General features: G+C 45.7%; 1 protein-coding gene across 1 annotated transcript; it reads right to left on the bottom strand.

The window, feature by feature from the left end:
* Positions 1–62,366: 62,366 nt before the first annotated feature.
* LOC148537745 (mast cell protease 1A-like) lies at positions 62,367–135,213 on the bottom strand. The gene is made up of 8 exons (XM_088460396.1): positions 135,047–135,213; positions 134,559–134,802; positions 129,900–130,047; positions 110,260–110,310; positions 108,983–109,130; positions 102,485–102,629; positions 78,075–78,341; positions 62,367–62,519 (listed from the first exon to the last, which is right to left on the bottom strand). Exons 1-8 carry the CDS (start codon positions 135,211–135,213, stop codon positions 62,367–62,369), a joined length of 1,323 nt encoding a protein of 440 aa, XP_088316522.1.
* Positions 135,214–144,179: the final 8,966 nt, after the last annotated feature.

Below are 144,179 nucleotides of genomic sequence, written 5' to 3'. Positions count from 1 at the left end.
GATTAATCGAGTACATTGACCAGGGTATGAGCTGTTCGCTATTCTTGTGGTTGGTTTTTGCTACCACAATTTTGCTATAAAATAACCCAGTGACGTGGTTAATGACGCTGCTGTTTTAATTATGCACACCCATGAAACGCCCGTTTTGACCTTTAAGCACGCCTGCGATCGGATCTCCACTCCCCGTTTTCAAGCACCTTCCCCTGTTACCACCCACATACGCCTCATTCTGTCACTCAAAATAGTAGGCATTCGCTATTTAGCAAGCACACGATTTTCGGCCGCACTGACTGGTTCGCGCATGCGTATTAAAATCTGTACGCATGCGCAGTTGTGCGAACATCGGTCGGAACGAACGAGCGGCCGCTTACGAGCGGCTCTGAATCAGGCCCTATGTCTTAGAGAGCGACGGCAGAGGGAGCACATGCCGGTGTCATTATGCCCACTTTCTCCAGGAGGCGTATGATTAATAAGAAACATCAAGAGCCATCAGAGCTGCACACAGCGCTTGAGGTAGACCCTAACCCACCGCAAGCACTGCGAACACTGCAGGCAGAAATACAACCAAGTGACATGTACAATGACGCTTCCATGCTAATTATGGATGTCCATTAAACTCCGTTTTGATGCCCAGACACGCCTGCATTCGCACCACCACTCCCCCGTTCACAAGGGGATGCAATCGGGAAGCTGGCTGACATTATACCGACAGCCGGCTTCCCGACTGTCATATCCCGGCGAGGGTGAAATGACAGGCATTTAGATGTAGACACCGCTCATTTCACCAACGCCAGGAGACCGGCGCCTGGCATCCCGATCGATGGGATGCCGGGTGCTGCGAGCGGACAGCCGTGGGGGGGAGGGTTAGGTTTAGAGCTCCCAGGGGAGTCTTAGGGTTAGGCACCGCCCCGGGAGGTTAGGGTTAGGCTAGGGGGAGGGAGAGTTAGGATTAGGCACCCCCGGGGGGAGGTTAGGGTTAGGCACCCCCCCCAGGGGACTTAGGTTTAGGCAGCGGGGAAGGGGGGTTAGGTTTAGGCACTTAGAGGGGGGATTAGGGTTAGGCACTTGGGGGGAGGTTATGGTTAGGCACCCCTAGGTTAGGTTAGTTCTTCCTGACCTGGGGACTATCGGGATTTTCCAGCACTGTCGGGCTGCCGCTGCCAGAATCTGTTCCACTGTCGGCCTGACGCTGCCGGCGGCCAGCGGTATTACATACCGATTCCTTCACAAGCGCCTTCCCGTTACCACCAACAAACGGTACTATCTGTCACTCAAAGTATCATCCAGTCTGTGCGCTACGAGCACACGATTCCCGGACACAGTGACTGGTTCGCGCATGCGTATTTTGACTCATACGCATGCACAGACGGGCGACAATCACCCATAGCGAGCGTTCGCAGCTTAGTGTCCGGGTCTGAATCAGGCCCAGAGTGCACAAAGTTGCAGCCAGCACCATATATTTCATGGTTTCATGAGTCTTTACATACAGGAATAATCAGCTTTTAAAGGGAGTTAATAGATGTTCGTTAGAGAATTTCACCAGACTCTGGCCCTGATTCAGAACCGGACACTCTGACAGAGCGCTCGTTCTGAATCAGGGCCATCCCTCCTTCATTTTGGAGCGTCCTCCTGGCCGCTCGCATAGCTGTGGGTGACCACTCACAGCTATAGCGAGCGGCCAAAATGATGGTCGTGATGGTCATGACCATCGTGACCATCGGGCTTGCGACGAGACCCTGCGGTAGGGTCTCGTTTCCGCAAGCCCAGGAGTGCTTTTGGTTCTATCAGAGCCAAAAGCACTCCCACTGAGATCACTAGTGATGTCAATGGGGCCGGCCCCAGACGGTAGGCGTTCCCATAGGAACGCCTCCGTCTGGGCAGCCACGCCCCCGGCACGCCCACCAAAGGGGGCGTGCTGTCAATCACCATCGACAGCACGCCCCCTTTGGTGCGAGACCCATAACGACGGCTTGGCCGTCGTTATTCGGGTCTCGCGCATGCGCACGACCGAGCAGCCTCCGTCAGGCGCTCGCGCGGGGTCAGCGCTCAGTGCTCGCGAGCGGGTCTGAATCAGGCCCTCTGGGCCCGATTCAGAGCCGGACTCTCTGACAGAGCGCTCGCTCTGAATCAGGGCCGTCCCTCTTGTTTTTCAGCATACTGCGCGTACCCCTCTGCGTATGTGCCGGATTAGGTATATGCACATGAATGAGGTTTGCTGCTGCTACACTATCCGTAAAGTGGGCATTTCTGAACTGTCAGTGACTATGTGAACGCACAGATCTGTTCTGTCTTATTAGCGTGTTATGAGCGTGTTATGAGCATGTCATGAGCATGTATGCCACCTTCCATGCTTGTTTGCAGAGTGTGGACAGAATTTGGGGAAGAGATCTTTTGTACCCAGCATGTGGTTGGTGTAAGTCCCAATACTAATGATGATGGCTGCGGATGTAAGAACAGACAGGCTTCCACATACAGGCGCATGGATGTTTAGTATACATAGGCAGATTCTTGCGTCAGCATAAGAAGTGAGTAGGCTGCAACTTATAAATCCCAGCGAATTGGAATCAATAAGACACACCTAATATGTGTTAGGATCCGCGGCAGCGGCTCATCTCGGTGGCAGATCCCAGCCATATTAGGTGACTGGGACACTACATCATGCGTCTGTGGAGGCATAGCATGGGCTGCATGTGATCATGCAGACCCATTCTGCACATGCGCAGAACGGGTCTTGCATATGCGCAGATTCCTGATAACAGCTGGTACATGGATGAAAGCACCTCCGTTAGTCTGAATCCCGAGACGGATAACAGAGTGCACTGCGGAGAACTGATATCTCCAACCAGCACCTCATGTTATGAGCTTTTACTGCTAGTATCTGCATCTGTATACTAACCAGGGTCGGATTAAGGTCTGTGGGGGCCCCTGGGCAACCAACATGTGGGGGCCCCATGTATATATACATATATATATAATTATATATATATATATATATATATATATATATACACATATGTATATATATATATATATATATATACATATATATATATATATATATATATATATATATATATATTAGGGGTGTGCACCGGCCACTTTTCGTGTTTTGTGTTTTGGTTTTGGATCTGGATCTTTCTTCGTGTTTTGGATCTGGATTGGTTTTGCCAAAACCACCCTTCCGTGTTTTGGGTTCTGGGTTTTGTGTTTTGGATCTGTATTTTTTTTTAAAAAAGCATAAAAACAGCTAAAATCACAGAATTTGTAGGTTTTTCTGCTCCTATGCTATTATTAACCTCAATAACCTTAATTTCCACTCATTTCCAGTCTATTCTGAACACCTCACACCTCACAATAGTGTTTTTATGTCCAAAACGTTGCACCGAGGTAGCTGGATGACTATGCTAAGCGACACGAGTGGGCGGCACAAACACGTGACCCATCTAGGCGTGAAACTGCAGTGGCAGACAGGATGGCAGTTTGAAAAACTAGGCCCCAAACTGTACATAATGCAAAGAAAAAAAAGAGGTGCAAGATGGAATTGTCCTTGGGCCCTCCCACCCACCCTTATGTTGTATAAACAGGACATGCACACTTTAACAAACCAATCATTTCAGCGCCAGGGTCTGCCACACAACTGTGGCTGAAATGATTGGTTCGTTTGGGCCCCCACAAAACAAGCTGGCAATTAATGTGTCCCTGCACAAACTGGCTCTATGGAGGCAAGATGTCATCCTCATCCTCCTCATCCACCGATTCCTCACCCTCTTCAGTGTGTACATCCTCATCCTCACAAAGTATTAACTCGTCCCCACTTGAATCCACCACCACAGGTCCCTCTGTACCTTCTGGAGGCTGGTCTCCCTGGAAGAGCTGATAATTCATTTTGATGAACATCATCTTCTCCACATTCTGTGGAAGCAACCTCCTACGCCTTTCGCTGACAAGGTTCCCGGCTGCACTAAACACTCTTTCGGAGTACACACTGGAGGGGGGGCAACTCAGGTAAAATAGAGCCAGTTTGTACAGGGGCCTCCAAATTGCCTCTTTTTCCTGCCAGTACAGGTATGGACTGTCTGCCATGCATACTTGGATGCTGTCACCGATGTAATCCTCCACCATTCTGTCAATGGTGACAGTATCATATGCAGTGACAGTAGACATGTCAGAAATTGTTGCCAGGTCCTTCAGTCCGGACCAGATGTCCAAACTTGGTCCTGCCTGCCCTGCATCACCGCCAGCGGGTTGCTTAGGATACCTAAGTTTTTTCCTGGCAGCCCCAGTTGCAGGAGAAAATGAAGAAGGAGCCGTTGACGTGTCACGTTCCGCTTCAGCTGACAGTGTGTTCACCAGCAGGTCTTTGCACCTCTGCAGGCATGTGTCGGCCGGAAAGAGAGACACCACATAGGCTTTAAACCTAGGATCGAGCACGGTGGCCAAAACGTAGTGGTCTGATTTCAACAGATTGACCACCCTGGAATCCTGGCAAAGCGAATGAAGGGCTTCATCCACAAGTCCCACATGCCGAGCGGAATCGCTCCGTCTTAGCTCCTCCTTCACTTTCTCCAGCTGCTTCTGCAAAAGCCTGATGAGGGGAATGACCTGACTCAAGCTGGCAGTGTCTGAACTGACTTCACGTGTGGCAAGTTCGAAGGGCTGGAGAACCTTGCACAACACGGAAATCATTCTCCACTGCGCTTGAGTCAGGTGCATACCCCCTCCTTTGCCTATGTCATAGGTGGATGTATAGGCTTGTATGGCCTTTTGCTGCTCCTCCATCCTCTGAAGCATATAGAGGGTTGAGTTCCACCGCGTCACAACCTCTTGCTTCAGGTGATGGCGGGGCAGGTTCAAGAGTGTTTGCTGGCGCTCCAGTCTTCGGCACGCAGTCGCTGAATGGCGAAAGTGGCCAGAAATTTTTCGGGCCACCCAAAGCGTCTCCTGCACGCCCCTGTCGCTTTTCAGAAAATTCTGCACCACCAAGTTTATTGTGTGAGCAAAACATGGGACGTGCTGGAATTTGCCCAGATGTAATGCCCGCACAATATTGGTGGCGTTGTCAGATATCACAAATCCCCAGGAGAGTCTAAGTGGGGTAAGCCACTGGGCGATGATTTCCCTCAGTTTCTCTAAGAGGTTGTCGGCGGTGTGCCTCTTACTGAAACCGGTGATACACAGCGTAGCCTGCCTTGTAACGAGCTGGCATTTCTGAGATGCTGCTACTGGTGACGCTGCTGCTGTTGCTGCGTAAGGTGATACATCTACCCAGTGGGCTGTCACAGTCATATAGTCCTTAGTCTGCCCTGTTCCACTTGTCCACATGTCCGTGGTTAAGTGGACATTGTGTACAACGGCATTTTTCAGGACACTGAGGACACTTTTTCTGATGTTTCTGTACAGTCTCGGTATCGCCTGCCTAGTGAAGTGGAATCTAGACGGGATTTGGAACCGGGGACACACTACCTCCATCAATTGTCTAAATCCCACTGCACTAATGGCGGATACCGGACGCACGTCTAACACCAACATAGCAGTCAAGGCCTCAGTTATACGTTTTGCTTCAGGATGACTGCTGTCGTACTTCATCATCCTCGCTAAGGACTGTTGGAGGGTCAATTGTTTAGTAAAAGTAGTGGTGTTCCTACTTCCTCTCTGGGATGATGAACGACTCCCAGCAGCAGCAACAGCAGCAGCGGCAGCAGTAGGCGTAGCAATGCAGGATCCTCCGGAGGAATCCCGGATAGGAGAGTCAGTCATGCCAGTGACATGGCCTGCAGGACTACTTCCGATCCTAACTAAGGAGGAAATTGACGAGGAGGGAGTTGACGGTGTGGTTTGCAGGCGCTTGGATACAACAGGACAACGGGATTTAGGTGTCCCTGGACTGCTTACGGTCTTAGCCAAAGTTTCTGAACTTGACAGTAACTTTTTATGAACGCGCTGCAGGTGCCGTATAAGGGAGGATGTTCCTAGGTGGTTGACGTCCCTACCCCTACTTATTTCACCTTTACATATGGTACATATGGCAAGACAGTTGTTGTCCGGATTTGGATAGAAATATTGCCAGACCAAAGAGGTGGAATGTTTGGTCTTCTGCCCAGGCATGACCGTGATGGGCTTTTTCATCCCACGGACAACAACTGTCTCCCCCGGAGCCTGATTTAAACAAACCACATCACCATCATAATCCTCCTCGCCAACTTCCTCCTCAGCGCCAGCTACACCAGTATCCTCATCCTGTTGTACTTCAACAGTGACATCTTCAATTTGCATATCAGCAAGTGGACTGTGGGTGCTCCTTTCAGCACTTGCAGGGGGCGTGCAAATGGTGGAAAGAGCCACCTCTTCCCGTCCAGTGCTGGGAAGGTCAGGCATCGCAACCACCACCACACTTGGACTCTCCTTGGGGATTTGTGATATCTTCTTAGAAAGCACAGTTCTTCGCTGTGCTTTTGCCAGCTTAACTCTTTTGATTTTTTTAGTGGGAGGAGGGCTTCCATCGTCATGTGAAGCTGAACCACTAGTCATGAACATACTAGGGATCGACCTTAGCCGTTCCTTGCCACTCCGTGTAGTAAATGGCATATTGGCAAGTTTACGTTTCTCTTCAGCTGATTTAAATGTCTTTTTCAAGGTCATTTTCCTGAACTTTGCCATTTGGGATTGTATGTGCCCTCTACTATGACATTGGGCATCGGCCTTGGCAGACGACGTTGATGGCATGTTATCGTCTATGTCATGACTAGTGGCAGCAGCTTCAGCACTAGGAGGAAGTGGTTCTTGATCTTTCTCTATTTTATTTTTATCGGAGAAAGTTTGGTCCTCCATTTATGTTATATCGATTTGATATATACGTGCGGCTAAACACAGAAAATAATTTTTTTTTGGGTTTGGACTAGAGTGTACTTTGTGGGTTACAGCACCCTTTAACGGTCAAGCCAGCCGGCCCTTTACTTATGACACAGGCGCACGCTTGGCACTACTTTGTTGATGCACGTGCAGCTACTGCGCACACAATTCACAAACACAGAAAATAATTTTTTTTTGGTTTGGACTGGAGTGTACTTTCGGGGGTTACAGCACCCTTTAACGGTCAAGCCAGCCGGCCCTTTACTTATGACACAGGCGCACGCTTGGCACTACTTTGTTGATGCACGTGCGGCTACTGCGCACACAATTCACAAACACAGAAAATAATTTTTTTTTGGTTTGGACTGGAGTGTACTTTCGGGGGTTACAGCACTTTTTAACGGTCAAGCCAGCCGGCCCTTTACTTATGACACAGGCGCACGCTTGGCACTACTTTGTTGATGCACGTGCGGCTACTGCGCACACAATTCACAAACACAGAAAATAATTTTTTTTTTGGTTTGGACTGGAGTGTACTTTCGGGGGTTACAGCACCCTTAACGGTCAAGCCAGCCGGCCCTTTACTTATGACACAGGCGCACGCTTGGCACTACTTTGTTGATGCACGTGCGGCTACTGCGCACACAATTCACAAACACAGAAAATAATTTTTTTTTGGTTTGGACTGGAGTGTACTTTCGGGGGTTACAGCACCCTTTAACGGTCAAGCCAGCCGGCCCTTTACTTATGACACAGGCGCACGCTTGGCACTACTTTGTTGATGCACGTGCGGCTACTGCGCACACAATTCACAAACACAGAAAATAATTTTTTTTTTGGTTTGGACTGGAGTGTACTTTGGGGGTTACAGCACCCTTTAACGGTCAAGCCAGCCGGCCCTTTACTTATGACACAGGCGCACGCTTGGCACTACTTTGTTGATGCACGTGCGGCTACTGCGCACACAATTCACAAACACAGAAAATAATTTTTTTTTTGGTTTGGACTGGAGTGTACTTTCGAGGGTTACAGCACCCTTAACGGTCAAGCCAGCCGGCCCTTTACTTATGACACAGGCGCACGCTTGGCACTACTTTGTTGATGCACGTGCGGCTACTGCGCACACAATTCACAAACACAGAAAATAATTTTTTTTTTGGTTTGGACTGGAGTGTACTTTCGGGGGTTACAGCAACCTTTAACGGTCAAGCCAGCCGGCCCTTTACTTATGACACAGGCGCACGCTTGGCACTACTTTGTTGATGCACGTGCGGCTACTGCGCACACAATTCACAAACACAGAAAATAATTTTTTTTTGGTTTGGACTGGAGTGTACTTTCGGGGGTTACAGCACTTTTTAACGGTCAAGCCAGCCGGCCCTTTACTTATGACACAGGCGCACGCTTGGCACTACTTTGTTGATGCACGTGCGGCTACTGCGCACACAATTCACAAACACAGAAAATAATTTTTTTTTTGGTTTGGACTGGAGTGTACTTTGGGGGTTACAGCACCCTTAACGGTCAAGCCAGCCGGCCCTTTACTTATGACACAGGCGCACGCTTGGCACTACTTTGTTGATGCACGTGCGGCTACTGCGCACACAATTCACAAACACAGAAAATAATTTTTTTTTGGTTTGGACTGGAGTGTACTTTCGGGGGTTACAGCACCCTTTAACGGTCAAGCCAGCCGGCCCTTTACTTATGACACAGGCGCACGCTTGGCACTACTTTGTTGATGCACGTGCGGCTACTGCGCACACAATTCACAAACACAGAAAATAATTTTTTTTTTGGTTTGGACTGGAGTGTACTTTGGGGGTTACAGCACCCTTTAACGGTCAAGCCAGCCGGCCCTTTACTTATGACACAGGCGCACGCTTGGCACTACTTTGTTGATGCACGTGCGGCTACTGCGCACACAATTCACAAACACAGAAAATAATTTTTTTTTTGGTTTGGACTGGAGTGTACTTTCGGGGGTTACAGCACCCTTAACGGTCAAGCCAGCCGGCCCTTTACTTATGACACAGGCGCACGCTTGGCACTACTTTGTTGATGCACGTGCGGCTACTGCGCACACAATTCACAAACACAGAAAATAATTTTTTTTTTTGGTTTGGACTGGAGTGTACTTTCGGGGGTTACAGCACCCTTAACGGTCAAGCCAGCCGGCCCTTTACTTATGACACAGGCGCACGCTTGGCACTACTTTGTTGATGCACGTGCGGCTACTGCGCACACAATTCACAAACACAGAAAATAATTTTTTTTTGGTTTGGACTGGAGTGTACTTTCGGGGGTTACAGCACCCTTAACGGTCAAGCCAGCCGGCCCTTTACTTATGACACAGGTGCACGCTTGGCACTACTTTGTTGATGCACGTGCGGCTACTGCGCACACAATTCACAAACACAGAAAATAATTTTTTTTTTGGTTTGGACTGGAGTGTACTTTCGGGGGTTACAGCACCCTTAACGGTCAAGCCAGCCGGCCCTTTACTTATGACACAGGTGCACGCTTGGCACTACTTTGTTGATGCACGTGCGGCTACTGCGCACACAATTCACAAACACAGAAAATAATTTTTTTTTTGGTTTGGACTGGAGTGTACTTTCGGGGGTTACAGCACCCTTAACGGTCAAGCCAGTCGGCCCTTTACTTATGACACAGGCGCACGCTTGGCACTACTTTGTTGATGCACGTGCGGCTACTGCGCACACAATTCACAAACACAGAAAATAATTTTTTTTTTGGTTTGGACTGGAGTGTACTTTCGGGGGTTACAGCACCCTTAACGGTCAAGCCAGCCGGCCCTTTACTTATGACACAGGCGCACGCTTGGCACTACTTTGTTGATGCACGTGCGGCTACTGCGCACACAATTCACAAACACAGAAAATAATTTTTTTTTGGTTTGGACTGGAGTGTACTTTCGGGGGTTACAGCACCCTTTAACGGTCAAGCCAGCCGGCCCTTTACTTATGGCACAGGCGCACGCTTGGCACTACTTTGTTGATGCACGTGCGGCTACTGCGCACACAATTCACAAACACAGAAAATATATTATTTTTTTAGCACTTGGGGGGAGCACCCCTGATGGACAGAGCACCCCCTGGACAACACTACAGCACTCCTTTAGGACTGGGACACTGCACAGGACTTTGGAGTGGACACAGCCCCTATGGAGAACTGACTGCACAACACAGTCCAGCCAGCCCCTATGGACTTTGAAGTAGTGGACACAGCCCCTATTAACAACAGCAGCACAGCACAACACAGCCAGCCCCTATGGACTTTGAAGTAGTGGACAACAGCAGCACTACACTACACTACACTACACTACACTACACAGCCCTAACTCCCACCCTCCCTCTTCACTGTCCACAGCCGAGTGAGAAAATGGCGCCGACGCGGGTACCTTATATAGGATCCAAAACCCGCGAGACTCGGAAGGCGGGATGATGACGTTTTGCCTCGATTTCAGATCCGAGTCAGGCGGGAAAAGTCGAGCCTGACTCGGATCGGACTCGGATCGGGGGGGCTCGGGGGGGTTCGGATTTCAGAAATCCGAACCCGCTCACCCCTAATATATATATATATATAGACTAGGGGTGTGCACCGGCCACTTTTCGTGTTTTGTGTTTTGGTTTTGGATCTGGATCTTTCTTCGTGTTTTGGATCTGGATTGGTTTTGCCAAAACCACCCTTCCGTGTTTTGGGTTCTGGGTTTTGTGTTTTGGATCTGTATTTTTTTGAAAAAAAGCATAAAAACAGCTAAAATCACAGAATTTGTAGGTTTTTCTGCTCCTATGCTATTATTAACCTCAATAACCTTAATTTCCACTCATTTCCAGTCTATTCTGAACACCTCACACCTCACAATAGTGTTTTTATGTCCAAAAGGTTGCACCGAGGTAGCTGGATGACTATGCTAAGCGACACGAGTGGGCGGCACAAACACGTGACCCATCTAGACGTGATACTGCAGTGGCAGACAGGATGGCAGTTTGAAAAACTAGGCCCCAAACTGTACATAGTGCAAAGAAAAAAAAGAGGTGCAAGATGGAATTGTCCTTGGGCCCTGCCACCCACCCTTATGTTGTATAAACAGGACATGCACACTTTAACAAACCAATCATTTCAGCGCCAGGGTCTGCCACACAACTGTGGCTGAAATGATTGGTTCGTTTGGGCCCCCACAAAACAAGCTGGCAATTAATGTGTCCCTGCACAAACTGGCCCTACGGAGGCAAGATGTCATCCTCATCCTCCTCATCCACCGATTCCTCACCCTCTTCAGTGTGTACATCCTCATCCTCACAAAGTATTAACTCGTCCCCACTTGAATCCACCACCACAGGTCCCTCTGTACGTTCTGGAGGCTGGTCTCCCTGGAAGAGCTGATAATTCATTTTGATGAACATCATCTTCTCCACATTCTGTGGAAGCAACCTCCTACGCCTTTCACTGACAAGGTTCCCGGCTGCACTAAACACTCTTTCGGAGTACACACTGGATGGGGGGCAACTCAGGTAAAATAGAGCCAGTTTGTACAGGGGCCTCCAAATTGCCTATTTTTCCTGCCAGTACAGGTATGGACTGTCTGACATGCCTACTTGGATGCTGTCACCGATGTAATCCTCCACCATTCTGTCAATGGTGACAGTATCATATGCAGTGACAGTAGACATGTCAGAAATTGTTGCCAGGTCCTTCAGTCCGGACCAGATGTCCAAACTTGGTCCTGCCTGCCCTGCATCACCGCCAGCGGGTTGCTTAGGATACCTAAGTTTTTTCCTGGCAGCCCCAGTTGCGGGAGAAAATGAAGAAGGAGCTGTTGACGTGTCACGTTCCGCTTCAGCTGACAGTGTGTTCACCAGCAGGTCTTTGCACCTCTGCAGGCTTGTGTCGGCCAGAAAGAGAGACACCACATAGGCTTTAAACCTAGGATCGAGCACGGTGGCCAAAATGTAGTGGTCTGATTTCAACAGATTGACCACCCTGGAATCCTGGCAAAGCGAATGAAGGGCTTCATCCACAAGTCCCACATGCCGAGCGGAATCGCTCCGTCTTAGCTCCTCCTTCACTTTCTCCAGCTGCTTCTGCAAAAGCCTGATGAGGGGAATGACCTGACTCAAGCTGGCAGTGTCTGAACTGACTTCACGTGTGGCAAGTTCGAAGGGCTGGAGAACCTTGCACAACACGGAAATCATTCTCCACTGCGCTTGAGTCAGGTGCATACCCCCTCCTTTGCCTATGTCATAGGTGGATGTATAGGCTTGTATGGCCTTTTGCTGCTCCTCCATCCTCTGAAGCATATAGAGGGTTGAGTTCCACCGCGTCACAACCTCTTGCTTCAGGTGATGGCGGGGCAGGTTCAAGAGTGTTTGCTGGCGCTCCAGTCTTCGGCATGCAGTCGCTGAATGGCGAAAGTGGCCAGAAATTTTTCGGGCCACCCAAAGCGTCTCCTGCACGCACCTGTCGCTTTTCAGAAAATTCTGCACCACCAAGTTTATTGTGTGAGCAAAACATGGGACGTGCTGGAATTTGCCCAGATGTAATGCCCGCACAATATTGGTGGCGTTGTCAGATATCACAAATCCCCAGGAGAGTCTAAGTGGGGTAAGCCACTGGGCGATGATTTCCCTCAGTTTCTCTAAGAGGTTGTCGGCGGTGTGCCTCTTACTGAAACCGGTGATACACAGCGTAGCCTGCCTTGTAACGAGCTGGCGTTTCTGAGATGCTGCTACTGGTGACGCTGCTGCTGTTGCTGCGTAAGGTGATACATCTACCCAGTGGGCTGTCACAGTCATATAGTCCTTAGTCTGCCCTGTTCCACTTGTCCACATGTCCGTGGTTAAGTGGACATTGTGTACAACGGCATTTTTCAGGACACTGAGGACACTTTTTCTGACGTTTCTGTACAGTCTCGGTATCGCCTGCCTAGTGAAGTGGAATCTAGACGGGATTTGGAACTGGGGCCACACTACCTCCATCAATTGTCTAAATCCCACTGCACTAATGGCGGATACCGGACGCACGTCTAACACCAACATAGCAGTCAAGGCCTCAGTTATACGTTTTGCTTCAGGATGACTGCTGTCGTACTTCATCCTCCGCGCTAAGGACTGTTGGAGGGTCAATTGTTTAGTAAAAGTAGTGGTGTTCCTACTTCCTCTCTGGGATGATGAACGACTCCCAGCAGCAGCAACAGCAGCAGCGGCAGCAGTAGGCGTAGCAATGCAGGATCCTCCGGAGGAATCCCGGATAGGAGAGTCAGTCATGCCAGTGACATGGCCTGCAGGACTACTTCCGATCCTGACTAAGGAGGAAATTGACGAGGAGGGAGTTGACGGTGTGGTTTGCAGGCGCTTGGATACAACAGGACAACAGGATTTAAGTGTCCCTGGACTGCTTACGGTCTTAGCCAAAGTTTCTGAACTTGACAGTAACTTTTTATGAACGCGCTGCAGGTGACGTATAAGGGAGGATGTTCCTAGGTGGTTGACGTCCCTACCCCTACTTATTTCACCTTTACATATGGTACATATGGCAAGACAGTTGTTGTCCGGATTTGGATAGAAATATTGCCAGACCAAAGAGGTGGAATGTTTGGTCTTCTGCCCAGGCATGACCGTGATGGGCTTTTTCATCCCATGGACAACAACTGTTGTCCCCCGGAGCCTGATTTAAACAAACCACATCACCATCAGAATCCTCCTCGCCAACTTCCTCCTCAGCGCCAGCTACACCAGTATCCTCATCCTGTTGTACTTCAACAGTGACATCTTCAATTTGCATATCAGCAAGTGGACTGTGGGTGCTCCTTTCAGCACTTGCAGGGGGCGTGCAAATGGTGGAAAGAGCCACCTCTTCTCGTCCAGTGCTGGGAAGGTCAGGCATCGCAACCACCACCACACTTGGACTCTCCTTGGGGATTTGTGATATCTTCTTAGAAAGCACAGTTCTTCGCTGTGCTTTTGCCAGCTTAACTCTTTTGATTTTTTTAGTGGGAGGAGGGCTTCCATCGCCATGTGAAGCTGAACCACTAGTCATGAACATACTAGGGATCGACCTTAGCCGTTCCTTGCCACTCCGTGTCGTAAATGGCATATTGGCAAGTTTACGTTTCTCTTCAGCTGATGTTTTTTTCAAGGTCATTTTCCTGAACTTTGTCATTTGGGATTGTATGTGCCTTCTATTATGACTTTCGGCATCGGCCTTGGCAGACGACGTTGATGGCATGTTATCGTCTATGTCATGACTAGTGGCAGCAGCTTCAGCACTAGGAGGAAGTGGTTCTTGATCTTTCTCTATTTTATTTTTATCGGAGAAAGTTTGGTCCTCCATTTATGTTATATCGATTTGATATATACGTGCGGCTAAACACAGAAAATATTTCTTTATTTTTGCTGGAGAGTAGTGCACTTTGTGGGTTACACCAGCCTTTAAGAAATGAGCCAGCCAGCTCTTTACTTATGGGACACAGGCGCACGCTTGGTGCTGCTCCTTTGTTGATGCACGTGCGGCTACTGCGCACACAATTCACAAACACAGAAAATAATTTTTTTTTTGGTTTGGACTGGAGTGTACTTTGGGGGTAACAGCACCCTCTAACGGACAAGCCAGCTGGCCCTTTACTTATGACACAGGCGCACGCTTGGCACTACTTTGTTGATGCACGTGCGGCTACTGCGCACACAATTCACAAGCACACAAAAAATATTATTTTTTTGGTTTGGACTGGAGTGTACTTTGGGGGTTACAGCACCCTTTAACGGTCAAGCCAGCCGGCCCTTTACTTATGACACAGGCGCACGCTTGGCACTACTTTGTTGATGCACGTGCGGCTACTGCGCACACAATTCACAAACACAGAAAAAAATTTTTTTTTTGGTTTGGACTGGAGTGTACTTTCGGGGGTTACAGCACCCTTTAACGGTCAAGCCAGCCGGCCCTTTACTTATGACACAGGCGCACGCTTGGCACTACTTTGTTGATGCACGTGCGGCTATTGCGCACACAATTCACAAACACAGAAAATAATTTTTTTTTTGTTTTGGACTGGAGTGTACTTTCGGGGTTACAGCACCCTTTAACGGTCAAGCCAGCCGGTCCTTTACTTATGACACAGGTGCACGCTTGGCACTACTTTGTTGATGCACGTGCTGCTACTGCACACATAATTCACAAACACAGAAAATAATTTTTTTTTTGGTTTGGACTGGAGTGTACTTTGGGGGTTACAGAACCCTTTAACGGTCAAGCCAGCCGGCCCTTTACTTATGACACAGGCGCACGCTTGGCACTACTTTGTTGATGCACGTGCGGCTACTGCGCACACAATTCACAAACACAGAAAATAATTTTTTTTTTGGTTTGGACTGGAGTGTACTTTGGGGGTTACAGCACCCTTTAACGGTCAAGCCAGCCAGCCCTTTACTTATGACACAGGCGCACGCTTGGCACTACTTTGTTGATGCACATGCGGCTACTGCGCACACAATTCACAAACACAGAAAATAATTTTTTTTTGGTTTGGACTGGAGTGTACTTTCAGGGGTTACAGCACCCTTTAACGGTCAAGCCAGCCGGCCCTTTACTTTTGACAAAGGCGCATGCTTGGCACTACTTTGTTGATGCACATGCGGCTACTGCGCACACAGTTCACAAACACAGAAAATAATTTTTTTTTTGGTTTGGACTGGAGTGTACTTTCGGGGGTTACAGCACCCTTAACGGTCAAGCCAGCCGGCCCTTTACTTATGACACAGGCGCACGCTTGGCACTACTTTGTTGATGCACATGCGGCTACTGCGCACACAGTTCACAAACACAGAAAATAATTTTTTTTTAGTTTGGACTGGAGTGTACTTTGGGGGTTACAGCACCCTTTAACGGTCAAGCCAGCCAGCCCTTTACTTATGACACAGGCGCACGCTTGGCACTACTTTGTTGATGCACGTGCGGCTACTGCACACACAATTCACAAACACAGAAAATATATTATTTTTTTAGCACTTGGGGGAGCACCCCTGAAGGACAGAGCACCCCCTGGACAACACTACAGCACCCCTTTAGGACTGGGACACTGCACAGTACTTTGGAGTGGACACAGCCCCTATGGAGAACTGACTGCACAACACAGTCCAGCCAGCCCCTATGGACTTTGAAGTAGTGGACACAGCCCCTATTAACAACAGCAGCACAGCACAACACAGCCAGCCCCTATGGACTTTGAAGTAGTGGACAACAGCAGCACTACACTACACTACACTACACAGCCCTAACTCCCACCCTCCCTCTTCACTGTCCACAGCCGAGTGAGAAAATGGCGCCGACGCGGGTACCTTATATAGGATCCAAACCCGCGAGACTCGGAAGGCGGGATGATGACGTTTTGCCTTGATTTCAGATCCGAGTCAGGCGGGAAGAGTCGAGCCTGACTCAGATCGGACTCGGATCGGGGGGGCTCGGGGGGGTTCGGATTTCAGAAATCCAAACCCGCTCACCCCTAATATAGACACACACACATTCATAGTAGAACATAGTTACTGTGCTGGCTGCTGCTGCACTCCTGCTGTCTCCAAGTCCCTTCTCTACATTCTCTCTGGCTGGGAGGTCAGAGGGTCACGCTGGGAACAAGCAGGGACAGTGTACAAACTACTTGCCACTATACAAGTGTAATCACCAGCGTCTGAAAACACTTGTAAACTGGCACATGCCTGTTCCCAGCGTGACATCTCTCAGGCAGGGAGAGAGCTGAAGAACAGAGGAGCAGAAGCTCAGCCATTCACCCCTGCGGCTTAGCCTCCTTCAGTTCAGGCTGATCGGCTTGTTAATCAGCCCCCCTGCCTCTAGCGCTCCCCCACCCCTCTCCCCCATCATCTATGAAGAGCTCAGCAGAAGATTGACGCTGCCTGTCTCAGTGTGACAGATGCAGCGGCAGCCGACAGAAGCAAGAACTGCTGCAGGGAGAGCTCCTCTCCAGCCTGGCGTCTCCCTGCAGTGCAGGACTTGCAGAGCGGGTTGCGCCGGCCCTGGAGGCCGGGGACAGTGTGTGGGGGCTCCCTGACGATCGCCCCTATCGCCCTCCCTATAATCCGGCCCTGATACTAACTTGTTGCCTTTAGGGCATAAACTTTTTCCAATCTGCTGCATGAAGTACTAGTATATTTTGCTATTTGGATTTGATTAAAGATCCTTCATACCGTCTGCACTATGTATTGACCTTTGTTGATCTGAAAAACTTGTGTTCTGAATTGGACCTGAACGGAGTTCATTTGGAGTAGGGGTGAGCGGGTTCGGATTTCTGAAATCCGAACCCCCCCGAGCCCCCCCGATCCGAGTCCGATCCGAGTCAGGCTTGACTTTTCCCGCCTGACTCGGATCTGAAATCGAGGCAAAACGTCATCATCCCGCCTTCTGAGTCTCGCGGGTTTTGGATCCTATATAAGGTACCCGCGTCGGCGCCATTTTCTCACTCGGCTGTGGACAGTGAAGAGGGAGGGTGGGAGTTAGGGCTGTGTAGTGTAGTGTAGTGTAGTGTAGTGTAGTGCTGCTGTTGTCCACTACTTCAAAGTCCATAGGGGCTGGCTGTGTTGTGCTGTGCTGCTGTTGTTAATAGGGGCTGTGTCCACTACTTCAAAGTCCATAGGGGCTGGCTGGACTGTGTTGTGCAGTCAGTTCTCCATAGGGGCTGTGTCCACTCCAAAGTCCTGTGCAGTGTCCCAGTCCTAAAGGAGTGCTGTAGTGTTGTCCAGGGGGTGCTCTGTCCATCAGGGGTGCTCCCCCCAAGTGCTAAAAAAATAATATATTTTCTGTGTTTGTGAATTGTGTGCGCAGTAGCCGCACGTGCATCAACAAAGTAGTGCCAAGCGTGCGCCTGTGTCATAAGTAAAGGGCCGGCTGGCTTGACCGTTAAAGGGTGCTGTAACCCCCGAAAGTACACTCCAGTCCAAACCAAAAAAAAATTATTTTCTGTGTTTGTGAATTGTGTGCGCAGTAGCCGCACGTGCATCAACAAAGTAGTGCCAAGCGTGCGCCTGTGTCATAAGTAAAGGGCCGGCTGGCTTGACCGTTAAGGGTGCTGTAACCCCCGAAAGTACACTCCAGTCCAAACCAAAAAAAAAATTATTTTCTGTGTTTGTGAATTGTGTGCGCAGTAGCCGCACGTGCATCAACAAAGTAGTGCCAAGCGTGCGCCTGTGTCATAAGTAAAGGGCCGGCTGGCTTGACCGTTAAAGGGTGCTGTAACCCCCAAAGTACACTCCAGTCCAAACCAAAAAAAAAATTATTTTCTGTGTTTGTGAATTGTGTGCGCAGTAGCCGCACGTGCATCAACAAAGTAATGCCAAGCGTGCGCCTGTGTCATAAGTAAAGGGCCGGCTGGCTTGACCGTTAAAGGGTGCTGTAACCCCCGAAAGTACACTCCAGTCCAAACCAAAAAAAAATTATTTTCTGTGTTTGTGAATTGTGTGCGCAGTAGCCGCACGTGCATCAACAAAGTAGTGCCAAGCGTGCGTCTGTGTCATAAGTAAAGGGCCGGCTGGCTTGACCATTAAAGGGTGCTGTAACCCCCAAAGTACAGTCCAAACCAAATAACAAAATATTTTCTGTGTTTAGCCGCACGTATATATCAAATCGATATAACATAAATGGAGGACCAAACTTTCTCCGATAAAAATAAAATAGAGAAAGATCAAGAACCACTTCCTCCTAGTGCTGAAGCTGCTGCCACTAGTCATGACATAGACGATAACATGCCATCAACGTCGTCTGCCAAGGCCGATGCCCAATGTCATAGTAGAGGGCACATACAATCCCAAATGGCAAAGTTCAGGAAAATGACCTTGAAAAAGACATTTAAATCAGCTGAAGAGAAACGTAAACTTGCCAATATGCCATTTACGACACGGAGTGGCAAGGAACGGCTAAGGTCGATCCCTAGTATGTTCATGACTAGTGGTTCAGCTTCACATGACGATGGAAGCCCTCCTCCCACTAAAAAAATCAAAAGAGTTAAGCTGGCAAAAGCACAGCGAAGAACTGTGCTTTCTAAGAAGATATCACAAATCCCCAAGGAGAGTCCAAGTGTGGTGGTGGTTGCGATGCCTGACCTTCCCAGCACTGGACGGGAAGAGGTGGCTCTTTCCACCATTTGCACGCCCCCTGCAAGTGCTGAAAGGAGCACCCACAGTCCACTTGCTGATATGCAAATTGAAGATGTCACTGTTGAAGTACAACAGGATGAGGATACTGGTGTAGCTGGCGCTGAGGAGGAAGTTGGCGAGGAGGATTCTGATGGTGATGTGGTTTGTTTAAATCAGGCTCCGGGGGAGACAGTTGTTGTCCGTGGGATGAAAAAGCCCATCACGGTCATGCCTGGGCAGAAGACCAAACATTCCACCTCTTTGGTCTGGCAATATTTCTATCCAAATCCGGACAACAACTGTCTTGCCATATGTACCATATGTAAAGGTGAAATAAGTAGGGGTAGGGACGTCAACCACCTAGGAACATCCTCCCTTATACGGCACCTGCAGCGCGTTCATAAAAAGTTACTGTCAAGTTCAGAAACTTTGGCTAAGACCGTAAGCAGTCCAGGGACACCTAAATCCCGTTGTCCTGTTGTATCCAAGCGCCTGCAAACCACACCGTCAACTCCCTCCTCGTCAATTTCCTCCTTAGTCAGGATCGGAAGTAGTCCTGCAGGCCATGTCACTGGCATGACTGACTCTCCTATCCGGGATTCCTCTGGAGGATCCTGCATTGCTACGCCTACTGCTGCCGCTGCTGCTGTTGCTGCTGCTGGGAGTCGTTCATCATCTCAGAGAGGAAGTAGGAACACCACTACTTTTACTAAACAATTGACCCTCCAACAGTCCTTAGCGAGGAGGATGAAGTACGACAGCAGTCATCCTGAAGCAAAACGTATAACTGAGGCCTTGACTGCTATGTTGGTGTTAGACGTGCGTCCGGTATCCGCCATTAGTGCAGTGGGATTTAGACAATTGATGGAGGTAGTGTGTCCCCGGTTCCAAATCCCATCTAGATTCCACTTCACTAGGCAGGCGAGACCGAGACTGTACAGAAACGTCAGAAAAAGTGTCCTCAGTGTCCTGAAAAATGCCGTTGTACACAATGTCCACTTAACCACGGACATGTGGACAAGTGGAACAGGGCAGACTAAGGACTATATGACTGTGACAGCCCACTGGGTAGATGTATCACCTTACGCAGCAACAGCAGCAGCGTCACCAGTAGCAGCATCTCAGAAATGCCAGCTCGTTACAAGGCAGGCTACGCTGTGTATCACCGGTTTCAGTAAGAGGCACACCGCCGACAACCTCTTAGAGAAACTGAGGGAAATCATCGCCCAGTGGCTTACCCCACTTAGACTCTCCTGGGGATTTGTGATATCTGACAACGCCACCAATATTGTGCGGGCATTACATCTGGGCAAATTCCAGCACGTCCCATGTTTTGCTCACACAATAAACTTGGTGGTGCAGAATTTTCTGAAAAGCGACAGGGGCGTGCAGGAGACGCTTTGGGTGGCCCGAAAAATTTCTGGCCACTTTCGCCATTCAGCGACTGCGTGCCGAAGACTGGAGCGCCAGCAAACACTCTTGAACCTGCCCCGCCATCACCTGAAGCAAGAGGTTGTGACGCGGTGGAACTCAACCCTCTATATGCTTCAGAGGATGGAGGAGCAGCAAAAGGCCATACAAGCCTATACATCCACCTATGACATAGGCAAAGGAGGGGGTATGCACCTGACTCAAGCGCAGTGGAGAATGATTTCCGTGTTGTGCAAGGTTCTCCAGCCCTTCGAACTTGCCACACGTGAAGTCAGTTCAGACACTGCCAGCTTGAGTCAGGTCATTCCCCTCATCAGGCTTTTGCAGAAGCAGCTGGAGAAAGTGAAGGAGGAGCTAAGACAGAGCGATTCCGCTCGGCATGTGGGACTTGTGGATGAAGCCCTTCATTCGCTTTGCCAGGATTCCAGGGTGGTCAATCTGTTGAAATCAGACCACTACGTTTTGGCCACCGTGCTCGATCCTAGGTTTAAAGCCTATGTGGTGACTCTCTTTCCGGCCGACACAAGCCTGCAGAGGTGCAAAGACCTGCTGGTGAACACACTGTCAGCTGAAGCGGAACGTGACACGTCAACGGCTCCTTCTTCATTTTCTCCTGCAACTGGGGCTGCCAGGAAAAAACTTAGGTATCCTAAGCAACCCGCTGGCGGTGATGCAGGGCAGGCAGGACCAAGTTTGGACATCTGGTCCGGACTGAAGGACCTGGCAACAATTTCTGACATGTCTACTGTCACTGCATATGATACTGTCACCATTGACAGAATGGTGGAGGATTACATCGGTGACAGCATCCAAGTAGGCATGGCAGACAGTCCATACCTGTACTGGCAGGAAAAAGAGGCAATTTGGAGGCCCCTGTACAAACTGGCTCTATTTTACCTGAGTTGCCCCCCTCCAGTGTGTACTCCGAAAGAGTGTTTAGTGCAGCCGGGAACCTTGTCAGCGAAAGGCGTAGGATGTTGCTTCCACAGAATGTGGAGAAGATGATGTTCATCAAAATGAATTATCAGCTCTTCCAGGGAGACCAGCCTCCAGAAGGTACAGAGGGACCTGTGGTGGTGGATTCAAGTGGGGACGAGTTAATACTTTGTGAGGATGAGGATGTACACACTGAAGAGGGTGAGGAATCGGTGGATGAGGAGGATGAGGATGACATCTTGCCTCCATAGAGCCAGTTTGTGCAGGGACACATTAATTGCCAGCTTGTTTTGTGGGGGCCCAAACGAACCAATCATTTCAGCCACAGTTGTGTGGCAGACCCTGGCGCTGAAATGATTGGTTTGTTAAAGTGTGCATGTCCTGTTTATACAACATAAGGGTGGGTGGGAGGGCCCAAGGACAATTCCATCTTGCACCTCTTTTTTTTCTTTGCATTATGTACAGTTTGGGGCCTAGTTTTTCAAACTGCCATCCTGTCTGCCACTGCAGTTTCACGCCTAGATGGGTCACGTGTTTGTGCCGCCCACTCGTGTCGCTTAGCATAGTCATCCAGCTACCTCGGTGCAACCTTTTGGACATAAAAACACTATTGTGAGGTGTGAGGTGTTCAGAATAGACTGGAAATGAGTGGAAATTAAGGTTATTGAGGTTAATAATAGCATAGGAGCAGAAAAACCTACAAATTCTGTGATTTTAGCTGTTTTTATGCTTTTTTAAAAAAAAATACAGATCCAAAACACAAAACCCAGAACCCAAAACACGGAAGGGTGGTTTTGGCAAAACCAATCCAGATCCAAAACACGAAGAAAGATCCAGATCCAAAACCAAAACACAAAACACGAAAAGTGGCCGGTGCACACCCCTAATTTGGATATTAAAAGCCTATTTGGCTTTATTACACCTATGTGAAATTATCCATATTATTGAAGCCGCTATTCAGCGTAATAGAATTTAATTGGAATACAATTTTATGTGTTGCTTGTTTGTTTGTCTGTAGTGTCTTGTTAGTATCCCGGTTAATTTAAATGTAACTGTTTATAGAGTTGTATTTTGCAACAAATTGTTTTTGAATAAATATATAGATATACTATTAATTTTAACGTGTGAGCAACACTTATTACCCATATAACACTTAAGGTGAGCGCTGGAATATATCCTGTGTTTTCAACTATATTTTCATATAAATAGGGTAGGTGGATCCCTATTCTATTATTCCTAGCAGCTATCTTTAGTTGTACAGGTCAAGCGCAGCCTTACACTTTCTTATTTTTCTTTTACAAATTATTCATCCTAAAATGATCCTGCCTGATCAGTTCTCTGGAGATCACAGTCAGTTTCCCCACTTTCGTGAAAGTTGTAAACTTTATTTCAGATTACGACCAGCTTCTTCTGGATCTGAGTCTCAGTGGGTAGGCTTGGTTATATCCTAATTCCAAGGAGACCCGCAGACTTGGGTGTTTGGCTTACCCTCGACACAAGCGGCTCTTCAGTCAGTTAATGATTTTTTTATTGCTCTGGGACTCTTGTATGATGATCCAGATAGAACTGCCTTGGCTAAGTCAAAGCTGCACTCCCTCAGACAAGGACAAAAACCAGCAGATAATTATGCTTCGGAATTTTGTAGATTGGCAGTTGACTCCGGTTGGAATGATCCAGCATTACGCAGCCAATTCCGCATAAGGCTCTCAGAAGCTATTAAAGATATTCTGGTCCAACATCCTCCTTCCAAATCTTCAGATGCTCTTATGCAATCGACTATCCGCATTCATCGTCGTCTCCGTGAGCGAAGATGAGAGCTAAATCTTCCTACAAGGTCTCCTCGGCCTCCCACCTGGGTTCCATCTTCAGATCAGGAGGAACCCATGAAAATTGGTGCCTTTCGCTTACCACCTGAAGAGAGGCGTAGGAGGCATTCTCAAGATCTATGTACTGCAGAGTCAAGGTACAGTCTTTGAATAACTGTCCATGCAAACCAGTAAAAGGCAAGGCCTAAATGGCCTAAATGTCCGGGAGGAGTTACATTTAGGCCTGGCTCCAATCTCCTCCAAGAATTCTGTTCTTGTTCCTGCCGCTATTCCAATTCTACTGTGGCCACTTCCGCATTTTTGGATAGCGGTGCAGCTAGTAATTTTATGGATATCTTTTTCTTTAAATCTCTGGGTCTTTCAGCTGATCTTTTGGATCAACACATTCCCATTTGTGGAATGGATGGAGGATTGGTTTCAATTTGGTCCCTGGTGCTAAGTTACCAAAAGGTCGGTTGTATTCTCTGTCATATTCCCAAAAACAAAGCTATGGAAGAATACATCGAGGATGCATTGGCTAAAAGTTTTATCTGTAATTCCAAGTCTCCAGTTGGGGCTGGTTTTTCCTTTGTAGAGAAGAAGGACGGTTGCCTCCGCCCTTGCATCGACTTCAGGGGCCTCAATATTATAACTATCAAGAATTCCTACCCATTACCGCTCATTTTGGTCCTTTTTGATCAGCTACGTCAAGCCACTATCTTCTGAAATATCGACCTTCAGGGAGCCTACAACTTGATCTGGATTAAGAGTGGTGACGAATGGAAGATGACCTTCAATACTCACTCAGGGCATTATGAGTATTTGGTTATGCCGTTTGGGCTTTCCAATGCCTCAGCGGTCTTCCAAGATCTTATTAACAATGTTTTTTGTGAATTCCTGGGTGTTTGTGCAGTAGTATATCTTGACGACATTCTCCTTTATTCGCAGTCGTTGAAACAACACCAGCAACATGTTCGCCAGGTATTGCAAAAATTGCGAGAAAACCATCTTTTCACTAAATTGGAGAAGTGGGATTTCGACATCACGCAAATCTCTTTCCTAGGCTACATTATATCTTCAAAGGGATTTTTGATGGATCCTGATAAGATCAAAGTGATTCTGGAGTGGATCCAACCAATTACCATGAACGCTATTCAGCGATTCCTCAGTTTTGCTATTACCGGAGATTCATCAATTCATTCTCTACTATCGTGGCACCCTTTGTGGAGTTGACGAAAAAAGGAGCTGACACCTTCAACTTGTCATCCAAGGCGGTTCAAGCCTTTGAAGATCTTAAGGCCGCTTTTACACATGTTCCCGTTCTCCGTCATCCTATTCCGAATCTGCCATTCTTCCTAGAAGTAGACGCTTCTGAGGTAGGAGCTGTAGCTGTGTTATCCCAAATGATTATACTTGATAACAAATTGCACCCCTGTGCTTTTTTTCTCCCATAAATTCACCACTGCGCAACATAATTATGATGTGGGTAATCAGGAGTTACTCGCTATTAAATGGGCATTTGAGGCCTGGAGGCACTGGCTGGAGGGGCAAAGCATCAAATTACTGATCTTACTGACCATAAGAACTTTTCATACATCGAGTCTGCCAAAAGATTGAACTCCAGACAGGCACGTTGGGAGTTGTTTTTCACCCGTTTTAATTACATCATATCCTTCCATCCTGGATCAAGAAACATTAAGGCTGATGTGCTTTCCAGAAGCTTTGTTCCGGTTCAACAAACTACTATTTCTGATGAACCCATTCTTGCATTCGTTTTGCTCTCACCCAGAATTTGGCTGAGCTCATTCAGGCCTGTCTGTCAGAAACTCCATCGGACAAACCTCCTGATCTTTTTTTCATTCCAAAAAGGTTCAGAAAGTCAGTTTTGTTGGACTTCCACTCTTGATGAGCTTTTGGTCATCCCAACATCAGCAAGACTCTGGAGTTACTATCTCGCTCAGTTTGGTGGTCTCTGTCAAAAAGATGTCTGTGAGTTCGTCCAAGCGTGTAAGGTTTGTGCCCAAAATAAGATGCCTTGGACAGCCCCTTCAGGTCTGTTACTTCCTCTCTCTATACCTAAGAGACCTTGGACCCACATTGCCATGGAGTTTATTGTCGATTTCCTGGTTTCTGCTCAATGTTCCATTGTCTGGACAGTTGTGGACCACTTCAGCAAAATGGCACACTTTATTCCATTGTCTAAATTGCCTATGGCCAAAGAACTCACTGGGTTGTTCCTCCAGTATATCTTTCGCCTGCATGGATTGCCTGTGGACATAGTGTTGGATCAGGGAACACAGTTCTGGAGAGGCTTCTGTTCCTCATTAGGCATCTGCTTCAGCCTTTCTTCAGGATATCATCCTTAATTCAATGGGCAATTGGAACGTGCCAACCAATCTCTGGAACAATATTTACTTTGCTATCTCCAAATGTTAAAACGACTGGGTTTCTCATCTGCCTCTTGCGGAGTTTGCATTTAACAACTCGTGCCATTCAGCATCTTCCATCTGTCCTTTATTTTATGTAACTGGTCAACATCCCAGAGCTAATTCGATTGATTCCAGTTTCTCCAATGTGCCTGATTCGCCTTCTGTTTCTCGGCTCTGTTGCATTTGGAGCAAGATACATCAAAGCCTTTGTAAACTTTCTCTCCACTCCACGAAGTCAGAAGACAAGCATTGGAGCTCATGTGCATTCAGGAAGGGTGATTTGGTTTGGCTCTCTAACAAAAACATCAAGCTTCGCCAACCTAATCAGAAATTGGGTGCAAAATGTAATGGTCCTTTTCACATCATTGCTGAGGTGAATCCAGTGGCCTTCAAGCTTCAACTACCCAGGTCTCTCAGTAATAATAACACCTTTCACTGTTTTTTATTTAAACCAGTCTTCAGCTCTGTCAAATTCAGACTTAAATTTTCATCCAGCTTGGGTTGTCATCAACGATCAATGTGAGTTTGTCATTGGGAGGATCTTGGATTCTAAGATTTCCAGAGGTTGTTTGCAGTTTCTTGTCCACTGGAAGGTGTATGGCCTGGAGGAACATTCCTGGGTCCCTGAGAATGCTTTACATGCTCCAAGATTGAAGAAGACTTTTTTCCGGGATTTTCCTGACAAACCGGGTTCTAGGTGTTCTTTAACCCCGCGTCAAGAGAGGGGTACTGTTAAAAGTCACGGTCACGACTTGCTTCCCTCCAGCAATATACCATTATCTGCTAGTGTTTCTCTTGGAGTTATTCCGTCGGTTGCTGGGTGATCCAGATGCCGCAGGATGTCACGTGTAAACCACTACACAGCATGATTGGATCCTTTCCTTATATGTACACGCTGGTTTTTTGCCTCCTTGCCGACTATAGCATATCCTTTTGGACCCCTCAGCTCTGTGGATGGTCTGTGTTGTTGTTTCCTATTCCTAAAGGACTTTCATTTACCAGCTTCCAAGCTGCTCCGGCTCCCTAGCCACACCGGCTCTCAAAGCCGCATGTCTGACTCTCAAGCCGAACCATAGGCTCTCCAGCCACACCGGCTCTCAAAGTCACACGACTGACTCTTTTTGCCACACCATCAACTACCAGTTATATCCTAAACTCGGCAGTATTAGTCACACGATTTTCCATCAAGCACCTACTCTTTTACGTGAAACTCTGGTCTTCCTAGGCATTTGTGTAAACCACTACTACTCTGAGTTTAAGTCCAGGTGGCCAATCAAGTACTGGTGAACATAACTAGTTCTAAGGGAACAACAGGTGGTTGTTATTGACAGAAGACCTCGTTAGCTTGAGTTCTAGTGGGCTTACACAAGTATGCCTAGGAAACCGTAACAATAATACAGAGACCATCGCAGTGACCGCCATATAATGCAGTGAACATTGCAGTGACCACCATATCATGCAGGAAACATTGCAGTGACCACCATATAATGTAGAGAGCATCGCAGAGACCACCATATAATACAGAGATCATTGCAGTGGCCACCATATAATACAAAGTATCACAGTGACCACAATTTAATGCGCATCTCAGTGACCACCATATAAAACAGACCTTCAGTACCCGCCATATAATGCAGAGAGCATTGTAGTGCCTGCCATGTAATGCAGAGAGGTTTGTAGAGACTTCCAGATAATGCTGAGCTCTGTAGTGATCATCCAAATAATGCAGAGACCATCAGTGACCCACATATAACAAAGATAATATGAATATACCACACACACAATAATAATACTCCATACACACACAGTAATACACCACCCTCAGCACAGACAGTATTAAAACACCCCCCCTGAAGAAAAACAAATACACCCCTCTACATTGCATAAGTATACCACCCCCTCAAATATCATTTAAAGATTTTCACACCTCCACTTGCACTTTCTGGTTCATGCGGAGAGAATAGTGAGGCATGATAGACTTTAAAAGACTCAGGATGAGAGAGCGTGGTCTTGGGCAGGGATAGGTGGAAGTAGATTAACATAATCAGGCAGGGAAGGTGGGGGGGAGGGGCAGAACTCAGGTGAAGGCTGGGGTATTTGACAGGGACAGGAGGGAGTAGATTAGAATAGTCCAACAGGGTAGAGGAGGAGGCAGGGTCTTGGCCACGGACAGGAGGGAGTAAATTCAGTAGAATAGAGAGTAGTGACAGACAGGGTAGAGAGGTTAGGAGGGGGTGGAGACTCAGGATCTCAGGCAGTGAAGGGAAGGATCAATTGCTGACCATCCGCAGACTGACTCAGATAGGTGGGAATCAGTTCAGTGGAGCGGACTCAGTGCTAGGTATGCAGCCACAAACTGCATGGATGCGACTGACAGCTGAGCAACAAAAAGAGAATGCTGCCCAGTAGAGCCGGCCCTAGCCAATTCGGTGCCCTAGGCAAAATTTTGGCTGATGCCCCCTAGCATATATATATATATACACATACACACGTAATAAAAGGCCAGCACCCCACCTTGCAGTTCCACCAGCCCCATTGCCCCAGACCTAGTGATTGTCTCGGCCCCATTCCCTTAGACCCAGTGTGTCTCTCGGCACCATTTCCCCACTATGTCAGCCTCATTCTCCCCTCAGCCCCAGGGTGTGTCAGCATCATTCTACCCTCCAGCATGTTTCCCAGCCCCAGTGTGTCAGCCTCTTTCCCCCCACCCCCAGCGTGTCTGCCTCTTTCTCCCCCCAAGCCCCAGAGTGTGTCTCAGCCTTGCCTTCCTCCTCCAGCCCCAGTGTATCTCAGCCTTTTCCCCCCAGCCCCAGTGAATGTCTCAGCCCCCCCCCCAGCCCCAGTGCGTGTCTCAGCCCAGCCCCAGTACATGTCTCAGCCTTGCCCCCCAGCCCCAGTGCATGTCTCAGCCTCTCCCCCTTCCCCAGTGCGTGTCTCAGCCTCCCCCCCATCCCCAGTGCGTGTCTCAGCCTTCCCCCCCAGCTCCAGTGCATGTCTCAGCTTTCCCCCCCCAGCCCCAGTGCATGCCTCTTCCTCCCCCCCAGCCCCAGTGCATGTCTCAGCCTTCCCTCCCCAGCCCCAGTGCATGTCTCAGCCTCCCCCCCATCCCCAGTGCGTGTCTCAACCTTCCACCCCCATCCCCAGTGAGTGTCTCAGACTCCCCCCCAGCCCCAGTGCGTGTCTCAACCGTTCACCCCCATGCCCAGTGCGTGTCTCAGCCTCCCCCCCAGCCCCAGTGCATGTCTCAGCCTTCCCCCTCCCAGCCCCAGTGCGTCTCAGCCTCCCCGCCCCAGAGCCGCCACTTACCTTGGCTGCTTCTTTTCCGCGGCTCCTCTCGATCCTCTCCTTCCAGCAGCCCGGCCCCTTGTTATGACACGGCGCACATGACGTCACGTGTGCCGTGTCATAACAAGGGGCTGGGCTGCGGCTGGGGGTGGCTGTTATGTTGGTGGAGCCGGAGCGGCCGAAGTGGGTCCGCTCCGACTTCAACTATTTAAATAATGGGGACCGGGTCGGAATGAGCTTCTGTGCAGAAGCTCATTCTGACCGGTTGACAGGTAACGCTGCAAGGTCAGAGTGGAGCTCCGATCGCGGCAGCAGCAGAGCCTTGAATGCCCCTAGGCATTCAAGTTGCCCTTAGGCATAAGCTTATTATGCCTATGCCTAGGGCCGGCTCTGCTGCCCAGTCATTCTGATGGTACTATAAACACAATCAGAGACCGCAGAGGACTTTGCACCTGTCAACCGGCTATCAGTTATGTATGTGGAGCAGCACCTGCGGCCCTCACTGAAGCAAAATTTTACCTGCCTGGGGGGCATATGCGGTAACTGAGGCTCCCATATATGTATAGAAGTCTATACATGAAGTGAACCTCAGAAAGGTTAGAACATAGGGCCTGGTTCAGAGACGGATGGTAATGCAATTGCAGCTGCATACGCTCACTATCTTCAGCGTAAGAAGAGCAAGGAGTCCTGGAAGTGACAATATGGGCCCCACAGAGCCCTGATTTCAACATCATCGAGTCTTTCTGGGATTACATGAATAGATAGAAGGGTTTGAGCAAGCCTATGGTGTGATTCATTACGGATCGCTATTGTGATTGAAGCTGCGAATACGCACGCAGACCCGCTGCGAAAATATGCTAATGAATGCTATTCCAAAACCGTTGCACAACCAGCATAGAGATACCCACTGCTGTCCACTACCGCTATCTCACATTTGTAAAACCTTCATATACATTGGGAACATCGAGTAACATCGCCACCTCACGCACAATGGGCCTGATTCACTACGGAACGCAACTGATAGCGATTATGCACGCAGTTCAACTGCAATAGTATGATAATCCATTGTGATCGCTATGCCCTCGCAGCACTACACAAGGACGTCCACTTTACTTAGCACGCATCTGTAATGTGTAACCATCTGTACAAACGAGTACCCTCACAGCCTCGCGATCACTTGCACAATGTCTGCCCTTACTCAGAAGCTACTAAGTTCCTCAGTCCTCAGTGGCTAATTTATGCACACACATGCAACGGCTCCCAAAATATACTGGTAGGTTAATTGGCTCCTAACAAAAATTAACCCCAGTGTGTATGTGTGTGAGCATATGGTAGGGAATGTAGATTGTAAGCTCCGCTCGGGGCAGGGACTGATGTGAATGGCCAAATATTCTCTGTAAAGCGCTGCGGAATATGTGCGCGCTATATAAATGACTGGTAATAAATAAATAAATAAACGGCGTTCAAACGGACAGACATGCTTGCGTTTCTCCAACCACTCCCCCGTCACCACCCCCAAATGCTCACAACCTGTCACTCACTTTGAGATGGATTCCTATCTGTGTAGGTGATCACAGTGCGATCGCAATGCTAACTCGCGCACGCTTAGTGCGGGGCATACGCATGCGCAGTACGTACCATCGGCTGATCTGCATACGCTGTTGCACTTGCGATCCATGATGAATCAGGCCCTACATCCACAGAAAATTTCTGGTTAGTTCCCCAAGATGTTTGGAACAACCTTCCTGCCGAGTTCCTTCAAAAATGTGTGCAAGTGTACCTAGAAGAATTGATGCTGTTTTGAAGGCAAAGGGTGGTCACACCAAATATTGTTTGATTTACATTCCTCTTCTGTTCGTTCACTTTGCATTTGTTAATTGATAAAATAAACTATTAACACTACTATTTTTTAAAGCATTCTTACTATGAAGCACTTTTTCCACACCTGCCTAAAACTTTTGCACAGTACTGTACAGTGGTGTAAGTTCATCCCAGACACCCGGAGACAAGTTATAATTTGGTGACCCCCTCCCACCTAAAAAAAGGGGAAAATAAATTTGGTGCATGTAGTATCTATCTATCTATCTATCTATCTATCTATCTATCTTCACAAAAACACTAATATAGAATATGTGAATTTGTTTCTATTAGGCCTATTTATTAATGTCAATTTGCATGATATCCCCCCCACTTTTTCGGGTACATACAGCTATGCATTAGTCACAGATAAGATAGTGACCTGTATAGTGCAATTAGCATGAGGCTCAGAGTTCTCCTAAAGGAGGCGAAAGTCACCTGATGAGGGGTGGGGAGCCCTCCTGATACCCCAGATATAGAGGGGAAGTTGTTCCACCAAATATCTACCCACAGACTCAGTCACTGGTGCTCCAGGCCCCACTTCCCATGCCCTCTTATCCACAGATCTGTCTGGTGCATCCTTGTTGACATCCAGCTCCTGTAAGATCTGCAGCCGCGCTTAAGCCGGGCCCACTGCATAGGTTCGCGGCTACAGCTGCCACCAGGGAGGAGTGGGACGGGGAGTTGTGGGTGAGGGGGGGCACCAGAGTCACACTGGCATGAGAAGCTACTGAGGAGCAGCGACATCCATGAGCGGGGACAGGCTATAAATAGACGGAAGCGGCATCTCATGATCAGGCTTGCCGGCTTTCTGGCTGCCCCTTCCGGGAGGGAGCAGCCAGATCGGCATGACAGGGGGGCATGGCCAGCACAAGGAGGCGGGGCCGGCCAGACTAAAAGTATTTGTGGGTGAGACAGGGGCGGGGCCATGCAATCACATAATGTTGGCCCCGCCCCCGCTACACAATGCTGATATTACAGGCATTGTGAAGCAAGGGGCGGGGCCAAAATAACGCAATTCAGAGTGAATCGCTTCATCCCCCCCCTGCTGCAGGGGTTTCAAAGGTAATTGCGGGTGGATTGGAGGGGTGGGCGGCAGCCGGGAGGATTGCCCGCCTTCCAGGGAGGTTGGGAGCTGCACCCAACCAAATCGGGAGGGTAGGCAAGTATCATATTCTGAGTCAGAGGCTGAGGATATTATGTTTTCTAATACTACATTTGACCAACTTGAAAGCACTCCAGTGGATGACCTATATCATGAAATCCTGAAATATAAAAAATGGGAGGTAGACTACTTCTACCATGGTTCAACACTCAGTGATTACTACAGGGCTAAGAAAATACCCAGAGGGCTCAGCGTTAAGAACTGCCCAACTATAGGGAAACATGACCCAGCTTTTTGTAAACGATAAGTGGGTATACTGAAGAAGTGTTCATTCGATCTTATGCTCCTCATCATTGAACAATCAACCAAAGAGCTTAATCTAGGCAAATAAAAAATCACGGCTTTCTAGACATCACATAAGGCCACCCTGGAAAACGATCCAGATACTAAATGGTTAGAGAAACTTAATTCCCAAGTACAGCTATACAAAAGTGATTTAATTAAGTATAAGAAAGAAAAACGCAACAAGGTAGACACAGATTATGAACTACATACTGTATATAGATGGACCAACAAAAGCAATGATGGTAGAAAACCATTCTTCAAGAGAAATCGCTATAAAAGATATGATTCAGAGTCACCTTATGAATATAGATTATCAAAAAGTGATCATGAGTGGTCTGATGTAAGAGGTGGAGCTAAGCATCAACCCTACCCTTTAGGGTGACCACCAGATCCCAGAAGGGGGAGGTGGAGATGCTACACCAGAAGGGGAGGTCAAGCAAAAAGGCAGAGGGCGTGGAAAAAAAACCCATTGCCTCGCAAGATCTGATTGTTAATCTCTCAACACAATTATCACAGCAAGGGGCTCATTGTTACAGCCCACAGCTATATACTTGGATTCCATCATACAACCTTGCATACGGATTCATCCTCTGTACCTCTTGGATACATCCACCCTCCTCAGGAAATTGGCTGAGTGTCCCATATATTTTGAAGAAATATGGCTCTGCAGCATGGACGTTGGGAGCTTGTATGTATACTATCATCCCCCATGGGGAAGGACTAGCTGTGACTAAACAGTACCTGAGTAATCATCTACTATATGAAGGGCCTCAGATCGATGTGATTATTGATTTAATTTTGCCGAGAATTTTTTTTCTATATGACAACAAATTTTACTTGCAATTAATTGGGTGTGCGATGGGGTCCAGTGTGGCCCCATTATATGTGAACATATATATGTTTGCTGTGGAAAGTAGTTTATTCTTTAACCATCCAGCTATTGCAAATAGAATTGCGTTCTAGACACGATATATAGACGATTTATATCTTTTTTGGCGAGGACCTAAGCAAGATCTGAATGACCACATTGATGCACATAATAACAGTGACATCCCAGTTAAATTAACTTATAACATCATCAATGAGAATGTTAATTTTCTAGATGGAAAGATATCCATGAGTCATGGTAGAATTTTCACTAGCTTATATCACAAAGAAATAGATAAAAACAATCTATTAAGACATGATAATTGTCACCCAAGACCACTAGTGAGGGGTCAACCATATTCCCAATTATTAAGAATCAAATGGATCACTACTGATATACAGCTAGCTGAAGTACAAATGGATGATATGATCCACAAATTTATAGCTAGAGGATATGACCCGGAACAGCTGGAGGAAACTAAGAGATGGAACTACCACCTTAGCACAAAGACAAGTTAAGAACAGGGCACCTGTTATAACATGGGTCAGTCAATATAATCATAACAGTCACCACATTAATAAGATATTAAAAAAACTGTGGCCAATTGTACAGTCTGACCCAGACTTGAATCTAAAAGACACTAACATCATGTCGTGTTACAAACGTTGTCGGAGTATAAGAGACATCCTAGTTAAAACAGATGTATCTAGCCCTGGTCCCATGGCAGATAGGAATAGTGGAGGCAAACTTGGATGCATTCGATGCACTTGTACAACCTGTAGCTATTTGATTGCTGGGGACAATTTTTATCATCCCCACTCAGGGTACAAATACTCTATCCGCCATAAATTAACTTGTAACTCACAATTTGTCATATATCAGATCATATGTCCTTGTGGTCTTTCCTAAATAGGAAAGACCGAGAGGTCAATTAAGGAACGTATGGCTGCCCACAGGAGTGCCATTAGAACAGCAATTAATAGTGGCAAGAGTGATCAACCTGTTGCCTGGCATATTGTTAAGGCTAGACATACCCTGCCATCATTGAAATACCGTATGATTGACCACATACCCATGCTGCGTAGGGGGGGTAATAGACCAAAAATGCTGATGCAGCGTGAAGCTAGGTGGATTCACCGCCTAGGTACTATGGCACCCAAGGCTTAAATGAACAATTGGATCTAAGGGCCTGATTCAGAGCCGGACGTTATTTGCGCTCGCTCGTCCAGAAAATAGGGGTTGCTATTCAAATGAACCGTTCGCTCTTTGCGGTCTGTTCACGCCTCTAGGTCTGAATGAGCGAACAAAACATGCGGTCGTTTTTTGGAAAACCACGCCCCCTGGTCGCTCGCATCCTACGTCATGTCCGCTATTTATTAGATTAATCGAGTACATCGACCAGCGTATGAACTGCTCGCTATTCTTGGGTTTGGTTTTTGCTACCACAATCTTGCGAGCAGTTCTGGCTATAAAATAACCCAGTGACGTGGTCAGTGACGCTGCTGTATTAATTATGCACACCCATAAAACGCCTGTTTTAACCTTTAAGCACGCCTGCGTTCGGATCTCCACTCCCCGTTTTCAAGCACCTTCCCCTGTTACCACCCACATACGCCTCATTCTGTCACTCAAAATAGCAGGCATTTGCTATTTAGCGAACAAACGATTTTCGGCCGCACTGACTGGTTCGCGCATGCGTATTATGATCCGTACGCATGCGCAGTTGGGCAAACATCGCTCGGAACGAACGAGCGGCCGCTTACGAGCGGCTCTGAATCAGGCCCTAAGTTCATTCTTGTAAATTAGTAATATTCTAGCCCTATCCCGATCTATATCATTACACAGTGTCCTATAGATACCAGAAATATATATATCCATATGCTAGTATGTACAATTTGTTGCAGCTAGGTATTGGCAGAGTTGGTTACAGGTATTGATAGGCAGTAACTACCAGATAGTTCAATATACATGTTCTTTAGGAGTATAGCGGAGCTTATATATTTATTGATGCTCCTCTTAATGTATTTTTCTTAGTCCATGTAATATCGATATATAGCTTTGTGTTGTATTATTGTTTTCTATATTTTTGGACATGTGTACCATTGATTTTGTCATTAGTGTGTCCCTTTCATTGTTTGTTATTGTTAGTATTCTGTTACCTTGGTGATGGTGCACTAGCGCCTGACGTGATGACGTCATCAGAGAAGCACCGGCAGTCGGGCGTGCAGTCCCGCCCTGACCAGCCCGCGTGTGAGCACTGGGTGATTCTTGTGTGTATATAAGGTAAGACTGTGATACATTTGTTATGGTTCTCATGAAAATGCTTTGAAATAGCATGGAGACGTTAACCTCGTAGCTGCGTCTGCGTGTTTCTTTTCTGCATGGAGTGCCACACTTAAAGTTATCTTTCTATCTATCTATATACTGTATATACATTTATGTGTGTGTGTGTATATATAAATATATATATATATATATATATATATATATATGGGATGAGCGGGTTCGGATTTCTGAAATCCGAACCCACCCGAGCCCCCCCGATCCGAGTCGTATCTGACTCAGGCTCGACTTTTCCCGCCTGACTCGGACCTGAAATTGAGGCAAAACGTCATCATCCGGCCTTCCGGATCTCGCGGGTTTTGGATTCTATAAAAGGTCCCCGCGTCTGCGCCATTTCTCACTCCGGCTGTGGACAGTGAAGAGGGAGGGTGGGAGCTAGGGCTGGCTGGGCTGTGTTGTGCTGCTGTTGTCCATAGGGGCTGTGTCCACTCAGTCCATAGGGACTGACTGGGCTGTGTTGTGCTGCTGTTGTCCATAGGGGCTGGCTGGGCTGTGTTGTGCTGTTGTCATAGGGGCTGGCTGGGCTGTGTTATGCAGTCAGTTGTCCATAGGGGCTGTGTCCACTCCTAAGTCTATAGGGGCTGGCTGGACTGTGTTGTGCAGTGTCCCATAAAGGCTGTAGTCCTAGAGGGGTGCTGTAGTGTTGTCCAGGGGGTGATCTGTCCCGCAAAGTGCACTCCAAAAAAATTAAAATAATTTTTTTTCTGTGTTTGTGAATTGTGTGCGCAGTACCCACACGTGCATCAACAAAGTAGCGCCAAACGTGCGCCTGTGTCATAAATCAAGGGCCAGCTGGCTTGTCAGTTAAAGGGTGCTGTAACCCCAAAGTGCACTCCCAAAAAAATAAAAAAAATGTATTTTGTGTTTGTGAAATGTGTGCGCAGTAGCCGCACATGCATCAACAAAGTAATGCCAAGCGTGCGCCTGTGTCATAAGTAAAGGGCCAGCTGGCTAGACCATTAAAGGGTGCTGTAACCCCCAAAGTGCACTCCAAATAAAATAAAAAAATATTTTCTGGGTTTGTGAATTGTGTGCACTGTGGATGCACGTGTATCAACAAAGGAACAGCGCCAAGTGTGCGCCTGTGTCCCATAAGTAAAGGGCTGGCTTGTATGTTAAAGGGTGCTGTAACCCCTAAAGTACACTCCAAAACAAATAAACATTTTTTTTGTGTGTTTGTGAAATGTGTGCGCAGTAGCCGCACGTGCATCAACAAAGTAACGCCAAGCATGCGCCTGTGTTATAAGTAAAGGGCCAGCTGGCTAGACCATTAAAGGGTGCTGTAACCACCAAAGTGCACTCCAAATAAAATAAAAAAATATTTTCTGAGTTTGTGAATTGTGTGCACTGTGGCTGCACGTGTATCAACAACGGAACAGCGCCAAGTGTGCACCTGTGTCCCATAAGAAATTGGCCCGCGGGCTTGTATGTTAAAGGGTGCTGTAACCCCTAAAGAACACTCCAAAAAAAATAAAACATTTTTTTGTGTGTTTGTGAAATGTGTGCGCAGTAGCTGCACGTGCATCAACAAAGTAACACTAAGCGTGCGCCTGTGTCATAAGTAAAGGGCCAGCTGGCTAGACCGTTAAACGGTGCTGTAAACACCAAAGTGCACTCCAAATAAAATAAAAAATTATTTTCTGGGTTTGTGAATTGTGTGCACTGTGGCTGCACGTGTATCAACAAAGGAACAGCGCCAAGTGTGTGCCTGTGTCCCATAAGAAAAGGGCCAGCTGGCTTGTACGTTAAAGCATGCTGCAACCCCTAAAGAGCACTCCAAAAAAAAAATTTTTTTTGTGTGTTTGTGAAATGTGTGCGCAGTAGCCGCACGTGCATCAACAATGTAACGCCAAGCATGCACCTGTGTCATAAGTAAAGGGCCGGCTGGCTAGACCATTAAAGGGTGCTGTAACCCCCAAAGTGCATTCCATATAAAATAAAAAAATAATTTCTGGGTTTGTGAATTGTGTGCACTGTAGCTGCACGTGCATCAACAAAGGAGCAGTGCCAAGCGTGTGCCTGTGTCCCATAAGTAAAGGGCCGGCTGGCTTGTCCGTTAAAGGGTGCTGTAACCCCTAAAGTGCACTCCAAAAAATATATATATATATTTTTTTTGTGTTTCTGAATTGTGTGCGCGTCTGTTAAAGGGTGGTGTAACTCCCAAAGTGCGCTCCAACAAAAATAAAAAATTCTTCTTTTCTGTGTTGTGAATTGTGTGCGCTGTATCCGCATGTGCATCAAACTAAGTAGGAGCGCCAAGTGTACGCTTGTGTCATAAATCAAGGGCCAGCTAGCTTGTCTGTTGAAGGGTGGTGTAACCCCAAAGTGCTCCAAAAAATAAATAATTTTTTTTTTCTGTGTTTGTGATTTGTGTGCGCTGTGGCTGCACATGTATCAACAAAGGAACAGTGCCAAGCGTGCGCCTGTGTCCCATAAGAAAAGGGCCGGCTGGCTTGTCCGTTAAAGGGTGCTGTAACCCCTAAAGTGCAATCCAAAAAAAATTAAAAATTATTTTTTGTGTTTGTGAAATGTGTGCACAGTAGCCGCACGTGCATCAACAAAGTAACGCCAAGCATGCGCCTGTGTCATAAGTAAAGGGCCGGCTGGCTAGACCGTTAAAGGGTGCTGTAACCCCCAAAGTGCACTCCAAATAAAATAAAAAAATATTTTCTGAGTTTGTGAATTGTGTGCACTGTGGCTGCATGTGTATCAACAACGGAACAGCGCCAAGTGTGCGCCTGTGTCCCATAAGAAAAGGGCCGGCTGGCTTGTATGTTAAAAGGTGCTGTAACCCCTAAAGTACACTCCAAAACAAATAAAAAAATGTTTTGTGTGTTTGTGAAATGTGTGCGCAGTAGCCGCACGTACATCAACAAAGTAACGCCAAGCGTGCGCCTGTGTCATAAGTAAAGGGCCAGCTGGCTAGACCATTAAAGGGTGCTGTAACCCCCAAAGTGCACTCCAAATAAAATAAAAAATTATTTTCTGGGTTTGTGAATTGTGTGCACTGTGGCTGCACGTGTATCAAGAAAGGAACAGCGCCAAGTGTGCACCTGTGTCCCATAAGAAAATGGCCCACTGGCTTGTATGTTAAAGGGTGCTGTAACCCCTAAAGTACACTCCAAAACAAATAAATTTTTTTTTGTGTGTTTGTGAAATGTGTGCGCAGTAGCCGCACGTGCATCAACAAAGTAACGCCAAGCGTGCGCCTGTGTCATAAGTAAAGGGCCAGCTGGCTAGACCATTAGAGGGTGCTGTAACCCCCAAAGTGCACTCCAAATAAAATAAAAAAATATTTTCTGAGTTTGTGAATTGTGTGCACTGTGGCTGCACATGTATCAACATCGGAACAGCGCCAAGTGTGCACCTGTGTCCCATAAGAAATTGGCCCGCTGGCTTGTATGTTAAAGGGTGCTGTAACCCCTAAAGTACACTCCAAAAAAAATAAAAATTTTTTTTGTGTGTTTGTGAATTGTGTGCACTGTAGCTGCACGTGTATCAACAAAGGAACAGCGCCAAGTGTGCACCTGTGTCCCATAAGAAATGGGCCAGCTGGCTTGTCCATTAAAGTGTGCTGTAACCCCCAAAGTGCACTCCCAACAAAATATATTTTTTTTGTGTTTGTGAATTGTGTGCGCAGTAGTCGCACGTGCATCAACAAAGTAGCACCAAGCGTGCGCCTATGTTATAAGTAAAGGGCCGGCTGGCTCATCTGTTAAAGGGTTTTGTAACCCCCAAAGTGCTCTCCAAACAAAATAAAAAATTATTTTCTTTGTTTGTGAATTGTGTGCACTGTGGCTGCACGTGTATTAACAAAGGAACAGTGCCAAGCGTGTGCCTGTGTCCCATAAGAAATGGGCTGGCTGGCTTGTCCGTTAAAGGGTGCTGTAACCCCTAAAGTGCAATCCAAAAAAAATAAAAATAAAATTTTTAGTGTGTTTGTGAAATGTGTGCGTAGTAGCCGCACGTGCATCAACAAAGTAACGCCAAGCGAGTGCCTGTGTCATAAGTAAAGGGCCGGCTGGCTTGTCCGTTAAAGGGTGCTGTAACCCCCAAAGTGCACTCCAAACAAAATGTTTTTTTTTTTCTGTGTTTGTGAATTGTGTGCGCAGTAGCCGCACGTGCATCAACAAAGTAGCACCAAGCGTGCGCCTGTGTCATAAGTAAAGGGCCGGCTGGCTAATCTGTTAAAGGGTGGTGTAACCCCCAAAGTGCACTCCAAACAAAATAAAAAATTATTTTCTGTGTTTGTGAATTGTGTGCACTTTGTCTGCACGTATATCAACAAAGGAACAGCGCCAAGCGTGCACCTGTGTCCCATAAGAAAAGGGCCGGCTGGCTTGTCCGTTAAAGGGTGTTGTAACCCCTAAAGTGCACTCCAAAAAAACTAAAAACTTTTTTGTGTGTGTTTGTGAATTGTGTGCGCAGTAGCCGCACGTGCATCAACAAAGTAACGCCAAGCGTGCGCCTGTGTCATAAGTAAAGGGCTGGTTGGTTTGTCCAAGGGTGCTGTAACCCCTAAAGTGCACTCTAAAAATTTTTTTTTTTTCTGTGTTTGTGAATTGTGTGCACTGTACGTGCATCCTCAAAGCAGCAGTGCCAAGCGTGCGTCTGTCTATTAAAGGGTGGTGTAACCCCCAAAGTGCGCTCCACAAAAATAAAAAAATCTTTATTTTCTTTCTTTGTGAATTGTGTGCACTTTAGCTGCACCTGCATCCACAAAGGAGCAGCGCCAAGCGTACACCTGTCTGTTAAAGGGTGGTGTAACCCCCAAAGTGCGCTCCTCAAAAAAGAAACAATTCTTCTTTTTTTTCTGTGTTTGTGTGTGAAATGTATGCGCAGTAGCCGCATGTGCATCAACAAATGATCAGAGCCAAGCGTGCACCTGTGTCCCATAAGTCTGTTAAAGGGTGGTGTAACCCCGAAAGTGCGCTCCAACAAAAATACAAAATTCTTCTTTTTTGTGTTGTGAATTGTGTGCACTGTAGCCGCACGTGCATCAAACTAAGTAGCAGTGCCAAGCGTGCACCTGTGTCATAAATCAAGGGCCAGCTAGCTGTTGAAGGGTGGTGTAGCCCCAAAGTGCTCCAAAAAAAAATAATTTTTTCTGTGTTTGTGACTTTTGTGTGCTGTAGCCGCACGTGCATCAACACAGTAGCAGTGCCAAGCGTATGCCTGTGTCATTAGTCGAGGGCCGGTTTGGACATCTGGTCCAGACTGAAGGACATGCCAACAATTTCTGACATGTCTACTGTCACTACTGACAGAATGGTGGAGGATTACATTGGTGACAGCATCCAAGTAGGGATGTCAAACAGTCCGTACCTGTACTGGATGGAAAAAGAGGCAATTTGGAGGCCCCTGTACAAACTGGCTCTATTTTACCTGAGTTGCCCCCCCCCTCTCCAGTGAGTACTCCTAAAGAGTGTTTAGTGCAGCCGGGAACCTTGTTAGTGAAAGGCGTAGGAGATTGCTTCCACAAAATGTGGAGAAGATGATGTTTGTAAAAATGAATTATCAACTCTTCCAGGGAGACCAGCCTCCAGAACGTACAGAGGGACCTGTGGTGGTGGATTCCAGCGGGGACGAATTAATACTCCTGTGATTATGAGGATGTACACAACACTGAAGAGGGTGAAGAATCAGTGGATGAGGAGGATGAGGACGACATCTTGCCTCCGTAGAGCCAGTTTGTGCATGGCCAGATTAATTGCCAGCTTGTTTTGTGGGGGCCCAAACGAAAGAATCGTTTCAGCCACAGTCATGTGGCAGACCCTGGTGCTGAAATGATTGGTTTGTTAAAGTGTGCATGTCCTGTTTATACAACATAAGGGTGGCTGGGAGGGCCCAAGGACAATTCCATCTTTCACCTCTTTTTTTTCTTTGCATTATGTACTGTTTGGGGCCTAGTTTTTCAAACTGCCATCCTGTCTGCCACTGCAGTGTCACTCCTAGATGGGCCACGTGTTTGTTCCTCCCACTCGTGTCGCTTAGCATAGTCATCCAGCTACCTCGGTGCAACCTTTTGGACTAAAAACAATATTTTTAGGTGTGAGGTGTTCAGAATAGACTGGAAATGAGTGGAAATTAATGTTATTGAGGTTAACAATAGCATAGGAGCCTGATTCAGAGCTGCTCGTAAGCGGCCGCTCATTCGCTCCGAGTGATGTTCGCACATCTGCGCATGCATATGGGTCGTAATGTGCATGCGCCAACCAGTCATTGCGGTCGGAAATTGAGTGCTCGCAAAACAGCGAGTGCCTGCTAATTTGAGTGACAGGATGAGGCGTTTGTGGGTGGTAACAGGGGAAGGTGCTTGAAAATGGGGAGTGGAGATCCGGACGCAGGCGTGCCAAACGGTCAAAACGTGCGTTTTAAGGTTGTGCATAATTAACTGAGCAGGGTCAACGACCACATCACTTGGTTGTTCCTACCACAAGCACTGCGAGCAGTTCAGATGCCTTTCGATGTACTCGATTAATCAAATAAATAGCGGAGATGACGTAGGATGCGAGCGGCCAGGGGGCATCTTTACAAAATAGCGAGCGCTTGTTTTGTTCGCTCGCTCAGACATAGAGACGTCAACAGACCGCAAAGAGCGAGCGCTCAATTTAAATAGCTGGCCTCTTTTTCTGAATGAGCGAGCGCAAATAGCGTCCAGCTCTAAATCAGGCCCACAGATCCAAGACAGATCCAAAACATGAAGAAAGATCCAGATCCAAAACCAAAGCACAAAACACGAAAAGTTGCCGGTGCACACCCCTAATATATATATATTAGGGGTGAGCGGGTTCGGATTTCTGAAATCCGAACCCCCCCGAGCCCCCCCGATCCGAGGCCGATCCGAGTCAGCCTCGACTTTTCCCGCCTGACTCGGATCTGAAATCGAGGCAAAACGTCATCATCCCGCCTTCCGGGTCTCGCGGGTTTTGGATCCTATATAAGGTACCCGCGTCGGCGCCATTTTCTCACTCGGCTGTGGACAGTGAAGAGGGAGGGTGGGAGTTAGTGCTGGCTGGGCTGTGTAGTGTAGTGTAGTGCAGAGTAGTGTTGCGCTGTGCTGCTGTTGTCCATAGGGGCTGTGTCCACTACTTCAAAGTCCATAGGGGCTGGCTGTGTTGTGCTGTGCTGCTGTTGTTAATAGGGGCTTTGTCCACTACTTCAAAGTCCATAGGGGCTGGCTGGACTGTGTTGTGCAGTCAGTTCTCCATAGGGGCTGTGTCCACTCCAAAGTCCTGTTCAGTGTCCCAGTCCTAAAGGGGTGCTGTAGTGTTGTCCAGGGGGTGCTCTGTCCATCAGGGGTGCTCCCCCCAAGTGCTAAAAAAATAATATTTTTTCTGTGTTTGTGAATTGTGTGCGCAGTAGCCGCACGTGCATCAACAAAGTAGTGCCAAGCGTGCGCCTGTGTCATAAGTAAAGGGCCGGCTGGCTTGACCGTTAAAGGGTGCTGTAACCCCCAAAGTACACTCCAGTCCAAACCAAAAAAATATATATTTTCTGTGTTTGTGAATTGTGTGCGCAGTAGCCGCACGTGCATCAACAAAGTAGTGCCAAGCGTGCGCCTGTGTCATAAGTAAAGGGTCGGCTGGCTTGAAAGTTAAAGGGTGCTGTAACCCCCAAAAGTACAGTCCAAACCAAATAACAAAATATTTTTTCTGTGTTTGTGAATTGTGTGCGCAGTAGCTGCAGGTGCATCAACAAAGTAGTGCCAAGCGTGCGCCTGTGTCATAAGTAAAGGGCCAGCTGGCTTGACCGTTAAAGGGTGCTGTAACCCCCAAAGTACACTCCAAACCAAATAACAAAATATTTTTTCTGTGTTTGTGAATTGTGTGCGCAGTAGCCGCACGTGCATCAACAAAGTAGTGCCAAGCGTGCGCCTGTGTCATAAGTAAAGGGCCGGCTGGCTTGACCGTTAAAGGGAGCTGTAACCCCCAAAGTACACTCCAGTCCAAACCAAAAAAATAAATATTTTCTGTGTTTGTGAATTGTGTGCGCAGTAGCCGCATGTGCATCAACAAAGTAGTGCCAAGCATGCGCCTGTGTAATAAGTAAAGGGCCGGCTGGCTTGACCGTTAAAGGGTGCTGTAACCCCCAAAGTACACTCCAGTCCAAACCAAAAAAAAAATATTTTCTGTGTTTGTGAACTGTGTGCGCAGTAGCCGCACGTGCATCAACAAAGTAGTGCCAAGCGTGCGCCTGTGTCATAAGTAAAGGGCCGCTTGCTTGACTGTTAAAGGGTGCTGTAACCCCCAAAGTACTCTCCAGTCCAAACCAAAAAAAAATTTATTTTCTGTGTTTGTGAATTGTGTGCGCAGTAGCCGCACGTGCATCAACAAAGTAGTGCCAAGCGTGCACCTGTGTCATAAGTAAAGGGCCGGCTGGCTTGACCGTTAAAGGGTGCTGTAACCCCCAAAGTACACTCCAGTCCAAACCAAAAAAAAAATATTTTCTGTGTTTGTGAATTGTGTGCGCAGTAGCAGCACGTGCATCAACAAAGTAGTGCCAAGCGTGCACCTGTGTCATAAGTAAAGGGCCGGCTGGCTTGACCGTTAAAGGGTGCTGTAACCCCCAAAGTACACTCCAGTCCAAACCAAAAAAAAAATTATTTTCTGTGTTTGTGAATTGTGTGCGCTGTGGCTGCACGTGCATCAACAAAGGAGCAGCGCCAAGCGTGCGCCTGTGTCCCATAAGTAAAGAGCCGGCTGTCTCATTTCTTAAAGGGTGGTGTAACCCACAAAGTGCACTACTCTCCAGCAAAAATAAAAAAATATTTTCTGTGTTTGTGTGCGTTTTAGCCGCACGTATATATCAATATAACATAAATGGAGGACCAAACTTGCTCCGATAAAAATAAAATAGGGAAAGATCAAGAACCACTTCCTCCTAGTGCTGTTGCTGCTGCTGGGAGTTGTTCATCATCCCAGAGAGGAAGTAGGAACATCACTACTTTTACTAAACAATTGACCCTCCAACAGTCCCTAGCGATGAGGATGAAGTACGACAGCAGTCATCCTGAAGCAAAACGTATAACTGAGGCCTTGACTGCTATGTTGGTGTTAGACGTGCGTCCGGTATCCGCCATTAGTGCAGTGGGATTTAGACAATTGATGGAGGTAGTGTGTCCCCGGTTCCAAATCCCATCTAGATTCTACCTGCATCCTCAAAGCAGCAGCGACAAGCGTGCGTCTGTCTGTTAAAGGGTGGTGTAACCCTCAAAGTGCGCTCCACAAACAATAAAAATATTCTTCTTTTTTTTTCTCTTTGTGAAATGTGTGGGCTGTAGCCGCACCTGCATCCTTAAAGCAGCAGCGACAAGCGTGCGTCTGTCTGTTAAAGGGTGGTGACACCCTCAAAGTGTGCTACACAAACAATAAAAATATTGTTCTTTTTTTTTCTGTCTTTGTGAAATGTGTGGGCTGTAGCCGCACCTGCATCCTCAAAGCAGCAGCGACAAGCGTGCGTCTGTCTGTTAAAGGGTGGTGACACCCTCAAAGTGTGCTACACAAACAATAAAAATATTGTTCTTTTTTTTTCTGTCTTTGTGAAATGTGTGGGCTGTAGCCGCACCTGCATCCTTAAAGCAGCAGCGACAAGCGTGCGTCTGTCTGTTAAAGGGTGGTGACACCCTCAAAGTGTGCTACGCAAACAATAAAAATATTCTTCTTTTTTCTGTCTTTGTGAATTGTGTGGGCTGTAGCCGCACTTGCATCCTCAAAGCAGCAGCGACAAGCGTGCGTCTGTCTGTTAAAGGGTGGTGACACCCTCAAAGTGTGGTACACAAACAATAAAAATATTCTTCTTTTTTCTGTCTTTGTGAATTGTGTGGACTGTAGCTACACTTGCATCCTCAAAGCAGCAGTGACAAGCGTGCGTCTGTCTGTTAAAGGGTGGTGACACCCTCAAAGTGTGCTACACAAACAATAAAAATATTCTTCTTTTTTCTGTCTTTGTGAATTGTGTGGGCTGTAGCCGCACTTGCATCCTCAAAGCAGCAGCGACAAGCGTGCATCTGTCTGTTAAAGGGTGGTGACACCCTCAATGTGTGCTACACAAACAATAAAAATATTCTTCTTTTTTCTGTCTTTGTGAATTGTGTGGGCTGTAGCTGCACTTGCATCCTCAAAGCAGCAGCGACAAGCGTGCGTCTGTCTGTTAAAGGGTGGTGACACCCTCAAAGTGTGCTACACAAACAATAAAAATATTCTTCTTTTTTCTGTCTTTGTGAATTGTGTGGGCTGTAGCCGCACTTGCATCCTCAAAGCAGCAGCGACAAGTGTGCATCTGTCTGTTAAAGGGTGGTGACACCCTCAAAGTGTGCTACACAAACAATAAAAATATTCTTCTTTTTTCTGTCTTTGTGAATTGTGTGGGCTGTAGCCGCACTTGCATCCTCAAAGCAGCAGCAACAAGCGTGCATCTGTCTGTTAAAGGGTGGTGACACCCTCAAAGTGTGCTACACAAACAATAAAAATATTCTTCTTTTTTCTGTCTTTGTGAATTGTGTGGGCTGTAGCTGCACTTGCATCCTCAAAGCAGCAGCAACAAGCATGCACCTGTCTGTTAAAGGGTGGTGACACCCTCAAAGTGTGCTACACAAACAATAAAAATATTCTTCTTTTTTCTGTCTTTGTGAATTGTGTGGGCTGTAGCCGCGCTTGCATCCTCAAAGCAGCAGCGACAAGCGTGCATCTGTCTGTTAAAGGGTGGTGTAACCCTCAAAGTGCTCCAAAAAATAAAAAACTATTTTTTTAATGTGTTTGTGACTTGTGTGCGATGTAGCCGCACGTGCATCAACATAGTAGCAGCGCCAAGCGTGCGCCTGTGTCATAAGTCAAGGGCTGGTTTGGACATCTGGTCCGGACTGAAGGACGTGCCAACAATTTCTGACAAGTCTACTGTCACTGCATATGATACTGTCCTCAAAGCAGCAGCGACAAGCGTGCGTCTGTCTGTTAAAGGATGGTGACACCCTCAAAGTGTGCTACACAAACAATAAAAATATTGTTTTTTTTTTTTCTGTCTTTGTGAATTGTGTGGGCTGTAGCCGCACTTGCATCCTCAAAGCAGCAGCGACAAGCGTGCGTCTGTCTGTTAAAGGGTGGTGTAACTCTCAAAGTGCTCCAAAAAATAAAAAACTATTTTTTTTATGTGTTCGTGACTTGTGTGCGATGTAGCCGCACTTGCATCCTCAAAGCAGCAGCGACAAGCGTGCATCTGTCTGTTAAAGGGTGGTGACACCCTCAAAGTGTGCTACACAAACAATAAAAATATTCTTCTTTTTTTTTCTGTCTTTGTGAATTGTGTGGGCTGTAGCTGCACTTGCATCCTCAAAGCAGCAGCGACAAGCATGCGTCTGTCTGTTAAAGGGTGGTGACACCCTCAAAGTGTGCTACACAAACAATAAAAATATTCTTCTTTCTTTTTCTGTCTTTGTGAATTGTGTGGGCTGTAGCCGCACTTGCATCTTCAAAGCAGCAGCGACAAGCGTGCGTCTGTCTGTTAAAGGGTGGTGTAACCCTCAAAGTGCGCTCCACAAACAATAAAAATATTCTTCTTTTTTTTTCTGTCTTTGTGAATTGTGTGGGCTGTAGCCGCACTTGCATCCTCAAAGCAGCAGCGACAAGCGTGCGTCTGTCTGTTAAAGGATTACATCGGTGACAGCATCCAAGTAGGCATGTCAGACAGTCCGTACCTGTACTGGCAGGAAAAAGAAGCAATTTGGAGGTCCCTGTACAAACTGGCTCTAATTTACCTGAGTTTCCCCCCCTCCAGTGTGTACTCCGATAGAGTGTTTAGTGCAGCCGGGAACCTTGTCAGCGAAAGGCGTAGGAGGTTGCTTCCACAAAATGTGGAGAAGATGATGTTCATAAAATGAATTATCAACTCTTCCAGGGAGACCAGCCTCCAGAACGTACAGAGGGACCTGTGGTTGTGGATTCCAGCGGGGACGAATTAATACTCTGTGAGGATGAGGATGTACACAACACTGAAGAGGGTGAGGAATCGGTGGGTGAGGAGGATGAGGATGACATCTTGCCTCCGTAGAGCCAGTTTGTGCAGGGACAGATTAATTGCCAGCTTGTTTTGTGGGGGCCCAAACGAACCAATCATTTCAGCCACAGTCGTGTGGCAGACCCTGGTGCTGAAATGTTTGGTTTGTTAAAGTGTGCATGTCCTGTTTATACAACATAAGGGTGGGTGGGAGGGCCCAAGGACAATTCCATCTTGCACCTCTTTTTTTTCTTTGCATTATGTATAGTTTGGGGCCTAGTTTTTCAAACTGCCATCCTGTCTGCCACTGCAGTGCCACTCCTAGATGGACCATGTGTTTGTGCCACTGTCAATTCTCCTCACTAGCTATGGCCAGCGAATTAGTTCTTTATTGGTCACCCTCAGAGTCTTGTTTGCTAAAGGCTACATATGTTCATGTGTGTAGAGAATAAGACACGGGACACAACTGTATGCACCACACGCATCTCCATCTCTGCTTTATTTTTAACAGAACAGCCCATATTTATAGATTCCGTCTAACATATGGTATGCATTATCTGCAGTGAGACTATAGCTCTGTTTAAACATTGGAATCGCATACCTTACCATATATGTACATATGCTTTTCTGTGCACTTATAACAGGGTCTGTACAATGAATTAACTCCATCCTGTCCTGTGCACCCACCCTTCATGCATACATAGCATACAAAATGGATTCTTATTCCAAAATGGCTTCTACATATTCCCTCCTTTCGATTCAAATTTTACATACTATTGTCTTTCTAGCTTACCTAGCCATGGCCCACCCCCTATGTAGCTGGTCCCTACTTCACACAACAAGTTATCCCTCCTAACGAGGTAGCTGCATGGGGCAGAGCCCATTCAAGACCACATAGGTGATGAGTCCCTCAGTTCCTATAGTCCTGTATCTTCTTTTCATCTGTATTCTTGTAAAAGCCTTCAATTATTTCCATACATTGTTCACATAAATCTCTGCAAAGCAATGGTTCTCTTGTCTTTCAACTTGCACAAAAGTTCTGGGTATGTCCATGTAGCAGGATCATAGTTGTCTTTGACATTTCTTTAGATGCTTTAAACCTAGAACAGTAATCAAGTGTAAGTATTTTCCTTATTAGTCATATATCTATCCTGACAATCAGGTAAATGACTATTAATTTCAATCCTTTAGCTATTAACATGAAAATACCTGAAAAATATTCTTCTGTTCCCTTGAACCAACTTAACATATTCAACCGTGTAAACTATCCATTACTATCAATATTATACTCTGGATCATTATGTATCTTCCTAACCTGGTCATTCAATTTCTTAACTTTCTCTAAGTATACATATATTGGGTCAGATAAATTATCAGCTATATAATTACAGCAAACAGGTCTCACTATTTTACACATACTTCCCTGTGTAGCTGTGAGATACTCAAGGATCAGCCTAAACTGTCCCAAAACCTTCACCTGGAATTTCAATTAATTCGTAATTATTTCAAACACATCAAATATTTCATCTATAACAGTATTAAATAGTCTGGCTAAAACTCCTATATTGTGACCATTCTTTACACTAGGTCTGGATATTGATAAAACTAGAAACAAAACTATAACAAGAACAAATCATAGTATACAGTACATCCTCACAAGCCTTTGTCTGGCTTAAGGCCTAGCAACATATATATCTAGTCATAACTTCAAATGACTCCAACTCCCCTTATGTAATGATCTTGCAGTGTGAGCAAATCCAAATTTTCTTTTCTGCCGCCTTTACTGCCATTGGAGTAGTTAGGAGAACTTGATAAGGACCTTGTCACTGGGTCCTAGGACTTCTCCTTAGATGCTTCTTTATCATGACCCAATCACCTGGTTGCAGTTTCTAGGTGCTGCAATTGAATTGGGATCTAGAACATAAGAGAACACCTGGTGGTGGACTTTGGTTAGTTTCTATTATATACGCATCACATATTGAATCAAGTTACTATGCTCATATTGTAACACTTGTAGGAAGTCACATCTTGTTCTAGCAGTTTTACCAAATAGTATTCCATAAGCTCTCATCCTACGTTTCACACTGGGAAAGTTCTTGACTAACAATCATATTAAAAATAAACATTCTAACAAACATTTCATAGTTCAATTTGACTGTATAATTCAGTCTTTATACTCTCATTGCTTTGGGTCCTATTTATTCTCAGATTCTCCAAGATACATTCTAAAAATGTCTTTAAAAAAATGTGTTCCTTTGTCACTCTCTACTACCTCAAGTACTTCACATGTACGAATTACTTCTGTCATTTATTTTCCTTTTTCCTATTGTTCATATTGTTTCTATTGTGTTTCTATTGTGTTTGCTATCATTCAAAACCATAGTCAATTTGACAATGGGTCTGAGCACAGAACATACTCAACACTTAACCAACTATATAAAATCAATCTTTAGTTTCTGGAAGGAATAACATCGGTGAGGTACTCCTTTCTTTCTTCTTATAGTACCTTGATCACTTTTCCTGGGCTGTGCAATGATTAGGGGTAGGCTTATGCAGCCTAACTGAAGCCTGGGGCTATCCAGTGCTTCTTGGCTATTTTTACCATAGCATCTCTAAGCTGATGAGTGCTTCCATGAAGTATTTGGGCTCAGACTGAGAATAGTGCACGTGGCAGACAGAGGTGGTGCTTAACCATCCATCAATCACCCGAAGTCGTGCACAAGTCTTTCCAAGTTATACTTCTGAGGAACCTGTAACTGCAACTTTTAACAAAATCAGGTTCAATGTTTCTGCTGTTTCTGGTCACCAATATCAAAATATCAGGTAGGTATATTACTGTAGCCTGTTTGGCCAACTTGGATTGCTGGAGCAGTTCCTCTTCTGGGGTATGTTCTCTGATATGTGCTTTTGACCTTACTTAAAACTAAATTTGTCGGCATTTGAAAAGTAGCAAACAAAAAATCTAATACAAACTATGTATAATCTATCTATAATTTACAATAACATAACTTATCGAAAAAGATTTCATTAATTCAAAACAATCATTATCATTAAAGAAAGATAAAAAATAAAAAAAGTAATCATAATTTTCATCTTCCTGTGTCTCACTAGTCCCCTGTGGTTGCTAGCTGAACTACATATAGTATTTGCATTAGGGATGTGCAGCCTTGGACCCTTCCAATTTGCATATGCTGTGCTGCTGGATCTTCTCTCATATGCCAGCATCATCCCCCACAGTACTTCTCCTCCCTCCTCTTGAATACATGAGAAACAAAGTGACATCTGGATTCAATCTTAACTAACTGCTGTAATATAGCAGAACTAACACAAGAACTAAGTTACGGTACTTTTAAATTCCTGCTGTCTATCACCTTTTAAGTACAATACAATAAGACCTAAAAATCCTCTCAATTGTTTAAATATCATTAGTACAGACACTTTTTGTATGACTTTTTCCCTCGCCCCCCTTGGGGTCCAGACATACCCTCTTGGTTAGGTTGGGTTGGAGCCTTGAAACAAAAAAAAATAGTTTCTGTTTATTTTACTTAATCCTAAACTTTAATATTGATCTGAGTATCTTAACCAAATCAGATAGAAGCATACAAAAAAATATCCTGGTATGTTTTAAGTAGTGTCAGTGTAATTCTAGTTACATTCCTGTAAACAAAATAAAGTTTCAACATCCTGACATTTCCAAGGGTGAAAGTACCTATCAATCCATCAATCCCTTAATCTATGTCTCTTTTAACAGTTTCTCATGATATTATACAACTGAGGATAATTTCTCTTCTATAACGGGTATATTACCACATTCCCTTACACTCCAGAACTTGGAACATCTGGAGTGGATTATTGGATTTTTTCCTTTTCATTTAAAGCTTACTTGACCTGCGCAACTGTAATGGCAATATGCATTCCTATGGCTCCTTCTAATTAATTCATTCCAGTCATATCTAAACAGCCCCTATTCTACCTATATTCTTAGATTTGTAAAATTATGCTCTTGTTGGTCGTCTAAAACCATTAACATTTTAATTTGTAAACATGCATCATTCAACATTTTAAAGAAATCATGAACTGATAAAACATTTTGTTAGGGAAATTTTACATCACTTTTACTATTATTAATCCCTTCTGCAGCAATCAAAAATAATTACTGTTTATTTTAGAATTACAATATGTCTCTGCATTCTCTTGATCTCACAAATTACAGAAACAATATCCATTTTCCTAGAAAATAACAAATAAAGCATTTTGTTACTAATGCATTCAACATCAATCCTTTTTCCAATCTTGCAATGCACATTTTTTATTTATGGGCGTCCCCATGAAAAAATGGCAACTCACTCACATTAACCCTTTCAATTCCTGCACAACTTCTCCACAATTCCCAGTACACCTTCACTACGCACAATCATTCACACATCACATCTGATCAACACAATTGTTCCAACCAACTCTACTTTCTCAAGTTCACTCAACTCTCTTTTATCACATACATATGCATATGGGCCCATCTCATTCACAAGCAAACATTCAATTTCAGCACGGCAGCCATTTTCTGTGACATCCTTCATTCCATTGTCATCAGCAAAGCACCTCTATCACAGCATGCCTTCACAATACAAAGGAAATATACATTTCAAGAAGAAAAGAAAAACAAAACAAACAAAACACTAGTTATATAAAACGCAACATTCCTCTTCAGTGATAATTAAGTAAGTGGGCATCTGGGGGTCATTTCTATATTCTTATTCACGTTTATTACATTTCTCAATCAGACCTTCCAGTGTGTCATCTAGGTTAAATTTATTAACCTCTGCTTCTGCTTCTCATATCTCATTTTGTGAGGTTTAAACCAGTCAGTATCTGGGGTGTCAGCCTTTTTAAACATTCATAAAATATCCTGCTTTATGATTCCCATAAAGCTTTGCTAGAACATTCCCTTGTCTAGCTTAGTCAAAGTCCCTTATGACTAAAATCAGACCTAATGGTCCCCCCTCTTATTAGAGGTTACTATTGTCATGCACAAGAATAATATCATCAAATGTTTATCTATAGGCACATCCACACCCTGACTTTTCCTGCTTCAGTTATTAACACTATTGACTGGATGTAACGTTCCTCCTATTTCTGAACACATTGCCTGACAGAGTCTCCCTTTCTGTTCTATCTGACACTAATAAATGAAAACACATTTCTGTAATTGTATCCAATCCTTCTCTGATGTACCTTTCTAAATCTAATGGAATTTCATGGCATTCTTCTATTTCATAAACAAATCACTGTGTAGGGCTCTCTTCTAAAGTTAAATCAGTGGCTAAATCAAAGTTACTCAAAAACACAATTAGGACAGGTTTGGTACATAACAAACAGACAAACAAGACTTTAAACATTCACCTATCATTCACTGAACATATAACAGATTATAACATGTTTAAATAACAACACCTTTAGGGTGACCAATAATTACCCAAGGATTGATTCCAGCAGGACAGACCATCAACTGCAATGGGGACAGATACCAGGAGGGCACAACTTTTCTGTTTACTCACCCAGGAAATTGTCCTGGCAACTCTGTCCCCAGAGCACAATCTCACATCTGCCCTGTGGTCAACACTGCTGGGCATCACGGTGGGACCTCCATGTTGTCAATTCTTCTCACTAGCTATGGCCAGCGAATTAGTTCTTTATTGGTCACCCTCAGAGTCTTGTTTGCTAAAGGCTACATATGTTCATGTGTGTAGAGAATAAGACACGGGACACAACTGTATGCACCACACGCATCTCCATCTCTGCTTTATTTTTAACAGAACAGCCCATATTTATAGATTCCATCTAACATATGGTATGCATTATCTGCAGTGAGACTATAGCTCTGTTTAAACATTGGAATCGCATACCTTACCATATATGTACATATGCTTTTCTGTGCACTTATAACAGGGTCTGGACAATGAATTAACTCCATCCTGTCCTGTGCACCCACCCTTCATGCATACATGGCATACAAAATGGATTCTTATTCCAAAATGGCTTCTACACCGCCCACTCGTATCTCTTAGCATAGTCATCCAGCTACCTCGGTGCAACCTTTTGGACATAAAAACACTATTGTGAGGTGTGAGGTGTTCAGAATAGACTGGAAATGAGTGGAAATTAAGGTTATTGAGGTTAATAATAGCATAGGAGCAGAAAAACCCACAAATTCTGTGATTTTAGCTGTTTTTATGCTTTTTTTAAAAAAAATACAGATCCAAAACACAAAACCCAGAACCCAAAACACGGAAGGGTGGTTTTGGCAAAACCAATCCAGATCCAAAACACGAAGAAAGATCCAGATCCAAAACCAAAACACAAAACACGAAAAGTGGCCGGTGCACACCCCTAATATATATATATATATATATATATATATGGGATGAGCAGGTTCGGATTTCTGAAACCCGAACCCTCTCGAGCCCCCCTGATCCGAGTCGTATCCGAGTCAGGCTCGACTTTTCCCACCTGACTCGGATCTGAAATCGAGGCAAAACGTCATCATCCCGCCTTCCGGATCTCGCAGATTTTGGATTCTATAAAAGGCCCCCGTGTCGGCGCCATTTCTCACTCCAGCTGTGGACAGTGAAGAGGGAGGGTGGGAGCTAGGGCTGACTGGGCTGTGTTGAGCTGCTGTTGTCCATAGGGGCTGTGACCACTCAGTCCATAGGGGCTGACTGGGCTGGGTTGTGCTGCTGTTGTCCTTAGGGGCTGGCTGGGCTGCGTTGTGCTGCTGTCATAGGGGCTGGCTGGCCTGTGTTGTGCAGTCAGTCGCAGTCATAGGGGCGGTGTCCACTCCAAAGTCTATAGGGGCTGGCTAGACTGTGTTGTGTAGTGTCCCATAAAGGCTGTAGTCCTAGAGGGGTGCTGTAGTGTTGTCCAGGGGGTGATCTGTGCTTCAGGGGTGTTCCCCCAAAGTGCACTCCAAAAAAAAAAAAATATATATTTTTTTGTTTGTGAATTGTGTGCGCAGTAGCCGCACGTGCATCAACAAAGTAGTGCCAAGCGTGCGCCTCTGTCATAAATCAAGGTCCAGCTGGCTTGTCCATTAAAGGGTGCTGTAACCCCCAAAGTGCACTCCAAAAAAGAAATATAATATATATTTTTTGTGTTTGTGAATTGTGTGCGCAGTAGCCGCACGTGCATCAACACAGTAGCGCCAAGTGTGTGCCTGTGTCATAAGTAAAGGGATGGCTGGCTTGACCGTTAAAGGGTGCTGTAACCCCCAAAGTGCACTCCAAAATTTTTTTTTATTTGTGTGTGTTTGTGAATTGTGTGCGCAGTAGCCGCACGTGCATCAACAAAGTAGCGCCAAGCGTGCGCCTGTGTCATAAATCAAGGGCCGGCTGGCTTGTCCATTAAAGGGTGGTGTAACCTCCAAAGTGCACTCCAAAAAAAAATATATATTTTTTTCTGTTTGTGAATTGTTTGCGCAGTAACCGCATGTGCATCAACAAAGTAGCGCCAAGTGTGCGCCTGTGTCATAAGTAAAGTGCCGGCTGGCTTGACCGTTAAAGTGTGCTGTAACCCCCAAAGTGCACTCCAAACAAAATAAAAAGTGATTTTCTGTGTTTGTGAATTGTGTGCACTGTGGCTGCATGTGTATCAACAAAGGAGCAGCGCCAAGTGTGCCTGTGTCCCATAAGTAAAGGGCCAGCTGGCTTGTCTGTTAAAGGGTGGTGTAACCCCCAGAGTGCACTCCAACAAAAATAAAACATTTTCTTCTGTGTTTGTGAATTGTATGCACTGTACGTGCATCAACAAATGAGCAGCGCCAAGCGTGCGCCTGTGTCCCATAAGTCTGTTAAAGGGTGGTGTAACCCCCAAAGTGCGCTCCACAAAAAATAAACAATTCTTTTTTTTCTGTGTTTGTGTGCGAAATGTATGCGCAGTAGCCGCACGTGCATCAACAAAGCAGCAGTGCCAAGCGTGCGCCTGTGTCATAAGTCAAGGGCCGGTTTGGACATCTGGTCCGGACTGTCTTCTGTCACTGCATATGATACTGTCAGACAGTCCATACCTGTACTGGCAGGAAAAAGAGGCAATTTGGAGGCTCCTGTACAATCTGGATCTATTTTACCTGAGTTGCCCCCCTCCAGTGTGTACTCCGAAAGAGTGTTTAGTGCAGCCGGGATCCTTGTCAGCAAAAGGCATAGGAGGTTGCTTCCACAAAATGTGAAGAAGATGATGTTCATAAAAATTAATTATCAACTCTCCCAGGGAGACCAGCCTCCAGAACGTACAGAGGGACCTGTGGTGGTGGATTCCAGTGGGGACGAATTAATACTCCTGTGAGGATGAGGATGTACACAACACTGAAGAGGGTGAAGAATCGGTGGATGAGGAGGATGAGGACGACATCTTGCCTCCGTAGAGCCAGTTTGTGCAGGGACAGATTAATTGCCAGCTTGTTTTGTGGGGGCCCAAATGAACCAATCATTTCAGCCACAGTCGTGTGGCAGACTCTGGCACTGAAATGATTGGTTTGTTAAAGTGTGCATGTCTTGCTTATACAACATAAGGGTGGGTGGGAGGGCCCAAGGACAATTCCATCTTGCACCTCTTTTTTCTTTGCATTATGTACTGTTTGGGGCCTAGTTTTTCAAACTGCCATCCTATCTGCCACTGCAGTGTCACTCCTAGATGGGCCACGTGTTTGTGCCGCCCACTCGTATCGCTTAGCATAGTCATCCAGCTACCTCGCTGCAACCTTTTGGACATAAAAACACTTTTGTGAGGTGTGAGGTGTGCAGACAGGAAATGAGTGGAAATTAAGGTTATTGAGGTTAATAATAGCATAGGAGCAGAAAACCCCACAAATTCTGTGATTTTAGCTGTTTTTATGCTTTTTTAAAAAAAAAATACAGATCCAAAACACAAAACGCAGGACCCAAAACACGGAAGGGTGGTTTTGGCAAAACCAAACCAGATCCAAAACCAAAGCACAAAACACTAAATGTGGCCAGTGCACAACACTAATATATATATATATATATATATATATATATATATATATATATATATATATATATATATATATATATAAATATTGGGACATTGACAGAATTTTCATATTTTGGCCTCTATTCACCACCACAGTGACTTTGAAATGAAACAAACAAGATGTGCTTTAACTGCAAACTTTCAGATTTAATTTGAGGGTAATTACATCCAAATCAGGTGAACGGTGTAGAAATTACAACGGTTTCTTTATGTGCCTCCCACTTTTTAAGGGGTCAAAAGTAATGGGACAAACTAAACAATCCTAAATCTAACTTTCACTTTTTAATACTTTGTTGCAAATCCTTTGCAGGCAATTACAGCCTAAAGTCTGGAACGCATAGACACCACCAGACACTGGGTTTCAACCCTGGTGATGCTCTGCCAGGCCTCTACTGCATATGTCTTCAGTTCCTGCTTGTTCTTGGGGCATTTTCCCTTCAGTTTTGTCTTCATCAAGTGAAATGCATGCTCAATCGGATTCAGGTCAGGGGATTGACTTGGCCATTGCATAACATTCCAGTTTTTAGCCTTAAAAAACTCCTTGGTTGCTTATGCAGTATGCTTCGGGTCATTGTCCATCTGCACTGTGAAGCGCTGTCCAATGAGTTCTGAAGTATTTGACTGAATATGAGCATATAATATTGGCCGAAACACTTCAGAATTCATTCTGCTGCTTTTGTCAGCAGTCACATCATCAATAAATACAAGGGAACCAGTTCCATTGGCAGCCATACATGCCCACGCCATGACTCTACCACCACCATGCTTCACTGATGAGGTGGTATGTTTTGGAACATGAGCAGTTCCTTTCATTCTCTTCTCTTCCCATCACTCTGGTACAAGTTGATCTTTGTCTCATCTGTCCATAGGATGTTGTTCCAGAACTGTAGTGGCTATTTTAGATGTTATTTGGCAAACTCTAATCTGGTCTTCCTGTTTTTGTGGCTAACCAATGGTTTACATCTTGTGGTGAACCCTCTATATTCACTCTTGTGAAGTCTTCTCTTGATTGTTGACTTTGACACATATACATCTACCTCCTGGAGAGTGTTCTTGATTTGGCCAACTGTTGTGAAGGGGTTTTTCTTCACCAGGGAAATAATTCTTTTGTCAACCACCACAGTTGTTTTCTGTGGTCTTCCGGGTCTTTTGGTGTTGCTGAGCTCTCCGGTGCGTTCTTTCTTTTTAAGAATGTTCCAAACAGTTGATTTGGCCACACCTAATGTTTTTGCTATCTCTCTGATGGGTTTGTTTTGATTTTTCAGCCTAACGATGGCTTGCTTCACTGATTGTGACAGCTCTTTGGATCTCATATTGAGAGTTGACAGCAACTGATTCCAAATGCAAATGTCACACCTAGAATCAATTCCAGACCTTTTACCTGCTTAATTGATAATGAAATAATGAGGGAATAGCTCACACCTGTCAATGAAATAGCTTTTGAGTTGATAGTCGCATTACTTTTGACCCCTTAAAAAGTGGGAGGCACATAAAGAAACCGTTGTAATTTCTACACCGTTCACCTGATTTGGATGTAATTACCCTCAAATTAAATCTGAAAGTTTGCAGTTAAAGCACATCTTGTTTGTTTCATTTCAAAGTCACTGTGGTGGTGAATAGAGGCCAAAATATGAAAATTCTGTCAATGTCCCAATATTTATGGACCTGACTGTGTATATATATATATATATATATATATATATATATATATATATACAGTGTTCTCCCCAGAAACTTTTTCCAGCCGAGTGGCATCAAAAAGTAGCCGGGTGGGGGCCTTCACAATTATGCACGCACCGGGAAAAGGGTATCTCCCTTACTATTCCAGCCCGACAGGTCTCAGCCTGCTCCCCCACTGGCTCTCAGTCAAAAGTGCACATTATGCAGTGCCTCTCTGTAGTTTTCCCCTTCATGCATAGCGCCCTATAGTTTTCCCCTTTATGCATTGCCCCCTGTAGTTTTGCTTTGCCCTTATGCAGTGCCCCCAGGCTTAAGTAGTGCCCCTATGTAGTGCCCCCAGGCTTTGTGTCCCTTATGCAGTGTCTAAAGGTCCCAGAGGCAGTGAGATGCATGGAGACAGAAGCAGGGGCCAGTAAACCAAGTCCTCAGGGGTACCACTAAGCCTTGCTTGTCAGGAATAAGCCCAGCAAGTGACCGGGAGACTTCCAGCCCAGCTGAATGTGATCAGAGCAGCTGGGAGCCCTCTGGAGAAGACACACAGTCAGGCAAGCTCAGCACAGAAGACAGGCAGCAGTGTCACAGGGGAGTGCAGCACCACGGGGCAGAACTTACCTTTACTTGCTCGCCGCTCACGCTCCCACTCTCGTTGCCTCGCTCTGACTGGATCTAAGTAGATCCAGCAAGTGCGCGGGGCAGGCTCCTCACATCGCGGGTGACGTCATGACGTCACCCCGTGCACTGCATCACTGGGAATGCTTGCCTTTGAAGTGATTGGCGGCTTCTTTAGCCTTCGGTCACTTCAGAGGCCAGCGTTCCACAGTGGGGGGCGGCGGGGGAAAGTGCCGGGCGGTAGGCTGTTTCTGTTCGGCAATGCATACATACAAACACACCTCGCTCCATCTATCCCCAGCTTTTTTTAAAACTACAGTAGAAAGTCATTTTTTAAAAACTTACCCAAAATGGTAATTTTTTTAAATGATCACATTATGTAATTAATAGCTATTTAAACTTGATTTAACATTTAAAAAAAAAAAATTATATTGAATCAAATTTAAATAGCTCTTATTTACATAATTTGCCAATAAATTTTTTTTCAAATTTTGGTGCCATTTTTAAAACAAATTAGCCAGTTGAGGTTAATAGACCCCATTTTAATGTGTGTACTGCATTGTAAAGGACCCATGCCAACTAAAATCATCTGCGGCAGGTGGGAGCAGGGGATGCAGTCAATATCCCGACTGCGAATATTCTGGTGCTCAGAATGCCTGAGCCGGAATCCCGAAATTTGTCGGAATCCTGGTGCCAGCATCCCAAACGACAGACTCCCGAAGGTGAGTAGCAGGGAGGTTAGGTTCAGGCACCAGGGGGGGAGGGTTACGGTAGGAAGAAGGGGAGGGTTAAAATACTGACTGACAAGTGTTGGTATTCTAACCCTGTGGGGATGCCAGAATCAGATCCCGAACTTTGGCATCCCGTACCCATCCCGGGAGGAGTGTTAGCCCAAGAGAAGGGGTTACATCTTCAAATGTACCTTAAAAACACATACACAGAGAAAAAAAGGGGGGCTAGGCTGCACCTCCTAAGCTTAAACATAAATAAGAGGTGCTACCATACATTGCAATTGCTGGGCGATGGGCAGAGAGCAAGGAAGTATTAAACTTCCCTGCTCTTTTCGGTTTTAAATCTACAGCCATGGCCAAAAGTTTTGAGAATGACACAAGTATTGGTTTTCACAAAGTCTGCTGCTTCAGTTTTTATGATGGCCATTTGCATATACTCCAGAATGTCATGAAGAGTGATCAGATGAATTGCAATTAATTGCAAGGTCCCTCTTTGCCATGATAATTAACTTAATCCCGAAAACAACATTTCCGCTGCATTTCAGCCCTGCCACAAAAGGACCAGCTGACATCATGTCAGTGATTCTCTCATTTACACAGGTTAGAGTGTTGATGAGGAAAAGGCTGGTGATCACTCTGTCATGCTGATTGAGTTAGGCTAACAGACTGGAAGTTTTAAAAGGAGGGTGGAGCTTGAAATCATTGTTCTTCCTCTGCTAATCATGGTTACCTGCAAGGAAACACGTACAGTCATCATTGCTTTGCACGAAAAGGACTTCACAGGCAAGGATATTGCTTCTAGTAAGATTGCACCTAAATCAACCATTTATCGAATCATCAAGAACTTCAAGGAGAGAGGTTCAATAGTTATGAAGAAGGCTTCAGGGCGCCCAATAACATCCAGCAAGCGCCAGGACCATCTCCTAAAGTTGATTCAGCTGCACGACCAGTGCAGAGCTTGCTCAGGAATGGCAGCAGGCAGGTGTGAGTGCATCTTCACGCACAGTGAGGTGAAGACTTTTGGAGGATGGCCTGGTGTCAAGAAGGGCAGCCGAGAAGCTACTTCTCTCCAGGAAAAACATCAGGGACAGACTGATATTCTGCAAAAGAAGTACAGGGTTTGGACTGCTGAGGACTGAAATAAAGATACTTTCTCAGATGAATCCCCTTTCAGATTGTTTGGGGCATCTGGAAAAACGCTTGTCCAGAGAAGGAAAGATGATCACTACCATCAGTCCTGTGTCATGCCAACAGTAATGCATCCTGAGACCATTCATGTGTGGAGTTGCTTCTTAGCCAATGAAGTGAAATGAAGCTCACTCACAATTTTACTTAAGAACAAAGCCATGAATAAAGAATGGTACCAAAACATTCTCCAAGAGCAACTACTCCCAATCATCCAAGAACAGTTTGGTGACGAACAATGCCTTTTCCAGCATGATGGAGCACCTTGCCATAAGGCAAAAGTGATAATTACAGTAAGTGGCAAGGGGAACAAAACAGAAATTTTGGGTTCATGGCCAGGAAACTCCACAGACCTTAATCACATTGAGAACTTGTGGCCAATCCTCAAGAGGCGGGTGGACAAACAAAAACCCACAAATTCTGACAAACTTCAAGCATTGATTAGGCAAGAATAGGCAGTCAGTTAGTATGTGGCCCAGAAGTTGATTGACAGCATGCCAGGGCGAATTGCAGAGGTCTTGAAAAAGAAAGGTCAACACTGCAAATATTGACTATTTGCATAAACTTAATGTAATTGTTAATAAAAGCCTTTTACACTTGAAATGCTTGTTATTTTACTTCAGTAACATCTGACAAAAAGGTCTAAAAACACTGAAGCCGCAAACTTTGTGAAAACCAATACTTGTGTCATTCTCAAAGCTTTTGGCCATGGCTGTAGATTATGTCATCCTGAGATGCTGAATCTGAACACAGCTGCGGAACCAGGGGTGTATCTATAATGGGTGCAAAGTCCAGGGGGGGCACACACCGCACACCCTGCACCCATATTTTGAATACTTACCTCTCTGGAGTCCCACATTGGCACTATCAGAGCTGTAAAAATCACAATTTTCCCCGCATTATGGCCATGAGTAGTAGGGAAATTTTCGGGAAAATGGCTACTGCGCCATTTTCCTGGTGACCTCCGCATGCGTAGTAGAATCTGGGCACAGACTAGTGCCTAGAGTGTACTGATGCGACGCTGTACCCTGTGCACTGCTGGTCACCGGAAAGAGAGAAGGGGGCCCAGGACAGAGACTGCACACGGGCCCGCTCCTCTCTTAATACACCTCTGTGTGAAACAGAAAGTTGAGCTTTCCGTTCTTTTATGAATCACTCTACCCATACTATTGTAAGGGGAAGCTATCCAGGTATAGAGCGGGGATGCCGTTGGAGAAGTCATGAAATTTTCATGAATAGAACGAAGCAGTAAAAGCCCGGTTTTGCAGTTAAACAGGGCTCTTCCCTGCTTCATAAATAGAGACCATGATGTTTTCATACAAGGAAATCATTCAGTCATGAGGTTATGCACATTTTTTTATAAGAACAGCAATATAGTAGCGTGCAGGAAGATGTACTGTATATCAAAACACCACTATTCTCATCGATTTTAACACAACAATAATATTATAGGAAATATATTACTGTTTTTGCATTGAATATAATTGCCATTTTAAATATCAAGGTTAACACCACATAGTAAATCTAGCTCAAAGTCTGGTGTGCATAGAATTTTTTTTTTTAATCTGGATATCTTTAAGTCTGATAAGTTCCTGAAACATGTACATATTTGTGAATGCTGCTGGTGGTTCTTTTTGTATAAGGCCTTTTATTTCTATTTTAATAGCAGTTGTGGTTTAAAACCACAGCATAAGCATAATGTGAAAATGTTAATGATTCACATTTCTCTAATGACTCTGCGGATCCAGGGTAAGAAGCATGAAACTCTTATATACACGTCTGGTGTCTTGGGATTACCACGAATCTTTCCAGAGAAAGATACCACACCTTCCACTCTACCCTTACACACAAGGGGTCCTCCAGAATCCCCCTGCAAATTAAAAAGAATAGAGGAATGGTTAGCACATTTTAAATACAGAAAAAACAGAGCCAAATGTCACTAATTGGGAATGGATATATACCATCTGATAAAATACTATCTGCATATATATTTATGCATATACTTTGTTATGCATATACTTTGGACTTACATTATAGACACACCTTAGTATTACTATATCTACTCCTGACCCCCATTTTACTGGGGTTTTGTGATAAACCCTATTGAAGACTTGTCTTCAACTGGACAGCCAAGCATGCAAGTCCCAACCATTTTTCCACGGTAGCATTCAGTAGTATATAATGACAGCTGTATTTTCACCACTTGTGCAGCTGAAGATAGGTGCTCTTTGCTATAGGATAACATTGTTAACTCAGAAGGGTTTCTCATTGAATACATGGAGGGTCATAACTAGGAGTATGCGAGTTATGGTGCTGTCCAGGGCAAAGTTAGCAGCACCACTGCTCCTGCATGTGGGGTGTCTGGACAGAGATACCCATCTTTCCAATAATGTGAAACGATTATTATCTTATGGTCATTTATGATCACCAGTGGCGCAACCAGGGGGGGGGGGGGGGTCAGCCGGGGCTCGTGCAAACACATTGGCGCCGGGTAGTTTGGTGTGTGTGTTTCAGCAGCCAATGAGAGTCAGACAGACTCTTATTGGCTGCTGCACCCACGGCCGGAGCCAGGCTGAAGCTCACTCATGAGCTCCACCTTCCGGCTCCCGAAGTGGGTAATGGGAGAGGAGTCATGATGTCTCTCCCATAGTGCCGAGTGGGAGGACGGAGGAGCAGATGGCAGACGGTGCAGGAGCGGGGATTCAGGTAAGTGTTTTGTGTATGTCTGTGTATATGTATTATGTAAGGGGCACTACTGGGGGCACTACATAGGGGGGACCACTACTGGAGGGCACTGCATAGGGGGGACCACTACTGGGGGCACTGTATAAGGAGGCACTGCATAGGGGGCACTTCTGGGGGCAGCTTATATGGGGGGCACTGCATAGGGGGAACCACTACTGAGGGCACTGTATAAGGGGCACTACCGGGAGCACTGTATAAGGGGCACTGCATCTACTGAGAGCACTGTATAAGGGGCACTACTGGGGGCACTGCATAGGGGGGACCACTACTGGGGGCACTGCATAGGGGGGACCACTACTGGGGGCACTGCATAGGGGGGACCACTACTGAGGGCACTGTATAAGGGGCACTACTGGGGGCACTGTATAAGGGGGACCACTACTGGGGCACTGCATAGGGGGACCACTCCCAGGGGCACTGTATAGAGGGGACCACTACTGGGGGCACTGTATAAGGGGCACTAATGGGGCACTGCATAGGGAAGGCCACCATTGGGGGCACTGTATAAGGGGCACCACTGGGGGCACTGTGTAAGGGTGCACTACTGGGGTCACAGTTGAAGGGTGTACAACTGGGGGCACTGTATAAGGGCAACTACTGGGACACTACTACTGGTGACATTGCATAAGGCGCACTACTACTGGGGGCATTAAGGTCCATATGGAATGGAAAGGAATTTTCCTTGAGTGACAAGAAACTGTGAAGTGTCATGTTGACACGCCCCCAGTTTTCAGTGGCCACACTCCTTGTAATAAGTGGCCACTCCCAATTTCCGGTTCTTGCTACTTCAGCCTGCGCACATACGGGGGTGTGGGCAGCTCGGGGGGCTCCATATTTCATCTTGCCCTGGGCTCCAAATACCCTAGTTTAGCCTCTGCCAGACAACATCAACTTGTAGAGCTGGCAGATGGTAAAGGACAGTAAATGTGCATGATCTTCCCCATCCCCCCCATCCTGGCATAAACACACTCATTGCACAACATTGTGACTTTTCAGTATTTATTGTCTGATTATCACCAGACAATGACATACTATACTACAGAAAACATTAGGAAGTCCAGAAATGATGGGGTTCTAATGCCCAGATCTCCCTCATCATAAATAAATAAACACATGCTTTGTTGGGCTAACATATTATTCCTACACATTATAGGCATTTCAGTCAAACGTGAAAAAAAATGCATTATCATTTTCAAGTTCACTTCAGAAAACCTACATGTAGAATCTGGCTTAGTTTATTTGGAAAGGCAGATTAATGCAAAAACCACAAAGTATATTTGGTGGTGGTCAGAGAAAAAATAACATTCACACACTAACTTTTAGGTCACTTTCTTTCAATATCAATAACAAAGGAAATGTGAGGCGCTTATGTTTCTATAAAATAAACAACTTTAGCCCAATTTTATAAAGATAAATATATTTTACTAAAAAACATAAATCACATTAAATATAGTAAATCAGTATATATCCCTATGTCACAATGTCAAATAGAAGGACTTATTTAACCTAATGGGATGATGATAAAAAAAAAATACATACGATGATAAAAAGAAAATACATATACATATACTGTATATATAAATATATATATATATTCCATAGACAAAATTACCTTACGGTTTCACATGTCCCATTAAGGCTTCTTAGACATGATCTGAAATTTCACAAAACCTACTGAATTTATGCCACTCAAACTAAAAATAGCAATTAAATTATGATCATTTGGCTGACGCCTTGGTGGACGTGTTCCTTGCGCAATACAGATATGGTATGCTATCACACCCTGTGGTTAACTGCAGATTCAACACTCTCACAGAGTGAGATTGCTGTCATTCACAAAATGGAGGAGCTGCAAATTCACAGAATTGTGTGCTCACTGGAATACACACATGCAGTCTATGCAACTGAGGTCTGAGCAGTTACGTGGCACACACATCCCACTCAGTGCACACAATGGGCCTGATTCAGAGCCGAACGCTCTGACCAGAGCGCTCGCTCTGAATCAGGGCCCTCCTCCATGAAAATGGAGCATCCTCTTGGACGCTCGCATAGCTGTGGGTGACCACCCACAGCATATGCGAGCGTCCATGATGATGGTCGCGATGGTCTTGACCATCGCGACCATCGGGCTTGCGACAGAGACCCTGCGGTAGGGTCTCGCTGCCGCAATACCTGGAGTGATTTTTGCTCTATCAGAGCCAAAATCACTCCCACTGACATCACTAGTGATGTCAGTGGGGCCGGCTCCAGACGGTAGGCGTTCCCATGGGAATGCCTCCGTCTGGCAGGCACGCCCCCGGCACGCCCACCAAAGGGGGCGTGCTGTCAATCAACATCGACAGCACGCCCCCTTTGGTGCGAGACCCGGAGCGACAGCTTGGCTGTCGCAGTCCGGGTCTCGCGCATGTGCACGACGGAGCTCCCTCTGTCGTGCGCATGCGCAGTGGGGGAACATCGACCCGTTTGCGAGCGTCCTTTGCTCGCGAACGGGTCTGAATGACCCCCAATATTCCCATTCATTCACCACAACAATCCCACTGGGTTCCAACATCCTTCTCACTCCATACATCCATCTTATTCAAAATACACATTCAGCTCTCTAATTTCTAAAACTATCATACTTGGTCTATGCATGTACACTATCTTCACCTCCATGTTGCTATAGCTTCCCCAATCCCTACAGCTGTTTGGTCTCCTAATTGTGCTAGTTCTTTATTTCCTCATTCGCACCAATCAGTCTTTCTCCATCCACGCCGCCCTGTCTTCCTGCAACTGTGCCACTCTGTTTCCTTCCATATGCACCACCCCCCAGTCACACCACTCTGTCTTCCCCTCATCTGCGCCACTCTTTCCTCCTCCATCTGCACCACTCTGCCCCCCCCCTTCCCCGCAGCCATGGCAATGTGTCTTCCCCCCTATCTGCACCAATCTGTCTTCCCCAATCTCTATTGATGTGTGTTCTCCCATTGTGCTAGTTTGTATTTCCTCATCAGTACAAATGTATCTTTACCCATCTGCACTGCTCTGTCTTCCCTGCCCACACTGGCCAGTCATCTTAGTACACTCAAGTGAAGCCACACTGAGTACACCTGCTGAAGGCACCAACTGAGGCTGCACAACAAGTTCAAGCTTCCTATCTGTATAATGGCACATTTGTGAGGTAATAGTTTAAAAACTGTAACTTTCTAATTTACCTGAACCCCAAAAGCACCTACCCTGGAACAATAGCTACCTAATAAAACAAGCCCCAAGTCTAATTTTGCCCCCTACCCTGAGTTATATCTTCCCAAAAATCCCCCATAGAGAACAGCAGAAAAGTGGTCCTAATTGAGAGTGTCAGAAAAAACTGACACTTGGGCCCTCATTCAGAGCCGTACGCTCTGAGCAGAGCGCACGCTCTGAATGAGGGCCGGGCTCCATTTTCATGGAGCGTCCTCCTGGACGCTCGTATAGCTGTGGGTCACCACCCACAGGCTATACGAGCGTGCATTGTGATGGCCACGATGGTCGAGACCATCGCGACCATCGAAATTGCGAGCCGGAGCCTGCGGTTGAGGTTTTCAACCGCAAGCTCCGGAGTGATTTTGGCTCTATCAGAGCCAAAATCACTCCCACTGACATCACTAGTGATGTCAGTGGGCCGGCTTCTGACGGGAGGCGTTCCCGTGGGAACGCCCCCGTCAGGGAGGCACGCCCCCGGCACGCCCACCAAAGGGGGCGTGCTGTCAATCAACATTGACAGCACGCCCCCTTTGATCGGACACAACGAGCGAAGGACTTTCCTTCGCTCGTCGCGTCTGGCGCATGCGCACGACGGAGCTCCCTCCGTCGTGCGCATGCTCAGTCCATAACATCGACCCACTTGCGAGCGGACAGCCGCTCGTGAGTGGGTCTGAATCAGGCCCTTGGAGCTTTAGATTACTCCCAAATCCAAATTTGTTATGTTTTTGCCCAGAAATATGGCATGCAGCACCAAGTTCAGTTCTACCCGCCCAGCTCAGTACCTCCAATAGCCAGGGCCGCCAAGAGCCAAGGCGGGCCCCGGTAATAGGGGGTGTGGCCTAATCTCGGGAGGCGTGGCCACGCCCCCTTGCCGAAAAATAAATAAATAAAAAAGATTTGCTGCGCGCCGGGGAGGGGGGGCGCTCTGAGCCCCCTCAGCCCGGCGCAAAGCCGGGGGGGCGCGATCAGTGTGATCGCTCCCCCGCACAGACATAGGAGACTGCTGTGGCTGCTGCTCAGCAGCCACGAGCAGTCTCCAACTGCAGCTCAGCACACGTTGTGTGCTGGGCTGCTGTGAGCGAGGGGGGGTGGCACCGGACCCGGGCCCCCGCCGGTCCCCTCAGGAAGCCCGGTTAATCTGTACCCACTCCCCCCCCTCTCGGTGCCCCTGCCAATAGCTTTTGAGGTGTAGCCCCTTAATCACAATGCCCCCCCCCTCCCTTCGGGAGTTCTCTATGGGAGAATTCTGTTTTTTTTTAGATTCAGCCTTAATATAAGGGCACAATATATATATATATATATATATATATAAAATTGATTTAGAAATGTATACTCTCCATTTTCCTTTTCAGCAGGTGTGTGTTTATGTAATGGACAGTCTGCCACTTGGAATGTCAATTGCATATCCAGACTTTTACTATTAAAGTACTACAGATGTGTCACTGTCTTATATATTTTTCTATTCTGTGTGCACGTGGCTGTTAGGCTGAACCACAGTAGTGCACAAGATCCAGCGACTACAGTCATGTTCAATAAATAAAAAAACGATTACAGTGTCATATTTTTTTCTTGTTTGTGTGGCTGGTTTTTCAGCTTATCCGCAGTAGTGGACAAAATCCAGAAAGTAATGCAAGTTGCAACCTTGTGCTGACAGACTCCAATCGTTCTTAAAAAAAAATACAATTAAAGTGTCATATTTTTTTCTTGTTTGTGTGGGTGGGTTTTCTGCTTAACCCCACTAGTGGACAAGATCCAGCCAGCAACGCAAGTTGCAACCTTGTGCTGCCAGACTCCAGTCATGATCAGTTGTTACTCTGGGGCCAAGTTCTTCTGGAGCTGACAAAACATATAAATCATAATTTGTTGTTTTTCTAATATTTTTGTGTGTGCGCATGACTGCACGTGTGTGAATTTTGTAACCGCACCTTGGCTACACTATTGGTGATTGTGACAATGCTTCTAGACTGCAGAAAAAATATGGAGGGCTGTCACATGACAGGAGAGCAAGGCCAAGAACCACATGTTGTAGCTGACGGCAGCAGTGCAAGGCCGTCAACTTCCTCGACCTCTAGGAATGCCAATTTCCCAGGGCTTAAGTCACACCATCGATATGGTAGTAATAGTAAAGCAGATTTTACTGAAATTAAGAAAAAAAATTGAAAGGATATTTGACTTTAGATAAACAAAAAATTGGCAATATGCCATTCACTACACGAAGTGGCAAGGAAAGGATAAGGGCTTGGCCTTCTTACTTTATGAAGAAGACTGCTGATTCTGATAGCCCTACTGCTTGCAGTAGTAGTGGTGGTGGTCCAATTAAAAAAGCTCCTGAAAAACCAACTGTGTGCCCTGAGAAATCGAAATCACAAGTCCCCGAGGAGAGTGCAAGTGTGTCCGCAGTTGCCATGTGTGAGCCCAACCTAAATACTAGTGTACTGGAGGATCCTCCAAGTTCTTCCAACATTTGTGTGCCCTCTGTATATGTGGGGAAGGGCAGTCAGCATCTTGCACACGTAGTCATTGAGGATGCTTCTGTGGAATTGCACATGGAGGAGGATATTTTGGTCGATGAAGGCGCTAAGGATGATGAGGATGTTGATGATGTTGGTGTTGGTGATGAGGATGTTGATGCCGAGGATGTCCTTTGTGTAAGTAAGGCAACAGCTGTTGCCCATGGTTTGAAAAAGCCAAAGCCCATTGTTGTCATGCCGGGACAAAAGACAAAAAAATCTACTTCTCACGTGTGGAATTATTTCCATCCCAATCCGGACAACAGTTGTCAAGCCATATGTGCCCATTGCCATGCAAGAGTGAGTAGAGGGAGGGACCTAAACCACCTAGGAACCTCCTCCTTGTTACGTCACTTGGAGCACATTCATCAAATATCAAAGTGTACATCGCCAAGTTCCAAAACTAAAAATGTAACAAGTCCAGTGTCACCTACCTGCTCCCTCTCTGTGAGATCCAAGCGCCTTCGATCTCCAACACCAACACCTGCATTATCATCTACATCCTCAATCGTGATCGGAAGTAATTTAAAAAAACAATTGATAGAGGAAGTAAGTATAACAGCTGTCACCCAGTTTCACAGCGGATCACTGATGCCATGATGGCTGTGCTAGTATTAGATGATGAAATAATACAAAATGAGGCTGATAGTGTGGAGGAAGTGCAAAAGGAGGATGAGGGGGAAATTTGTGTCCTATCTGATGCTAATGTGGATGTTGATGATAAGGATGTGGTTTGTGTAAATCAGCCACCAGTGGCAGCAGTTCTTGCTAATGATAAAATGAAAGCCAGAAAAACAACGTCTTGGGTGTGGAATTATTTTAATCTAAATTCTTACAACAGTTGTGAAGGCATCTGTTCCATTTGTAAAGCCAAAGTTAGCAGAGGAAGGGAGGTTAGCCATCTAGGCACCTCCTCCCTGTTACGTCATTTGCAGCGAGTTCATGCAATTTGTTTAACAAAATTATATTTTGTAAATTATTAACAAGCAGTCCAGTATCAGCTACCAGCAGTTTTGACCATAACATGCAATCTCCACCACCAACACCCTCATCATCAACCTCCTCCTTAATAATTGAAGGTAGTCCTTCCAAAAAATGTTTTGTGGGGCCCAAACAAACCAAGGAGTTCAGCCATGAAAGTGTCAGTCCTAGTGGCTAAAGTGCTTGGTTTGTTAAACTGTGCATGTCCTTTTTAATATCCCACATAAGAGTGGGTGAGAGGGACAATTCCATCTTGCACCTCTTTCCTTTACATTTGCGACAATTTGGGGCATTGCCGACAGACATTATTAGTTTATTAAACTGCCATCCTGTCTGCCACTGCTGTGTGGCAATGTTTCATAGATGTCTGATATTATTTTAAACTGCCGTGCGTTTGTGCTGCTGCTCTGTTGCTTACTTTAGCCAGCCAGCTCGCTGCAGCCTTTGGCCTATATTGGTGAAAAATAGTGAAATCAATATTGTGAGCTGTGAGGTGGTTAAAAATGTCTTGAAATGCCTGAAAATTATTGTTATTAAGGTTAATAATACTGTAGGAACGAAAACAGGCCCAAATTATCTGGTTTTAGCTGTTTTTATGATTTTTTTGCAAAAAATCCAGATCCAAAACCAAAACCAAAACATGAAAACAAAACACAGATTAAAAAAATCGAAAACCAGATTCATATCCAAAACCAGTGGAGATCCAGATCCAAAAGCAAAAACAAAACAAGGGGTCGGCGCACCTCTCTAATAAAAACAGAACACATTTTTTTATTTTTAAAAGTTATTAAAATTTTTAAAGTGCATTTTGAATACGGGTACTGGACTCCATTTCACGCACAGATGTGCCTATGAGCGTTTGCTCCCTCCTCAGCAACTGGCGCAGTGGCTCCTCTTGTTCAACTAAAATATAAAAGTAAAAATAAAATAATTTAAGAAGTATTTGTTCGTAAATCCAAACAGTTTAAAACATCACCCACCCACCATAGCCATGAATATTTTGTATGTATCCCTTCGCTGGCTAATACTGCACAGTGTAGCACATTGGGTACTGTGGTTAATGCTGCTTTCACATTGCATCATTTTCAGGTTCCTAAATTTGATAAAGATTGCATTATGGCATCTAAGACATATGTACCTTCATCTCCTGGGCCCGGCACTTCTTGGGATGAAGCAGCCCAATTAGAGCTCCTCGAGGAGTGTTGTGGGGAGGCAGCTTCAGGGGTGGTTGGGGAGGAGAGGTGGGGGGAGGCAGCTTCAAGGGTGGTTGGGGAGGAGTGGTGGGGGGAGGCAGCTTCAGGAGTGTTTGGGGAGGAGTGGTGGGGCAGACAGCTTCAGGGGTGGGTGGGGAGGATGGTTAGGTGGATGCAGATTCAGAGGTGGTTGTAGTGGATGGTTGGGGGGAGGCAGCTTCAGAGGTGGGTGGGGAGGATGGTTGGGGGGAGGCATCTACAGGGGTGGGTGGGGAGGATGGTTGGAGGGAGGCGCCTTCAGGGGTGGGTGGTGATTGATCATGTCGCGTTCTTTCTATTTGTCAACGTAATCCTATGAGATAGTTTAAATTAAAAAAAATAATAATAACAAAGTATACATTAATCAGTATACATTTCTGATTCTTGTTGAAATATATGTGTCTATCATTGTTTTTGGGTTTGTTTAACCCCATGTAAAACCTGACTCAGGGTGTGCTGAATTTCACTTGATTTTTACATCATATCCATATCTCCCAGGTTTAGCAGAGCCAAAGCATGAGCAAGGTCAAGTTTTTTTTAAATCATTTTAAGGCTGAGGATTACATACATACACCTGTGTCACCCTTGTCTCATTAATGCAGACACACTGTGGAAACTGTATCCTTACAATAACATTGTGAGCCATCTTCTAAATAAAAACAAATCTTGCATAAACCATGAAGCCTAACAAACACACACACACACACACACACACACACACACACACACACACACACACACACACACACACACACACACACACATATAATGTCTACAACAGTTAAGCTACTTTGAACATCACAACAGTTTTTTTGGCCTTTCAAATTCATTGCAGCCATTTAAAAAAAAAAAAAAATTGCCGCAGACCTTAATATGAAATAAACAAACAGGCCATTGAAATAAAAACAATTTAACATACACACAAAGGCAGACACAACAAAAAGCATACACCATGCAATGCATATAAAACTCATCACTTACTTTGGCCGTTGCCCGCACGCAGTTGATCCAAGAGGCCCGGGGTCTTCCTACAGAGATCAGACCACCTCCTTTCCAGTTGGACCATCATCCTGCGGAAGCCCATTCTGCGCAGTCTTCTTCTCACCTCCATGTATGCCCGCATTTTAATGCAGTTAGACACATGCGGGCCAACGGGCCCCAGGCGACGGTCAATTACCTCCGTCAGGACGCGAAGCTCACGCCTGCAAAAGCTGGAGGATCTCATGATGGCAATGACAAATATTACAGTGTGCAAACTTTATATTAACTATGGTGCAGTCTGATTGGTTGGCCATTCAAAAATGGCGGAAGGACACAGGTTAGTGTTGATTTACTACATCTACATCCACACAACACCTATCATATAGCATGTGACTCACCTAATCCCACAGCTAGGATATGCCCGTGTGGCTTGTAATACACAAACAAAACTCTGCAGCCCCTTATCAAAGTGAGTTGAATTTGGAGGGGTGGTTTTATATGGTATGTTGGTCGATTGTGCATAGCGTAGTGCACTGCGTGGGAGTGGCGCACAGAAGCAGCAGCGTACGCATATGGCTATAAATAGCAACGCCTTGCTTTTTGGAATTTGCAGTCATGGATTCTCAGGAGGCCAGTGTAGAGGACTGCATGCTTGACATGCACAATTTTTTGTCCGATTTTGATTTGGGATTTGCTTCAGAAATTGAAGTTGAGGACACATATGGGTGAGGAAAGTGTGCTTCTGCTGCCACCAGATGTGCCTCCTCCACCTCCTACAAACACATCACCTCCAAATGTGGCTGGCCTATCAGATGGCACGATACAAGGTCAAGAGATTCCTTGTGGGTTTATGGATACCCTCATCCAGGAGGCACTACCAAGATTCACTTTTGGACATAACCTTTCTGTTCAACATTGTAAAGGAATCTTGGTGAAAATATCCAAGATCATCAATGGGAAGCACTCCACTAATTTTGACACTTTTCTTGCATAAAAAGTAAGTATTTGATACATTTTTGGAACTTTGGAAAATTCTCTATGAAATTATGTTTATTAAAAAATTATTTAAAAAATAATAAAAAATGTAACAATGTTGATAGCCCAATGGTCAATATATATTTTGTGTCATATTAAGATGTTTGGGTTAAATAATAATTGAAGCTACATTTTTCAATAGGTTGGGTGACAATTGCAGACAAAGCTGGTTTTGTGGATCAAACACAATGGGCCAGGGGGTCCCCTCCCTGACAGCTTGGCTTTGAACCAATGGCAAAAACTAAGTTTCGGGGCCTTAGATTGGAGGTTAGTGTTGGAGGCCAAAATAGAACATCAGGAGCCTCCACAAGATGACCAACATGCTGAGTCTGGTAATTATTTGCATACACCTGTATCTGTAGCTGTCTATTTTTTGTCATTTAAAAAAAAAATTGTTATTTCTTTAATTTTAAAGGACCTGGCATGGCTGCAAGCCTTCAGATGGATGGGGTGATGGCACAACCTCCATCAATTGTGCCTCCCCCATCCTCCACTGGCACCCATGCCCAAGTCCTGGATGGGCTTAGGGTGGCAGTATTAAGGCAAACAGCTGTCATTGAGGCAGTCCAGACAAGCATGGTGGAGCAAAACTCCTTTATAAGGTCCATAAATGAAGATGTCAGGGAGATTAAAGAACAACTGACTGGCCCAATAAAAGGTGAGGTGGACCAGTGCCCTGCTGTGGCTGGACTGAGCTCCCAGCAGGGTCCACGATGGTTCACCCGGATCCATAAAATCAGCTTTCCGGAGTCAGCTGCAAAGAAAAAGAAAAAAAAATGATGATCTCGTATTATTTTCACCCTGAACTTTCGGAGTGTTTATGGCCAAAAATGTAATCTGGTTAGTGCCACTGGAAGCCCCACAAGGAATCTCTTGACATAGTATCATGCCATGTGATGGGCCAGCCACATTTTGAGGTGATGTATTTGTAGGAGGTGGAGGAGACACTTTCCTCACCCACATCTGTAAGTGTGTCCACATCTTCATTTTCTGATGCTAATCCCAACCAAAATCGCACAGGAAATAATTTTTTTTATTGATATAAATTTATTTCGCATTTTCAAAAAATGACTTATTTACAATTATGATTAAAAAAAATGTTATGGCAAAAATGTTTGGTTTATGAAATAAAAACAACCAAAAAATTAAAAAAACATTGGGCCTGATTCAGACCCACTCACGAGCGGCTGTCCGCTCGCAAGTGGGTCGATGGTGTGCACTGCGCATGCGCACGATGGAGGGAGCTCCGTCGTGCGCATGCGCGAGACGCGACGAGCGAAGGACTTTCCTTCGCTCGTTGTGTCTGATCAAAGGGGGCGTGCTGTCGATGTTGATTGACAGCACGCCCCCTTTGGTGGGTGTGCCGGGGGCATGCCTGCCAGACGGAGGCGTTCCCAAGGGAACGCCTACCGTCAGAAGCCGGCCCCACTGACATCACTAGTGATGTCAGTGGGAGTGATTTTGGCTCTGATAGAGCCAAAATCACTCCTGGCCTTGCAGTTGAGAAACTCAACCGCAGGCTTCTGCTCGCACTGGCGATGGTCGCGATGGTCAAGACCATCGCGACAATCATCCTGCACGCTCGTATAGGCTGTGGGTGGTGACCCACAGCTATACGAGCGTCCAGGAGGATGCTCCATATTTATGGAGGTGGGCCCTGATTCAGAGCGAGCGCTCTGGTCAGAGCGTCCGGCTCTGAATCAGGGCCATAGTCAGTAATTTTTCATATTAAAATACAAACCACTAGATCTACTATGGAACTACAAATCTGGGCCTGGCCTGGGTTGACACAGTATTGCTAATAAGGCATGTATTTACTCTGGAATGGCATGCTGGGATCTCTGTCCCCCTCACTCTCCCTCTATCTCATCTCTGTCTCTAATGTCAGTCTCTCTCATCTCTGTCCTCTCCCCCTGCCCTAGTCTAAACCCCTGTTATTCTCTCTCATTTCTGTCCCCAATACCACATCCCCTCCAGGGCGCTGTTACGACAGGACTGTTCCCTCCTGTCAGCACCTATATCCGCCTCTATCCTATTCACAGGGGGTCCCAAAACCCCCCTCTCACCACCAATGGGAGAAGGGAGTCCACGCTTTGTGGGGTGCTGGTTGCATATGCTGACAGGATGGGGTGTGGGTAAAAGCCGGAAACATAGTAAATGCATTAAAAAAGACGGAAACCATGTAAAGTGTATTGAAAAAGCCAGAAATCTTATTAAATGCATTGAAAAAGCTGGAAACCATGTAATTTGTATTGAAAAAATCCAGAAATCATATTAAGGGCCATATGCATTTAGCTGTGAAAACCTATGGTTTGGTGAAAAATTTACACTTGTGCAAACTTTTCACCAAAAATGCGTATCGTGCAATCCTATTAGCCGCGCCATTTTCACCATATGCGAATTTTGTGCAGCTAAAAGCGGAAAATAGTTTTCACCAAAAAATTTACAAAACCCCTATTTTGGGCTATAAATGTGGGGGCTTGGTTCAGAACCCTTTGGACCCCCCCCCTCCAACTCCCCTTAATGACTAATTAAGCAAAAATAATTTTTTTATTAACTTAATTCCCCATAATAATGACATGTCATTTTGGGGGGTCAAAATGTAAAAAATGTTAGAAAATGGGTTTTAAGTAGTTTGGTAGGTATTTTGGGGGCTGTATGGATGGGAAAAGTGTTTTTGGGATTGCAGATGGCTGCAGCAGGTGTATTTTTAACTTTTTGTACCCTAAAATGACAAAAAATATGCTAGCACCCAGTTTTATGTACCCCCAATTTAACTGCAGCATTTATTTTGTCCAAAAAACTTTCCATCATTTTTCAACTGTTAAAGAAAATTAATAAATAACAGCCATTTGACACAATTTAAAAAACTAAACTATTATCCAATGTTAGTTACCTTTTTTGGGGTTACAGGCACATTTCCCAATTTTAGGGCACACTTTTTGTCGTATTTTTTTTTAGGCAAATGCTGCATTGCATTTTTTGTAATAGGATTACCCGAAAATCCGGATATGCGATAGCCACGAAAAGTGACGCATTCGTGCCAAGGGTGCAAAAAATTTGCACATGCGAAAACGTAACCTAATATGATTTCCAGCTTTTCCAATACATTTACTATGGATTTCCGGCTTTTATAACACATTTACTATGGATTTCCAGCTTTTCCAATACATGTAATATGATTTCTGGCTTTTCCAATACATTTACTATAGATATCCGGCTTTTCCAATACATTTACTATGATTTCTGGCTTTTCCAATACATTTACTAGGGATTTCCAGCTTTTCTAATATATTTACTATGATTTCCGGCTTTTCCAATACATTTACTATGGATTTCCGGCTTTTCTAATACATTTACTATGATTTCCGGCTTTTCTAATACATTTACTATGATTTTCGGCTTTTTCAATACATTTACTAGGGATTTGCAGCTCTTCTAATACATTTACTATGATTTCTGGCTTTTCCAATACATTTACTAGGGATTTCCAGCTTTTCTAATTCATTTACTATGATTTCCGGCTTTTTCAATACATTTACTATGGATTTGCAGCTCTTCTAATACATTTACTATGATTTCTGGCTTTTCCAATACATTTACTAGGGATTTCCAGCTTTTCTAATTCATTTACTATGATTTCCGGCTTTTTCAATACATTTACTATGGATTTCCGGCTCTTCTAATACATTTACTATGGATTTCCGTTTTTTTCAATACACTCTACATTGTTTCCGGCTTTTTCAATGCATTTACTATGTTTCCGGCTTTTACCCCCTTCCAACAGGTTGAAACAGTACGATGGACAACCCCCCTGCCAACGGGCTGACGTATCGGGGCGGACGGTACACATTAGACGATCCAGTGCCCGGCCGCCCGATATGTCATCCCGCTGCATGGGGTCGTCAGTCGCATCGTCTGATTGAGCTGGATGTGGGGCTGACCTGATGATGCGGCTGAGGACTTCCTGGTAGTGTGAAATGGCCGACATAGTGGATACACACTTGCCGATTTTGACGATTTGTCGTTCGGATCATTCAAAATATTGTTAAGTGTGTACCCAGCTTAAATCTACCAGCCAGAGATAGCTGTGAGGGTAGGGAGAGAGGGCATCCCTTCAGCTCATAGACGTATTCATAATTGGTGCAGGGAGTGCGGTGAACATGGGCCCCTGGGTCCAGGGGGTCCCGCACCACAAACCCTGCACCCAAAGTATACTTACCTAGCTCTGGCAAATGGATCCCTTTTTCAGGAACATTGCACCGCGCAGTGAAAGCAAAGTCAGTGTGCTAGAGCCTTTGCTCTCTAGTGTTCATGCGCCATCTTCCAAAATATCACTGGGAAGATGGTGCCGCAAGGGGGAGGGTCTTATTTGCTGGAGCAAGGTAAGATGCCTTGTTGGGGTGGAGAGGAGAGGGGATGAGGTGCTGATCAGATGAGGGGGCTGCTGCACACAGGCCCCTTGGTGTTAAAACACCCCTGCTTCAGGGGAGTTCTAGGAGACACATGCTCTAGGAGATTTTATAATATATATTGATGATGGAATGTGACAACAATGTAAATGTAAAAAGTCACAAAATAGGCTCGGGAGTAACAGGGTTAATGTACTTTAGAATAAATATTACAGCATCAAATGTAGTCAGTTCTGACCTTTTGCCATTACTTTCCACTCAAGCCTGCTATTGCCATGGCAAAAGGGCATATTATTTTTATACTTACAGAGCTGAATCCCTTGAATCTTGGCCCAGGACTAGCTGAACATATCATGTTCCTTGAGAAAGGGTGACCATGAGCTTTCCAGCGCTTTTTACATTCTGTGTGGTTGATGATATTTGCATCAGTCTCCATTAGAACTTTGGAAAATACATTAGAAGGTAGTCTCCCCCACCCTGCCACTGAGCAGGGACTCCCAGGAATCACATCTGAGTTGTCGGATGGAAGGCTGATAGGTCTCACAGCTGAAGAGTACATGGCAGAACCTTTCAACTGAAAGTGACAGAGAGATATCAAAGATCAGTGACAAATAAATCTATTGCCCTAATCTGATCCTGAGAAACAAGGATCATGAGAGGGAGAGAGGGCCTGATTCAGAGGTGGATGCAGTGCCGATGTTTGCACAGTTGAGCGATTATTTGCTACTGCGCATGCACAAAAAGTCCTGAAAATCCCTATGGCAAATACGTTCCCCTGAACGTACGTGTAGTCTGCTGTTGCATACAGAGGAGCTGACATTAGAACGAATGAGACAAAATTATGGGCGTTTCTTGGCGGTGTCTGGGAGGTTTCCTGAAGTGAACACAAAAAAAGGCAGACTCATGGGCATGTTATGGAAGTGTCACGGGCATGTCAAGAGGGAGATTATTTTAGGATGCTACTCAGATTGAATGCAGTACTGTACAGGACCGCAGATCACTGCATCCTCATCATGATGTAATAACTTAACTTAGTCACAATGTATTTTTTCAGATTAAATAGTCCTTAAATAGTTTTTTTTCAATAAATAAAAACTTTGAAAACTGACATAATAGGTGCATTTCTATCAATACACAAATGAAGAGGAATTGTACTATGCAGGGCTAAAATCAGAAATTGTGGGTCCAGTACTGACAAAACAGGCAGGGACCACTGGAGATGGGACAGAGGTGGACGGAGCTACACCAGGGGATGAGACATCAATTGGTGCGTAACCCAGTTTAAAAATTGCTGTAAATTAACATACGCAAAACCAGAATATCTCTCTCTCTCTCTCTCTCTCTCTCTCTCTCTCTCTCTCTCTCTCCTCTCTCTCTCTCAACAAGAGGCGACACTCAAAGGCTTGCAAAAGAGTAAAAGATTGTACCCTGTATTAGGGTGTTTTATTGGGTGGTCGACGTTTCGGGGACCGTATCCCCTTCCTCAGGACCGCAATCTAACTAGGTGTGATACAAGCAAACAAATAAATACAGTAATGTGCAACATTGAACAAAACTTACCCCCAACCCCCTGAGGGTGTCATTCAGGACACATCTGATACATCAGTGACACGGGTACCTATGAATTATTGGATGGTGACCCAACGGCGAAATTTAAAAAATAACAGGCTGTTGAGGATGGTTTGATTTCTTTGCTAATTATGAATAAATTGAGTGTGGCATTTCCAGTGGTGCCAATATTTTATATGTTGCCAAAGATACATAAAGAAGCACAGAGACCCCTGGGCAGACCTATCATTCCTGCTCGTGGGTCTCTGTGTGAACCTATTGCGATCTATTTAGATACATATTTACAACCATGTATTCAAGAGACTTTTACTCACTTGAAAGACATCAGCACAATTTGGGTCAGTTACCCACAGTTACCAGCAAATAACATTTTAGCCACCTTAGATGTCACGAGCCTCTACACATGCATCCCCCATGAGGCAGGGTTGTTGGCAGTGAAACATCTTATAATGGGTAATGTGCAATATAATGGACCAGATGTGGATCTTTTTTTAAAGCTATTAGAATTTTACGTTGAAACATAATTTCTTTTTGGTTAACGGAAAGTTTTATAGACAAGTTACTGGATGTGCCATGGGCTCCGCTGTAGCCCCATCCTTTGCTAATAGTTTTATGTGGGAGGTTGAGAAAGGTCTGTTTTTTGAGGACCCTATTATCACAAAAGCCATTATTCTCTACTTTCGCTACATTGACAATTTATTAATTTTCTGGCAAGGGGATATTAGTATACTATCAGAGATTGTTACTAATCACTTCTGAGAGCCCATTCAAATTAACTTTTATGACTCCATGCAAATTTGTTTTCTAGATATTATGATCAAAGTTCATGATGGTATGATAGGTACAGTACTACACGCCTACAGATCGCAATATGCTGCTACACTTTAATAGTTTCCATCCAGCATCCACGGTCTAATCTACTCACAGTTCTTACGGGTTTGTAGGAGTAGTATTGACAGAAATGAGACTGTAAAGGAATTGGATACAATGATGACAAAATTCATTGAGAGAGGGTATCCCTTAGGGGATTTACAAAAGGCCAGGGAGAAAGTGCTGCTGGTTGGTAGAGAACAGTTACTAGCTACTAAACAGGCAATAGACCCTAAAAAAAATGCTGCCCTGGGCCAATGAATATGACCTAAAGAGCAAATACACAAAGAAAAAGGCTAAAAATCTATGCCATATTATTACCTCTGATTCAGAACTTAAATTGCAGGACAGCAGACTGATGCCGAGATACACCAGAGGCAGAAATATTAAGGATCTGGTTGTTAAAACTGATCTCACGAGCTTCTCAAAAAATAGACCCACAAATTTCTTAAGCCGCAAAAATGGCTGCTATAAGTGTCGAGGCTGCACTACCTGTTCATACTTGAGCACTGGTGATACTATTTTACATCCATATTCAGGCAGGAGACTTCAGATTAAATGGCCATTGACATGAAGCACAAGTTTTGTTGTTTCCCTGAATTTTTGCCCTTACGTCGGCAAGACTGAGTGCCAATTCAAGATCAGGATGGCACAGCACTGTTCGGCCATAAGGACGGCACTACAGTCTGGCACCAGCGAACAGTTGGTAGCCCGGCATATTACTTTATTCCAGCATAGCATGTGACCCTAAAATATAAAATCATAGATCACGTACCAGTGTCTATACATGGTGGTGACAGGGCTAAGAAGTTGCTGCAACTCAAGTCCAGGTGGATTTTTCGTTTGGATTAATTGGCTCCCCATGGTTTAAATGAATCATTAGGGACAATTAACTTTATGCGATGTGTCACGATGATAAGATGGTGACAATTTAGACCTTTAAGTTGTGGTCCATATTTATTAGGTTATTCTATCCTTTGACCACTAGATGGGGATGTTGCACAGGTAATTCTCATTCTGTGCATAAAATGTCAGTTTTTATTCTATTTTAAGCTCCAGGGTGCGTATACTTATTTTCTGCACTATTATATAATTGTTTACCAGGATGCAACATGTATTTGTTATGCACTTTCTATGATCATTGCCTATTGACTCCATCATCCTGTTGTATTTCACAGTGCTATCTGTCTCCTACACTCCGCACTTCCCCGGCCGGGAACATCTAGCCACATAAGGAGGACCGCTGCTTGTATATTCGGAGGATGCTTTATCGGAGGCTCTGAGCTACAAATCATCCTCCACAAGTGTGAGTAAATACACGGCTCACGTCAACTTGGACGGGCAGTCTGCCTTTCAATATCTACGGTACTTCATTGGAAGCAAGAGTATGTACCTGGCTCAAACTGTGGACATTATGTATGTGTGAGTTTATAAACCTGATTACAGGATAGACTTGTCATCAAACAATTTTTTTTTTTCCTTATCATATCGGAATATAAGACTTTAGGATTCCATTTCATACATTTCCTGTGTACATCTGCATTTCCTCAGGATTACCTTGGCCACTCTTTTTGATATATCAATTATCCATACTGCAGTTGCATGTTACTCTAGTGAACATTCTCTATGAAATTATTATATGCATATAAGGGAGGATCTTTAATTCGGAACTCTAATGCTTCATAATGCAACATTGTTTTTATTTTTATTTTAATGTTTCATAAATTGTAACTTTTTATGTGTTTTTCTCTTGAAACTTCAACACTGATGTTTCTATATATTATATTGATCTATCTGATTTAAGAAGTATTGCAATATTAGTACTGTATTTGTGTATGCAATTTATTGCTGCTATATTTTGTTACTTTTTCTGCCATTTTTGGGTCCCCCAGCGCAGCTCATATAAAGTTAATCTGTTCTTGGAAATTGTGAACCTTCACAGGAAGTTTAATAAGAGCTGCTGCTGACTCTCTTTTTGAATTGACAGTTTTTAAGAATTATTTCTTTAGAAGCGCTTTGGAAACTATTTCTTTATATTGTCTCTGATTACTATGTTGGGCTATACTAATGCACTTTTTTATGTACTGTATTTCCATGGATACCTTTACCATTGTCTGCTTTTTATGTTTACAGGTTGCTATGGTCCCAGGGTCGGACTGGATGATATCACTTCCGGTGCAACGAGATTGCCGAAACCAGAATTGCCTGTGCAGGATGGCCGGACGGCGGGACCTAGGCACCCTCAGGGGGATGGGGGTAAGTTTTGTTTAATGTTTCACACTATTTATTTGCTTGCTTGTATCACACTTAGGGCCTGATTCAGAGCCGAACGCTCTGACCAGAGCACTCGCTCTGAATCAGGGCCCTCCTCCATGAAAATGGAGCGGCCTCCTGGCCGCTCATATAGCTGTGGGTGACCACCCACAGCATATGCGAGCGGCCAAAAAGATGGTCGCGATGGTCTTGACCATCGCGACCATCGGACTTGCGACGGAGACCCTGCGGTAGGGTCTCCCTGCCACAATCCCTGGAGTGATTTTGGCTCTATCAGAGTCAAAATCACTCCCACTGACATCAGTCAGTGGGGCCGGCTTCAGACGGTAGGCGTTCCCATGGGAACGCCTCCGTCTGGCGGGCACGCCCCCGGCACGCCCACCAAAGGGGGCATGCTGTCAATCAACATCGACAGCACGCCCCCTTTGGTGCGAGACCCAGAGCGATGGAAAGCCCGTCGCTCCCCGGGTCTCGCACATGCGCACGATGGAGCTCCCTCCGTCGTGCGCATGTGCAGTGGGGAACATCGACCCGCTTGCGAGCGTCCTGACGCTCACGAGCGGGTCTGAATGACCCCCTTAGTTAGATTGCTGTCCTGAGTGAGGGGATACGGTCACCAAAATGTCGACGACCCAATAAAATGCCCTAATACAGGGTTTCAATCTTCTGCAAGCCTTTGAGTGCTGCCTCTTGTTCAGGGGTGCATACCGCCCAGGTACCGAAGCAAGGTGTGTTGCTATTCACGGTAATGGAGTGACAGGGATGAAACTGGGATATACAGTATATATATATATATATATATATATTCCAGACCCACATAAAATACACTGAAAAAGCTGGATCCACATAAAAAGCCAGAAGAAGAAGGGTAAGTGTAGAAGTGTAGAACACAGGGATGGGAAGGCTAGCTGGACAAGGGGGAGGGGACAGGGAAGGCTGACTGGACAAGGGAAGGCTAGCTGGAACGGGGGGGAGCACATGTCAAGGTTAGGGATTACCTTGTTTAGTGGTTTGTTCAGCTGGCTTCGCTGGTGCAGCCAGCCAGGTAGAATCACTGCTGAGCAATTATGGAGAGAGATGGAGGCCCGGGGGCAGCGGTGCTGCACTGGCAGACAAGTTCCAGGGATGGCAGAGAGAATTTCTATAAAACGCTAATAGCATTTCCAATATGGCCGCTAACCAATCACAGCTTGCGGACCGGCTGCCAATCCGGACCGGCTGCCAATCCGGAGTGGCTACTCCCGATTGGCTGCCATTCCGCGATCTCAGGCTAGCTTGCGGCCACCAGCAATGTATCCATCCCTGGCTGCTGGTGCAGCACCACTGCCACCCGGGCCCCGCTCTCTCTCCCCTCCCTATGGGCCCAGGACTCAAGGCCCGGCCGTTGCCCCCTGTTGGCAGCCCTGGTACTATGTAGCTGAACAGTATTTAAAAATAGAGATATTTCCAGGGATAACTATCTTAATCCTAGCACTGTCCTTGGAAATTAAGGAAAGTTGACAAATGTGATTTATTTACCTCTGCAAATTAACATAACATTCATGTGGTAATTTTTAATAACTGTTTCCAATTTTTGGGGTGATTAACATTGAGGGTCCTATTTATCAAATAAAATTTGTGGGATGTCCCCCGAATACACCAATTTTTTTGGGGTACCTACAAATATTAAGTAATCCCTGCATGTATCTGCAGGGGACAGCAGTTATCCCAAGTTTTCTGCTGCGATTCCCTGTTTTCGAAGTGCGAAAGAAAACTAAAGGGGCAGCTTATTTGCTGAATTTACCAAGCTCCTGAATGCGAAGAATTCTGGAGCTTGGCCCCGGTAGCTAACGCAATCTTCAACCATTGTAGCCTATAGCAACAGTCCTTTAATACGTACAGGAGAGGGATCCCGGCACTCTCGGTTCACGATGCGCATGCCTGCGAGAACAGATGGTGCTTGTTGTTGGAACACCGCTCCTTCCTATGGTAAGGAGTTCTGGGGATGCAAAGAGGATCCATGCAGGACCCTCTACCACCTCCTCACTGCCTTCCCAGCGGCTTTGCCAATGCATGACCTCAGGCCACATATGGGCGGAAGCCGGTGACGGGACAGGTAAGTAACACTGCTACAGAAGTAGCAGTGTTACTGATTGCGGAGACAGCTGCTTTTCAGAGCAGCTGTCCTCACACCAGAGCAATGCTGGATTGCTTCGGTGATAAGTATCTCCTGTGGTGAGGTGATTACTTAATCATGGGGGGCCATACAGCCCCCGATTATGAATAGACACCATAGTGAAGTACCATTGAGATGGGAGGGAGAAATGTAGCAATAAGTACAGTTTGAGTTTTGTGCACAGTTTTATCAACACAAAATATATTCAAAATAGATATGTTCAATTTGTATTCAGACAAATGTATTTAATTATAGACAATTTTGATTATATTGTCCCATATAATTATTTCAGAATAGTAAAGAACGCATATATTATTTTTTTGCAAAGAGTTTATGGAGTTTATGTATTAAGCATCAGGCTCTAAATCTTGGCACTTCTAATTGTATTTATCCCCAAAATTTTAAATGGCAATGGTGTTACTAGCAAGAAAGAAACAGCTAGTAAAAGCATTGCCCTTTTAAATTTTGGGTATAAACACGATTAGAAGTGCCCGGCTGTGTTGGACTGGGGTATGAAGGGCCCACCAAGGTATGCATTGGTAGGGACCCGAGCTTAAGGGGTGTGAAAAGCCACCAGAGGGGCTGTGGCCAGCCACCATAGAAGTATTTAGCCAACCATTAGAGAGGACATGCAAAGAACAGACTCCCTTTATTAAGGATGGGACAGGGAAGGCTGACTGGACAAGGGAAGGCTAGCTGGAACGGGGGGAGCACATGTCAAGGTTAGGGATTACCTTGTTTAGTGGTTTGTTCAGCTGGCTTCGCTGGTGCAGCCAGCCAGGTAGAATCACTGCTGAGCAATTATGGAGAGAGATGGAGGCCCGGGGGCCAACGGTGCTGCACTGGCAGCCAAGTTCCAGGGATGGCAGAGAGAATTTATATAAAACGCTGATAGCATTTCCAATATGGCCGCTAACCAATCACAGCTTGCGGAACGGCTGCCAATCCGGACCGGCTGCCAATCCGGAGTGGCTACTCCCGATTGGCTGCCATTCCGCGATCTCAGGCTAGCTTGTGGCTGCCAGCAATGTATCCATCCCTGGCTGCTGGTGCAGCACCACTGCCACCCGGGCCCCGCTCTCTCTCCCCTCCCTATGGGCCCAGGACTAAAGGCCCGGCCGTTGCCCCCTGTTGGCAGCCCTGGTACTATGTAGCTGAACAGTATTTAAAAATAGAGATATTTCCAGGAATAACTATCTTAATCCTAGCACTGTCCTTGGAAATTAAGGAAAGTTGACAAATGTGATTTATTTACCTCTGCAAATTAACATAACATTCATGTGGTAATTTTTAATAACTGTTTCCAATTTTTGGGGTGATTAACATTGAGGGTCCTATTTATCAAATAAAATTTGTGGGATGTCCCCCGAATACACCAATTTTTTGGGGGTACCTACAAATATTAAGTAATCCCTGCATGTATCTGCAGGGGACAGCAGTTATCCCAAGTTTTCTGCTGCGATTCCCTGTTTTTGAAGTGCGAAAGAAAACTATAGGGGCAGCTTATTTGCTGAATTTACCAAGCTCCTGAATGCGAAGAATTCTGGAGCTTGGCCCCGGTAGCTAACGCAATCTTCAACCATTGTAGCCTATAGCTACAGTCCTTTAATACGTACAGGAGAGGGATCCCGGCACTCTCGGTTCGCGATGCGCATGCCTGCGAGAACAGATGGTGCTTGTTGTTGGAACACCGCTCCTTCCTATGGTAAGGAGTTCTGGGGATGCAAAGAGGATCCATGCAGGTCCCTCTACCACCTCCTCACTGCCTTCCCAGCGGCTTTGCACATGCATGACCTCAGGCCACATATGGGCGGAAGCCGATGACGGGACAGGTAAGTAACACTGCTACAGAAGTAGCAGTGTTACTGATTGCGGAGACAGCTGCTTTTCAGAGCAGCTGTCCTCACACCAGAGCAATGCTGAATTGCTCCGTTGATAAGTATCTCCTGTGGTGAGGTGATTACTTAATCATGGGGGGCCATACAGCCCCCGATTATGAATAGACACCATAGTGAAGTACCATTGAGATGGGAGGGAGAAATGTAGCAATAAGTACAGTTTGAGTTTTGTGCACAGTTTTATCAACACAAAATATATTCAAAATAGATATGTTCAATTTGTATTCAGACGTATGTATTTAATTATAGACAATTTTGATTATATTGTCCCATATAATTATTTCAGAATAGTAAAGAACGCATATATTATTTTTTTGCAAAGAGTTTATGGAGTTTATGTATTAAGCATTGGGCTCTAAATCTTGGCACTTCTAATTGTATTTATCCCCAAAATTTTAAATGGCAATGGTTTTACTAGCAAAACAGCTAGTAAAAGCATTGCCCTTTTAAATTTTGGGTATAAACACGATTAGAAGTGCCCGGCTGTGTTGGACTGGGGTATGAAGGGCCCACCAAGGTATGCATTGGTAGGGACCCAAGCTTAAGGGGTGTGAAAAGCCACCAGAGGGGCTGTGGCCAGCCACCATAGAAGTATTTAGCCAACCATTAGAGAGGACATGCAAAGAACAGACTCCCTTTATTACGGAGTGGACAGGGGTGTGTCAGGGGGGATGTAGTGATTATGCCGACAGTCAGGATGCCAGCACTTAGAATGACAGTGCCGGAATCCTGACACCTGTCAGAATCCCAGTGCCGGCATCCCGATGGTAAGTACTGGGGTTAGGGGGCAGGGTTAGGGTTAGGCACTAGGGGGAGGGTAAGGGTTAAGCACTAAGGGGGGAGGGTTAGGGTTAGGCACTAGGGGGAGGTTAGGTTTAGGCACTATGGGGGGAGGGTTAGGTTTAGGCAGCGGGGAGGTGTCGGTATCATAATCCTGTCAGGTTTCTGACTACCGGGATCTCGGACCCAGGACCACCCAGTTTGATTGGCAGGAGGATAATCTTGGTGTAACTTCCATAAAAACAAACAAAGCATCCAAGTTAATTTATCATCCTGCCTCCCCAAGTTACTGGCCCATAGAGGAGGAGCTGGGGCCCTCAGACAGAGGGGCCCACTGGAGATTTCCCTTGTACACCTGTGGGCCAGTCCAACACTGATGCTGGGATTTCAGTACCCGTTGCTTAGTAAATAAAACCCTTGTTTCTTCATATGTGACACCTGTGCTTGCCTCCTGGGGCACAGGCATTCCATTATCAACTATATATGCAAGATAAAGGATTACTCTTACAGTATTACATTTGTCACACACTGTGCTGATGTGTCAGACAACAAATGCAGTGGTGTCACTTGGGTAGGTGACACCCAGTGCAGTAAGTAAACCCCCTCGCGGAAAGGCTTGCGGCCTTGCGGAACATCCCTGGTTTAATCACTATCGGGATGTGCCCAGCACTGACGGGGATGCGGGACTGTCCCCAGAGACTTTGCCCACACTGACAGCTCCTCAGTGATAAGAAGCAGACCATGCACACTAATGTCACAGTGCAGCACCCGGCTCCCAGTCTCTGAGTAGAAGCTGATATTTTGGTGTCCCCCTCTCAGAGATTGACACTCGGTGCAGACCCAACCCCCCAAATTACACCTAATCAGTCATTTTGCAGCTGGGTCAAACATAGTGGGTGGAATACATGATGCATAGCATTTTGAATATCATGCATCCCACAACTGATCACATGCATAGTGGCATTTAGTAACACTGCATACATGAAGATTTGTGATTTGTGATTAAGGGCAGGATGCATCAAACATCCTATTTTGGATGCGATGCATCCTGCCAATCATCGTATGCATACTGGTGTTTAGTAGCGCAGTATGCATGATGATTTTAGCAAAAGACAGTGCATGTTTGAGCCATGGGGGACCCTGTAAAAATTCGACTGAAAAGTAGGCCATAGGCTTCTATTAGCTAAGCTTTCCTGTCAGGACTGCGACTGTTTCAGTACATAAAGATAGACTACTTTTGCCAAAGTTCCATTGTGGTCGTTGGAGGAGCTATCCTGCTTGCTGGCATGCTTCTCATTCAGGGGATAGAGTGTTAAAGTGATCATCTGTTTTCCAGGTGTCGTCAGGTTGTGCGATTTCTAGATTGCTCATTATTTCAAACCTGATTCCATTTGGGTCACATGTTCTGAAACTTCCTATGGATCACAGACCTCTAGTATAAAGCCTGTTACTAACTGTGTAACGTTACTTTCAGGTTTTTTCTTGGACTCCTGCCAGATCCCCGTTGTGCCTGTGGATTGCTGTGGACTTTGGCCCTGATTCAGACCCACTCGCGAGCGGCTGTCCGCTCGCAAGTGGGTCGATGTTCTGCACTGAGCATGCGCACGATGGAGGGAGGTCCGTCGTGCGCATGCGCCAGACGCGACGAGCGAAGGAAAGTCCTTCGCTCGTTGTGTCTGATCAAAGGGGGCGTGCTGTCGATGTTGATTGACAGCACGCCCCCTTTGGTGGGCGTGCCGGGGCGTGCCTCCCTGACGGGGGCGTTCCCACGGGAATGCCTCCCGTCAGAAGCCGGCCCACTGACATCACTAGTGATGTCAGTGGGAGTGATTTTGGCTCTGATAGAGCCAAAATCACTCCGGAGCTTGCGGTTGAAAACCTCAACCGCAGGCACCGGGTCGCAGTTTCGATGGTCGCGATGGTCACGACCATCGCGGCCATCAAACTGCACGCTCGTATAGGCTGTGGGTGGTGACCCACAGCTATACGAGCGTCCAGGAGGACGCTCCATTTTTATGGAGGGCGGCCCTCATTCAGAGCGTGCGCTCTGCTCAGAGCATACGGCTCTGAATGAGGGCCTTTGTTATGTTCCAGATGAACTTCTGATGTCAGTCATTCGCTGCACTACAGGGCCCAGCATTCCTATTGTCTAAGTATTGCTTATTGCTCCATCACTGCAGTTTCACCATTTTGCTCAACTATTTACTTTGCCTGTTGTTTTTCCGTTCCTGTGGATATTGAACTCATCCTTGTTACAGTTATCAACTGCACCATTACAGTGTCATCTCTGCATCACGGGGCTCAACCCCGCTCCAAACCCTAGCCACACCACAGAGCCCAACTCTGCTACAATTATCTCCGCATCACGGGGCTCAACCCCGCTACAATCCTCTCTGCATCATAGGGGTCAACCTCGCTCCGAACTCTAGCCACGCCGCAGGGCTCAACCCTGTCCTGGAATCTAATTGCCTTACAAGGCTTAACCCTGCTCCGACTTCACTACCCCACAAGGCTCAAGTTTGTTTCATCTCCCACTGTACCACAAGGGTTCGGCCCAGTCCTGGAACTATATTATCCTACAGGGTCCGCTCAGCTCCGGATTTCCATTACTACAGGGCTCTACCCTGGCAAAGGTCCTCAGTGTCATCCTTAGGTGTTGGCCTCATTCTGGACTCGGGAGTTCCCTACACCCGTTAGTTGTTAATGTTAAAGAGTGTGTGTGTGTGTGTATGTATGTATGTTAGGGGTGAGCGGGTTCGGATTTCTGAAATCCGAACCCCCCCGAGCCCCCCCGATCCGAGTCCGATCCGAATCAGGCTCGACTTTTCCCGCCTGACTCGGATCTGAAATCGAGGCAAAACGTCATCATCCCGCCTTCCGAGTCTCGCGGGTTTTGGATCCTATATAAGGTACCCGCGTCAGCGCCATTTTCTCACTCGGCTGTGGACAGTGAAGAGGGAGGGTGGGAGTTAGGGCTGTGTAGTGTAGTGTAGTGTAGTGCTGCTGTTGTCCACTACTTCAAAGTCCATAGGGGCTGGCTGTGATGTGCTGTGCTGCTGTTGTTAATAGGGGCTGTGTCCACTACTTCAAAGTCCATAGGGGCTGGCTGGACTGTGTTGTGCAGTCAGTTCTCCATAGGGGCTGTGTCCACTCCAAAGTCCTGTGCAGTGTCCCAGTCCTAAAGGGGTGCTGTAGTGTTGTCCAGGGGGTGCTCTGTCCATCAGGGGTGCTCCCCCCAAGTGCTAAAAAAATAATATATTTTCTGTGTTTGTGAATTTTGTGCGCAGTAGCCGCACGTGCATCAACAAAGTAGTGCGAAGCGTGCGCCTGTGTCATAAGTAAAGGGCCGGCTGGCTTGACCGTTAAGGGTGCTGTAACCCCCGAAAGTACACTCCAGTCCAAACCAAAAAAAAAATTATTTTCTGTGTTTGTGAATTGTGTGCGCAGTAGCCGCACGTGCATCAACAAAGTAGTGCCAAGCGTGCGCCTGTGTCATAAGTAAAGGGCCGGCTGGCTTGACCGTTAAGGGTGCTGTAACCCCCGAAAGAACACTCCAGTCCAAACCAAAAAAAAAATTATTTTCTGTGTTTGTGAATTGTGTGCGCAGTAGCCGCATGTGCATCAACAAAGTAGTGCCAAGCGTGCGCCTGTGTCATAAGTAAAGGGCCGGCTGGCTTGACCGTTAAAGGGTGCTGTAACCCCCAAAGTACACTCCAGTCCAAACCAAAAAAAAAATTATGTTCTGTGTTTGTGAATTGTGTGCGCAGTAGTCGCACGTGCATCAACAAAGTAGTGCCAAGCGTGCGCCTGTGTCATAAGTAAAGGGCCGGCTGGCTTGACCGTTAAGGGTGCTGTAACCCCCGAAAGTACACTCCAGTCCAAACGAAAAAAAAAATTATTTTCTGTGTTTGTGAATTGTGTGCGCAGTAGCCGCACGTGCATCAACAAAGTAGTGCCAAGCGTGCGCCTGTGTCATAAGTAAAGGGCCGGCTGGCTTGACCGTTAAGGGTGCTGTAACCCCCGAAAGTACACTCCAGTCCAAACCAAAAAAAAAATTATTTTCTGTGTTTGTGAATTGTGTGCGCAGTAGCCGCACGTGCATCAACAAAGTAGTGCCAAGCGTGCGCCTGTGTCATAAGTAAAGGGCCAGCTGGCTTGACCGTTAAAGGGTGCTGTAACCCCCAAAGTACACTCCAGTCCAAACCAAAAAAAAAATTATTTTCTGTGTTTGTGAATTGTGTGCGCAGTAGCCGCATGTGCATCAACAAAGTAGTGCCAAGCGTGCGCCTGTGTCATAAGTAAAGGGCCGGCTGGCTTGACCGTTAAAGGGTGCTGTAACCCCCAAAGTACACTCCAGTCCAAACGAAAAAAAAAAATTATTTTCTGTGTTTGTGAATTTTGTGCGCAGTAGCCGCACGTGCATCAACAAAGTAGTGCTAAGCGTGCGCCTGTGTCATAAGTAAAGGGCCGGCTGGCTTGACCGTTAAAGGGTGCTGTAACTCCCGAAAGTACACTCCAGTCCAAACCAAAAAAAAAATTATTTTCTGTGTTTGTGAATTGTGTGCGCAGTAGCCGCACGTGCATCAACAAAGTAGTGCCAAGCGTGCGCCTGTGTCATAAATAAAGGGCCGGCTGGCTTGACCGTTAAAGGGTGCTGTAACCCCCAAAGTACACTCCAGTCCAAACCAAAAAAAAAATTATTTTCTGTGTTTGTGAATTGTGTGCGCAGTAGCCGCACGTGCATCAACAAAGTAGTGCCAAGCGTGCGCCTGTGTCATAAGTAAAGGGCCGGCTGGCTTGACCGTTAAGGGTGCTGTAACCCCCGAAAGTACACTCCAGTCCAAACGAAAAATAAAAATTATTTTCTGTGTTTGTGAATTGTGTGCGCAGTAGCCGCACGTGCATCAACAAAGTAGTGCCAAGCGTGCGCCTGTGTCATAAGTAAAGGGCCAGCTGGCTTGACCGTTAAGGGTGCTGTAACCCCCGAAAGTACACTCCAGTCCAAACCAAAAAAAATATTATTTTCTGTGTTTGTGAATTGTGTGCGCAGTAGCCGCACGTGCATCAACAAAGTAGTGCCAAGCGTGCGCCTGTGTCATAAGTAAAGGGCCGGCTGGCTTGACCGTTAAAGGGTGCTGTAACCCCCAAAGTACACTCCAGTCCAAACCAAAAAAAAAATTATGTTCTGTGTTTGTGAATTGTGTGCGCAGTAGTCGCACGTGCATCAACAAAGTAGTGCCAAGCGTGCGCCTGTGTCATAAGTAAAGGGCCGGCTGGCTTGACCGTTAAGGGTGCTGTAACCCCCGAAAGTACACTCCAGTCCAAACGAAAAAAAAAATTATTTTCTGTGTTTGTGAATTGTGTGCGCAGTAGCCGCACGTGCATCAACAAAGTAGTGCCAAGCGTGCGCCTGTGTCATAAGTAAAGGGCCGGCTGGCTTGACCGTTAAGGGTGCTGTAACCCCCGAAAGTACACTCCAGTCCAAACCAAAAAAAAAATTATTTTCTGTGTTTGTGAATTGTGTGCGCAGTAGCCGCACGTGCATCAACAAAGTAGTGCCAAGCGTGCGCCTGTGTCATAAGTAAAGGGCCAGCTGGCTTGACCGTTAAAGGGTGCTGTAACCCCCAAAGTACACTCCAGTCCAAACCAAAAAAAAAATTATTTTCTGTGTTTGTGAATTGTGTGCGCAGTAGCCGCATGTGCATCAACAAAGTAGTGCCAAGCGTGCGCCTGTGTCATAAGTAAAGGGCCGGCTGGCTTGACCGTTAAAGGGTGCTGTAACCCCCAAAGTACACTCCAGTCCAAACGAAAAAAAAAAATTATTTTCTGTGTTTGTGAATTTTGTGCGCAGTAGCCGCACGTGCATCAACAAAGTAGTGCTAAGCGTGCGCCTGTGTCATAAGTAAAGGGCCGGCTGGCTTGACCGTTAAAGGGTGCTGTAACTCCCGAAAGTACACTCCAGTCCAAACCAAAAAAAAAATTATTTTCTGTGTTTGTGAATTGTGTGCGCAGTAGCCGCACGTGCATCAACAAAGTAGTGCCAAGCGTGCGCCTGTGTCATAAATAAAGGGCCGGCTGGCTTGACCATTAAAGGGTGCTGTAACCCCCAAAGTACACTCCAGTCCAAACCAAAAAAAAAATTATTTTCTGTGTTTGTGAATTGTGTGCGCAGTAGCCGCACGTGCATCAACAAAGTAGTGCCAAGCGTGCGCCTGTGTCATAAGTAAAGGGCCGGCTGGCTTGACCGTTAAGGGTGCTGTAACCCCCGAAAGTACACTCCAGTCCAAACGAAAAATAAAAATTATTTTCTGTGTTTGTGAATTGTGTGCGCAGTAGCCGCACGTGCATCAACAAAGTAGTGCCAAGCGTGCGCCTGTGTCATAAGTAAAGGGCCAGCTGGCTTGACCGTTAAGGGTGCTGTAACCCCCGAAAGTACACTCCAGTCCAAACCAAAAAAAATATTATTTTCTGTGTTTGTGAATTGTGTGCACAGTAGCCGCACGTGCATCAACAAAGTAGTGCCAAGCGTGCGCCTGTGTCATAAGTAAAGGGCCAGCTGGCTTGACCGTTAAAGGGTGCTGTAACCCCCAAAGTACACTCCAGTCCAAACCAATAAAAAAAATTATTTTCTGTGTTTGTGAATTGTGTGCGCAGTAGCAGCATGTGCATCAACAAAGTAGTGCCAAGCGTGCGCCTGTGTCATAAGTAAAGGGCCGGCTGGCTTGACCGTTAAAGGGTGCTGTAACCCCCAAAGTACACTCCAGTCCAAACCAAAAAAAAAATTATTTTCTGCGTTTGTGAATTTTGTGCGCAGTAGCCGCACGTGCATCAACAAAGTAGTGCCAAGCGTGCGCCTGTGTCATAAGTAAAGGGCCGGCTGGCATGACCGTTAAAGGGTGCTGCAACTCCCGAAAGTACACTCCAGTCCAAACCAAAAAAAAAATTATTTTCTGTGTTTGTGAATTGTGTGCGCAGTAGCCGCACGTGCATCAACAAAGTAGTGCCAAGCGTGCGCCTGTGTCATAAGTAAAGGGCCGGCTGGCTTGACCATTAAAGGGTGCTGTAACCCCCAATGTACACTCCAGTCCAAACCAAAAAAAAAAATATTTTCTGTGTTTGTGAATTGTGTGCGCAGTAGCCGCACGTGCATCAACAAAGTAGTGCCAAGTGTGCGCCTGTGTCATAAGTAAAGGGCCGGCTGGCTTGACCGTTAAAGGGTGCTGTAACCCCCGAAAGTACAGTCCAGTCCAAACCAAAAAAAAAATTATTTTCTGTGTTTGTGAATTGTGTGCGCAGTAGCCGCACGTGCATCAACAAAGTAGTGCCAAGCGTGCGCCTGTGTCATAAGTAAAGGGCCGGCTGGCTTGACCATTAAGGGTGCTGTAACCCCCGAAAGTACACTCCAGTCCAAACCAAAAAAAAAATAATTTTCTGTGTTTGTGAATTGTGTGCGCAGTAGCCGCATGTGCATCAACAAAGTAGTGCCAAGCGTGCGCCTGTGTCATAAGTAAAGGGCCGGCTGGCTTGACCGTTAAGGGTGCTGTAAACCCCGAAAGTACACTCCAGTCCAAACGAAAAAAAATAATTATTTTCTGTGTTTGTGAATTGTGTGCGCAGTAGTCGCACGTGCATCAACAAAGTAGTGCCAAGCGTGCACCTGTGTCATAAGTAAAGGGCCGGCTGGCTTGACCGTTAAGGGTGCTGTAACCCCCGAAAGTACACTCCAGTCCAAACCAAAAAAAAAATTATTTTCTGTGTTTGTGAATTGTGTGCGCAGTAGCCGCACGTCCATCAACAAAGTAGTGCCAAGCATGCGCCTGTGTCATAAGTAAAGGGCCGGCTGGCTTGACCGTTAAAGGGTGCTGTAACCCCCAAAGTACACTCCAGTCCAAACCAAAAAAAAAATTATTTTCTGTGTTTGTGAATTGTGTGCGCAGTAGCCGCATGTGCATCAACAAAGTAGTGCCAAGCGTGCGCCTGTGTCATAAGTAAAGGGCCGGCTGGCTTGACCGTTAAAGGGTGCTGTAACCCCCAAAGTACACTCCAGTCCAAACCAAAAAAAAAATTATTTTCTGTGTTTGTGAATTTTGTGCGCAGTAGCCGCACGTGCATCAACAAAGTAGTGCCAAGCGTGCGCCTGTGTCATAAGTAAAGGGCCGGCTGGCTTGACCGTTAAAGGGTTCTGTAACCCCCAAAGTACACTCCAAACCAAAAAAATATATATTTTCTGTGTTTGGGACTTGTGTGCACTGTGGCTGCACGTGCATCAACAAAGGAGCAGCGCCAAGCGTGCGCCTGTGTCCCATAAGTAAAGAGCCGGCTGGCTCATTTCTTAAAGGGTGGTGTAACCCACAAAGTGCACTACTCTCCAGCAAAAATAAAAAAATATTTTCTGTGTTTGTGTGCGCTTTAGCCGCACGTATATATATCAATATAACATAAATGGAGGACCAAACTTTCTCCGATAAAAATAAAATAGGGAAAGATCAAGAACCACTTCCTCCTAGTGCTGTTGCTGCTGCTGGGAGTTGTTCATCATCCCAGAGAGGAAGTAGGAACATCACTACTTTTACTAAACAATTGACCCTCCAACAGTCCCTAGCGATGAGGATGAAGTACGACAGCAGTCATCCTGAAGCAAAATGTATAACTGAGGCCTTGACTGCTATGTTGGTGTTAGACGTGCGTCCGGTATCCGACATTAGTGCAGTGGGATTTAGACAATTGATGGAGGTAGTGTGTCCTCTCGGTTCCAAATCCCGTCTAGATTCCACCTGCATCCTCAAAGCAGCAGCGACAAGCGTGCGTCTGTCTGTTAAAGGGTGGTGACACCCTCAAAGTGTGCTACACAAACAATTAAAATATTGTTCTTTTTTTTTCTGTCTTTGTGAATTGTGTGGGCTGTAGCCGCACCTGCATCCTCAAAGCAGCAGCGACAAGCGTGCGTCTGTCTGTTAAAGGGTGGTGACACCCTCAAAGTGTGCTACACAAACAATTAAAATATTGTTCTTTTTTCTGTCTTTGTGAATTGTGTGGGCTGTAGCCGCACCTGCATCCTTAAAGCAGCAGCGACAAGCGTGCGTCTGTCTGTTAAAGGGTGGTGACACATTCAAAGTGTGCTACACAAACAATTAAAATATTGTTCTTTTTTCTGTCTTTGTGAATTGTGTGGGCTGTAGCCGCACCTGCATCCTTAAAGCAGCAGCGACAAGCGTGCGTCTGTCTGTTAAAGGGTGGTGACACCCTCAAAGTGTGCTACACAAACAATAAAAATATTCTTCTTTTTTCTGTCTATGTGAATTGTGTGGGCTGTAGCCGCACCTGCATCCTTAAAGCAGCAGCGACAAGCGTGCGTCTGTCTGTTAAAGGGTGGTGACACCCTCAAAGTGTTCTACACAAACAATTAAAATATTGTTCTTTTTTTTTCGGTCTTTGTGAAATGTGTGGGCTGTAGCCGCACCTGCATCCTTAAAGCAGCAGCGACAAGCGTGCGTCTGTCTGTTAAAGGGTGGTGTAACTCTCAAAGTGCTCCAAAAAATAAAAAACTATTTTTTTAATGTGTTTGTGACTTGTGTGCGATGTAGCCGCACTTGCATCCTCAAAGCAGCAGCGACAAGCATGCGTCTGTCTGTTAAAGGGTGGTGACACCCTCAAAGTGTGCTACACAAACAATAAAAATATTCTTCTTCTTTTTTCTGTCTTTGTGAATTGTGTGGGCTGTAGCCGCACCTACATCCTTAAAGCAGCAGCGACAAGCGTGCGTCTGTCTGTTAAAGGGTGGTGACACCCTCAAAGTGTGCTACACAAACAATTAAAATATTGTTCTTTTTTCTGTCTTTGTGAATTGTGTGGGCTGTAGCCGCACCTGCATCCTTAAAGCAGCAGCGACAAGCATGCGTCTGTCTGTTAAAGGGTGGTGACACCCTCAAAGTGTGCTACACAAACAATTAAAATATTGTTCTTTTTTTTTCGGTCTTTGTGAAATGTGTGGGCTGTAGCCGCACCTGCATCCTTAAAGCAGCAGCGACAAGCGTGCGTCTGTCTGTTAAAGGGTGGTGACACCCTCAAAATGTGCTACACAAACAATAAAAATATTCTTCTTCTTTTTTCTGTCTATGTGAATTGTGTGGGCTGTAGCCGCACCTGCATCCTTAAAGCAGCAGCGACAAGCGTGCGTCTGTCTGTTAAAGGGTGGTGACACCTCAAAGTGTTCTACACAAACAATTAAAATATTGTTCTTTTTTTTTCGGTCTTTGTGAAATGTGTGGGCTGTAGCCGCACCTGCATCCTTAAAGCAGCAGCGACAAGCGTGCGTCTGTCTGTTAAAGGGTGGTGTAACCCTCAAAAGTGTGCTCCACAAACAATAAAAATATTCTTTTTTTTTTTCTGTCTTTGTGAATTGTGTGGGCTGTAGCCGCACTTGAATCCTCAAAGCAGCAGCGACAAGCATGCGTCTGTCTGTTAAAGGATTACATCGGCGACAGCATCCAAGTAGGCATGTCAGACAGTCCGTACCTGTACTGGCAGGAAAAAGAAGCAATTTGGAGGTCCCTGTACAAACTGGCTCTATTTTACCTGAGTTGCCCCCCCTCCAGTGTGTACTCCGAAAGAGTGTTTAGTGCAGCCGGGAACCTTGTCAGCGAAAGGCGTAGGAGGTTGCTTCCACAAAATGTGGAGAAGATGATGTTCATAAAATGAATTATCAACACTTCCAGGGAGACCAGCCTCCAGAACGTACAGAGGGACCTGTGGTTCCAGCAGGGACGAATTAATACTCTGTGAGGATGAGGATGTACACACTGAAGAGGGTGAGGAATCGGTGGATGAGGAGGATGAGGATGACATCTTGCCTCCGTAGAGCCAGTTTGTGCAGGGACAGATAAATTGCCAGCTTGTTTTGTGGGGGCCCAAACGAACCAATCATTTCAGCCACAGTTGTGTGGCAGACCCTGGCGCTGAAATGATTGGTTTGTTAAAGTGTGCATGTCCTGTTTATACAACATAAGGGTGGGTGGGAGGGCCCAAGGACAATTCCATCTTGCACCTCTTTTTTTTCTTTGCATTATGTACAGTTTGGGGCCTAGTTTTTCAATGCCATCCTGTCTGCCACTGCAGTTTCACGCCTAGATGGGTCACGTGTTTGTGCCGCCCACTCGTGTCGCTTAGCTTAGTCATCCAGCTACCTCGGTGCAACCTTTAGGACATAAAAACACTATTGTGAGGTGTGAGGTATTCAGAATAGACTGGAAATGAGTGGAAATTAAGGTTATTGAGGTTAATAATAGCATAGGAGCAGAAAAACCTACAAATTCTGTGATTTTAGCTGTTTTTATGCTTTTTTTCAAAAAAATACAGATCCAAAACACAAAACCCAGAACCCAAAACACGGAAGGGTGGTTTTGGCAAAACCAATCCAGATCCAAAACACGAAGAAAGATCCAGATCCAAAACCAAAACACAAAAAGTGGCCGGTGCACACCCCTAATGTATGTATGTATGTGTAGTATGTGTATATATATGTATATATATATATATATATATATATTTGGGGATTCTCTCCTATACTTATTATTGCATTTGTGAACCTCTGTGCTGTTTGAGACTTTATTTGAGATCTTGCTGATTATCATTCTTTTGTGAATAAATTCTAGTTTACTTTTATCCTGTGTTACTGAGTTTTATGGAAAGGTCATTCCTAAGACCACCCCAGTTTATTGTGCCTAGTAGGCCTGCCTCCCTTCAGGAGTCTAGAGTGTTGGCAGCCGTGACATTTCCGTAGCTTGGTGCATATGGAAAATGCTGTCAAACCCCAGGAAACAGCATTTTCTGAGGTTTGACCGAATTTTTTGCATCGATACATCCTGCCCAATAACGGCAAAGGTATACTCTTGTCCTTGACGGTGTGAGGACTTCCGGGTTTATGACCTGGGAGTCCTTCTGCGCATGTGTGGCTGTTGGCCTGCGTATGCACAAGCCATGGGGGACTCTATGAGGGATCCAATTTAAGTATCAAAATGCGTAATACAGGAGATATTGCAGATATCTCCTACGAAAGTTGCAGCAACATTATACACCTCCAACCCCATACAATGAATGTGAACATAGCGATTGTTCTACAGTATTTATCAAGCTCCACAAATAAAGTTTTTTTATACTTGTTTTTGATAGCAAATACCATCTACAGATGGTGTCACAGATTCTTTCCTATGGTAAGAGAAATTGGGCAGAGGACAGAGGCGTCAACAGGTCCGGTGACACCCGGTGCACACTGTATTTGCCCCTGAGAAGGGACCATGGCCTAAAATAAAATGGATGTGGTCTATCTGGAAATCCCGATCACATCACTCCGGGCAGGGCCGGATTAAGGTCTGTGGGGGCCCCTGGGCAACAAACTTGTGGGGGCCCCTTATGCAATGTCCCCAGTAGCAGTGCCCCTTATGCAGTTCCCCCAGTAATGGTCCCCCCTATGCAGTGCACACTGTAGTAATGCCCCTTATATAATGCCCCCAGTAGTGCCCCCAGACCCAGTAGTGGTCCCCCCCTATGCAGTGCCCCCAGTAATGGTCCCCCATATGCAGTGCCCACTGTAGTAATGCCCTTATGCAATTCCCCCAGAAGTGGTCCCCCTATGCAGTACCCCTTATATAATGCCCCCAGTAGTGGTCCCCCTATACAGTGCCCCTTATAAAGTGCCCCCAGACACAGTAGTGGTCCCCCCTATTGCCCCCAGTAGTTGCCCTCCTATACAGAGGGGCCAGTAGTTGTCCCCACTATGCATTGACCCTAGAAAACACCCCCCAGTGCCCCCATGAAACGGCCCCCTATACAGTGCCTCCTATAGCGGCCCCCCTATGCAGCGCCCTCTGTAGTGGCCTCCTCCCCTATGCAGTCCCTTGTAGCTGCCCTTCCCCCCATGCAATGACCTCTGTAGCGGCCCCTCCCCTATGCAGTGTCCCCTGTAGCTGCCCCCCCACCATGCAGTGACCTCTATAGCGGCCCCTTCCCCTATGCAGTGACCTCTGTAGCAGCCCCCTCCCCTATGCAGTGTCCCCTGTAGCTGTCCCCCCATGCAGTGACCGCTGTAGCGGCCCCCTCCCCTATGCAGTGTCCCCTGTAGCTGCCCCCCCCCATGCAGTGACCGCTGTAGCGGCCCCCTCCCCTATGCAGGGACCTCTTTAGCGGCCCCCTCCCTTATGCAGTCTCCCCTGTAGCTGCCCCCCATGCGGTGACCTCTGTAGGGGCCCCCTCCCCTATGCAGTGTCCCCTGTAGCTGCCCCCTCCCCTATGCAGTGTCCCCTGTAGCTGCCCCCTCCCCTATGCACACACAAACAAAACAAAAAATTACCACTTACCTGAATTCCCGCTCCTGACGCAGTCGGCGCTGCCCGCTCCGAGTCCCGGCTCTTCCACTGCACTATGGGAGAGACGTCAGCGTCATGACGTCTATCCCATTATCAGCAGATGCGGGGGAGCCGGAAGTCGGAGCTCATGAGTGAGCTCCGGCTGGCTCCCTCGTTGTGCAGCAGCCAATGAGAATCTGACTCTCATCGGCTGCTGTAACATACACACAGCTGCCGCCGGCGGCTGTGTGTATGTCACTGTGTAGTGTGGACTGCGCTCACTGCGCGGTCTACACTACACTAGCAGAGGGCTCACTAGCGGTGGGTGCAGACAGCGCACCGCTGCTAGTGGGGACCCCTCCGGGTGTGGGGGCCCAGGGATGACCGCCCCTGTCGTCCCTCCCTTAATCCGGCCCTGACTCCGGGGGCATGCCCAGCATCCCTGGAGATGCTGGGCTGCCCCTAGAGACTAGTGCCTGTACTGTCGGTTCCTCCTCTGTGACAGGAGTGCTGCAGGAGAATGTCACACTGCTGCCCCCAGCTCCTATCAATGAGGAGGAGCCGGTATTTTGGTGCCACCCCCTCCGTGCATGACACCCGGGTGCCATTTTCCCAGTGCTCTGTGCATACACTATAGACTCTGGGCACACTCTAGTGCCCAGAGTCTATAACTCCAGTGCTGGCTGCGCACAGCTCAGTGCGCTGCCGTGCAGAGAGGAGGGGGCCCATGTCGGAGACTGCACACGGGCCCCCTCCTCTCTAGAAATGCCCCTGGCTCATCTAATCATAGTATAAAATAAAGTCCCTTGTAGGCGTCTGTCTGTTTGTTTGGGCTAATCTCGAGAACCACTGGACTGATATTGATGCCGTTTGCACTATTCTATAGAACATTTGTGTATGACAAAAGGGAGCCGAGCAGTGATGATTTTAGTGAAGTAAGTTAATGAAAAAAAACGTATGTTTGAGTTCTTTCTTGGCTTACGCTGCCTAAACCGTTAAAGATTTATCACAATGGCCTTTATTTTATACGGTGTAGAGATTGATACATATTATCCTGTTTATCCAGAAAAATTGATGTAAGCACTGTTTACTGGTATAAAGTATAAATGTTTCCCTTTTCTTACCGTTCTTATTTAATTTATGTGAAAAACAATTCTTTAATTTTAAACAAGTCCAGTTCCCTGTAAGATTCTTCTTTGGCATGACAGTAACTAAAGCACAGAGACAGACACTTAAAGTGGCTGGAGTTGACCTACAGTAAGTGGAGACTGTTTTGCTTATGGACAACTTTACATGGCCCTTTTGCATGTCACATCCAAAAAAAATCTTTTTGTGTTGATGTCAGGAGAAAAAATTACTTATGTCATCTACAGTACAAGACTTCAGTTAAAAAAGACTATCGCCGTAAATTCTAAATTGCTCCTGCACGAAGCCAGAATGGGTCGCTAGTTAATAAATAGCCCCAAATAAAACTTAAAAAATTGCTATGATATACTGCCATAATCATTGTTACTTTTCTGGGCCCCGACTACAAGCAATGTTAAATATTCCCTATAAGGTAGCAGCACTGTACAATGTTACTCTATAGCAGGGGTTGAACTACACATCCCTGCAGCATGCCCTGATAGCAAAACTGTGGCAGGGCATGCTGGGATGTGTAGTCCCACAGCAGCTGGTAAGCCACTTATTGCCTAAACCTGCTCTATAGCCACACTCAGGAATTAACTAAGATGTTGACCCAAAGTGCAGATCTCTGTATTGGGAAAAACCATAGGTGACCTTATCCTCCCAAGGTTTTCCTGCTGGGGTTGTGACAAACAATATTCCTTACCTTTAGTAGTCGGATGTCATTCTCATAGGTATTTCTATTGTATTTTGGGTGCAGAATGGATTTTAGGATCTGGAAGATTTGAACGAACCCATCATTTACGCTAATGTTGTGCACACCGAGTCTGACACGCACAGTGTTACTAGGACTGAGATAAAGAGAAATATAGACAAAGGTTACTTATCTACCCACCCTTATAGATAATAAATATTCCACAAATTTTAATGTACAGTATGTGATTAATGTTCTTCTCCTTACAGAATTTGGAAATTGTTGAATAAATAGATAAACAGCCTTTTTACATTTTATGTAATCTATAGTATATAAGTCATGGCTATTGAATATTCCATACACTGGATGTAGGAGTAAATAAGACTAGTGGGTGTTGTTAAATCCACATTTTGCTGTAGATGGTTGGGATTCAAAATGTGTAGCCACTGTTGGGAGAGAGCGGTGCATCCTAACTTCTGTAAATATAAGGCTACCTGGTATTTGTGTGCTACTGTACATGCAAAAGCTGTCAGTGAACTAGGACGAATTGTGTTTCATATGCATGGAGGTAATTAAACACCCGAGCCTGTCGGTGTCGGCCTCTGGAAGAAGGGGCTAGTTGTTTAGCGAGGTAGTGTTGTGGGTGGGGTTAGGTTTGGTTAGCCTATAGGATTGGCAGGGGGTGGGTTTTTCAGTGCAATTCCAGAGTTTCTGCTTGGCAGCCATTTCATAGAAATTTCTCTGATTGGCTATATCTCAACCTCCATCCCTTATAAATTGAGTTGCTTTTCTTGTGGCGGGAAAGAACGGTAGCAGTCGCCATCTGTCTTTGCAGCCTGAGGTGCTCTTCCTTCCAATACATGGCTTAGGCTGATTCTACCCTACTGAGGTCATTGACAACCACCTAACCAGGTGGGCCTCACGTCGTGTCATTGGGGTGGGAGGTGGATACCTTAGGCGTGGTAATCGGCTGGCTGCTCGCCTCCCACTTAGAAGATCGGTGTGAGTATGCAGTTGGTGCTCTTGCATTGTGGGGCCATTCTTTCTGCGCCACCATACTTTGTCTGTCTTTCTTTATTCTTCTATTAGTTCAGTTATACAGTAGATTAAATAGTTTTATTAGTTTAAAAATAAATAAAGCTGACCATCCTTTTCCTTTATACAAGTCTCTCTGTGTCATTATTTCATTATGATTATGGTTGATGGTTTACCCAGCACTGTTAGGAGGGAACACTCATCAGGGAATTGGGAGTTTATTAGTCTATACTAGTTGTATTTAGGATTATTGTTAGGAAAATGTATAATTTTTGGTTTGGTGTGAAATAAAATGTTAAAACATGGTAATTTCATACCTCAGTCATCAGTAGTAGCCTTGGGACGTGAAATTCAAATATAGGGGGTAATGCTGAGACACTGGGCTGGCCCAATGCCCTGACGCAAAGTCATTTTTATGGTTTATGGTGTGTTGCCATGTGCAACAGTTTCCGTGGTCCTGTCTTACGTTCCTCCTTTTGGAGACAAATCCAATTAAGCAGCACAGATATTCTTACTTTTTTAAAAGGCCATGTTCTGGAAATGCTGGTGGGGTCCCAGGATGATGACAGATGCTGTGGCAGTTGGATATGCAGCCGGCTGATCGCTGTGAGCAGGAGGAAGTCACAGAGAGGGAAGATCTCCTGAAGAAAAGAAGAAGAGCCAGCGAAAGAAGGAGTCCCGGCAGGAGAAAGTAGATGGAAGATGCCAGAAGGGCCAATAGCCAGATGGGCCGGTTGGGTCAGTGCTGCGAGGCCCCCCGTTGCCAAAGCTCCCTGCCACCGAGGTCCTTGCTGCTGCCAGTTCGCCCACATACCCCAACTGCCAGTAGAATACAAAGCGCGATGTCCCCCATCGCCAGTATCATACATTGCGCACGCCACCACCCGGCATCAGGGTGCAACATCATCACGCACACCGGGTGTCACTCAGCATTCTGGGAGGAGCGTTACTGCTGATAGGGAGAGCGGAGATGCGCACCTGACAGCTCTGGCTTGGTTGGTTTGATGAGGAGTCTGGGTTCTGCAGTGCTTTGTCCCTCAGCCAGCAGCTGCCAGTTGGAGACAGTGGAGAGGGGTGTGGAGAGTCTGTGCCTGTGCCTGCCCTATCACTGTTGTCTCTGTGGACTAACGTTAGTAATAATTATTATATTATAAACACTACACTTGATCTAGTCTGACTGTACTACTGGAAATTATTCATGAATTTTGCTTTGGTAAAGTAGCAAAGCAGAATTCATGGTAATTTCAATACCATCCAATGTGTGGCATAATGTATTTGGGGCATTACTGCATGTGGCATACTGTATAAGGTGCACTACTACTGCACGGCATAGTGCATAAGGGGCACTAATGCATGGTATAATGTATAAGGAGTACTACTGTGTGGCATAATGTGGTATAAGGGCCACTACTACTGTGTTGCATGATGTTTATAAGGAGTACTACTGTGTGGCATAACGTGAATGGGCTCTGTGTGGCATAACGTGAATGGGCTCTACTGTGTGACGTAACGTGAATACGGGACACTACCGTGCATGTAATGTGACTAAGGTGCACTATGGTGTGGTGTAATGTGACTAAGAGGCATACTTTGAATTGTGGGTACTATTATGTGGTCACGCCCCTTCCCAGCGAAAACCACACCTGTTTTTTGTAGCATGCGCCTTTGGTGCGCACTCTGCCTGCTTCACTTTTGAATGACAACACAAATGCTCTTTTCCAAAAATCTGAAGTTAAGGCTCTGCTTTGGTGTGCACAGATGTGTACTTCTCTGTGTACGGCACCCCTGTCCTAAAAAAATCCTACATTGAACACTATCTAATCCTCTACAACTACTAAGCTAGGGCTTGGTCAATTGGGAAATTACCTTCCCTTTTCTTTGTGTATGACCTATGACATGCCAGCTTTACCTAACAGAAACCAGGGGTGGATTGGGCCTCCGGGACGCCGGGCCGTTTCCCGCTGGGCCGGCCCCTTTTTATGCCCTTTAGGGCCGGCTGCCGCTCTTCCCTCACCCACCCCACTGCCGGCCCAGCTGCAGCACTGCTTCTGGGCATTGCCGGCAACCACCCCTCAGCTTACCCAGCTCTCTGCCACGATTTGACCTTAATAAAAATGCCCGACAGGGGAGATCCCCCATAAGCCATTGCGGAGCCTGTCAGTCATAACTGACGGCTCTGCCTACAGGCTGTCTGTGGCCCGCCTCGGCGCCTTCAGGAGCAGGGCCACCGTCAGGGGGGACTGCAGGGACTGGAGTCCCGAGCCCGGATCCGGATGCTCTACAGAAAGGGGGAAAGGGGGGCCAGCTCCTACCACCTGCGCTTTGCCCTCCTTGAGTGAAGAGAAGGCCCGCTCCAACCTGCATGCCTCGCTTACTACCTGTTTGATTGCCAGGAAACAGATGCTGACACGAGGTGGACCTGTGTGCTTTAAATTCCAGGGCCTATTTTTAGTGTCATCCTTGTATGTTGTGTCTGTACTGTAGGCCAAGTATGTCCTCGCATATGTGTACTACCGTCTGTATATTCCTCTGTTAGTCTTTCTCGATAGGTGGAGTCTGTCTGACACATGTGAGTGTTTTCTGTGCAGTATTTTGTGCAGTATTTTGTGTGTAGAAGAAAAATAATTCTATTACAGGGCACACCCAATGGCTTGGCAATGGTTTTGGATAAAATTTAACTTTTATTAAATTATTATTAAAAGCGAATGATAAAACTTATGTAGTGTGTATTGTTTTATTGTGATTATAAAAATGTCTGTTAAAATGCGGGTATATTGCCCTTCTTGATATTAATATCAACTATTCATTTTGACCTACATGGCGTAGTGTATACTGTATACCATGGAAGGGGGAACCTCCTGCCCAGGGGCCTTATAAGGCCCTCGGAATCATTTGGTCTGGCCCTCTGAGCTTTTTTCTGCTAGCCTCATCTGGCTAGCTGGGTGCCTAGAATGGTACCGTGCAGCCAGAATCTATGCAGCAGTGCCGCCTGGAGCATCCTTAGGTCGCTTCAGGCGGTCACACCGCTGCCCTTACAGCTCCCTGGAGCATCCTCATGATGCTCCGGGCATTGCTGTAATCACCGGCAATTGTGGCCCCACCCCCGTGACTTCAAATGGAGGGGACGTGGCCTGCACCAGGCCAGCGAATAATGTTATTTATGTCAAAATGGCCCTCTGCAGAAAAAAGATTTCCCACCCCTGCTGTATACCAATGTAGCGATACTAAAAGGATATACACCACAGGGATATAAATATGTGTCCTTGCTCATCTAGCTTTAATACGCCATGCAGTGTGATAAGCCTGGCATGAGTGAGCTGTCAAGTGCCGTGCCACTCTGCTAACGATGGGTGTCTTTTGCTTGCCAAAAATGCATCTAAATGGTAATGCGATACGACTAGGACGCAGCTATGTGACATCTGTGTGCGACTGTGTATGTAAATGTAACTTAGAGTGAAGAAAAAAACGAAGCATCATAGCACTTTGTATGCTGACTGAGATACTAAGGGGTCTATTTACTAAACCTTGGATAGAGATAAAGTGAACGGAGAAAAGGTACCAACCAATCAGCTCCTAACTGACATGTCACAGGCTGTGTTGGAAAAATAAGTTAGGAGCTGATTGGCTGGTACCTTATCTCCGTTCACTCTAACTCCATGCATGGCATAGTAATTAGAGCCCTATGTCTCACACCAGGGCTGGCTCTAGGGGTGTTCGACCAGTGCAGTCAAACAGGAGCGCCACCCAATAGAGGGCGCACCCTTACCCAAGATCCCGATTTCAGCGGGACAGTACTGTCACGTTGTTCCACCCGTGGGCCGAAGTGGCCCGCGGATGGTCAAATCGGGAGGTTGGGGACCCCCACCACCGCAGCTGTGTGGCGGTGCCGGACCCCGGAGTACCGTGCATGCTCGCGGCATCCATTCAGTTCCAGGAGATGGCTGGGGAAAGCCCAGCTAATGACGGAGTGCTGGGCTCTCCCCCAGCCTGATGTTATTTGGAGGCATGGCCCGCCTCCAAATAACATCACATGAGGGGCGTGGCCTATGGAATTAGGCCACACCCCCATTTTTGGTGCTTCGACCCCTGGAGCCGGCTCTGTCTCACACAAATTAATCAGCACATTCTTCTGGTGCATCCTAGTTGCAACTTAGATGTATTTTCAGCAAAAAAAAGATGCAAAAAAGAAGCCCGGAGCGAGTCTCACAGGACCAGGTGTGCAAAGAAGGTCTGTTTGGCGAGACTGAAGCAAAGATTTGCTAGGACACATCTGTACACCACACCATTTAGATCAAATGAATAGGTGATATTAATATCAAAGGTCAATATACTATATTTTAACTAGGGATGTGCAGGCTCGGATAGGTTCGAGTTTGCACGTGGAGTTCGGATTTTTCCCTCCAAAAAAACGGAACTCAGAACGAGGCAAAACGTCATCTTACATGGACGAACATCATCATTCCTGGACAAAAGACCAGGAATGATGATGTTCGTCCATGTAAGATGACGTTTTGCCTCGTTCTGAGTTCCGTTTTTTTGGTGGGAAAAATCCGAACTCCACGTGCAAACTCGAGCCTATCCGAGCCTGCACATCCCTAATTTTAACAGACATTATTATTATTATAATCACTATAAAAACTACACATATAATAAGTTTTATAATTTGCTTTTAATAATAATATAATAAAAGTAAAGTTTTATCTAAATCACGAGTTATTGTGTGTGCCCCATAATATAATTATTTTTCTTCTACACTCAAAATAGTAGACATTGTTCAAGGGAGCACCACCCAGATAACTATATAATAGATAATACTCATATTCTGTATATATCCTGGGTGACAGTCTAATATTGCATAATGAATATATCTAGTATGGATACTCCTTTCTGTTGCATGTGGGTGCTAGGACAGACTGAGGGCGCTTCTTGTATGTCGGTTAGATAGTCAGGTGGGCACTTCTGGCAACGTTCACCTTAGCGTGCAAGCACACATAGGTTACAGCCGCTGTCTGAGGTGCTAGCACTAAGGATGATGATATCCTCCTGACCCACAATCTGATCTGAAGGACTCTTTCTTGTTGTTGATGTCTTAACATCTTGTAGTTGCCTGGTCCTTACAGCTTTCTTTTTAAAGGTGTATACTGGATCCAATGAGCCATCTCACACTTGCACTCTTTGAAAACTAACTGGCTTGGCAAGCAATAAAACTACTCTTGCTGTGAGCCAGTGTTGCCAGGGAGTAGCCCTCAGCTGCCCAGTGACTTCTTTTTTTTAATAAACTGCTGTAAGAATATTTTTTATTGCTGCAATAAACTATAGACCACTTGGGCTCCATTGTAAATAACTTGGATACTGACACATGCTACAAGCTCTGATATACAGTAGTAATATGTGTTGGAAATCTGATACTGTAAACTGTCTACATGATGTGGGCAGTGCTGTGTGTAACACTTTGGATAGTACAACATTGCTTACGTGTTCTCTACGCAGTGTGCTGCAGTGAGCACCCATCTTCTGTGAATAAGTGATCCCCCACAATCACCTTTTCCATTCTTCAGCAAATATGCCATGTATGGTCTGGAATGAGGTTTGGCTTCATGACCTCCAACAATCTTGGATGCTCCTGTATAAACAATGTGGCCAAACAGTCAGGCAAGTTGTATGTTATGCTGCCCAGTGGTCAAAGTGGGAATTTTGAAGTGGGGGTATGGAAAATCCAAGGTTGTACTTATGTGCGCGCCGAATGTGCGCATGCACTGGAAATTGGGACGTGGCCACTTTAATAGGATGCGTATCCTTACAGCGCACTCCTTTTTCATCAGTATAGTATACCACACTGTAGTACCAGTTATACACACTATGCCACACAATAGTAGTGCCCCATATACAATGCCCACAGTAGTAGTGCTCCTTATACAAAGTACACAATAGTAGTGCCCCCCTATGCAGTGCCCATGGTAGTAGTACCCCTATACATTGTCCACAGTAGTAGTGCCCTTTATACATTGTCCAAAGTAGTTGTGCCCTATATACATTGCCCACAGCAGTAGTGCCCTTTATACATTGCCCACAGTAGTAGTGCCCTTTATACATTGCCCACAGTAGTAGTGTCCCTTGTAGTAGTGCCCCCTATACATTGCTCATGGTAGTAGTGCGCCCTATGCATGGCCTACAGTAGTAGTGTCCCTTGTAGTAGTGCCCCCTATACATTGTCCACAGCAGTTGTGCCCTATATATATTGCCCACAGTAGTAGTGCCCTTTATACATTGCCCACAGTAGTAGTGTCCCTTGTAGTAGTGCCCCCTATACATTGCTCATGGTAGTAGTGCCCCCTATGCATTGCCCACAGTAGTAGTGTCCGTTGCAGTAGTGCCTACTATACATTGCCCACAATAGTAGTACTGCCCCTATACATTTCCCACAATAGTAGTAATGTCCCTTGTAATGGTGCCCCTATACATTGGCCACAATAATAGTGCCAACTATATATTGCCCACAGTAGTAGTGCCCCTTGTAATAGTGCCCCCTATACATTGCTCACAGTAGTAGTATCCCTTGTAGTAGTTCTCCCTATTCATTACCCTCAAGAGTAATAGTGCCCCCAATACATTGGCCACAATAATAGTGCCTACAGTAATAGTAGTGCCCCTTGTAGCACTGCCCCTTGTAATAGTAGTGCCCATAGTAGTAGTAGTGGTGCCCCCTACATACACATAAAGACACACAGACAGACACACACAAGCATACTTACCTGAAGCCTCGCTCCTGCACCCATCGCCATCTGACAGCTCCTCGTTCTGCACTGTTGGAGAGCGAGAGACATAATGACGTCTCTCCCAACACCTATTGTGGGAGTCGGAGCTTAGGAGTAAACTGCTGCCTCCGGCTGCAGGGAGGGAGCCTCCGGGTGCCCGCTGGTACACTTTGAGCACTGATGCTGCCTCTATTATAGATGAGTTTTCTGATGCTCTGAATTAGTTGCATGTATGTCTACACCTGGGGCCATTCATGTTGTTACAAATTTGTTCATGCTACTTCCACTTCGCATATAGGCCCTGATTCAGAGCCGGACGCTCTGACCAGAGCGCTCGCTCTGAATCAGGGCCCACCTCCATTAATATGGAGCGTCCTCCTGGACGCTCGTATAGCTGTGGGTCACCACCCACAGCATATACGAGCATGCAACAAGATGGTTGCGATGGTCTTGACCATCGCGACCATCGAAACTGCGAGCAAAAGCCTGCTCAACCGCAAGGCCAGGAGTGATTTTGGCTCTATCAGAGCCAAAATCACTCCCACTGACATCACTAGTGATGTCAGTGGGGCCGGCCTCAGACGGTAGCCGTTCCCTTGGGGACCATCGACCCATCAACCCACTTGCGAGCAGACAGCCGCTCGCGAGTGGGTCTGAATGAGGGCCATAGATAACAATGAGTTATCTAAAAGCCGTTATTTTACTACTTATATCATACTTGGTGCACTTATTTAATTTGTAATGTTTTGGATGGGTCATTAGAAATAATGCTCTATGGTGGTAACAGTGGCTGAGTGGCACAGAGAGGGAGAGAGGGTACAAATTACCCGGGCCTGGTGAGGCATAGAACAGAATAGGAAGGTTTTATCAAGAGAGCAAAACAAGAAGAAAGATGTCTTTTTGGGGCATTCTTTGTTATATTATTTAAAATTGTACTTTTAATTGGATATACTGTATATTAAAATTAATGGCATAATTATTGCTCATAGGGAGAGAGACTTTCCTAAAATTACCATATTGGCTTTAATTATAAAGTTGTAAATACAATTAATGATGGACAGAATTGTTCATTATAAAAATTGGGTGAAAATATTTTACATAACACATATGCTACTGTGGTGAGAGGGATTGTCTTCCACCTGAATTACCCACATTCTGGTGGAATCAGCTCCCTCCAAGGGAGGCTAGAGTGAAACCTGTGCATTCTGCATTAGCAGTGAAGGTGTGGAATTCCAGGTTTTCACATTTACACAGAACCTGCTTGAATAATCGCTGAAGGGTTTAAAACTCTCACACACCTGATGCTCATTGCCCTGATGCTGAGTAGCAGCCAGGAAGTAGGGACAGTGTTGTAGTGGCAGGGTCCAAGGGCTATACTGGGAGAGCATGCCCAAATTGTGGCTGCAAGCCACTATTAACTGATTAGCACAAGGAGTGCTGAGACTTTTATTTTTGTTTGTTTATTTTATGTTATGTGCCTGTAGGTGTGCAGGCCTAAACTCATGTATGCTGAGGTGCTGTGTTTGCTGCTATTAAAAAGCCACTGGAGTCCTCATTTCAATACCCCGTATTACACTACTTAATCAGTGTTACTTATTAGACATTAATTAGTATATGTGTTACATTATAACCCCCCTTTTACAACTGTAAAGGGTAATCAGGTTACTAACTCCCGTATAGTCTACTGTACCCACCCTTAACCTCCCTCTAAGTGGTGTACCTTTATTTTATCAGTACTTCCACCCAAGTATTGGTTGTCGGTATGGGCCTACTTGGGAAAACCCATAGTACATACATATTGGACTTGCCTATGTCAGCCCAAGGATACACTCAAGTATTAATATTACTCCCTATAGTGTAGTGTGTAGAAGGGGCATGTTAGTTGAAAACAGTATTATAACACAAATACATCTGTTCCTTATTCCTTTTGGATGCTTGCATCACACCTCCAGGAAAGTAAACATAATTACATAATACATATAACGTTCTTTACATTGATGAAATTCCAAGTAAATAAGAACATACATTCACCTCCTTATATGACATAACAGTGTACTGTGTTGTATATTGACATACATATGTTTATCTGAACAATGCAGTAACATCATGCATAAATAATAACAATATAGCAATGTACATATCCTCCTTAATACTAAAGGTGCATACACACCCAATGATTTTTTGAACGATTATCGTTTAACTATATCGTTTAACGATAATCGTTTGAAAAAATCGTTCACTTTCTGAGTCAAACGATGAACGATTATTGTTCATGCGCGTTCACGTTTGTAGTTTGTAGTTCAGTCAGACTTGTCAACTCAACGATTTTTATTAAGTTAATATGCAAAAATCGTTTGTAGTTCATAAAAATCGTGCATTACATTTAAATGAACATAGTAAATGAACAACTTTAGTAAACGATTTTAGTTAATTTTTTCAAGGTAGAAAATCATTTACTAAAATCGTTCATTAACTCAATCGTTGTGTGTGTATGCAGCTTAAGTTCTAAATGTCCGGTTGCAGTTCCTTAGTAAGGTAAGTATTTCACGTGAATATAACACTCTTCCCTCCTGAGTGTTAATTTTTTGTTTCGTTGTTTTAGAGATAACAATATATTTAACCCAAGATGCAGAAATAGTTCCTGTGGATCTCTGCTATCAGAAGCCAAAACTGAATAGTTACTTTACTGGGTGATCAAATGTCAATATACCAGTTTTCAGCTTTGTTTAAATAAGTGCAGTAAACTATTCCCTCCCCCAACTCTTTAGTCAGTCTGGTATTAATGAGATAGCATTAGAGTTATAGTACATGAGGCTAGTAACTGCAGGTAACACGGCCTGCTATTGGTGTGACTGCCCAGCTCTCTTCCTCACTATACCGTAGCTGTATGTGTACAGTACATATGATTTACTCACTGACAGCCAATAGTGATGAACCTCTGCTGACTGCTGCTGTGTACAATACCAGGATACCCCTCTTTACTGGGCTGGGAGGACTGGCTATTTGCTGGCAGCTGTCCTCTATATCCTACCTATGCCCGATCAGCTGATGGGGGCTTTAGTCTATTTACAACCGCTACCCTTTAGTTAGAGGTAGATATCTGTTAAGGGGGTGAGCACTCCAGTGCCCTCTCAGACTACTGGAAGCTCCTCTCTCTCTCTCTCTCTCTTTCTCTCTGTCCCTGCCCTTCTTTTTCTAACAGGAACCTCACCACTCCCAGCTAGATCGCTCCGCCTCTTCTACTAGTGTGTGTGTATATCCCATACACTGAGGCATATCCTCACCAAAGAAAGAAGTACCATATAAACTTCCATGTAAATACACAAAATAGATATACCTGTATACATAAATTATAGAAGGGCTATGTACATGAATACAATTAAATACATATACTTTACATCACAAATTGTACATTTATACATTTATAAATATTACAATCATTTATGAGTACAGTACTTATTTTAACCCTTAACCAGGGGTACAATATAAAATATTTTCTCCCCAAAGTAAAATTTTAAATAGTATAACCATTGCAAATAGTGCCCCATCTTATTTTGCTCTCTTGCAAAAACCTTCCTGTTAAGTCAGAAAATGATAAATCCTGGGGAGTGGTGTAACTAGGGTCTTTGGCGCCCAGGGCAAGATGAAAAATAACACACATAAATAGTGGGTGTAGCCACTAAAAAATGGGGGCATGTCAACATGACACACCATCATTTCTCGTCACTCTGGGAACATTCCTTTCCATTCCATATGCACCTTAATGTCCCCAGTAGTAGTGCCCCTTATGCAATGCCCCCACTAGTAGTGTCTCTTTACAATGCCTACTGTAGTAGTGCCCCTTATGCAGTGCCCCTGTAGTAGTGCCCCTTATGCAGTGCCCCCAGTAGTAGTGTCCGCAGTAGTAGTGCTCCTTATGCAATGCCCCCTATGCAGTGCTCCCAGTAGTAGAGCTCCTTGTGCAGTGCCCCTTATACAGTGGCCCCAGCAGTGCCCCATATACAGTGCCCCCAGTAGTTCCCCTTATGCAGTGCCCCCAGTAGTGGCCCTTATGCAGTGCCCCCTTAACACATAAAACACACAGAACACAAAACTATACTTACTCGAATCCCCGCTCCTGCACCCACTGCTGTCCGCTCCTCCCATTCCTCCCACTTGGCACTATGGGAGAGATTTCATGACGTCTCTCCCTTCACTCACTGCGGGAACCAGGAGGCAGAGCTCAGGAGTGAGCTCCAGCCCGATGCCAGCCTTTGGGGCAGCAGCCAATAAGAATCTGTCTGAATCTGATTGGCTGCTAAAACAAACACACCACTGCCGGGTAGTACACTCACTATCAGTGAATGTACTACCCGGCTGCGGTGTGTTTATTCTAGGGTGTAGTGCTGCGTACGACACTGACCTGGATGGCGGCCGGCGACGCCCCCCCTGTCACTGGGTCCTACAGCGCCAAAGGCATGAGCCCCACTCAACTCCCCCTAGTTACGTGACTACCACCAACATACGACACTCATAAAGATTATATCTGTAGGCAGGGGAGCCGAGAGGGGGGAGAGCAGGTACAAATTACCTTGGCCCGGGCTTGCTGCAGGGGCCCGGCGGGGGCCCGGGTTCGGCATTGCTCCCCCCTCTTATATCACACAGCAGCCTAGCACACGCTGCTGTGTGCTGGGCTGCCCTGGAGACTGCTCACAGCTGCTAAGAAGCAGCCACTGCAGTCTCCTACAGTATGCCTGTGGGGGGATCGATCAAGCTGATTGCACCCCCCACTGGTTATGCGCCGGGTTGAGGGGGCTCTCTGTGCACTCTCTTGCCAGCGCGCAGAGCAGCTTAGCGGCGGTACACATTTTTTTTAACCTAAGGGGGCATGCCCACGCCTCCCGTGATTAGGCCACATCCCCTTTTTTACTGGGGCCCAGCGCGGCTCTTGACAGGCCTGTCCATAGGCCACGGACTGTTAGCACACTTATACAGTGTGGGGATTGTAAAATGAAGGGAGTATGGGGCAAATTTACTAATGTGAGAGTTTTTAGAAGTGGAGATGTTGCCCAGAGCAAACAATCAGATTCTAGCTTCTAGAACAGGGGTCAGGGAACAGGGGTAAATTATCCCACATGGGGTAAAAATTAAATTCCTGGGGGTAATGGATGGATATAGATAATATATATATTCTATAATATAGAATGATTCATATGCATGCCTGGCTGTGCCACAGATAGGCTCTAAGCCGGATGCCCGCTCAGATGTTATTACCAGCGGGCGCCTGGCTCCTTCCCTGCAGCGCCGCATCAGCCGGAGGCTGGAGTTCTCTTCTGAACTCCAGCTTCCGGCTCTCTCCATGCACACTATGGGAAAGACGTCATGACATCTCTCCCATAGTTCCGAGGACAGGATGGCGGTGGATGCAGAAGCGGGGATTAAGGTAAGTGGTTTTTTTTGGTACTAATGACACTGCAGGGGCATTATATGGGGGCACTACTACAGGGGCATTATATGGGGGCATAACTACAGGGGCATTATATGTGGGCACTGATACAGGGGCATAACTATGGGGGCACTACTACATGGGATTATATGGGGGAACTACTACAGGGGCATAACTATGGGGGCACTACTACAGGGGCATTATATGGGGGCACTACTACAGGGGCATTATATGGGGGCACTACTATATGTTTTCCTTCCTTTCAAATCAAGGGAGAAACGTCAGTGTATCTAAATATATTTTGGGGTAAAAGGTAAAAAAGTTCCCTGACCCCCTGTTCTAGAAGGTGCGAGTTAAATGTTAAGTAGAATCTGATTGGTTGCTATGGGCAACATTTCCACTTCTAAAAATTCTCCGTTTAGTAAACATAGTATTCTCATACTATGAATAAATTGTATAATTTTAATAATCTGAACCATTTTTTTTGGCTCAATATCTTCTCCCATTATGTTATTTTTTTAGCTGGTTTGGACATTATATTTAGAGAAATGGACTGAGAGAAAGTCATTGTACAGGTATGGTGATGTGTCTGTCTAAGATGATGTTCCTCAACTTTTTTGTGATTCTCAATCCACTAATAGCTGTATAAATTCTAAATTGGTGTGATGGGTGTAACTAATAAGTTTTGCTTAAGCTGGCACCAAACTTTGTAGGCATGGTGCAAAAGAAATCAGACAATTCAATTTTTTTTTAAAATAGGGCCTTTCACCAGTAAACCCCATTAATTTGCTGATTTGTACTTGCACTCAGGGGCACTGAGAGAGGGGGGGTGGGTACAAATTACCCGGGCCCAAGCTTCCTAAGGGGCCCAGCGGGGGCCCGGGTCCTATGCCGCCCCCCCCTCCCTCACAGCAGCCCAGCACACAGCGTGTACTGAGCTGCAGTGGGAGACTGCTTGTGGCTGCTGAGCAGCAGCCACATCAGTCTCCTATGCTTGTGAGGGGGAGCAATCACACTGATCGAGCGCCCCCTCACCAGAGCGCAGCGCCACTATGTGGCGCTGAAAATAAATTTTTTCCCTGAAGGGGGCGTGGCCATGCCTCCCGCGATTAGGCCATGCCCCCTGTTACCCGGGCCCACCGCGGCTCTTGGCAGGCCTGCTTGCGCTCCTCTATGAATAATACTAGAAGACATCTCCTGAGGGGCCCGGTGAGCTGTGGGGAAGGAATGACCCCCTTTGTAGCATGCACGCTGCAGAGAGGGACATTTCTCCTCCACAGCTTGCTGGGCAGCCCTTCAGGCAATGCTGAGTTGTTTCAGTTGATTGTCTTGGATACAACCAGCCCTGCTGCATCAGGGCAATGACAATAAATCACTGTATCTGCTCATATAAAGACTTCAAAGTACAAGCACACAATGCAAGCAAAAGGGATGTGTAGCCTCCATTTAGAGTGGTGGGTACCTATATCATATGCAAAATATGATGTTTACTGGATCTTGTAAAATATTATTATTAATTTGTTCATAAATGTACTGTGGTCTTTTAGTTATAAGGAGAGCAGGATTGAATTCAAATATTTATTAATACAAGTTGTGGCCTGGAGGGTTTGAGAGGCCCCCATGCCTAATTTAGGCAGTATTGAGGGGGTTATCTAGGAGTGTCCACCATGCGGTTAGCAGTGGGGTGATGTGAAAGTTTCCATGACAACCCATGAGGAGCTATAAATAGCACTGAGGCAAGGGGGGTGACAGTTAAGGTGCATACACACTGGGCGATAAAGTGGACAACTGAACGATAACAATATTGTTATCGTTAAGGTGTCCACTTTATCGTCCATTATTAACCCCAAAAAGATAAACGATAATGACGACGTGCGTTCCCGCGGGTCGTTCGTCATTATTGTTCATCGGGCTGACATGCAGGCCAACCTGACGATCTCGTTAGGTTGCTGCATGTCAGGGAATGGGGGAGAGAGCCCGGCGCTGAATGATATCATTAATGATATCGTTCAGCGGCTGTGCTCAATGTCATCAACGACTTTGAGCACAGCCTGCCGGGGACAACTCTACACGATATCGCTCAGGGAGCATATCGCGTAGTGTGTACGCACCATTAGTGGTGAGGTGACTGACTGAACAGGGAGAGACCTGTTGGCTCCCCTACATATGGTGAGGGGAAAGGGGGTGCAGCTCCTGAGGTAATGGCCTAAATGAGGGGACAGGCTCCAGCACTGCTAAAACCTGCAGCTGCAACAGAGATATGTGAGGGAGCATCCGCAGAAGATGGACGTCAATGTGTAAGGGGAGAGGATCAGTTTACAGCCCCCAATAGCATTAGTGGGTATATTTGTGGAAGCAGCTGGAGAAAAGGTGCTGACTGGAAGAAATCTGGAGAGGTCAGTACCTGCCCCACTAATTAAAGCAGCCACTCACATCCTGTTGTCTGCTGGTAAATTAGGACACAGCATCAACAAAGTAAATATATGTATATACCCCCTCAGCAAACCAAGGCCCTCATTCAGAGCCGTACGCTCTGAGCAGAGCGCACGCTCTGAATGAGGGCCGGCCTCCTTGAAAATGGAGCGTCCTTCTGGACGCTCGTATAGCTGTGGGTCACCACCCACAGGCTATACGAGCGTGCATTTTGATGGCCGCGATGGTCGAGACCATCGCGACCATCGAAATTGCGAGCCGGAGCCTGCGGTTGAGGTTTTCAAGCTCAGAGCCAAAATCACTCCCACTGACATCACTAGTGATGTCAGTGGGCTGGCTTCTGACGGGAGGCGTTCCCATGGGAACGCCCCCATCAGGGAGGCACGCCCCCGGCACGCCTACCAAAGGGGGCGTGCTGTCAATCAACATCGACAGCACGCCCCCTTTGATCAGACACAACGAGCGAAGGACTTTCCTTTGCTCGTCGCGTCTGGCGCATGCGCACGACGGAGCTCCCTCCGTCGTGCGCATGCTCAGTCCATAACATCGACCCACTTGCGAGCGGACAGCCGCTCGCGAGTGGGTCTGAATCAGGCCCCAAGTTCATACAGTAGATATATGAGTCACTAGTGTTATCAGACTTACTGCCCTTTGTCATTTATATAATTCTGTGACAGGATTGTTTAGTACATCAAGTCAGACTACCTCACTAATATTCGTAGGGAGATCAGGTAGCGGATTATAGTGAAGTTACCTCAGGAGAGGAAGTGGTACTAAGCACAGCTCCAGCCAAACCAACTCCCACATACTGAGCCCATACAGAGCTCTGCCTGATTACAGCTATAATAAGGGAACCTCCTATACTGTACCTTCACATACTAAGCCCATACAGAGCTCTGCCTGATTACAGCTATAATAAGGGAACCTCCTATACTGTACCTTCACACACTAAGGAATGCACCATGGAGAAATTAGCACTAAACTGCTATGACAGCTGTGGCACTTACGCTATAAAGGAGAAAGACATAGACTTCACACCTATTGATAAAATTATCTTCTTGTGAACACTTTAATATCCACCGATATATACTACAGTATATCCATTCCAACCTACATCCGAGGAACAGTGATAACTTTGCTTTGGACACAGGACATTTTCTAACAACCATCCCTTCCAAACCTGGTTTGCACCTTTCAAGTCAACTCTACTGAAGGGGGTCCATAAAACAATTCCAAAAGCTAGTGGAAACTGATAATAGACATCTACAATTATATTTAAAGCAATATCACAATACTATGGTATTGAAATATTAATAGAGTTATGTGTATAGTTATTAGGAAGGGCTGTGTAGAGTGATTAATTAGTTTGAGTCAATTAGCATACGGGAGTAAATTGTATACTCAGCAGGTACAAGGGGGAGGTTTCTATTAAGAGTTGAAGGGTATCATATAACTAAGTAAGACGCTAAGGGGATCAAAGGATCCTATCAGGAGTTATAAAGCCTACTTAATATAAAGTTCACCAATGTAGATTTATAGGTGTGGCCATGTAAGATGAAAACTAGAGGGGAATAATTACATTAATTTAGTTAAAGTATCTAAATTATTATTATTGTTGTACTATTCATTAACCTTGTATTGCATGATACCATTATTAATCCTAGGTGAATCGCAGAGGAGAAGTGTTCCGGACAAATAAACTATTATTTATTTTAGTCATAATATTTATTTTGTGAGTTGTCCTAACATTATAAGAAAGTGTCTTATTACTTAATGTGTTGGTGGGGGACGACCCAAGCCATCCCCTTGAGAATCATTATAAAATAAAGGTTGGGTGGAGGCACAATTTATTGACCCAGAAAGAAAAAGGGTTACATATGTACTAAGACTACACATACCGCAGTGTTAAATCTGCTCCTCCTTCGCCTGTTATCTGTGCTTAGCAGGAGGGAGCTACTGCGACTTGTACTTAGAAATGTCCTGCTGAAGAGGGTGAGTGAAAAGTCAGCCCTCGATGATGACAGGCAGCAGAGCAGGAGACTGGACTCACCCTCCCTGCCGCAATGCTGTAGCAGTGAGACTTTTCTTTTCTCCAAACTTTTTTAAACGGACAGAGCTCAGATCCTGCTTCTTCAGTGCAGGAGGCAGATTATGGCAGCAAGAGGAGATAAAGCCAGTGCTGGGGAAGACACACAATGGTGAGTGACCTCTCATCTCCTCTTAGTAACACCTGGGACACTTAGCACTGCCATAGATGGCTATGGCAGCGCTAAGTGATCCAGGTGCAGCACAATATTGTAGCTAGGGGTGTGCACCGGCCACTTTTCGTGTTTTGTGTTTTGGTTTTGGATCTGGATCTTTCTTCGTGTTTTGGATCTGGATTGGTTTTGCCAAAACCACCCTTCCGTGTTTTGGGTTCTGGGTTTTGTGTTTTGGATCTGTATTTTTTTGAAAAAAAGCATAAAAACAGCTAAAATCACAGAATTTGTAGGTTTTTCTGCTCCTATGCTATTATTAACCTCAATAACCTTAATTTCCACTCATTTCCAGTCTATTCTGAATACCTCACACCTCACAATAGTGTTTTTATGTCCAAAAGGTTGCACCGAGGTAGCTGGATGACTATGCTAAGCGACACGAGTGGGCGGCACAAACACGTGACCCATCTAGGCGTGAAACTGCAGTGGCAGACAGGATGGCATTGAAAAACTAGGCCCCAAACTGTACATAATGCAAAGAAAAAAAAGAGGTGCAAGATGGAATTGTCCTTGGGCCCTCCCACCCACCCTTATGTTGTATAAACAGGACATGCACACTTTAACAAACCAATCATTTCAGTGCCAGGGTCTGCCACACAACTGTGGCTGAAATGATTGGTTCGTTTGGGCCCCCACAAAACAAGCTGGCAATTAATCTGTCCTTGCACAAACTGGCTCTACGGAGGCAAGAAGTCGTCCTCATCCTCCTCATCCACAGATTCCTCACCCTCTTCAGTGTTATGTACATCCTCATCCTCACAGAGTATTAATTCGTCCCTGCTGGAACCACAGGTCCCTCTGTACGTTCTGGAGGCTGGTCTCCCTGGAAGAGTTGATCATTCATTTTATGAACATCATCTTCTCCACATTTTGTGGAAGCAACCTCCTACGCCTTTCGCTAACAAGGTTCCCGGCTGCACTAAACACTCTTTCGGAGTACACACTGGAGGGGGGGCAACTCAGGTAAAATAGAGCCAGTTTGTACAGGGACCTCCAAATTGCTTCTTTTTCCTGCCAGTACAGGTACGGACTGTCTGACATGCCTACTTGGATGCCGTCACCGATGTAATCCTTTAACAGACAGACGCACGCTTGTGGCTGCTGCTTTGAGGATTCAAGTGCGGCTACAGCCCACACAATTCACAAAGACAGAAAAAAAAAAAGAATATTTTTATTGTTTGTGGAGCACACTTTGAGGGTTACACCACCCTCTAACAGACAGACGCACGCTTGTCGCTGCTGCTTTGAGGATGCAAGTGCGGCTACAGCCCACACAATTCACAAAGACAGAAAAAAGAAGAAGAATATTTTTATTCTTTGTGTAGCACACTTTGAGGGTGTCACCACCCTTTAACAGACAGACGCACGCTTGTCGCTGCTGCTTTAAGGATGCAGGTGCGGCTACAGCCCACACATTTCACAAAGACCGAAAAAAAAAGAACAATATTTTAATTGTTTGTGTAGCACACTTTGAGGGTGTCACCACCCTTTAACAGACAGACGCACGCTTGTCGCTGCTGCTTTAAGGATGCAGGTGCGGCTACAGCCCACACAATTCACAAAGACAGAAAAAAGAAGAATATTTTTATTGTTTGTGTAGCACACTTTGAGGGTGTCACCACCCTTTAACAGACAGACGCACGCTTGTCGCTGCTGCTTTGAGGATGCAAGTGCGGCTACATCGCACACAAGTCACAAACACATTAAAAAAATAGTTTTTTATTTTTTGGAGCACTTCGTGAGTTACACCACCCTTTAACAGACAGACGCACGCTTGTCGCTGCTGCTTTAAGGATGCAGGTGCGGCTACAGCCCACACAATTCACAAAGACAGAAAAAAGAAGAAGAATATTTTTATTGTTTGTGTAGCACACTTTGAGGGTGTCACCACCCTTTAACAGACAGACGCACGCTTGTCGCTGCTGCTTTGAGGATGCAAGTGTGGCTACATCGCACACAAGTCACAAACACGTTAAAAAAATTTTTTTGATTTTTTGGAGCACTTTGAGAGTTACAACACCCTTTAACAGACAGACGCACGCTTGTCGCTGCTGCTTTGAGGATGCAAGTGCGGCTACATCGCACACAAGTCACAAACACATTAAAAAAATAGTTTTTTATTTTTTGGAGCACTTCGTGAGTTACACCACCCTTTAACAGACAGACGCACGCTTGTCGCTGCTGCTTTAAGGATGCAGGTGCGGCTACAGCCCACACAATTCACAAAGACAGAAAAAAGAAGAAGAATATTTTTATTGTTTGTGTAGCACACTTTGAGGGTGTCACCACCCTTTAACAGACAGACGCACGCTTGTCGCTGCTGCTTTGAGGATGCAAGTGCGGCTACAGCCCACACAATTCACAAAGACAGAAAAAAAAAGAACAATATTTTAATTGTTTGTGTAGCACACTTTGAGGGTGTCACCACCCTTTAACAGACAGACGCACGCTTGTCGCTGCTGCTTTGAGGATGCAAGTGCGGCTACATTGCACACAAGTCACAAACACATTACAAAAATAGTTTTTTATATTTTGGAGCACTTCGTGAGTTACACCACCCTTTAACAGACAGACGCACGCTTGTCGCTGCTGCTTTAAGGATGCAGGTGCGGCTACAGCCCACACAATTCACAAAGACAGAAAAAAGAAGAAGAATATTTTTATTGTTTGTGTAGCACACTTTGAGGGTGTCACCACCCTTTAACAGACAGACGCACGCTTGTCGCTGCTGCTTTGAGGATGCAAGTGTGGCTACATCGCACACAAGTCACAAACACATTAAAAAAATTTTTTTGATTTTTTGGAGCACTTTGAGAGTTACAACACCCTTTAACAGACAGACGCACGCTTGTCGCTGCTGCTTTGAGGATGCAAGTGCGGCTACAGCCCACACAATTCACAAAGACAGAAAAAAAAAGAACAATATTTTAATTGTTTGTGTAGCACACTTTGAGGGTGTCACCACCCTTTAACAGACAGACGCACGCTTGTCGCCGCTGCTTTAAGGATGCAGGTGCGGCTACAGCCCACACATTTCACAAAGACAGAAAAAAAAAGAACAATATTTTAATTGTTTGTGTAGCACACTTTGAGGGTGTCACCACCCTTTAACAGACAGACGCACGCTTGTCGCTGCTGCTTTGAGGATGCAGGTGGAATCTAGACGGGATTTGGAACCGAGGACACACTACCTCCATCAATTGTCTAAATCCCACTGCACTAATGTCGGATACCGGACGCACGTCTAACACCAACATAGCAGTCAAGGCCTCAGTTATACGTTTTGCTTCAGGATGACTGCTGTCGTACTTCATCCTCATCGCTAGGGACTGTTGGAGGGTCAATTGTTTAGTAAAAGTAGTGATGTTCCTACTTCCTCTCTGGGATGATGAACAACTCCCAGCAGCAGCAACAGCACTAGTAGGAAGTGGTTCTTGATCTTTCCCTATTTTATTTTTATCAGAGAAAGTTTGGTCCTCCATTTATGTTATATTGATATATATACGTGCGGCTAAAGCGCACACAAACACAGAAAATATTTTTTTATTTTTGCTGGAGAGTAGTGCACTTTGTGGGTTACACCACCCTTTAAGAAATGAGCCAGCCGGCTCTTTACTTATGGGACACAGGTGCACGCTTGGCGCTGCTCCTTTGTTGATGCACGTGCAGCCACAGTGCACACAAGTCACAAACACAGAAAATATATATTTTTTTGGTTTGGAGTGTACTTTGGGGGTTACAGAACCCTTTAACGGTCAAGCCAGCCGGCCCTTTACTTATGACACAGGCGCACGCTTGGCACTACTTTGTTGATGCACGTGCGGCTACTGCGCACACAATTCACAAACACAGAAAATAATTTTTTTTTTGGTTTGGACTGGAGTGTACTTTCGGGGGTTACAGCACCCTTTAACGGTCAAGCCAGCCGGCCCTTTACTTATGACACAGGCGCACACTTGGCACTACTTTGTTGATGCACGTGCGGCTACTGCGCACACAATTCACAAACACAGAAAATAATTTTTTTTTTGGTTTGGACTGGAGTGTACTTTCGGGGGTTACAGCACCCTTTAACGGTCAAGCCAGCCGGCCCTTTACTTATGACACAGGCGCACACTTGGCACTACTTTGTTGATGCACGTGCGGCTACTGCGCACACAATTCACAAACACAGAAAATAATTTTTTTTCGGTTTGGACTGGAGTGTACTTTGGGGGTTACAGCACCCTTTAACGGTCAAGCCAGCCGGCCCTTTACTTATGACACAGGCGCACGCTTGGCACTACTTTGTTGATGCACGTGCGGCTACTGCGCACACAATTCACAAACACAGAAAATAATTTTTTTTTTGGTTTGGACTGGAGTGTACTTTCGGGGGTTACAGCACCCTTTAACGGTCAAGCCAGCCGGCCCTTTACTTATGACACAGGCGCACGCTTGGCACTACTTTGTTGATGCACGTGCGGCTACTGCGCACACAATTCACAAACACAGAAAATATTTTTTTTTTTGGTTTGGACTGGAGTGTACTTTCAGGGGTTACAGCACCCTTAACGGTCAAGCCAGCCGGCCCTTTACTTATGACACAGGCGCACTCTTGGCACTACTTTGTTGATGCACGTGCGGCTACTGCGCACACAATTCACAAACACAGAAAATAATTTTTTTTTGGTTTGGACTGGAGTGTACTTTCGGGGGTTACAGCACCCTTTAACGGTCAAGCCAGCCGGCCCTTTACTTATGACACAGGCGCACGCTTGGCACTACTTTGTTGATGCACGTGCGGCTACTGCGCACACAATTCACAAACACAGAAAATATATTATATTTTTAGCACTTGGGGGGAGCACCCCTGATGGACAGAGCACCCCCTGGACAACACTACAGCACCTCTTTAGGACTGGGACACTGCACAGGACTTTGGAGTGGACACAGCCCCTATGGAGAACTGACTGCACAACACAGTCCAGCCAGCCCCTATGGACTTTGAAGTAGTGGACACAGCCCCTATTAACAACAGCAGCACAGCACAACACAGCCAGCCCCTATGGACTTTGAAGTAGTGGACAACAGCAGCACTACACTACACTACACTACACAGCCCTAACTCCCACCCTCCCTCTTCACTGTCCACAGCCGAGTGAGAAAATGGCGCCGACGTGGGTACCTTATATAGGATCCAAAACCCGCGAGACTCGGAAGGCGGGAAGATGACGTTTTGCCTCGATTTCAGAATCCGAGTCAGGCGGGAAAAGTCGAGCCTGACTCGGATCGGACTCGGATCGGGGGGGCTCGGGGGGGTTCGGATTTCAGAAATCCGAACCCGCTCACCCCTAATTGTAGCCTGCACTTAACGCTTGCAGGCTACAGGCGGAGAAAATCCCTTTAGTACATACAGGGAAGTGGTACAGTATGTACAGGGATTTTCTTTGCCTTTACCGTTTTTACCCCTTTTCTCCCCTTAGTAAAATTTGCAGGAGGTATTATGTAAACAAATACATTATAATCCAGGCAGTCCCTTTCTTTAATAACTAGGAGTGGGGATTTGGGTGGTTTCTCTAGTTTATCTCTAAACAAAACTGTGAGCCTAAGATTCTAGTTCTCTTGATTTTCTGTGATTGATTTTTCTCAGAATTGCAAAAAGCATATTTTCTTACAAGGGTACAATATAAAAAATATACATTGTATGAAACAGAAAGGGTTTGGCAATATCATATAACATAGACCAGCCATGTGTTGTTCTGCACAAATCTCAGAGACACTGGAACGTAGGTTCTATAGAGTTGCAGGCAGGCCTGCCAAGAGCCGCACCACACACCGGGCAAAAGGGGGCGTGCCCACACCACCTTATGTAACAAAAAAAGAAAAGTTTAGCAGTGCCTCGAAGTGGAAGCCCCCTAAGCCCGGCGCATAACCAGTGGGGGGCACAATCAGCTTGATCGCTCCCCCCACAGGCATAGGAGATTGCTGTGGCTGCTTCTTAGCAGCCACGAGCAATCTCCCAGTGTTGTCCAGCACACAGCAGTGTGCTTTGCTGCTGTGATGCAATAGGGGGGAGCGGTGCCGGACCAGGGCCCCCACCGCGCCCCTCCAGCAAGCCTGGGCCCGGGTAATTAGTACCCCCCCTCCTCTTTGCGCCTCTGGTCACAGGTTACCTAAGGCCCCATTGCCACTAGCGTCACTTTTGTGTGTTGTACTAGTTTTTACACATAAGTGCAGCACACATTTTTGTCTGGAATTAGAACCATGACTTCCAATGGCCTCATACCCAGCTGCCATAACACATATCTTATAATTTATACACTAATAATATTTTGCTGTAATGCACCAATCAGGAGAGAGTATTAACCTGCTCTTCTGTACAGCTTTTACTGGTAATTAAACTGGAGTATTTGCAACTCAATTTGTTATTATATTATGGTACAAATGAAGCCATAATCTTTTTTGAAGTATATGACTGTACACTGTCACAGAAACTAGTATATATAATACTTGATAATAATACCTGTGTAAGGAAGACTGCACAGAGTTGTCACGAACAACAGGGCCAGATGTTGCATGGCTAAATGCTTCTCTTCTCACCAGTGCAAATTAAGATAAGAGGCATTGGATATATATAGGGTGATTGGTGTGAGATTAGTCGGTTTGTGACTACAGGAAATGTATAAAGATATGAGGAAGCAAGTGTAAAAATATCCTATAAATTATAGATGAGTACATTTCTCTCATTTATCAAGAAAGGGATGTTCAATTCTTAACTCAATAATGAATATATATATACCTGTATATAGAATAATATTGTAGACCGGCACTCAGATAAAAAAAAACTGCAACTGGCCCGGGTGGCTCTCCAGAAATAACTCATACAAAACAAAGGGTTCAGAGCTCCTCACTTTTTTATCAAGACTATACATATAGGGCCTGATTCAGACCCACTCGCGAGCGGCTGTCCGCTCGCAAGTGGGTCGATGTTATGCACTGAGCATGCGCACGACGGAGGGAGCTCCGTCGTGCGCATGCGCCAGACACGACGAGCGAAGGAAAGTCCTTCGCTCGTTGTGTCTGATCAAAGGGGGCGTGCTGTCTATGTTGACTGACAGCACGCCCCCTTTGGTGGGCGTGCCGGGGGCGTGCCTCCCTGACGGGGGCGTTCCCACGGGAACGCCTCCCGTCAGAAGCTGGCCACTGACATCACTAGTGATGTCAGTGGGAGTGATTTTGGCTCTGATAGAGCCAAAATCACTCCGGAGCTTGCAGTTGAAAACCTCAACCGCAGGCTTCGGCTCACAGTTTCGATGGTCGCGATGGTCACGACCATCGCGGCCATCAAAATGCACGCTCATATAGGCTGTGGGTGGTGACCCACAGCTATACGAGCGTCCAGGAGGACGCTCCATTTTCAGGGAGGGCGGCCCTCATTCAGAGCGTGCGCTCTGCTCAGAGCGTACGGCTCTGAATGAGGGCCATAGTCTTGCTAAAAGAGTATGGAGCTCTGAAACGTTGACCACCACAATTGTAGTTTGTATTTATATTTGAGTGTTCAGCCCCGGAGTGACGTCCGCCACCCTTTGTTTTATATATATAAAAGCGCAGAAGCGCTGAAATGTTGCTACATATAGCTATGCTGTGTACTTGATTTATTTATCCGGAGTGCCGCCATTGGGATTTACAGTCAGGTCCATAAATATTGGGACATTGACAGAATTTTCATATTTTGTCCTCTATTCACCACCACAATGGCTTTGTAATGAAACAAACAAGATGTGATTTAACTGTAGACTTTCAGATTTAATTTGAGGGTAATTACATCCAAATCAGGTGAACGGTGTAGGAATTACAACGGTTTCTATATGTGCCTCCCACTTTTTAAGGGGCCAAAAGTAATGGGACAAACTAAACAATCCTAAATCTAACTTTCACTTTTTAATACTTTGTTGCAAATCCTTTACAGACAATTACAGCCTGAAGTCTGGAACGCATAGACATCACCAGACACTGGGTTTCATCCCTGGTGATGCTCTGCCAGGCCTCTACTGCAAATGTCTTCAGTTCCTGCTTGTTCTTGGGGCATTTTCCCTTCAGTTTTGTCTTCATCAAGTGAAATGCATGCTCAATCGGATTCAGGTCAGGGGATTGACTTGGCCATTGCACAACATTCCACTTTTTAGCCTTACAAAACTCTTTGGTTGCTTTTGCAGTATGCTTCGGGTCATTGTCCATCTGCACCGTGAAGCGCTGTCCAATGAGTTCTGAAGCATTTGACTGAATATGAGCATATAATATTGCCTGAAACACTTCAGAATTCATTCTTCTGCTTTTGTCAGCAGTCACATCATCAATAAATACAAGGGAACCAGTTCCATTGGCAGCCATACATGCCCACGCCATGACACTACCACCACCATGCTTCACTGATGAGGTGGTATGTTTTGGATCATGAGCAGTTCCTTTCCTTCTCTTCTCTTCCCATCACTCTGGTACAAGTTGATCTTTGTCTCATCTGTGAATAGGATGTTGTTCCAGAACTGTAATGGCTTTTTTAGATGTTGTTTGGCAAACTCTAATCTGGTCTTCCTGTTTTTGTGGCTCACCAATGGTTTGCATCTTGTGGTGAACCCTCTATATTCACTCTTGTGAAGTCTTCTCTTGATTGTTGACTTTGACACATATACATCTACCTCCTGGAGAGTGTTCTTGATTTGGCCAACTGTTGTGAAGGGGTTTTTCTTCACCAGGGAAATAATTCTTTTGCCATCCACCACAGTTGTTTTCCGTGGTCTTCCGGGTCTTTTGGTGTTGCTGAGCTCTCCGGTGCGTTCTTTCTTTTTAAGAATGTTCCAAACAGTTGATTTGGCCACACCTAATGTTTTTGCTATCTCTCTGATGGGGTTGTTTTGATTTTTCAGCCTAATGATGGCTTGCTTCACTGATAGTGACAGCTCTTTGGATCTCATATTGAGAGTTGACAGCAAAAATTCCAAATGCAAATGTCAAACCTAGAATCAACTCCAAACCTTTTACCTGCTTAATTGATAATGAAATAATGAGGGAATAGCCCACACCTGTCCATGAAACAGCTTTTGAGTTGATAGTCCCATTACTTTTGGCCCCTTAAAAAGTGGGAGGCACATATTGAAACTGTTGTAATTCCTTCACCGTTCACCCGATTTGGATGTAATTACCCTCAAAATAAATCTGAAAGTCTGCAGTTAAAGCACATCTTGTTTGTTTCATTTCAAAACCATTGTGGTGGTGAATAGAGGCCAAAATCTGAAAATTATGTAAATGTCCCAATATTTATGGACCTGACTGTATATATATATAAGGAGGCTGGCTTCTTTGCAATTGTGCAATACCATCCAGAAAATATTAAAATACTGCAGGAGGCGTCTATACAAAGCATACACCTCCTAACATCAAAAGCAATCCAATTGCTGTGTCTGTAGATGCTGCCTCGGATCACCATCTCGACCCTTGGCCATGGTGGCAGCACTGGCCAGCCTTAGTAAGTTTCAGCTTACCCAGGCTGGCACCCTGCGAGGCCAGGAAATCTGCATCCACCAAAGTAGACCCTGACCTAGGCAATCCTTGAAAATGAGGGATACACGCTCTCCTTTCTGGGAATCGTTGGCCAGGCATACCCTCACTCTGCTCCCCATGACAATCATGCTGCAGCATGGGGGGGTCTATGAACAAGATCACATGACTCTTTCTGCACATGCCCAGTTTTCTGATAATCAGAAAACTGCGGTAATAAACTGAATCAGGCCCTGGGACTGGCTACAGCTAGGTAAGAATTATATTGTGAAACTGTGGAAAACTGCCATGCTCAAGCACTAAAAAAAAAAAAAAAGATTTTATTTTTTGTTTACAATTTCATGTACCAAGTAATATAACACACTTTCCATCAAAGTGGTGTGTCTCCTGGGATGGAAGCGCTGATTTGCAGAGAGAGCCATGCTATTTTAATAGTTATAAATGTTTACTGTGAACTATGGGGGTCATTCAGACCCGCTCGCGAGCGCAGGACACTTGCAAGCAGGTCGATGTTCCCCCACTGCGCATGCGCACGACGGAGGGAGCTCCGTTGTGCGCATGCGCGAGACCCGGCGAGCGACGGGCTCTCCATCGCTCCGGATCTCGCACCAAAGGGGGCGTGCTGTCGAAGTTGATTGACAGCACGCTCCCTTTGGTGGGCGTGCCGGGGGCGTGCCTGCCAGACTGAGGCGTTCCCATGGGAACACCTACCGTCTGAAGCCGGCCCCACTGACATCACTAGTGATGTCAGTGGGAGTGATTTTGGCTCTGATAGAGCCAAAATCACTCCTGGGCTTGCGGCAGCGAGACCCTACCGCAGGGTCTCCGTCGCAAGCCCGATGGTTGCGATGGTCAAGACCATCGCGACCATCATCATGGACGCTCGCATAAGCTGTGGGTGGTCACCCACAGCTATGCGAGCGGCCAGGAGGCAGCTCCATTTTCATGGAGGAGGGCCCTGATTCAGAGCGAGCACTCTGGTCAGAGCGTTCGGCACTGAATCAGGCCCTATGTTGCACAAAATTATTGTCACTGCAACACAGTATTAGTCGATCCCTTTTAAATCACTTTGTAACATTATCATTTTTTTGTTTTATTATATTGCGCTATTGTTCATAACTGTTCTGAAGTAATTTTTTGTTGTACACACAAAACTAATGCTTTTCTAACAAGTAATACATTTTGCTAACCAAAATCTCTTTAAGATAAACACTTAAAATGTCAATCAAAGGTTATATAACTACTTTATCTGGACAGGTCCCGTGCTTACATCGAAATGCACATTATTTGCTTATCACATGCTCCAATAAGAAGACCCCGGAAAATGTATCCAATATAGACTGACTATTTCAATGGCTTTACAAACGATCAGTTTTTTTTTATTTGTCTTTTTTGTATGCATTATCCCTCATACTCAGATTCTGTAACAATCACAAGGAACCATCGTGTAAGACCCCTAAGGGTAAATTTACTAAGAATCGAGATTGTCCCAATTTATAATGAGATTAATCTCGCTGGACCTCGCCAGAACTCAGGTGATTTTTTCACTTTTAAACTCTCAAATTTACCAACATGCGATTTGAGGCACATCGAGTTGGCCGATGGTGAAGCAGAACGAGATATCTCCCCCGAGTAGAACGTTTTGAAGGAGATTACTCTCCTGAGATTGCAGAGTTTTCTCTCTGCCTAACTCTCCCGAGCAAGCAGTAATACCTGTAGGATCCCCCCCCAAAAGCATAACCAGCCAGTCCTGGTTCCAAAAATTACGAGGAACAAAACAAATAGGGTTCCACCATAAAAATGGGTAGAGGTCCCCCTTTATTTAAAACCAACACCGGACCCAAACCGACCAGGGTGTAATGCTACAGCAAGGAGACCCTATTACCGGGTTTCCAGGGCCAAAGCATTCTCACCTGATAAGCTGATAAAGCCAAGTCGGGGATCTCATATTGGATTTTAGTTGTGTTAAAAGTATGGTGGGAGCAACAGCCATGCCAAGATCCTAATATCGTTCAGTTTGTGTCCCAATTGTATGGCCGGTGATGGCAGTGTGATGCTCTGGGAATATCTTTAGTGATGCACCAAAAGAACCAGGTTCAGGTGTGATTGTTATGCTTTCTTGTGGCCGAACTCCCCGTCATTGAGGTAAAATACACCGTGACAGAGAGGCAAGCCTGAGTGATAACCCCTTTTTAGCAGACCAGATGCGGAAGGCAAGTATTCTTTGAACACAGCGTGTAGTTTTATTTGAAAGAAATAGATTTGAACATGACAGAATTTGCAACAATAAACCAACACACAATCTTGGTTTTCTTATGGATAAATACAGTTACAATATACTTTACAGCCTTTTTATAGTGAATAAAAGGTCACACAAGTGACAATAACTTTAAGCACAAGCAAAGTTAAGTATACTCAACTTACTTTAAATATTAAGTAACCTAAGCAAATTATAATGAATTTAAGCATAATCAAATTTAAGTATACTCAACTTACTTTAAATATTAAGTAACCTAAGCAAATGCAATTCATACAATGTTACGAAACACTAGTAGGCCTTGCTAATGTGCAGCGTTACTTGTAGCAGACCAAAGTTCAGCAAAGCACAGTAATTACAATAATGCGTGACCTCTGTAGGCTTTTGGGGTTCACAGGCGAGCTGGTAGTAAAAGCAGGTAAGGTGAGGACAAAGGTAGTATGTGTAGAATGCATTATGGTCAATGACGAGAAACACAGGCAAGCTTTTCTAGTGTGCAGTTTTACATGTAGAAGGCCAAAGTTCAGCACAACACACAGTTTCCAACAAATAAACAATTGCTCCAGGTTTTTGGGGTACACAGGTCAGCTGATAGAGAAAGCAGGTAAGCTGAGAAAAAGGCAGTCTTGCATCATGCATTACGGTCAATGACGGGAAACATGGGTAAGGTAAGCTTTCCTAGTGTGCAGTTTTACTTGTAGTAGGCCAAAGTTCAGCATAACACACAGGCCCTGATTGAGACCCGCTCACTGCCGCAGGGTCTGTGGGCTTTTTGTTTGTTTGTTTTTTACTCCAGGCTGCTCGCAAAGCTGTGGGTCTCCACCCACAGCTTGTGCAAGTGGGCTGGAGACAATCGCGATTATCATGACCATCGGTCTTGCGATGAGACCCTAGGGTAGGGTCTCGGCAGCCGCAAGCCTGAGTGGACTCCCTGCTCTAATAGAGCAGGAAGTCCACTACTGACAACACTAGTGATGTCAGTAGGTCCTCCCACAAACACCAGACGTTCCTAAGGGAATGCCTGCTTTTGTGCAGCCACCCCCCCTACCCGCCTACAAAACGGGGCGAGCTGTCACTCACCATCGGCAGCCACCCCATCTTGTAGCGAGCCCCACAGTGACTGAAGTTCAGTTGCGCACGTGCATGACAGAAGCGGCGCTTGTGCAGTAGGGAACCATCGAGCTGCTTGCGAGCGGCTCTGAATTAGGTCCACAGTTTCCAACAAATGAACAATTGCTGCCGGCTTTTGGGGTGCACAGGTGAGCTGATAGTGAAAGCAGGTAAGCTGAGAACAAGGCAGTCTATGCAGCATGAGTTACGCTCAATGACAGGAATCTCACACAGGCCTTTGAGTGTGCAGTTTTACTTGTAGCAAATACTGTCCAACAATACAACAGTTGCGAGATTACTGCAGGCTTTTGGGGTTCACAGAGAGATTAGCAGAGAGAACAGGTAAGCTGGTATCATGGCAGCCTATGCAGCACACTCTAATATAACATTAGCAAATGATCATGCATTTCATGGTGAGAAAACCAGCATTCAAACATATCATCACAACATCATTAGAGAATTAAACATTGACATAACATTAGCAAATGACCATACTTTCCATTGCAAGACAACCAGCATTTGCATATCTCATCACAGAAACAGTTGCATCAGACATGAGCTGACACAATAGTCATATCATGTCCCCTCCTAGCATGAGCTGGATGTTCACAAGAAAAGTACTACACCAAAAAAGCAATGAATTGAGGACAAAAATAGGGGCATCCTATCCCTACTTCCCCCTTGTTACACACCCTACCTAATTTAAAGCACTATGAAGGGGAGATGAGACAATGATAGGCTATCAACGCATAAACCCCCTGATTGGGCCTAGAGTAAGTACTGTGCAAACCCTGCGCGGCGGCAGGTACCAAGGTGAAGACAAGGGACCCACTAATAGAGACACTGGGGAAGGGGTTAATGGGTATGCGCTGTCTCACCACTAGCAGGGGCTCTTCCACCCAACACGATTCCCGTGATACAGCAATAGCACAGCCCAGGATGCAAAGCACTGCACCGGGCTGCGCTGCACTACTAGGATCCAGTTGCGGGCAGCTAGCAATGGGCTACTAGTGATGCCTGAAGTGCTTTGTAATCATGGCGACGTGCAATCACCCCTGTAAGATCCTCTTCCTTCAGCGGCAGTCTCCTCTGGGCAGCACAGGTCCTCTCCTCAGCAAAGGGCTCTTCCGCATCGGTACTATGTGTTCGTTGCAGCTAGGTAGACACTGGGTTCCTCTCCACTTGCAGGCAGCTCCATGGTTTCAGGGGGACTGAGCAGGCAGGGGCTGATGGTGGCCATGATCTCAGCAGCAACAGGGTATCAGCAGCCTCTCACCTCGTCAGCAGCTGCCTTCTTCGTTGCCTGCTGCTGGCCAGCAGTACACTCGGGTTCCTTGCAGGGTTTTCCTGGCAGCAGGGTTCCCTCAGAGTGGTGACTGCGTCCAGCTCCAGGCAGCAATCTTCTGGCTCCACCAATGGTCACAGGCTCCTCGGCTGGGGACCTCTGGTCTGTGGGCACTCTTCTGAACAGCCCATGGTGAGTGGGATCTTCTTGGGGTTGAGACCTTTGGTTCTCCCAGCTGTCCTCAGCAGAAGTACAATCAGCATCAGCAACTCCTTTTCCCCTCCAGCAGTCCAGAGCAGTCGGTGAGTGTCAGCTGTATGTGCATGGTCCGTCTTCCCTCGGGTGTCATCTGTGGGATGCCCTGGTCCTGCGGTGCTCCAATCCTCTTGTACCGGTGGCACTATCTTAGGGGCTGACAGGTTTAGCAGCACTCCCCGCACCATCCCGCAATCCTTCTCCCCCACAACGGGGATCCTCACAGCAGCCCGGCAAGCTTTCCTCTGTTCTCCGGGGAATTGTTATTAAATACTTTAGTCCCTCCTCCTCGGGTCGGTTCAGACTTCTCGTTGGCCAGGGGGCTCCAGTGACAACACACCTTGCGGGCTCTTTGCCCTGCAACCAAGGGGGCCAATAAACAGGGGGCCATTTTCTCGTGTTTCTAGGTTGCTGGCTAGCTGTACAATCTTCCCCCCCTGGCTGCACAGGCTCAGGAGCCTCAGGGAGACAGGGGGTCAAACAGAGTTCACCAGCCCTGCAACTATAGTAAATGGGGCAGTTATATCTATATATAATTTAAAAAAATTGGGGAATACCTATTTGGGCACAAATTTTACTTCCCCCCCTAAAATCATACGTGTCCTCATGTATTAACCTTCAGAGTTTCAACAATATAAAGTAGCAATTGGTTTGTTACACAATATTACACATAGGAAGACCATTTGTTTTGCAAGTAACAAAACTTTTTTCACGTAACAAATTACATTCATATAACCTTTAAACCTTTAATTAGTCTCTATATCTAAGAGGTAGGATCCCTTTTGTGCTTCTCTTGGAACGTCTGAGTCCCATTTCTCCCATGATGGCTTCAGGAGATGTTTCTTTGGGGCCCAGAGTGTTGACACTCTTCCAAATTACTGGGAAATTGGTAGGGTTCTGTTCTGCAGGTGAACCTGACCTCTCTACCATGGGTGAGCCAGTGACTCCACTTGCATCTTCTTCAGGATCAGTGGAATTAGACTCCAACTGTTTATCCGAGATCACATCATCACTGTTGTTCACTCCACTTTGACCTGGAGGTAACAACTCTTGCCGGGAGAGCAGAATATCTGTACCATGGTGCTGCCTCATTCCTGGGTTAGGTACCATTTCCTTGTGCGCAAACAGTTCCACATCTAGGCTGTTCACTAGGTATTCTATCCCTGACTACTCGATATCTGTTCCAACCCCTTTGTCTAATTTTTTAACTTCCTTATTTTCACTGGGCATGGGAACACTGGGTTGTTGCCATGTGTGTTCATGAGATTGAGTAGGAACATGGTAGCTTCTTCTGTTTGACTTCCATTTGCGATACATTTTGCCAGAAGGATAACGCCAGTTGTGATGAGCTGCATATTGGCTGCCATGTACGGGAACACCTCCAGGACCAGTTGTATTTGTGGCTTTAGCATTTTTCTCTGCAATCACAATGTCGAACTCAACCATCTCTCCATCTCCCACACTGCACAGGTAGTTCCTGAGGTTGCTCTTCATAATGGCCATACAGTGCACAAACACATCCACTATGGTGTCATTTGGGTTTATAAAACCATATCTACGTTGCACATTCAACCACACAAACTGACCCAGAATTCTACTTGCGCTTGTGGATTTATTATTGAGTGGAATCGTAGTTCTGGGTTGTCCTTCTGCCAAGAGTGGACCTAGTATCTCTATTCTTCCTGGGGGTTGTTCCTCAGCCTCAGAACTTCGGAGTTTAACGCCTCCGCGTGGCATTCACATTCCAGGTGTCCACTTTGACAACATCGCCGACAGATAGGGCGCCCCTGTTGGTTGAACTGATCTGTGGACCGTCGCTCCTGTCACTCTGGGTTTCTCCAATTTTCTTTGTAGGGCCTCCTCTCAGCTCCTCATCTGACTGGATCTTCCTGCTCACCTGCTTTTAAGGATTGTATTTCCTTGGCAAGTTTGGCTACTTGTTTGCTTAAGGATTCCAATTGGTCCACTTTAAATTGCTGATTGCTTTAGGTCGCTGATGCTGTTTGCTGTTTGCAGGTCCCGCTCCCAATTTCCTGACCCAGTATTTTCTCCTACAACACAGATGGTCATCTCTTTAAAATCCAAAAATGTTGCTTCTGGATCTTGTCGCTGCAACAATCTTAACTGGAATTTCACTAGTTCTTCCCTCACGCCTTCCGTGAACTGATCAATTAAGGTTTTGTCAGTGTCCTGCACTTCATCTTCATCCACTTGCTGAATGGCCTTCAAGGCCTCCTGAAGACTAAGAGCATAATCACGGAGCAATTCTCCATGTTGCTGATTCCGGTTTTATTGGCATCTTAAGTGCTGACACAGTTTTCTTTTCGAATGTAATAGTTAGCCTTTTTGAATATCTGTTTGACAGTGGTCTTTCTCGATTTGGCCAGGAGGTGACCTCCCTTAAAGCGGAGCTCTTTAATTGTCCTACCAGGATCTCATTTTTCTGTTTTTATAAAATTTGGCAGATTCCTTTGACTGAAGCTGCTAAAGCAAAAACAGCCTTCTCTACCCCAGAGGGTTTGTTCCAGTACAAAATGCTGCCTTTTGGTTTGCATGGAGCGCCAGCAAATTTCCAGAGGGCTATCAATAAGTTGCTTTGGTCTCACAGGGAGTATGCAGCTGCATATTTAAACGATATCGTCATCGTCATCTTTGGCTCTGACTGGGAGTCACATCTTCATCGGTAGAGTCAATGTTACAGTCTTTACGGGCACATGGGTTTACCGTTAACCCTGAGAAATGTGCCATTGGAATGGTGGATGCTAAATATTTGAGATATATTGTAGGCAGGGGGCAAGTTAAACCTCGGCCCAGTAAGGTGGAAGCAGTCCTCTTGTAGCCTAAATGTAAATCACAACATTCCTTGGTCTGGTGGATTATTACTGCAGATTCATACATGATTTTGCCACTAGTTTGGCTCCACTGAGTGCCTTAAGAAACAGCAGCTAAATAGCCTATTTTGAGTCCTGTCCATATCATGAAGGGGGCGGGAACCGGATACTGAGGTTAAATGCTCCTTAATCAGTCCCTTGCAGGGGGGTATAAAGATACAGACCCCATAACCAAACACTACTCCCTTGATGAAGTCTTGAAACGATGAAAGACATTGGGTTTGTTTTTGCCTGCCACATGAACTACTAAGTTTCTACCTCAGATAAGCTGCTCTACCTATATTTCCTTTTTTTATGGTGTTTTAAATTATTTTATATATTTTTGTATTAATTGTTTCTGTATCTTGCTTTTATCATGCAAGTGATGTTTTTATTCTAAGTTGTAATATTAAATCTTTTTGCATTTTAAATATTTATTGATTGCATGCATCTTTGCTGATTTTACACATTATACACTTCAATGCAATAAGTGAATTAGTTACACTACATGAAAATTTTAGCATTTTGCACTTTATTTGTATATATATATATATATATATATATATATATATACACACATTGAATATTGCATTGAACATTTTTGCACTAATATTACACTTACAGCACTTGCACTTCTTGGCTTAGCACATTATTTAAATTATACATATGTATATATATCTTTGTACAGATTGATTTTTATAAAACATTATTTATTAACTTTAACCAACTAGCCAGTCGCTCTAAGGTCAAAATTTATGTACATATATATATATATATATATATATATATAAATATATTAGGGATGAGCGGGTTCGGTTCCCTGAGAACCGAACCCACCCGAACTTCGGGCATCCGGGGCGATCCGAGCCCAAGCTCGGATCTCCCTGTCTGCCCCGGATCCCTCTCCCGAGGCAAAACCTCGAGATCTGCTGTCGGATCTCGAGGTTTTGCCTCGAGCGGCCATTTAAAAAAAAATGCCTTTGCCTTTAATGGGCAAAGTGCTGATTGGCTGACAGAGCCGTCTGTCACGGCTCTCAGCCAATCAGCATTATGGTGCTCATTTGCATGTAGCACGGACTCGTGAGATCCGTGCTACATGCATCTGTGTGATTGACACAGAGCACTAACGGGTCCGTGAGACCCGTCTGTGCTGCTGTGGTAAATAAAAAAAAAAAAACCTGTGTAAAAAGAGAAAAAAATGGCGTGCCCCCCCCCAAAAAAAGAGCAACCAGCCCCGGGCATTAGTGACCCAGTGCTGGGTGTGCTTAAATACAGGGGACAAACGACGTAGGGGTCCCCTGTACTTAAACACAACCAGCACCGGGCTAGTCAGAACCAGAGCTGGTTGCCAAAATACGGGGGACAAACGACGTAGGGGTCCCCCGTATTCTGCGCAACCAGCTCTGGGCTCTGATCCGGTCCTGGTTCTGGAAATACAGGGGAAAAAAATGAGTAGGGTTCCCCTGTATGTTCCAGAACCAGCACTGGACTTTTTCTAGCGGGGGGCTGATGCCACAGCCAGGGGAGCCCTTTCACCGGGCCCCCCAGCCGCAGCATCAGCCCTGACCGCTAGTCAGCCCAGGCCGGGGATCCCTGGAGAGCTGGGGACCCCCCCAATAAAGGGGTCACCCTCTCCAGGGCACCCCAGGCCCAGGCTGATAGCCCGGGGCTATCCCCGCCACCCCTGGTGGCGGTGGGTGGCGGGTTGATTGTGTGGTGTGGTGTAAATAAAGAATATCAAACATTGTCTTTACAAGTAGAACTGCAAGTCCCAGCTAGCCTGCCCCGCATGCTGGTACTTGGAGAACCACAAGTACCAGCATGCAGGGCATTAAGGGCCCACTAGTACCTGTAGTTCACCTGTAAAAAAAATGTTTAAAAAAACACAGGACACACACACCGTGACAGTATAAGTTTATTAAACATACATACACACACACACATGTACACATACTCACCTATGTAACCCTGTAGCATCGGTCCACTTGTCCGGTAAAGTATCCATAGGGGACCTGTGAAAAAAAACATACTCACCATCTCCTATGCGAGGTTCTGTCCTCTTCGTTCCAAAGTAGGCATCCCCGGACTTGGCAAAAAAAAAAAACGAAAACGCGATCCACGAACTTAGTACCGTTCTATAGAACGGTACTTCCCGAATGAGAGCTTAGCGGCGGGGTATCACCATGGAAACCCCGCTGCTAAGCGTTCATTGGCTGAGAGAGGTCATCTCCCGTCTCTCAGCCAATGAACGGCTCCCTCCATTGTAGTCAATGCTGGGAGCCGCAAGGTTATTAAAGTTTACCCTGCGGTTCCCACCATTGACTACAATGGAGGGAGCCGTTCATTGGCTGAGAGACGGGAGATGACCTCTCTCAGCCAATGAACGCTTAGCAGCGGGGTTTCCATGGTGATACCCCGCCGCTAAGCTCTCATTCGGGAAGTACCGTTCTATAGAACGGTACTAAGTTCGTGGATCGCGTTTTCGTTTTTTTTTTTTGCCAAGTCCGGGGATGCCTACTTTGGAACGAAGAGGACAGAACCTCGCATAGGAGATGGTGAGTATGTTTTTTTTCACAGGTCCCCTATGGATACTTTACCGGACAAGTGGACCGATGCTACAGGGTTACATAGGTGAGTATGTGTACATGTGTGTGTGTGTATGTTTAATAAACTTATACTGTCACGGTGTGTGTGTCCTGTGTTTTTTTAAACATTTTTTTTACAGGTGAACTACAGGTACTAGTGGGCCCTTAATGCCCTGCATGCTGGTACTTGTGGTTCTCCAAGTACCAGCATGCGGGGCAGGCTAGCTGGGACTTGCAGTTCTACTTGTAAAGACAATGTTTGATATTCTTTATTTACACCACACCACACAATCAACCCGCCACCCACCGCCACCAGGGGTGGCGGGGATAGCCCCGGGCTATCAGCCTGGGCCTGGGGTGCCCTGGAGAGGGTGACCCCTTTATTGGGGGGGTCCCCAGCTCTCCAGGGATCCCCGGCCTGGGCTGACTAGCGGTCAGGGTTGATGCTGCGGCTGGGGGGCCCGGTGAAAGGGCTCCCCTGGCTGTGGCATCAGCCCCCCGCTAGAAAAAGTCCAGTGCTGGTTCTGGAACATACAGGGGAACCCTACTCATTTTTTGTCCCCTATATTTCCAGAACCAGGACCGGATCAGAGCCCAGAGCTGGTTGCGCAGAATACAGGGGACCCCTACGTCGTTTGTCCCGTATTTTGGCAACCAGCGCTGGTTCTGACTAGCCCGGTGCTGGTTGTGCTTAAGTACAGGGGACCCCTACGTCGTTTGTCCCCTGTATTTAAGCACACCCAGCACTGGGTTACTAATGCCCGGGGCTGGTTGCTCTTTTTTGGGGGGGTGCACGCCATTTTTTTCTTTTTTTACACAGGTTTTTTTTTTTATTTTACCACAGCAGCACAGACGGGTCTCACGGACCTGTCATTGCTCTGTGCCAATCACACAGATGCATGTAGCACGGATCTCCCGGGTTCGTGCTACATGCAAATGGGCACCATAACGCTGATTGGCTTCCTCTCTGCCACTGCAGTGCCACTCCTAGATGGGCCACGTGTTTGTGCCGCCCCCTTGTGTCGCTTAGCATAGTCATCCAGCTTCCTCGGTACAACCTTTTGGCCTAAAAACAATATTGTGAGGTGTGAGGTGTTCAGAATAGAGTGGAAATGAGTGGAAATTAATGTTATTGGGGTTATTAATAGCGTAGGAACAAAAAAAGGCCCATTTATGTGATTTTAGCGTTTTTTTTTTATTTTTTAAGAAAAAATCCAGATCCAAAACACAAAACCCAGAACCCAAAACACGGAAGGGTGGTTTTGGCAAAACCAATCCAGATCCAAAACACGAAGAAAGATCCAGATCCAAAACCAAAACACAAAACACGAAAAGTGTCCGGTGCACACCCCTAATATATATCCAGAGGTGCGGCACTCTCAATTAAAAAATACGAGCAACACAAATGTGATAATTAACGTAAATGTGATAATCAATGTTTCAGTGCCTTTATGTACTATCTTAAGGATTATAAAAACTTAGATATGTCTTACATTATATACATTACACCCCGTGTGGAGATCATGCTGACAACGGGACCGTGTACCCGACTGGCGTCAATCAGTGATGACGCCATCATGCCAGGAGTGAACGTCAGACAAAAGTGCCCATCACCATGGTTACTGAAAAAGCAAACCAATGAACAACAGAAGAACTGTAAATACATAGTGATACAGTGAATCAGAAATGAGAGTGCGGCACCTCTGGATATTTACATTTCTTTTATTGTGAGGACACCTATAAAAACTTCATTAATCATTGTGAGTGCCGGAGATCATGCTATTTTATTTATATATATATATATATATATATATATATATATATATTGTGATAGGATCACTGGTAAAGTGGTCAGTGGTAGATACATTTGTCCTAGGTTTTTCACCTATGTGTTCTAAAAAACCCCAGGAGAAAAGTCTGCAGTGAAGCAGATTTGAGTGTCGGCTTTTTGAAAAGCCGGTTTGGGTCTTGGGGGTGTGGATGTGAGGAGAGGGAGGGCTCTATCCACAGGCCACTCCAGGTTGTGGCCTTTTGACTTGTTAGCAGGCTCATTGGGGTCTGCACCTGGAACTGACTGATATAGGCTGTGTGTGATTGTAAGCTAGTGTCTCATACCTTGGAGAGCAAGCAGACTGGCTGGCTCAGAGACACTTGGTGAAAACTACCTGTAAGTCTTGTGGCTTTAGGCCCCACTATATCTTTAGAGAGGGAACCTCTTGTCTAGTCAGCGTCCAGACGGGCTAGCATTTACTTTTATGTTTTGTTTTCCTTTTATGTTGCACAATAAAGACTGGTACCGACCAGCTAGTATGAGACCCCAGACTGGTGTACTATTTCTCCGGCTGCTGTGTGTGTGAAGAGGGAGTCCCTCTACCCCAGGAGAGGGACCCCTAATCCGGTCGTGTTACAATATATATATATATATATATATATATATATATATATATATATAACATGATTATCCGTTTAGTCGACAACGACTTTTGGACACTTTATGGATCAGTGAACGCCACTCTTCTCTTTCTCTGACCACTTCCTTCAGGTCATTTATGGGCATGTTTGTGTCAGCCTTTATTATGTCCAGCCAACGAGTTCTTTGTCGTCCTCTTCTTCTGGACCCACTGACGAATCCAAGCATTAGCGCTATATATATATATATATATATATATATATATATATATAACCAATTTACGATTTTAGAGTGAGTGTGGCCAGTTCATGAAGAGGGCAAAATTAGCACATAACCAGCTTTAATATGTGTCATTCAAAGTGTATTGTGTGTCATAATTCCAGCATATACAGGCCCAGCGATCATGGTAAGCAATTAAAAGTAGCAGTGGGGCCATCCTGCCTGAGATTAATGTTTTTTTTATTTCAGATGTGGTCACCATTTCAGAGCAAATTCAGGAGTCTGGGGGAGAGCAGAAGAACTGAGCACTACCCTGGACATTTATGTACAAATTGGTCTCGTTATTTACTGGATAGTGTATTATTATATGATACTAATATATAATCCTATTGATGGTCTATAGCAGTGCACCCCTAAGCAGTGCACTAGTAAAATTTGATTATAAAATTTTGGTGTGGGCTGGGGAGTGGGTTTCCAGGCAACCGGAATTCCCCCTTGCATTTGTCTATGACATATATATATATATATATATATATATATATATATATATATTAGGGATGTTTTGGATCTGTATTGTTATTCAAAAATTTATCAAAACTACTAAAATCACATAATTTGGGCTTTTTTTGTTCCTATGGTATTTTTAACCTCAATAACAATAATTTCTATTCATTTTCAGCCAATTTTGACCACCGGGCAGCTCACAATATTGTTTTCATCCAGTTTAGGTACAAAATTTGCACCAAGCTAGCTGGCTGACTAAGCTAAGTGGCAGCAGTGGTCGGCCCAAATATGTGGCAGCTCAACTTCCAACATGGCACATAGGGAAACATATGTTTTTATTAATCAAGTGGTCTGAGGGAGATGGAGTATGTATGTAGTTGAAGGCAGGGAAATGAAAGGTTGATTGGTAGTAAATTTAATAAACATTTTTGATTCCGAAGCAAATTTATGAGGGAGGAGGGTAGGGGCATGCAGGAGGTGCCGTCTGTGGCCATAAACATTTCTGGACATTTTCGGCATTCAGCAACTGCATGCTAAAGATTGCAGCAACTGTGGCAGTTCAACTTCCAACATGTCACATCTAGGAAAGAGAATGGCACTTCAGTGGCTGACAGGATGGCAGTTTAATAAACTATAAAATTAAACATGTCAGACAGCAATGCCCCAAACAGCAGATTATGCAATCAAAAGAGGTGCAAGATGGAATTGTCCTTGTGCCCTTCCACCCTTATGTTGTATATATTAAACAGGACATGCGCAGTTTAACAAA

Source organism: Taudactylus pleione, unplaced genomic scaffold (genome assembly GCF_031769625.1).
Source record: "Taudactylus pleione unplaced genomic scaffold, aTauple2 ptg000044l, whole genome shotgun sequence".
Classification (NCBI taxonomy): domain Eukaryota; kingdom Metazoa; phylum Chordata; class Amphibia; order Anura; family Myobatrachidae; genus Taudactylus; species Taudactylus pleione.
The sequence above is the reverse complement of the archived record's forward strand: the minus strand, read 5'-3'. Positions and strand labels throughout refer to the sequence as shown.

Excerpts from the sequence above, each read along its gene's own strand:
- LOC148537745 (XM_088460396.1), bottom strand. The coding sequence starts at position 135,213 with ATGGCCCCCTGTTTATTGGCCCCCTTGGTTGCAGGGCAAAGAGCCCGC. Across the intron at positions 110,311-129,899 it reads CTCGCAGGGTGCCAGCCTGG|TGCAGAACGAGGAGCTGTCA; the intron begins GTAAGCTGAAAC and ends GCTCTCCAACAG. Across the intron at positions 109,131-110,259 it reads GTGCAGGAGCGAGGCTTCAG|GAGCATCCAAGATTGTTGGA; the intron begins GTAAGTATGCTT and ends TTGTTTATACAG.